This window comes from Artemia franciscana, chromosome 10, assembly GCF_032884065.1.
Source record: "Artemia franciscana chromosome 10, ASM3288406v1, whole genome shotgun sequence".
In the NCBI taxonomy this organism is placed as follows: Eukaryota; Metazoa; Arthropoda; class Branchiopoda; order Anostraca; family Artemiidae; genus Artemia; species Artemia franciscana.
The window spans coordinates 39,322,153-39,466,331 of record NC_088872.1 but is presented as its reverse complement, the minus strand read 5'-3'; the positions used below and the strand labels follow the sequence as shown (position 1 = coordinate 39,466,331).

General features: G+C 35.0%; 2 protein-coding genes across 2 annotated transcripts; both read left to right on the top strand.

Annotated features, from left to right (window-relative positions):
- Positions 1-25,686: 25,686 nt before the first annotated feature.
- LOC136032471 (uncharacterized) lies at positions 25,687-26,175 on the top strand. The gene has a single exon (XM_065712783.1). It carries the CDS (start codon positions 25,687-25,689, stop codon positions 26,173-26,175), a length of 489 nt encoding a protein of 162 aa, XP_065568855.1.
- Positions 26,176-42,501: 16,326 nt separating this feature from the next.
- Positions 42,502-102,255, top strand: LOC136032177 (DNA-directed DNA/RNA polymerase mu-like). The gene is made up of 11 exons (XM_065712368.1): positions 42,502-42,675; positions 65,172-65,291; positions 66,336-66,495; positions 73,183-73,317; positions 76,324-76,446; positions 78,830-78,962; positions 86,708-86,840; positions 91,392-91,552; positions 95,162-95,287; positions 99,567-99,775; positions 102,109-102,255. Exons 1-11 carry the CDS (start codon positions 42,557-42,559, stop codon positions 102,193-102,195), a joined length of 1,506 nt encoding a protein of 501 aa, XP_065568440.1. The 5' UTR covers positions 42,502-42,556; the 3' UTR covers positions 102,196-102,255.
- Positions 102,256-144,179: the final 41,924 nt, after the last annotated feature.

The window sequence follows — 144,179 nt, the reverse complement described above, 5'->3', positions numbered from 1 at the left end:
TTTCTTACTTTCTCTATCAGCAGCAAGTTTTTTGGCATAAACTCTTTGAGCAGCTTCCTCGGCTGTTGCCATTGTAGGTTCTTCAGTCATTTTACAATTAAACATTTTTCCGTGAACAAATGTCTTAAATACCGTTAATGACGTCACCGTCAAAGCAAAAATGACGACAACTAATTTCATGACGTCAGTCGACACAGAAACATGACGTCACCTGATCCACAGACAGACAGACAACTTAGTAACTAATATGGCGCGTAACGACTTACGCGCATATATATATATATATATATATATACATATATATATATATATATATATATATATATATATATATATATATATATATATATATATATATATATATATATATATATACTAGCTGTTGGGGTGGCGCTTCGCGCCCCCCCCCCCCCAAGCCCCCCCGCGCGCGTAAGTCGTTACGCGCCATATTAGTTACGCGCCATTGTAGTTGTGTCTCTATGTCCCACCTGTGAATATAGATATATATATATATATATATATATATATATATATATATATATATATATATATATATATATATATATATATATATATATATATATATATATATATATATATATATATATATATATATATATATGATGCAATATATATATAACATGCAACATATGATGGTCCATGGGAAAACAATCCGTATTCAGATCTATACCTCATGATTCTAATGATTGCCCTTGAGCTTTGTTGATGGTGATTGCTAATCGACCATTCCCTGAGTCGCCATCGTCATTTATATATCCCCCTGTGCACCCCGGCGTCCCCTTTGTAGTTATGTCCCTGTGTCCCGGTCGTCGTCATTTATACTCCCTGTGCCTCGGTGCTTTGTTGATTGCTAATCGAACATTCCTTTTGTCCCGGTCGCTTTCTCTTTGAGTGTCGTCATTTGCAACATGCAACATATAATTGTCCATGGGAAAAACAATCCATATTCAGATCTATACCTCATGATTCTAATGATTGCCCTTGAGCTTTGTTGATGGTGATTGCTAATTGAACATTCCCTGTGTCCCGGTCGTCATTTATATTCCCAGTATCCCGGTCGTCATTTGTGTCCCAGTGTTCCCCTTTTAGTTTTTTTTTATTGGTTTTGACCTTTTTTTAGGTTTTTTAGTTTTTTTCTTTTTTCTTTTTAGTTTTTTTTGAAGTTTTTATCTTTTTAGTTTTTTTATTTTTATTTATATTTTTTTAGTTTTCTTTTTTAAGTTTTTTTTTAGTTTTTAGTTTTTTTAGTTTTTTTTTCCTTTTTTTCTTTTTAGTTTTTTATTGGTTTTTACCTTTTTTTTTAGCTTTTTTAGTTTTTTTTTCGTTTTTTCTTTTTACTTTTTTTTTTAGTTTTTATCTTTTATTTTTTTTTTATTTTATTCTTAATTTTATTAGTTTTCTTTTTCTCTTCTATTTTTCAGTTTTTTCCTTTTTTTTAAGTTTTTTTTTTAGTTTTTTAGTTTTTTTAGTTTTTTAGCTTTTTTATCGCCATCGTCATTTATATATCCCCCCGTGCACCCCGGCGTCCCCTTTGTAGTTATGTCCCTGTGTCCCGGTCGTCGTCATTTATACTCCCTGTGTCCCGGTGCTTTGTTGATTGCTAATCGAACATTCCTTTTGTCCCGGTCGCTTTCTCTTTGAGTGTCGTCATTTATTTAGATTGTCAGGTTTACCGACTCTTGAACATGCAACATATAATTGTCCATGGGAAAAACAATCCATATTCAGATCTATACCTCATGATTCTAATGATTGCCCTTGAGCTTTGTTGATGGTGATTGCTAATTGAACATTCCCTGTGTCCCGGTCGTCATTTATATTCCCAGTATCCCGGTCGTCATTTGTGTCCCAGTGTTCCCCTTTTAGTTTTTTTTTATTGGTTTTGACCTTTTTTTAGGTTTTTTAGTTTTTTTCTTTTTTCTTTTTAGTTTTTTTTGAAGTTTTTATCTTTTTAGTTTTTTTATTTTTATTTATATTTTTTTAGTTTCCTTTTTTTAAGTTTTTTTTTAGTTTTTAGTTTTTTAGTTTTTTTTTCCTTTTTTTCTTTTTAGTTTTTTATTGGTTTTAACTTTTTTTTTTAGTTTTTTTAGTTTTTTTTCGTTTTTTCTTTTTACTTTTTTGTTAGTTTTTATCTTTTTTATTTTTTTTATTTTATTCTTAATTTTATTAGTTTTCTTTTTCTCTTCTATTTTTCAGTTTTTTCCTTTTTTTTAAGTTTTTTTTTTAGTTTTTAGTTTTTTTAGTTTTTTAGTTTTTTTATTTTTTTAGTTTTTTAGCTTTTTTATTTTTTTTATTAGTTTTTAGTTTTTTTTTGTAGTTTTTGCCTTTTTTTAGTTTTTTCATTTTTTTTTTAGTTTTTAGTTTTTTACCTTTATTAGCCTAACCAGGATTTGAACCTGGGACCTTCATTCTCCGTTCTGACACCCTCTCTCACCGAGTGACTACTCCAGCATGTTCATTTTGTTGTTTTAAATGGTATATTATTAACCAAATTAATGTGTTTTACAATATACTAAGCATCGTCAAAGCAAAAATGATGGCAACTAATTTCATGACGTCAGCCGAAACATGACGTCACCTGATCCACGATCCACAGATCCACAGACAACTTATTTTTATATATATATATATATATATATATATATATATATATATATATATATATATATATATATATATATATATATATAAAAGCTAAAAAACTAAAAGAAAAGAAAAAAAACTAAAAAAGAAAAAAATTAGAAAAATAAAAAGACTAAATAAAGAAAAAAACCTAAAAATAAAAAAATATAAAAAACAAAAAACTAAATAAAGAAGAAAAAAACTAAAAAATAATACAAATGAAAAAAAGAAGAAACTAAAAAAATAAAAAAGAAAAACTAAAATAACAGAAAAACTGAAAAAAACATCAAAAATCTAAAAAAATAAAAAACAAAAAAGATAAGAAGTTAAAAAAAGAAAAACAAAAAGTCTAAAAGATCAAAAAACTAAAAAACAAAATAAATAAAAATAAAAAACTAAAAAAAAAAGAATAAAAAAATAAAAAGACGAAAACTAAAAAAAAGAAAGAAAAAATAAAAAACTAAAAAAAAACGAAAAAACATACAAAATAAAAAATGGAAAAACTTTTGAATGATAAGTATTCAAAAAAAATTGAGGCTCTTTTAATTTTATTAAATTGTTCAAAATGTAAAAAACTGGGAATTGCACAAATATTTCAAAATATTTTGACAATAGATTAAAGTAATTCGAAAACCTTAAAACAGATACCCAAAATTTTGAGGTTTATTATAAATTGTTGAGCTTTAGCATGCTTGGCACGTAAAGATTTTTCCAAGTGTCAATGTTAGAATGAACATTGACAAATTGAAAAACATTGAAAAAGGTAAAATGTTACCAAAAAGCAAAACCAGGCTTGCGGTTCAAAGAGAAAGGGCCATATTAGGAATGTGCAAATTACGTCAACGAAGGCATGTCAAGGAACTACCAGAGCAACGCGAAACCAGACTTGCAGTTGGCAGAGAAAGTAAAAAAAGAAGGTGTGTCGAGGAATCACCAGAGCAACGCGTAACCAGACTATGTGTGTTTGTTTGTTATATGACGCATATGACGTCTGAAAAATAAAGAAGAAAAAGAAAACTAAAAAAAGCAAAAAAAGAAAAAGGTAAAAAACTAAAAAAAAATAAAAAGAAAAAACTAAAAAACTAAAAAAGCTAAAAAAAACTAAAAAAATAAAAAAATAAAACAAAATAAAAAAAAGAAAAACTAAAAAAAAAAAATAAAAAAACTAAAAAAAATTAAAAAATAAAAAAGGTAAAAAAAGAAAAAAAGCTAAAAAAACTAAAAAAGCTACAAAATTAAAAAATAGAAAAAACTAAAAAAGAAAAAATTTAAAGCATGTTTGTTTTTTTGTATGTTTTAGGGTTTGCATATGACGTCTTAAAAAAAGAAAAACCTTAAAAAAAATAAAAAAATAAAAAAATAAAAAAGGTAAAAACTAAAAAGAAAAAAAAGCTAAAAAAACTGAAAAAGCTACAAAACTATAAAATAGAAAAACTACAACAGGGACGTCGGGGTGCAGAGGGGGGATATATAAATGACGACGGGGACACAGGGAATGTTCGATTAGCAATCACCATCAACAAAGCTCAAGGGCAATCATTAGAATAATGAGGTATAGATCTGAATACGGATTGTTTTTCCCATGGACAATTATATGTTGCATGTTCAAGAGTCGGTAAACCTGACAATCTATTTATATGCACAGACAATGGGACAGTGAAGAATGTTGTATATTCGCATGTTTTACGTAGTTAAAAACATATATATATATATATATATATATATATATATATATATATATATATATATATATATATATATATATATATATATATATATATATATATATATATATATATATATATATATATATATATATATATATATATATATATATATATATATATATATATATGTATATATATATATATATATATATATATATATATATATATATATATATATATATATATATATATATATATATATATATAATTTGCGCCCCCCAAGCTCCCCCGCGCGCGTAAGTCGTTACGCGCCATATTAGTTATGCCCCATTGTAGTTGTGTCCCTGTGTCCCACCTGTGAATATAGATAGATATATATATGTTTTTAATTACGTAAAACATGCGAATATACAATATTCTTCGCTGTCCGATTGTCTGTGCATATAAATAGATTGTCAGGTTTACCGACTCTTGAACATGCAACATATAATTGTCCATGGGAAAACAATCCGTATTCAGATCTATACCGCATTTTTCTAATGATTGCCCTTGGGCTTTGTTGATGGTAATTGCTAATCGAATATTCCCTGTGTCCCCGTCGTCATTTATATATTCCCCATGTGCCCTTCCGGCGTCCCCGTTGTAGTTGTGTCCCTGTGTCCCGGTCGTCATTTATATTCCCTGTGTCCTGGTCGTCATTTGTGTCCCGGTGTCTCGGTCTGTAATTATCTCTCTGGTCGTCATTTATATTCCCTGTGTCCCGCTTGTCATTTGTGTCCCAGTGTCCCGGTCTGATAATTTCTTTTTGAGTGTCCCGGTCGTCATTTATATTCCTTGTGTCCCGGTGTCCCGGTGTCCCGGTCTGTAACATACGATAATAGATCAATTGTGTTGTAACTTTGTTCACGATCCCATTCTACACATGTAGAAATAGAAGCAGTACGATTAGGGGAAGGCATTCCCAAATGCTTGAGAAGTTTGTTTGCAATAGATAAGCACAAATCTTCAATCATAACTAAAGTGCAGTTATAAATTTCTGTTGTAAAGTCGAAGGTCATATCTGACCTTTCTAGCCTTATTCAGTGGAGTATATTCTCGGCCATTTGCGATTTGTATTTCTCCCATAACTCTGTAGGAGATGAAGGAGAGCAACTTTTGCTGGAAGACACGGGCCGTAATGTCGTGTCTATGAACCGGCGATTGTCCAGGATGTAAAAGCTGTTGTATCTAATCCCAACATGGATTATATGTAAATGTAATAAATGACGAATCATTAATCTATAGACATAATATTTCATTGCGCTGCATTTCTTATCCATTTCTTTGTTAGTGGCTGGATTTATCAATTTAATATTAAAGTGATAGCCGTCGGCTCCATCCCAAAAAATGATAGGATATTGTAGGGCATCGTAGCATCGATGAGTTTAAGCAATTCTTGTCAACTGATTGTTTCGCCTATAAAGAATATTATCTCGAGGTGAGAACTGATCACCGACCATAACGATTGCCACTTCGTTGATAGTTGCGTATCAGTAGGCATCAATTCGATTGCTGTTTTGAACAGAAGCACTAAATTATTATTTTTTTGGAAAAGATGTTGCAACTGGGAAACGATAGTCCTTTCAACGTCGTTTTTTTTCATCATTGGTATCACTTTCAAGTTGTTTGGTTTGTTTTACCTTGGCTTGTCTTTCGTCACTATGAAATACATAAGGCCGAACCTTTGTTTTTTAACTAAAATCTGGTAGGCATTGATGACCTTATCCAAGTCAAAATCCCAAACCCAATCATCAACGTTATCATTTTCAGTTTTGATACGTTTTGACTCTCGCTGTCCAGGTTGATTTTCATCTAACTGCGCGGTTTTGCGTTCTTCAGCCGCAAGCCTTTTGGCGTTAACTCTTTGAGCAGCTTCCTCGGCTGTTTCTTCTGCCATTGCAGGATTTATACTAAAATTTCTCTTTGAATTAACTTTTCCAAACAATCAAGAAAACGGCTTTATGGAGAAATGAGTGGCCCAGGTAGCATGATTTTGAGTCCAAAACAAAAAATATTTCTTAACATGAGCTTTGACAATTTAAGTGCGTCAGTACCAGTAAACGCTGGATTTAGTGATGAACCACGTGCAAAAAATCTTAGACTTTAATCACACATAAAACCCCATTCTGAAGAAATGAGTGACCAAGGTAACAAGACTGTGAATACAAACAAAAGAAACATTCTTGACTCGAGCTTTCAAAATTTGAGCAAGCCAGCACCAGTCAATGCCGAATGCGTTTCTGCGGAGTTACTTGATGAACCAGATGTAAACTTTTCGCAAGAATCAAGAAAACAGCATTCTGAAGTAATGAGTGACCCTGGTAGCATGATTGTGAATCCAAAACAAAAAAATTCTTAACTTGAGCTTTGACAATTCGAGTGTGTCAGTACCAGTAAAGGCTGGATTACGTGATGAACCAGCTGCAGCCTTTCTTAAACTTGAACAACCAATGAAACGGCCTTCTGAAAAAAATGAGTGACCCAGGTAACAAGGCTGTTAATCTAAAAAAAAGTAAAATTAGGAGCTCTAACTTTGAAAATCTGAGAATATCAGTACCTGTGTACGCTGAATGTATTTCTCCTCAAATAAGCGAAGAACCGGGTCAAAAAGTTTCTAGACTTGAACCGTCAATGAGTGATCCAGGTAGCAATCCTGTGAATCCAAAAGATCTAAAGCGGATAAGGTGAATTAGGAGTGAAAGATGTAGCAGGGAACCCATTTATAATTTTATAGCTTTTACGACTCCATTGGATACCATATACCCCATTCAAAAGAGTGAAAAATTTACGTCCAAAATGCTTTTGGACATAGCAAAACAGGTAAAAGTAGGCCTATTGATCGACTTGACAAACGCAGACGAAGATAAATTTTATGACTCATCTGTTATAAGAGAGTCTGGCATTCTGTATAAGAAAATACGGTGTGAAGGTCATTCAGATGCACCTTCTATGGAACAATATCAAGGGTTTAAAACTTTATGTGATGGCTTTCTCGATAAAAACTCAACCAGTACCGTAGCTGTCCACTGTACACATGAATTCAATAGGACAGGATTTATGATTATCTCATATCTTGTGGATAAACGAATTTTTGTGTATAAAGAAAATGAGCTAGAATATGCAATAATTTTTTTCGGATCAAAACGGCCTCCTGGAATAATTAAGGATTCCTATATATTCGAACTTCAGAAGAGATGGGAAAAGAAACCTTTTGAGCCAAAAGGAGTCAAATACGTTGAAGGCGTTGTTCAAGTTCAAGTTCATTTATTTATTAATCGCACATACATGTATATATATATATATATATATATATATATATATATATATATATATATATATATATATATATATATATATATATATATATATATATATATGACATAGGCCCATGGGGAGACAAGCTCGAAAAACTAGGCCTAGACAAAGATAAAATAATAACACACTACAATACAAAGATAAACATGACAGCAAAGATACAATAACACAACAATAATATGAAAGTAGCAGCTAGCTCAGGATCATTCAATACTATTGAAGAAATTAAGAATGTAATATTATTAAATATAAACTAATACTGGAAGATAGCTGAGAGGCCCATAATCACCCAGAGCAACGAACTATACGAAAACTTTGCCTTACTAAAAAGATACTTAATTAAAAATAATCCTGAACTAAATGAAATTTAAGTTTCCTTTTTATTAAATGGATAGAGGAAAATTTATCAATAAGAGCCTTGTGAGCATCCCAGCACCGAGCTATTGACACAAACGGAGCGAATTTAGATCTCTCAGTATTATACTTGTCAATGTAAATATCCTTTTTTTGTCGAGTGTTATAATTATGTAAATCTTGTGATTGGGAAAACAAACTTTGATGGAGGTAATATGGCGGTAATTTCTTAATGTCATAATTTGAACAGAATTGCTCCAAAAGCAAATTGTTGAGAGATTGGAAGTATATCTAGATAAGTATATAAAGATGCAGTAGAAGACTTATTTGGAAGTTCAATAGGTGATGGAATAAAAAGTTTAAGGATTCTTAGGGCTTTATTTTGTAAAATCTGTATTGGTTTAATATGGCTTTTAAATGTAGATAAATATACTAGAGAACAATAATTAATATTAGTCTGAATCAGAGCAAAATAAATACTTCGTAAAGCAGAGTAGGGCAAACAAAGCTTTAACCTTCGCATTAAACCAACATACCTTGAAATCTTTAATCGTAGATTTTGAATGTGTGTTTTAAAAGATAAGCTTTCGTCAATCACAAGTCCAAGGTACTTTGTCATTTTCACCCGAGATATTGATAATAGATACTTTGAAGAAGTAACTCGGGTAATACGAGGGCAGATATTTGACTTTCTGCCGTAAATTATGAAATTTGTTTTTGATACATTCAAAGCAATAAAATTTGAAGAACACCAATCAAGAACATTAGAAAATGCAGTATTCAGTTTTGTCACCAACTCCTCGTCATTCTTTTCAGAAATTGAAACTGCCGTATCATCAGCAAAATGTGTGTTGAGACACGGGGATGTAAAAGCGCGGTGAAAATCATTTATATAAATTAAAAAAAGGAGAGGACCTAGGACAGAGCCCTGAGGTACCCCAACCTTCGAAGACTGATGTACAGGTGAAGAGAGGAAATTGCCTCCATCTAATCGTTGCTTTCTCTTATCAAGATAAGATTTAACTAGATCCAACGCCGGTCCACGCACACCACAATTATCCAATTTACTAAAAAGAATACAATGGGATATTGTATCGAATGCTTTTTTAAAATCTAAATATATTGTTGCTGGAATTTCACCTCTATCTAAGCATTCATGAATATATTGGATGAGAGCAACGATAGCATGTTCAGTGTTGTGTCCAGACCGGAAACCAAACTGGAAATTTGTGAAGAAATTAGACGATTTAAGAAAGTCATAAAACCTCTTATAAATTGCCTTCTCAAGTATTTTAGAAAATACTGACAAAATAGAAATAGGGCGGTAATTTGATGGATTTTCAGGAGAGTCACCTTTGTGAAGCGGAACTATCCGCACTTCTTTAAAAGCAGATGGGAAAACTCCAGTTTCAATTCCCGCTGAATTATCCTGATTTAGATCACACACTATTTTTGTTATTTCAGAATGAGAAATAGGCCCGGAATTACTTTGAGGAGATGGAAGGTATGAAGAAAAATGTTTATTACTACGTGAATCAAACTGGTTCATTACTGATGAAACAATTTTCTCTCCTATTTTAGCAAAATAAGTATTCAAAATATCAGCCACTTTCTCCGATTTATTAGTAGTCGAACCATCTTCTAAACTAATAACTTCAGGAAAATTAGACTTACTTTCTTTTTTTATAAAATAATTAATTAAAGACCACGTTTTGCGAGGAGAATTTTGAGCTTCTTCGAAAGACTTTTTATAATACAATTGTTTCGACAAACGTATCATTGTGGTTAATTTATTTTTGAAAATTCTAAAATTTTTAATATTATAATCAGTTGGATTCTTTAACTGCTTTTTAAATAACTGATTTTTTTTCTTAACTGATATCAAAATTCCAGACGTTATCCATGGCCTTATAGGAAATTTTTCTCTGCAAATTTTAATCGTAACAAATGGCAACTAGAATCAAGGCAGCAATTGAAATTTCTTAGAAAATTATCAGTTGCCATATCTTTATCCTCCGTGGATATTATCTCCTGCCAATCCAATAGTCCAAGGCTTTCATTCAGGTGCTTTAATGTTATTTTATTTATTAACCGTCCTTGACGTTCCTTACTTACCTGTGGTATTTTATAAGTAAAAGCTAAATCTGAAACCAGCAGGAAATGATCCGATATATCACTTAAAACAGCAAAATTTGCTTGAATAGGTAAAGATGTAAAAATATTATCAACGAGAGAAGCAGGACTAGGTGAAATTCTTGTAGGTATCAGGCAAGTAGGAAGCAGACACGCAGAAAAGCAAGAAGACAATAACTCAACAGAAGATTCATTTGAAGCTTCTAGAAGGTCAATATTGAAATCTCCGGAAAGGATTACATCTTTATTTTGAAAATGGGGTTGATGCAAAATATCATGGAGTTTAGAGAGGAAAGATTTGACTGGAGAAGAAGGCGGTCGGTATACTACGCAAAAAAACATCGTTTTTTCCAAGACTAATTTCAGTCACCATTACTTCAAAAAGCATTTCCTCATGAGAACCTTCCAGATTTGCAATGCGTCGAAAAGAGATACCTTCTTTAACTATTACTGCTAAACCACCTTGGCGCCTAGTCGATCGGTTTTTAAAAATAAATTGATATCCAGGAAAAACAACCTGAGGAGTCAGGTCTGTAAGAAAAGTCTCACAGAATCCAACGACATGACAAGATAATTTATGAACTACATCAATAAGATCATCCTGTGAACTAAAAAAAACCCTAAAATTTAAAAATCCTGTTCTCACAACACAGGTACTGGGAAGATCAGAAACTTCGGAAGGTAATTTATATTTACAATTTGGAAAGTTAATTAGCCCACCGTCATTTATCTTATTTCCTGAAAATTTATCATGGCTCTGGAATATGGAAAAATCAAAAGGGTTAGACTCAAGGTATCTCAGTCTATCCCCAATGCAATTATCATCCAATGTGCAAAATCAGAATTATGATCCGAACTAACAGAAACTTTCGCAAAATGCATACCGTCTGAGTCTTAAAGTAGCAAAAACAACTGATTCAGTGAGAACTCGAAAATAATGAAAGAAAAAAAAGAAGACAACAAAAGACAAAAAAAAGGACCATGATTATTACGGCTAGATCGTATTTAAATTTTAAACAAACCATGATGACGACAAGAAAAAAAAGAAACAATATATATATATATATATATATATATATATATATATATATATATATATATACATATACATATACATACACACATATATATATATATATATATATACCCATATATACACATACACATAAATATTTCCCTACAAATTAAAATATAACCCATACTAACAGCAAAAATCATCACTTATCTCGACAAAACCCCATCAAAAAAAAAGAAAAGAAAAAAGAAGAACTTTCAACTGTTGTCACTTAAAAGGAATAATAGACATTTTAAATAATCATTATAATCTTCACTGGAGTTCAATAATAACTATTAAGCTTCATGTTGGTCATCGTATTTTATCCACTTATCAGAGTTCAGGTGACATACTTCTAACCATAGATCCGCTCCCTTTTGTTTGATCCTGGAGGACTCCCATTTTCCAGCTTCGCGCAGACCTTTAGCCTTAGCAAGGAGGATGTTCCTGATATCGTTAAGTTTGGGAGGAAGATCAGACACAACGCGAGCTCCGGACCCTTTAAGCTTCCCCACATTACGCATAATTTATTGCACATCTTTGTCGTTGCTAAGGGAAAGAAAAACTGGTTTTAACGTCTCAGTTTTCGATGAGCCTCGCCTAGTGGTAATGTTATTGCTTGTTTTAGACCCCGGTCTATACAAATTGTCAATTGTAATAGGGCTAGAAATTCCCAAAGTATCACTGATCCATGATTTCACGTTAGATTCCAGGGTTTGGTTACCCTTTTCGTTTCGTAGACCATGAATGATGAGGTTTTTTTCTGCTTTTTAAGTCAATTAGCAATAGTTCTTTCGAAAGTAATTCGCAGGAAGCTTTATGAGCATTCAATTGACTTTCAAGTTCACGAATCCTATTGCCACGTTCTATTCCATCCGATTTTATGACTTCAATATCAGCTTTCAAACTCACAAACTTTAGTGACAATTCGTTTTGGTTTGCCAAAATTATATCAAGTTTATCAAGTTTCATCAGCTTGGCATTAATGCTAACTTTAAAGTCCTCAAAATCCTTTTTGCTGACGCTCGTCATCATTAAATAAATCAATAATTACGATCTAGTTAAAATCACCTTAGACCATTCCTTGCTATCAACAATAATCTTATACAAAAAAACAGGTTTTGCACGGTTGACTTTAGCGAGATGCTAACACCTTGAATGACCAGCCAGAGAATAACAATTGTCTTACTGTATTAATGATTATATCCAAAAAGGTGTACAAAAAAAAATTGCCGAACTTTGTGGCTGGGAAAAACTGAGCACTTTCCCTGGGGGTCAACCTCTTTCTTTAACACAGGATAACATATAATTTTTAAAAAAATATAAATATCAGATCACATGGAAAGCTGATGGAACAAGATTCATGATGCTGATTCAAGGTGAAAAAACTTACCTTTGTGACAGAGATTATAAAATCTATGAAGTGTCTGCAAAGTTTTATTCAAACAAAATGATGAATGAACTAAAGGATACGTTTTTAGACGGCTAATAAGTGCTTGATAAATGGAAGGGCAAGAAGTCCGGTCTTGAAGTGAGCAGGTATAATTTTCTCGTCTATGGTATTATATCGCATGATGGCAAAAAAATTGGCTCTTTACCGTTCAATATGCGATTGGACTGCATTCGGGATGACATTACAGAGCAATGAACATTTACAAAAAAAAAACTTAATAAAAACAGGAACAGAATCCTTCAGAATAACAAAGAAGGAGTACTTCAAGTTCGAAGACAGTCATAACGTGTTCAAAGGTGGATCTTTCTTTAAACAGTTGACACATAATACTGACGGGCTCATATTTCAGCCAGTTGATGAGTCATACAACTGTGGCCAATGGTTGAGACTATTAAAATGGAAAGACGTCAACACTGCTGATTTTAGGCTAAAAATTGAGGAAGTCCGTAAATGTGGGCAATTGCCAAGAAAAAATGGCTCTTTACTTGTGTTGGAATATGGGAAGGAAGTAAATTTCTTACAAAATAGCGTTAAATTGGAAAGAGAAATAAATTGGAAAAACAATGATGGCAAAATAATTGAGTGTTGCTTTGATAAAACTTCGTATGGAGAATCGATTTGGAAGTTTGTGCGGCAAAGGTTTGACAAGTTATTTCCAAACTCTAAGCAGACAGTCGAATCTGTACACACCCTGCCATTGTTAGCCCAATTACAATCAATCAATTACACACCCTGCCATTGTTAGCCCCTAGGCCCGTGCCTACTGAGCCTATTGGTAAATCCTAGACTGTTTGGAATTGCTACAGAAAAAGAAGAAAGCAAAACAATTACAGCCTAATTCAAATGAAGTTTGGTAAAAAAAAAAGTTAAAAAAGAAAGAACGAACTTACGTAAAATTTCTAACTTCGGATTTCTATACTTAACTCAGGCATCCCACCATCAACCGTCCAATGGCAATGAAAAAAGTCAATACCTTCCTAAATAAGGATAAGGACAGATAGAATCAATTAATTTATTCACAGTTTAAAACTCTTCGTCAAGAACCGAAAACAAACATCCCATCGTGAGGAATTTTTGTGTGTGTGTTCGAGGTGTTTTTTTTTTTATTTTATTTATTTATTTATTTTTGCGGTTTCACACAATATGCTTGTTCCGTAACATTTTCATAAGGATTTTAACAAATACACAAAAGAAAGTAATTAATTATCATGAATTTAATTAGTTCATTGAAAAGTTCAATCCTGGATCATCCCTCTGGGTACAACCAAGGATGAGAGAGTCTATCTCTCATCCTTGAGAGATATCGGATGATCGAGGATGGTCAGACTCGGATGGTCGAGGAGAATTTTTTGTTTTTTTTAGCTTTTCCTTTTTTTTAGTTTTTTCTTTTTTAGTTTTTTTTCTTTTTCAGTTTTTTCTTTTTTTAGTTTCATCTTTTTTTAGTTTTTTCTCTTTTTAGTTTTTTTCTTTGTGTTTTTTAGTTTCTTTTTAGTTTTTTTTTTATAGTTTTTTAACTATTTTATTATTTTTAATTTTTTATATTTTTTTTATTTTATATTTTTTTCTCTTAGTCTTTCTTCTTTTAGTTTTTTCCTTTTTTTAGATTTTGTCTGTCTTTTCTTTTATTTCTTTATTTTTTTAGTTGTTTTCTCTATTGTAGTTTTTTAGTTTTTCTTTTATTTTTTTATTTTTTATTTTTAGTTTTTTAGTTTTTTTCCTTTTTTATTTTTTATTGTTTTCATTTTTTTTTATAGAAGATACTTTTTAATTGTTTTAAGCTTTATTTAGTTTTTTTTATATATATTGACGTAATACCAAGTGACAGACAGACAGTGTAACGATAAAGATAGTGTAACGGACAGACGGACCCTACATTTTTATATATATAAATATAGATTTGAATATAATACGGTGCTAAGTTTTAAAATCCTTAAGATTTTTAGACCTTTAAAGGGGAGGCAAATTCCATCAATTCAGGAGAGTGCTATACCTGATTTTTATTCTTAAAACGGAAATTTAATTTTTTTTTATATATAATGGATAGGTTCTATTGGGTAACAATAAAAAACATTTTTCGAAACTTCTATCCAAGAATTAATATTAGTAGTAGTATGCAAGATGTATTCTTGGAAATACAATCAACCGTATCTCTGAAAATAAAATCTACTAAATTTACCTTTAAGCTCATGCTTAACAAGAGAGCTAAAGCAAAAGCACATTGGATTAAAATAATTAGTAAAAATTTAAATGAATGTTACGCAAATTAGTCAAAGTTCATCAATCTTAATAAAATTACTTCAAGACCTCTAGTTGACAAAACCAACGTTTGTGGTGTCATTACATCCTGTAGGAGCAGTAAGCCGATATGAAGATGATATCCTGCTTTCACATGTAATTATGGGAAAGAAAGAAAGAAGAAATGATCGCTAACTGTCCATAGTGAGATTGAAAGCTCCCTGGGGTTAAAATGAGCTCTTTGTTAGGCCTGTTTTTCCATTTCATAAATCAAACTAGAGTTCGGATTTGAATGAAATGTTTTAGCCACACTATAACAACCAACAGAAGATATCATTTGTCATATTAAAAAAATAAATTACCGGAATGATGTCATAAATAGTAAGTCTAGTTCAGTTAATTAGTCTTTTTCTGGGTTTGCAAACAACTTTCAAATTAACCTTAGCCTATTCGGGTGCAGTGGCACAATTTCACCAATATCGTGGGGGGCAGGCAAAGTTGGAACCAATTTTCCAAAATCAAGTGAAAATGACAGTAAAAAACAATAAGCCATTTGGTACCAAAAACGTTCTATTTAGTACTAAAAAGGTACCTTATGTTACTCTAAACTTAAATATGTACTAAAAAACTGATCTGTTTCTATCGATGCTTGATATATGCAGTTTTATCTTAGTTTTGACAATATTTTGGAAAGCTTCAGCTGGGGGACAAACGGGGGTGTGATTGGGGGGGATAAACAAAAGTCTGGAATGGGGTGGGCATGCATTTATCGTGTAGGGGCAGTTGCCCCCCTGTCCCATAAAAAATTTCAGCACCGCTCTAGTGGCCTACAAGAGCCCATATAGATTTATCAAGATTCCAGTACCAGCCCCATCTCACAATCCCGATTCCAGTTTAAACTAAACTCAATAAAACGAAGCTAGCTAACGGGAAAATTATATTTGTTCAATGGCAAATAGAACTTTCAAACGTCAGTTGGTAGTTTTGAATTTGAAGCAATCTGTTTCTCAATCAGTATTTTCAATTGGCCAAAGAATAAATTGCTCTCTGCTTGATTTTGTATACGTCTACCTTTATTCTAGATACGTTTTAACTTCACGCATCATTCCAAGGGCTATTTAACGAAATTTGTAAACAAAATTAACAATTGATGTTATTTTTAAGATAGGAAATTAAAGGAGTCAATCTTCTTTTCAAGAAATTTCGAGTTTTTCTTCAATTTTTGAAGTTTTAAGTAATCGGCTGCTTATGAAGTTTTAGAAAAAGTTGAGAAATCAAAATTTCAAACATAGTTATATTCATAACCAAAGCGCGTATTTAACTTAATTTCACAGGAGAGAAAAAACGATATCTTAAACGATTAAAATGAAACGGTTTTATATTTTGAAGATTTTGTTTCAAAGTCTTTAAAATGACAGTTTTTATCTTTTCCAGCATGCCAAAAAATTCCACTTTTATTTGTGACAGAAATCAACTCCCAGCATGAATATATATATATATAGATATATATATATATATATATATATATATATATATATATATATATATATATATATATATATATATATATATATATATATATATATATACTCCCGTCATTTATACTCCCTGTGTCCCGGTCGTCATTTGTGTCCCGGTGCTTTGTTGATGGTGATTGCTAATCGAACATTCCTTTTGTCCCGGTCGCTTTCTCTTTGAGTGTCGTCATTTATATTCCCTATGTGCCGGTGTCCCGGTCGTCATTTGTGTCCCGATGTCCCGGTCTGTAATTTCGTCAGTTGAAAACATGACGTCAGTCGACACACAAACATGACGTCACCCGACAGACAGACCCACACACACACAAACAACTTATTTTTATATATATAGATATATGTTTTTAACTACGTAAAACATGCGAATATACAACATTCTTCGCTGTCCAATTGTCCGTGCATATAAATAGATTGTCAGGTTTACTGACTCTTGAACATGCAACATATAATTGTCCATGGCAAAAACAATCCGTATTCAGATCTATACCTCATTATTCTAATGATGTGTCCCTGTGTCCCGGTTGTCATTTGTGTCCCGGTGTCCCAGTTTGTAATTTCTCTTTGAGTGTCCCGGTCGTCATTTATATTCCCTGTGTCCCGGTCGTCATTTGTGTCCCGGTGTCCCGGTCTGTAATTTCTATTCGAACAATCCCTGGGTCCCGGTCGTCATTTATATATCCCGCCTGTGCCCCCGGCGTCCCCGTTGTAGTTGTGTCCCTGTGTCCCGGTCGTCATTTATATTCCCTGTGTCCCGGTCGTGATTTTTGTCCGGGTGTCCCAGTCTGTAATTTCTCTTTGAGGTTCCCGGTCGTCATTTATATTCCCTGTGTCCCGGTCGTCATTTGTGTCCCGGTATGTAATTTCATCAGTTGACAAACATGACGTCAGTCGACAAACAACTTCATGACGCATACAGCTCAATCCTTATAATGACGTCAATCAACAAACATGACGTCAGTCGACACACAAACATGACGTCACTCGACACACACACACACAGACAACTTATTTTTATATATATACTAGCTGTTGGGGTGGCGCGTCGCGCCACCCCAACACCTAGTTGGTGGGGGCGCTTCGCGCCCCCCAAGCTCCTCCGCGTGCGTAAGTCGTTACGCGCCATATTAGTTACGCGCCATTGTAGTTGTGTCCCTATGTCCCACCTGTGAATATATATATATATATATATATATATATATATATATATATATATATATATATATATATATATATATATACATATATATATATATATATATATATATATATATATATATATATATATATATATATATATATATATATACTAGCTGTTGGGGTGGCGCTTCGCGCCACCCCAACACCTAGTTGGTGGGGGCGCTTCGCGCCCCCCCCCCAAGCCCCCCCGCGCGCGTAAGTCGTTACGCGCCATAATAGTTACGCGCCATTGTAGTTGTGTCCCTATGTCCCACCTGTGAATATAGATAGATATATATATATATATATGGTTTTAACTACGTAAAACTTGCGAATATACAACATTCTTTGCTGTCCCATTGTCTTTGCATTTAAATAGATTGTCAGGTTTACCGACTCTTGAACATGCAACATATAATGGTCCATGGGAAAACAATCTGTATTCAGATCTATACCTCATGATTCTAATGATTGCCCTTGAGCTTTGTTGATGGTGATTGCTAATCGACCATTCCCTGTCCCGGTGTCCCGGTCGTCATTTACATCCCCCTGTTTCCTCCGGTGTCCCCGTTGTAGTTGTGTCCCTGTGTCCCGGTCGTCATTTATATTCCCTGTGTCCCGGTCGTCATTTGTATCCCGGTGTCCCGGTCTGTATATACATTCGTTTTTTAGTTTTGTTTTTCTCCTTTATTTTTTTCCTTTTTTTTTCTTTTTTAGCTTATTTAGATTTTTAGATTTTTTAGTTTTTTTATTAGTTTTTAGTTTTTTTTTCTTTTTAGTTTTTTTGTCCCGGTCGTCATTTATATCCCCCTGTTTCCCCCGGTGTCCCCGTTTTAGTTGTGTCCCTGTGTCCCGGTCGTCATTTATATTCCCTGTGTCCCGGTCGTCATTTGTATCCCGGTGTACCGGTCTGTATATACATTCGTTTTTTAGTTTTGTTTTTCTCCTTTATTTTTTTCCTTTTTTTTTTCTTTTTTAGTTTATTTAGATTTTTAGATTTTTTAGTTTTTTTATTAGTTTTTAGTTTTTTTTCTTTTTAGTTTTTTTGTAGTTTTTACCTTCTTTTTAGTTTTGTTAATTTTTTTTTTACTTATGTCCTGGTCGTCATTTATACTCCCTATGTCCCGGTGCTTTGTTGATTGCTAATCGAACATTCCTTTTGTCCTGGTCGCTTTCTCTTTGAGTGTCGTCATTTATTTTTTTCTTTTTTAGTTCTTTTAGTTTTTACCTTTTTTAGTTTTTTTTAGTTTTTTAGATGAAAATTTTTTTTAGTTTTTTCCTTTTTTTCTTTTTAGTTTTTATTGGTTTTTACCTTTATGTTAGCTTATTTTTCAGTTTTTTCCTTTTTTTTTAGTTTTTTTTTATTTTTTATTTTTTTTATTTTTTTACCTTTTTTTAGTTTTTTTAGTTTTTTTAGTTTTTTTAGTTTTTTAGCTTTTTTACTTTTTTTATTAGTTTTTAGTTTTTTTGTAGTTTTTGCCTTTTTTTAGTTTTTTCAGTTTTTTTTTAGTTTTTTATTGGTTGTTACCTTTATTTTAGCTTATTTTTCAGTTTTTTCCTTTTTTTTAGTTTTTTTTAGTTTTTAGTTTTTTTAGTTTTTTACCTTTTTTTAGTTTTTTTAGTTTTTTTAGTTTTTTAGCTTTTTTATTTTTTTTATTAGTTTTTAGTTTTTTTTGTAGTTTTTGCCTTTTTTTTAGTTTTTTTAGTTTTTTAGCTTTTTTATTAGTTTTTAGTTTTTTTTGTAGTTTTTGCCTTTTTTTAGTTTGACAACTTATTTTTATATATATAGATAGTTTTTTTTTTTACTTATGTCCTGGTCGTCATTTATACTCCCTGTGTCCCGGTGCTTTGTTGATTGCTAATCGAACATTCCTTTTGTCCTGGTCGCTTTCTCTTTGAGTGTCGTCATTTATTAGTTTTTTCCTTTTTTTTCTTTTTAGTTTTTTATTGGTTTTTACCTTTATTTTAGCTTATTTTTCAGTTTTTTCCTTTTTTTTAGTTTTTTTTTATTTTTTATTTTTTTTAGTTTTTTACCTTTTTTTAGTTTTTTTAGTTTTTTTAGTTTTTTAGCTTTTTTACTTTTTTATTAGTTTTTAGTTTTTTTTTGTAGTTTTTGCCTTTTTTTAGTTTTTTCAGTTTTTTTTTTAGTTTTTTATTGGTTTTTACCTTTATAGTTTTTTTAGTTTTTTAGCTTTTTTATTTTTTTTATTAGTTTTTAGTTTTTTTTGTAGTTTTTGCCTTTTTTTAGTTTTTTCAGTTTTGACGTCACCTGATCCAGTTTTTTCAGGTGACGTCACCTGACACATCCATCCACACATCCACAGACAGACAACTTATTTTTATATATATAGATATATATATATATATATATATATATATATATATATATATATATATATATATATATATATATATATATATTTAACTACGTAAAACTTGCGAATATACAACATTCTTTGCTGTCCCATTGTCTGTGCATATCAATAGATTGTCAGGTTTACCGACTCTTGAACATGCAACAAATAATGGTCCATGGGAAAACAATCCGTATTCAGATCTATACCTCATGATTCTAACGATTGCCCTTGAGCTTTGTTGATGGTGATTGCTAATCGATCATTCCCTGTGTCCCCGTCGTCATTTATATATCCCCCTGTGCCCCCAGGCGTCCCCGTTGTAGTTGTGTCCCTGTGCCCCGGTCGTCATTTATATTCCCTGTTTCCCGGTCGTCATTTGTGTCCCGGTGTCCCAGTCTGTGATTTCTCTTTGAGTGTTCCGGGCGTCATTTATATTCCTTGTGTCCCGGTGTCCCGGTCGTTATTTGTGTCCCGGTGTCCCGGTCTGTATATACATTCGTTTTTGAATTGGTCTTTTTTTTTAGTTTTTAGTTTTTTTACCTTTTTTTTAGTTTTTTTAGTTATACCTCATGATTCTAATGATTGCCCTCGAGCTTTGTTGATGGTGATTGCTAATCGAACATTCCCTGTGTCCCCGTCATCATTTATATATCCTCCTGTGCCCCCGGCGTCCCCGTTGTAGTTGTATCCCTGTGTCCCGGTCGTCATTTATATTCCCTGTGTCCCGATCGTCATTTGTATCCCGGTGTCCCGGTCTGTATATACATTCGTTTTTGAAATGGTATATGATGAAATAAATTTTTTAATTTTTCCCCTTTTTTTCTTTTTAGTTTTTTTTTGGTTTTTACTTTTTTATTAGTTTTTTTAGTTTTTTTCTTTTTTCTTTTTAGTTTTTTTTTATTTTTTTTTTTTTTTAGTTTTGTTTTTCTCCTTTATTTTTCATTTTTTTTCGTTTTTTTCTTTTTTTTCTTTTTTACTTTTTTTTAGTTTTTTAGCTTTTTTAGTTTTTTATTAGTTTTTAGTTTTTTTTTAGTTTTTTTGTAGTTTTTACCTTGTTTTTAGTTTTTTTAGTTTTTTTTACTTATGTCCTGGTCGTCATTTATACTCCCTGTGTCCCGGTCGTCATTTGTGTCCCGGTGCTTTGTTGATGGTGATTGCTAATCGAACATTCCTTGTGTCCCGGTCGCTTTCTCTTTGAGTGTCCCGGTCGTCATTTATATTCCCTATGTGCCGGTGTCCCGGTCGTCATTTTTGTCCCGATGTCCCGGTCTGTAATTTCGTCAGTCGACAAACATGACGTCAGTCGACACACAAACATGACGTCACTCGACAGACACACACACACACACAGACAACTTATTTTTATATATATAGATAGACATATATCAAACTGTTCGTGGTAATATATATCAAACAGTTCGAGGGGATGAACCCCTCATATCAAACAGTTCGTGGTAACGAGTAAAGTAAAGAGCGACCCGGCTCAATAGTAAACGAAACTCTAAAAAACGGAATTTTGATGCTTAAAGATGCACAAAAAGAATCAAATTTTCATGCTGATTTTAAATATGTAAGTTTCATCAAATTTAGTCTTTGTCATCAAAAGTTACGAGCCTGAGAAAACTTGTCTTATTTTGGAAAATAGGCGGAAACACTCCCTAATCACAGAATCTTAACAAAAATCACACCATCGCATTCAGCTTATCAGAGAACCCTGTAGCAAAAATTTCAAGCTCCTATCTACAAAAATGTGGAATTTCATATTTTTTGCCAGAAAACAAATCACGGGTGGGTGTTTATTTGTTTGTTTTGTTTTTTTTTCTTTTCCCCAGGGGTCATCGTATCGACCAAGTGGTCCTAGAATGTCGCAAGAGGGCTCATTCTAACGGAAATGAAAAGTTATAGTGCCCTCTTTAAGTGACCAAAAAATTGGAGGGCACCTAGGCCCCCTCACCCGCTCTTCCCAAAGTCAACAGATCAAAATTCTGAGATAGCCATTTTGTTCCGCATAGTCGAAAACCATAATAACTATGTATTTAGGAATGAACTACTCCCCCACAGTCCTTGGGGGAGGGGCTGCAAGTTACAAACTTTGACCAGTGTTTACATACAGTAATGGTTATTGGGAAGTGTACAGACGTTTTCAGGATCTTTACGTTTACGTGGGAGGATCTTTCCTTGGAGGAATATGTCATGGAGGAAGAAAACTTCAATGAAAAGGGCGCCGGATTTTCTAGCATTACTACAAAAAAACAATAAAAAAATAAACATGAAAACATTTTTTCAATTGAAAGTAAGGAGTAGCATTGAAACTGAAAACGAACAGAGATTATTACGCATATGAGGTGTTCTAAAAATACTTTAGCATAAAGAGCGAGGTATTTAGGAGCAGATAAATACCTCGCTATTTATGTGCTTCAACCTCTTGTACTCGTCCTTGCTTTGTCGATCTACCTTGTTAGCAGGGGCGCACTTCTGCACACATAGATCAAAAATTTCGGGGTTGATCCCCGGTTTATCCGAATGGGTCTGAATTCCCAGGATTTCACTAGCAGTTTCTCTGATGATGGATGCGCCTTCGTCGACGAATCGGTCAACTTCTTCTGCTATTGGAGCTTCCATGGCCTGGATTCTTGACAAATTGTTTTAGAGTGCTGTTCTATACCTGTTCCTTGTTTCTATGTTTTTCAGCAGGTCGACACAATATCTTGGTAAGCTTTTCTTAGGCTGTTGGGGCTTCCAAATGCGCAAACGGAGCTCAGACACGACTAAAAAGTGGTCCGAGTCGAAGTCGCCACCGGCTATGGAGACTGTGATTCTTTCAGTACTGCCGATTTCCATCGCTTGCCGACAAGTATGTAATCAATCATGTTTGCAGTGTGGCCGTCAGGGGATCTCCAAGTAACTTTCCTTCGTTCTCTATGACGAAACTTGGTGTTCGTTATGAAAAGTTCGTTATCCCGACGAATTTCGATGAGCATTTCACCCCTGTGTTCGGCCGCTCGTGCCCTAACTTGCCCATGACGTCTTCAAGTCCATCATTTGAGTGTCCAACAATGGCGTTTAAGTCCCCAATCATGAACAGAACATCTTTCTTGGGAGCCGTATCAACGGTGTGTTGTTTTTGGCTGTAGAATTCTTCGGCTTCTTGGTCACTCTGGGACGAGTCTGGGGCGTAAATTGGGATTATGGTCATGTTGGCAATGGATGCTTTCAGACGAATGGTGATAATACGTTCAGGGACAGGACGGACGGCAAGAAGAAACTGTTTGGCTCACTTGGAGAGTAGGAAACCAACACCTTGGTGGTGACCAATGGTGACCTTGGTCGGTTACCCCGGACGTGGTAGCACGAGTTCTTACTTTCTTATTCGCCATATTCATGATTAATATTTAAAAGAAAGATTTTCATGGCTAATTTGTCGGGGTAGCGGTAAGCCACTCCTCTCTACCCTTCGCAGAGGCCATTGTCCATGAAGCTGGATCGTCCACCCTTCACAGTTATCCGTCTAGGAAGGGAAGGGATCCTCCGTTCTGCGGTCTGCGACGCCGAGAAATTTTTCCCATTGCTGGGGGATATATATATATATATATATATATATATATATATATATATATATATATATATATATATATATATATATATACTAGCTGTTGGGGTGGCACCCCAACACCTAGTTGGTGGGGTGCTTCGCGCCCACCCCCCAAGCCCCCCCGCGCGCGTAAGTCATTACGCACCATTGTAGTTGTGTCCCTGTGTCCCACCTGTGAATATATATATATATATATATATATATATATATATATATATATATATATATATATATATATATATATATATATATGGCAAGCGATGGAAATCGGCAGTACTGAAAGAATCACAGTCTCCATAGCCGGTGGCGACTTCGACTCGGACCACTTTTTAGTCGTGTCTGAGCTCCGTTTGCGCATTTGGAAGCCCCAACAGCCTAAGAAAAGCTTACCAAGATATTGTGTCGACCTGCTGAAAAACATAGAAACAAGGAACAGGTATAGAACAGCACTCTCAAACAATTTGTCAAGAATCCAGGCCATGGAAGCTCCAATAGCAGAAGAAGTTGACCGATTCGTCGACGAAGGCGCATCCATCATCAGAGAAACTGCTAGAGAAACAAGCGATGGAAATCGGCAGTACTGAAAGAATCACAGTCTCCATAGCCGGTGGCGACTTCGACTCGGACCACTTTTTAGTCGTGTCTGAGCTCCGTTTGCGCATTTGGAAGCCCCAACAGCCTAAGAAAAGCTTACCAAGATATTGTGTCGACCTGCTGAAAAACATAGAAACAAGGAACAGGTATAGAACAGCACTCTCAAACAATTTGTCAAGAATCCAGGCCATGGAAGCTCCAATAGCAGAAGAAGTTGACCGATTCGTCGACGAAGGCGCATCCATCATCAGAGAAACTGCTAGTGAAATCCTGGGAATTCAGACCCATTCGGATAAACCGGGGATCAACCCCGAATTTTTTTATCTATGTGTGCAGAAGCGTGCCCCTGCTAACAAGGTAGATCGACAAAGCAAGGACGAGTACAAGAGGTTGAAGCACCTAGTAGAAAAGAAAATCCGGCAAGCTCTACGACACTACGTCAATTACAAATGTCGTGAGTGTGAAAAAGCCTTTCAAAAAGGTAATAGCCACTTCATGTACAAGAAAGTCCGTGAACTGTCAAAAGAGAAGTCCTCAGCCGCTCCTACACTGTTAAATAAACACGGGCATCTAATCAAGGACTCCGAGGGAAGACGAGAACGATGGAAGGATCACTTCAGCGAAAAACTGAATCCCACAATAACGCCCGACCCGAAAATCTTACTATCTTTCTCACTACAGCAGTGCCCAGTCGACCCAAGCCATCCTCCACTAAGAGATGAAGTACTCTCAGCAATAAAATCTCTAAGGAATAATAAAGCCCCAGCCCGAATAGTATTCAGTCCGAACTATTAAAAGCAGACCCAGAAGAACTGATCGATATCTATCACAAAGTCATAACAAGTGTCTGGGAAACGGGCCACTTCCCCAGATCTTGGGTGAAAGCCACCATTGTCCCCCTTTTTAAAAAGGGGGAAAAGTGTGAATGTGACAACTACAGACTAATAAGTTTAATTAGCCAACCGGCGAAGATTCTTACAAAAATACTCCTTGACCGTCTAAAATCTCTGACAAGCCATATCTTAGAGGAATACCAAGCAGGCTTTCGAAAAGACCACACTACAATAGAACAGATTTTCTCCACTCAGCAAATGATGGAGTATATCGAGTATATCAAGTATATCGAGTTTGCGACAGAGCTGCTACTACTCTTCATTGATTTCAAGTAGGCTTTTCAATTGACATGGAGAGATGGATTATGGCATATCCTACTACACTATGGAGTCCCTGAAAACATAGTAATCCTGATAAGAGAAATGTATTCACATTTCGTCAGCCAAGTCCAAATGCCCGAGAGATTGACATAGGGGCTTCTGACATCGGTGGGCGTTCTTCAAGGTTGCCTCTTATCACCCCACCTCTTTAACCCATTCCTCAACGCAGCGCTATCATTTGCCGAGACTGTTTACGGTGCAGAAATCGGAGGGAAGCTTATCGATTAATTGGCATCCACAGATGACATCGAGAAACTCAAACAGTTAAGAGCATCTACTCCAAGCTGATACCGACAAACTAGTGTCGGCAACTGAGGCCTTTGGGATGGTCGTTAACACAGCCAAAACCAAAGTTATGTGGGTGTCTGGAGACCCTGCTTCAAGAAACGTGCAGCTAACAATAAAAGGACAGCCAGTAGAAAATGTTGACTCCTTCGTCTACCTAGGGAGCCTCCTAACTTCTGATAACGTTTGCTCGAAATCGATCAAACGAAGACTTGGCCTAGCAGGCTCCAGCTTCAAGAACCTCAGGCCCATTTGGAAAAACAAGACTCTGTCAACTTCTCTGAAGGTGCGACTCTTCAACTCTCTCATAATCCCAATTGCTTTATACTCAAGCGGAACTTGGTCAATAAAGGCTGATGATGAGCGAAGAATCTCCCCATTTGAAACTAAATGTCTTAGACGCATTGCAGGGATTACCTACATTGACCAAGTCTCAAATGAAGACCTCCGAAAATTACTCCGTTGTCTCCGCGCCATCATGGACCGGGTCAGAAGCCAGCAACTCCTCTGGCTTTACCATATCCAGTGAATGTCGGTCAACCAGCTTCCAAAAATCACATTCAAAGGACGGGTTCACGGCACGCGCCCTAGAGGCCGACCTCGTAAGAGATGGACCGACAACTTCCCGGCTCATAACTTCCCCCAGCTACTTCGTCTAGCGCCAGATAGATCAAACTACCGTCGCCACATTCATCATTTGCTCAGAAGCGAAGAAGCCCCAATACAGCCACAAAGGTCTGACCCCCCACTTAAGTCAAGTCATATTTTAAATACCCCCACAAGAAAAAATATTCACTCCTCCAATATTAATTTTTTCTTTACTAAATTTCATCTACATCAGATGAAACTTACATAGTCCCTATTTACAATGAACTAAATCACCCTTATGCAATATAAAATAAACTGTTGTTGAATCAGATTTTATCAGTTTGCTTAGCGCAGTGGATATCGCGTCGGAATTTAGATTCAATGATTGTTGGATCGATTCCTGAAAGAGGAAAGTTTTTAGAACACTTGGCATTTTCATGTCCAAAACATTCTTCTATTAATAACTATTAAATGACACCCACCATCTTGACTAATAATATGGCTGCAAGCCTTGGTAATATAAAAATCATAAACAGGAAAAAACCTATGGCTTTTTCTTATTTTGAATAGTAAGAGACGAATTTCAGAGAATCATACAGCTAATTAAGTCCAATATAAGTTTTATCTTTACTAGATTTCAGCTTTATCCGATAACACTTACATTGTTTCCATTCATAATCTACGATATCGATCCTTTATGAAATGAAATAAAATTTATTTTAAAATTTCAGTTATTGTGGGCTATATTTCGTCCTTTAATGTATTATTTTGTCAAAAGATAAGCGTATGTTGTATGATCATGCATATAGTTATTTATTAAAATGTTTTAATAACTATCGGCTATAGTTCGTTATTTAATATAACTCTTATTGGGCTACTAGCTACCTACCGCTGCTATAGTACTATAGAAAAAAATCGTAAAAATTGATGTAATTTAAAAAATTGCTTTTGTTAAAAACAAAAGCTTTTAAAATACATCAATTTCCTGTAAATGAGCCATTAAGCAGTTCTTTAGGATTTTCCCGTGTCCCTCTAGCTCAGGAGAAAAAAGAGAAAAAGATGTCGTTGATGCAGAATATTGTGGTTTAAACAAATTATCTTGTTTTTCAAGCCAATGGATTTGCTTTATTCAAGCCAAGGCGCTGTAAGTTTTCTTCTTCGGGATTTCGGACAACGCGATTCTAATAGCATAGTTTGTGCTTCGATCTAAATCTATTTTTTCAGAGTTATGGGCAAACTGTATTTCTTAGTGATGGACATGATCATCTCTTACCAAGCTGCTCAATACCGCTGTAACCCAGATTACAGGAAAGATAGATCATACAAAAATAAGACGAATGTAAAGCAAGTTGAGAATTCATTATTAAATGAGCTAAGGAGGTGTGAAGGGGAGACCATGGATAAAATTGCCGAAGATCTGGGCAATCCACCTAGATGGCATAATAGTAAAATATTGCAATGGCATGTTAATAAATTGAAAGGGAGTAGTTGAATTGGGAGAATGTTTTAAGAGAGGAGAGATTACCATCTATTAGTGGATAGGGTTAATTAAAAGCAGAAATTTAGTAACAGCAACTACCTTCGGGTAAACCCTAACGTTGCTAAACTCCAGGATCCGAAGCTCAGTAAAAACTTTCCAGGAACAGTTGAATACTTAACTGGAAAGTTTAGCATTTGACGACGTAGAAGGTGGATGGAACAATTTTGAAAAAATAATTTGGGAAGTTGCTGATGATGGCATAGGGATGAAAGTGAAGGAAAGCAGCTAGGAATATTAGTGACAAAGGTTTATATTTAAAAGAAAGGAGAAGGGGCTTTTACAAAAATTACCTGAGTGATAGATCATTTCAAAAATAAGAGTAATGTAAAGGAAGTGAAGAAATTATTAAAATATGAACTAAAGAGGTGAGAAGTGGAGGCCATGGATAAAATGGCAGGAGATCTAGAAGATGCAGCTAGGCGGCATAATAGTAGAATATTGTACTGGCATACAAATAAATTGAGAGGGAGCAGGCAGTCTGTATTTATCCCAGTTGAAAAGAGGAATTCGGCCACAATTAATAATATAGGAAGAATTAAAGAGAAATTTCCAGGATATTTCGAGGATGTACTAGACAGTGATAAAGCTACTAGAAAAGACATAGAGGACAATGAAAAAGTTTGAAACATTTTGGATGTGGATGAAGATATATATCGTGAGGAAGAACTAGTGACAATACTATAAGTAATAAAACTTAATAAGGCACCCGGTGCTGATAGTGTAGTAAGTTTCTTAAATGGAGTGGTTATGAAACTAGAAATAAGCTACTGAAGACTATGAATGTGATTTTGAAACAGGAAAAGTACCTAGCGGAAACCCTATTTAAACCTCTTTTTAAGAAAGGTGATAACAGTGAATGTGGTAATCATAAAGGCAATAGCCCAGTTTCTGTAGGTAGCAAATTTCTTCGCATGATTATACTTTTTGACTTAGAGATATTGTAGACAAACTTTTAAGAGAAAAACAGTGCCCTTTCAGCAAGGGTAAAGGATGTGTCAACAAAATTTTCACTCTCAGATTGATATTTAAGAAGTACCTGAGTCATCCAACACCTTTAGTCTTCAGTTTTAGAGATTTTGAGCAATTCATTCTTTATTTACGAGTGGTATATGTTATTGAGAAATGTATGTATGTTTGATCTTAGTTTTCTAGAGGACAAAGGGAAAATTTTCAGAAAATTTTCGTCCATAATGCTCATCAACAATACCATCGTTGGTCGCTGGAACACGATCGTTGATCCACAACGTTTCGCCAGAACAGATTGTTGATCAACGGTGTCACCAGAAAGGTCTTGAGAAGGTTGTCATGGTTACCAACAGGAGATTTTACTTCGAACGGAAACATTCTCTGATGCCACGACACAATGACACCAAAGGTAAAAATGACACACTTTGGAAATTCATGACATAAAAGGGCAAAACGTGACAAACCTTGGAAAATTATTCCATAAAATAAAATATTTCGCTGCTGGACATTCTGTTTAAAAAAACGTTACTCTTCACCAGAGAAGGTGCTTTTTCTCTGTATTTTTTTTTCTTAGCTGCTAGATTTTGCCAGCTATCCCGTAAGAAATGTTCTCCAAAGAATGAAACCCATTGAGAAATTTTTTCGGGTTTTGACCGAGATTTATTTTCCCCACAAATATAAAAATAGCACACGGTATGGATATAGCTGGTTGTTTAGGTAGGCTGGGTATCCAATTCATTTGGAATTTCAGTAAAGATACACTTTTCAGCTGAGCTGAGCTGGGCTGAAGCTATTAAACACATTTTTTAGTTGATTTTCAGTGTTTGTATTGCATTAATGGGGTAAAATTACACAGTGCTAAAATCTCCAAACAATTTTGCTGTCCTCAGTTTTTATTGCCAATTACCTCAACCTTCTGGAAATGAAAAGCTTATCAAGACAATAATTTTGGATAAGTGTCTTTCTCCACCTTGTAGAACAGTGCAGGAACTATGGAAGGCTATAGGAAGGTACTGAAAAGTGAAGAGAAAAGTTAAAATTATTGTAATGAAGGAATCAATGAAACTTCTGAAGCACCAAATTTTCCATTTTCAATAGCAAAATCAAGGGGCATAAAAAGCACGAAACCAGTACGCCTGTGAATGTCAAGACTCGCAATTGCAAGTATAATAATATGTAAGAAAAAGATAATAAACTGAAGGGATTTATTGTAAGGTCATCCCATGACAGAAACCAGCCATGGTGCAGTTTCTGTTTGAAGGAGCACAAACAAATGAAAACCCATATGTTGATTCACTCCCTTAGGAGCTTGTGTTTGGAAACAGTTTTTTCTGAGTTTAATAGAGACCGCATAGGTATAGAGTCTGAGATATTGAACTCTTGGGTAAGGCTGACTGTATAGTTTTCTAATGAAGACTTGCCATTTCTGAAGACAGACAGTCTACTTCCAATCCTCAAAAATTGTGCTCATGATTCCGAAACTGTAAAGGCTATAAAGTTTAAAGAACTATTCCGTCTGGAATCAGCAAGAACGTTCAATCTCCTTATAAAAGAAAACAGCTTCGCTTAGTTTTTGTTTTTTGAACTGAAAGTAAAAAGCAAAATCAAACTTTAAAATGAAAAGACATTATTACGTATATGAGGGGGCGGTCCCCCCGTCAATACCTCGCTCTTTACGCTAAAGTTCAAATTTTGTTCCAATTATTTAAGAATGACCCCTGAATCACATAAGGTTTAATTAGAATAAATATCATTTTAGAAAGTACTAAAAACATTTCGCGTAAAGAGCAATGTATTTGCGATGGGAAAACCACCATATACCTCATATACCTAATAATTTCTGTTCGTCTTAAAGTTTAATGTTGCTCCTTAGTTTCAAATGAAAAACTTGTTTTTTAGTTCAATTTCCAATCTTATTTAAATAATGCTGGGCAGTCCGGCGGCCCAATAATGGAAAATTCCCTTCCCCCATGAGAAATGCCTCCATGGAAAGATCCTCCCAAGTAACCTTCTCCCCATAACCCCCGTCCCCCCCAGAAAAATATTCCCCCTGAAAACCGTCTGTATACTTCCCAATAACCAATATTATATGTAAACCATGAGCGTAGTTCATAACTTGCAGCCCTTTCCCTGGGGACTGTAGGGGATTAAGTCATCCTAAAAAACATAGTTGATAATTTTTTTGACTATTCTGAACAAAATGGTTATATTAAAATCTTTATCGGCTGACTTTGGGAAAAATGAGCGTTGGAGGAGGTCTAGTTGCCCTCCAATTTTTTGATTAGTTAAAAACAACACTATAATTTTTAATTTCCGTTCAAAGAAGCCATCTAGCAATATTCTAGGGCCGGTGGGTCGTTACGATCACCCTGGGAAAAAAAAAACAAACAAATACGCGTCCATGATTTTTCTTTGGCAAAAAATAAAAAATTCCACATTTTGGCAGATAGAAGCTTGAAACCTCTTCAGTAGGGTTCTCTGATGCGCTGAATGTGATGGTGTGATTTTTATTAAGATTCTATTACTTTTATGGAGTTGTTTTCCCTTTTTTTCGAAAATAAGGCAAATATTCTCTTGTTCGTAACTTTTGATGGGTAAAACTAAACTTGATGAGACTTATATATTTGAAATCAGCATAAAAATCTGAACCGTTTGAAAATAACTATTATTTGAGATTGGTCTAAGCAAAACTACATTTTCAAAACTGGAGTTATTCCACCGAAAAGGCTTGTAAGGGTTTTCTTAATCTGCTAAAATAGAAGAAACTTCAATCCGCAGGCTAAAGGCCATCATCGATAGTTATTCAGAAAAAGAAGGGATACCAGAAAGGAAATGATGGGTATTGCTTTTAATAACGCGCCAGTGAACACTAGTATTGTTGGAGATTTTGGAATACTACTTAAAAATGACATATCAGGTTTTATTATTTTGGGCTGTACAAGCATTTACACAGAAATTTATTTAACTCAACCATTGAAAGCTATAACTGATAATTTTGAGTAAAGGGCCTTGAGAATATGTGTCAAAAAGTAGCAAGGGTCAGAAAAATTTTCAGCAAATGCAAGAATTTTCTGGTGTCCATAAGCATCTTCTAAAATCTAATACACTTTGGAAATTGATGGAACAAGCTGTCAAAAGAGTGATAGAGAGGTTGGCATCTCTTCTGTTCGTGTTTACTAATCCCCTGTTAGGTACAAAAGTTTCAGATATGCTGGCCAAGGAGACTGCTGAAAAATCCTGATGTATGGACGTGATCCCCTACTAAAAGCTTACCTGCATTTCTTGAGTTTTATGCAACAGATACATAACAGGACTGATACTGAGTTTCCGTCTCCTGACACATGGAATCATGTCCTTTATGGAAGCATCCGCTTACTTTTAAAGTTAGTACTTAGACGTTTCTTAAAAGCTTCTGTGATGGAGGGGTTGGGTCCATTTTCAATAAAATTCACCAAAGAAAATTTTTACTCTATGGAAGCATTGAATTTCGAATCGAACAATATGGTGGACATGAAAAAGCAAAAACACTGAAATTGATCCAAAAAAAAAATGCTGGATTCACGGAGAATTGTGTAGCACACCTGGTTGAATTCGTAATTCAAATTAGAAGTAAAGTCGACCTCGACACACTAAAAACATTGTCGATTTTGGATCCTGAAACTTTCGTTCGTGGAGAATGTCTTTGGACTATTTCTTCGACTATTTTTTTTTTCTTACCTGCATGGAGAACTGAATTTGAGCAAAGTACGAAGCAATCTTGACAAACTTTTCAACTCCGTGAACGAGGGAACAGGTTATTTGTGTAATCACTGCAGAAGCAAATTCGTTAGTTTCCTCGTCTGCTTTGAGAAAAAAAAAGGATGCCAAGGAAAAGAAAAATACAAGGATCTAATTTAGTCTCGTAGTGTGGTTCGCCATATCAGCAGCGACAGATAGAAAGTTTTTTTTACTGAGTAATACCGAATTACAAATTCGCCTTGTAATGTGAATAACTACCTGCTAAATACATGTCAATCACCTTATCTGGCGTCCTGAAACGTCACTGGATTCTTACGTTGTGCTTTTTGACGTGTTCAAGAAGCACTGTAATTGGCAAAAAGGCAGAAAACGCTATCATAAATAGTTTTTCCACTATTTACATATTTATATAAGTTTTACTGTTTTCATACTAAATTCTATTTTTATGGATTTTTTTTTCGTTTTCCTTACGTTTGATAGTAAAAAAATGATAAAAAATGCGGCATTTGGCTTTACAGTCCCTACCAGCGGTGCTGATCTCTGTTTATTGGTCCTTCAGCCAGGAAGTGCAATGCAGGGCTGGGGGCAACCATCCTGTGCTTTCGCACACCTTTCTTGTCAACATTCCCCAGATTTCTCTACGTACCCATTTAGAGCTGGTTCGACTTTGGCTAAGCATATAGAGTCACGGCACTGACTCCTGTCCGAAACTAAATAATAGGGTACAATAGGATTCGAACCCTTGCCCTCTCAGACAAAGGATACTGAATCCAGCGCACCAATCCTCTCGGCCAAGTGACCAAGTGCAGTGTGACTTCTCGTCATCAATCCAATTGACATAGATTAATCCATGGTTTTTGAGATTTCAAGGACACAGTTTTGCAAAAAAATGACACATTTCTTTGCTCGTGGACACAATCCTTGACAAAAACTAGGTAACCGCAAGCTTAACTTGATTTCAGTGTTTCCACTTCTTCTGATTTTTGGACTTTTCTACAGAATAAATTTCAAGCCAAAAGAAACACCAATTTTTGGCGATTTTTTGCCGAAATTTTCTTTTTGATTAGACATAATAGGCGTGACTGCGAACAGCGACTTTTAACGAAATCCTGTAGCCATAACTTAGACCTGGTTCCTTCATTCCATTATGTGGTTTTGTTCTTTAAATAAAACATCATGAATGGGAAACAGAGGAGCCAACATTGTCTTTCCTGATTTCACTTAAAAGTGGTGGAGTTTATCGAGTTTTTTCTTTTTTAACCATTATAAATCCATTGAAAAAGGATAAGTTAATTAAGTAACTAATTATATTAATTATTTATTAATTATTAAAATGTTTAAAGTAAGTTACATGGCTTAGAACAAGGTCTCCGACTTGCCATATGTTTGCCTTTCTGGATAAGGATCACCTCATTTTAGAAACTGCACCAAGTGATGAAACAAAATCAAACAAAACACCATTAGTGCAGTGTCAGTTCTCTTGTTTTCAAAACAGCTGCAAATAAAATAGACCTATTGCATGTCTAACAATCTATTTTCCAGGTAGAATGATGTCATCACCAGAGTATGGTGGTGATTTTTCAGATTCAGCTGAAGGAAAATCAGTAAAGAAAAGAAGATGTGGCAAACCAACTGAAATGAAAGTAAGCAAGAGACTAATCAAATATTCTCAGAAATACTTGAAAGAGTGGAAAACAGAAATACCTTTCAAAGACTGGCTTACTAAGAGAGAAAATGATGACATTGCGTTTTGTTCTGTTTGTGAGTTGAAGCTTTCTTATAAAGAAGGCAAGATTGCGATAAAAAAAAACATGCTCAGACAGCTAAACACATAAACAGGTTGGCTGTAGCCAAGGAAAGACCAAGTTCTGTAACCAGCTTGTTTTCAACTACCCCTGGAGATATCACTCTGCACCAGACTGAAGTAAAGTTTGTAACTTTTCTTGTTGAAAATGACATTGCATTGTCAGTAGTTGATGATTTGGTTTTGCTTGTGAAAAGCCTGCCCCATAAAAATCTGATTGAAAAAGTGTGACTTCGCAAGCAGAAAGCTACAAATTTGGTGCGACAAGGTCTAGCACTCTATTTCAAGGACAAGCTAGCTGATTCTTTGAAAGAAAAACCATTCCTTGAAAGAAATTGAAAGAAAGGGACAACAAAGCAATTAGCTGTGCGCTGTATTTTTTCTAACGAAAAGCTTGAGATGGAAGTTGAGTTGTTGGACTTAATTGAGTGCCCTGATGGCACAGCAGCCACAGTTTTTGCTAAACTCAAGGAATTTTTGGATGGTCTTGTAAGACATGGAGTTCCTTTTCGCAACTTTATAGGCTTCTGCAGTGACACAACTAATTCGATGATGGGGTCCCACAACTCTGTTGCAAGGCTTATAAAAGAAACTTACCGATGGGTCCTCATATTCGAGTGTGGATGTTATTTGATCCGCCTAGTTACATCACATGCATGTAAGAAACTTTCCAAAACTCTCGAGGACTTGATTCGAAATGTTCACATCCACTTCAGTCATAGTGCAAAACGAGTGAATTTATTGAAAGCTTTCAAAGACTTCTTAGAAATTGACAATCACAAGATATTGTTCCCTGGACAGACTAGATGTCCATCTGTATATAGCTGCGTCAGAAGGATTCTTGAGCAGTGGGATGCTCTGACATTATATTTTATTGAGGCTGTCTCTGATGATCCTGCCCATGGAAACGATTTGGCTCTTGGTGGCTTGAAAAACCGTTTATGAGAATAATGATGATGTTCATGGACTATGTTTTGGCTGTGTTGACTGACTTCAATGCTCTTTTCCAATCACAGACCCCCCCCCCATTTTCCATACATTGAAATTAGAAATAAAAAGTCTTGTTGCAACTCTCTCCAAGAACTTTCTTGAGGTAGAATATGTAAATGGTTTGAAGAATCCACTAGATGTTGATGTAAATGATGATAACTACTATGCAGCTGTCCAAAATATTTAGCTTGGACTGAATGCCCAGCTCCCTATTTCAGATCTTGTAGAGCGTGACCCTGAGGTGCTGAAGTGAAGAGATGAAGTGATGAAGTTATACCTCACAGCAATAGAATTTTACAAGGAAGTAGTTGCACAGATCAAAACCAGGTTCGTATTTGATGATGATTTGAATGAGATGTCCTGTCTTATAGAGCCTTCAAATGCTGCTAAGCTCAATCCTTCTAGTCTTGCACCACTTCTAGTTAAGTATTTCTCTCCTACATGTCTTAGAGCTGCCATTGATTCGAAATAGCGTGAACAAAGCTCTGTTGATGTTCCGAAGGATCTGTCTCAGTCACCAGTAGAATACTGGAGATTCGTTTAGTCCATTATTACCCCAAGTGGCCGACCAAGGTTTGCAAATCTAAGGCACGTTATTTAATTTTCTTTTCATTGCCTTTCTCGAATGTTGTTGCAGAACATCTCTTCAGCACTTTAAAAGAGTTGAAGACTGATAAATGAAATAGATTGTCGACGCTGAGCCTATCTGTCATCTTGCGTACCAAATGCGGGAGAAAGAGGTTGAATATACATTTTTCATCGCTGATAGTTGATCATGAACTAGAAAAACGGCTAAAGGAAGTAAAAACATCTGCGGCAGTTGAAGAGTGTATATGAGTGACCAAAGCTAGTCTATAATAGCAAAAGTTTCTGCTTTGTGTTGCATTAAATATTTGAAACTACCACTGTTCCTGAATTGTTGTTTGAAGACCAAAGTGTGCTTTATTGATTTATTGTGATGAAAAGTGCCAAACTCAGTCAGAGTCGATCCAGCTCTAAATGGGTACCTGGAGAAATCTAGAGATGTAAGCAGGAAGGGTGTGTGAAAACACAGGATGATTGGCCCCCAACCCCCCATTGCACTTCCTGGCTGAAGGGCCATGAAACAGAGATCAGCACCGCCGGTTTGGACTTTAAGGGTCTAGTGCCGTCTTACTTACTTTACTTACTTAGTTCGTGGTAATGAACTGTAGTAAGGAGCAACCTGGCTCAATAGTAACCGAAACTCTAAAAAACGGAATTTTTACAACAATAGTTACATTAAAAGAATCGCATTTTAATGCTGATTTTCAATGTATAATTTTTATAAAGTTTAGAGTTACCCATCAAAAGTTACAAGCCTGAAAAAATTTGCCTAATTTTAGAAAATTGGACGAAACACCCCTTAAGGTCATAGAATCATAACGAAAATCACACCGTTAGATTCAGAGTATCAGAGAACCCCACAGTAGAAGTTGCAAGCTCCTATCAACAAAAATGTGGAATATTGCATTTTTTGCCACAAGACAGATCATGGATGCGTGTTTATTTGTTTTTTTTTTTTTTTTTTTTTTTTTTTCATGGAACTTTCCATGAAGGAATTTATCATGGGGAAAGAAAATTTCCATGAACGGAGCGCGGGATTTTTTAGCATTTTTTTTTTAAAGAACAATGAAAAAATAAATATGGAAATGTTTTTTCAACAGAAAGTAAGGAGAAGCATTAAAACTTAAAACGAACAGAAATTATTATGCATATGAGAGGCTCACCTCCTCCTAATACCTCGCTCTTAACACTAAAGTAATTTTATTAATTTCAACTATTTATTCTACGACCTTTGTGATTCATGGGTCATTCTTGAGGAATTGGGACAAAATTTAAGCTTTAGTGTAAAGAGCGAGGTATTGATGAGGGGGTGAAACCCTCATATACTTAATAAAAACATACGAATATAGAAGTTCATTACGTAAGTTAATTCGTAAGCTAGTATATTTTTACTAATAAAAACGTGCGTAAGAATTAAAAGTTCTAGTTGCCTTTTTAAATAAATAAAAATTTGAGGGTAACTAGGCCTACTCCCTTGCTGCTTTTTTCTCAAAATCGTCCGATCAAAACTATGAGAAAGCCATTTAGCCATAAAAATAAATTAATATACAAATTTCTTTTTAATTATTCATATGCGGAGAGCCAAAATCAAAACATGCATTAATTCAAAAACGTTTAGAAATTAACTTAAAAAAAAAACAAGTTTTTTTTAACTGAAAGTAGGGAGCGACATTAAAATTTAAAACGAACAGAAATTACTGTTTTAAAAATTAAAGTTGAGAGAAAGAGTCAAACATTAGCGTAAAGAGCGGGGCATTGAGGAGGGAAAAGCCCCTTTAATATACGGAGTAATTTCTGTTCGTTTTAAATTTTAATATTGCTCCTTACTTTCAGTTAAAAAAAACTTGTTTTTTTTTTATTTAATCTTTATACAGGATGGAATAGAGGTATATGGCATTCTTTATTCCTTCAAACTTTTTTATAAAAACAGTTCCTTAATGGCAAATAATTCACACGGTAAAAATCAATGATACTTTCTATCTTTCAGCAAATGATGCTAAATTTATACAGTTGTTAATACTGCAGTTTTCAATCTTTTTACATTAATTCTGACTAGAACAGCTTAACTTTGCAGGGTATAAAAGGTAGATTTTTAAATTTAACCTCATTTTCCGGAATTTTCATGAAAATTCGCCTTTAGATGGAAAAAACCAGTGATAAGGTGGTGACGAAAAAAAATCAAAAACATTTTTATTGATTTACGGGGGCTAATTAACCCCACAATCCCCTCCATTGCTACAAATGCTACGTTTTTTACAGTTTTGCCATAATCATTTTCTTTTACTCCAAATCCAACCATTAGCAATAAAATTACCAAAACCTGATAAAACTGTCAAATGTCTATTGATCTTAAAAATATATTAAAAACATAAAAAAAACTCGCATAGGCAAGGGGCTTCTCACACTAGGAGGCCTCAGATAATCACTTAGATCCCCTCCCCCATTCCTCTCTTGGGCTGGCTCTGATCACATGATTTACTTTATAAGGTAATACTCTGTTCTATGGGCTAAAGAATGTTGTAATTACAAAAGAGTAATTACACTGTAATTACAAAAGAGAAGAACTATTCAATTCATTAACCCACCCCTTTCCTGAATGTAATAGTCACTATCATGAGAACTTCGCCCTATTCTCACTAGAGCTGTCTTGGCTTTTTTCCACTAGGTCATTGCTCTCAACTTTTTCATCAACGTCCACCAAGTTGATTTGAATTCAAAAATCACCAGGAAGGCAAAGCATGCATCATTTTTACACAATTCTGAAAAAGGCATGTGCCAGCTTTCCCTCTCACTCAGACTATCTGTCTTGGCTTTTTTTCCACTAGGTCATGCCTCTCAACTTTTTCATCAACGTCCACCAAGTTGATTTTAATTCAAAAATCACCAGAGAGGCAAAGCATGCATCATTTTTACACAATTCTGAAAAAGGCATGTGCCAGCTTTCCCTCTCACTCAAACTATCTGTCTTGGCTTTTTTTCCACTAGGTCATGCCTCTCAACTTTTTCATCAACGTCCACCAAGTTCATTTGAATTCAAAATCACCAGAGAGGCAAAGCATGCATCATTTTTACACAATTCTGAAAAAGGCTTGTGCCAGCTTTGCCTCTCATTCAAACTATCTGTTTTGGCTTTTTTTTCAAAAAGTTGAAACCCATGGCTAATTGGGGAAATAAGGCACGACGGACAGTCTGAATGAGAGGCAAAGCTGGCATAAGATATAGCCACAATTAAGATATTTATCAATTATTTTTCATTACTTCAGTTAATGGATCTGTTTGTTAACAGACATTTGCAATCGAAACAAAAAGAATAAGATCAGTTGGATAAAGATATCATCTGAAAATAATTTAAAAACATGGATGAAAATAGAAGAAAACGTGAAAATCTTATAAACATAAACTGTCTACATACCAAGGTATAGTGAGAACTTAATTATTATATCGGTTTCTTGCAGTTCTCTATATAGCCCAGGACTACTTCTGGCTTTAGTAGGTGAGGGGGAGAGGAAATAGTACATTATAGTACATCATGACAGCACCCATTATATTTGGAGACAGTGTTAATTAGAGAGTTGTATGACACAGCTGTTTTGTTATTCTAGCGTTTTGGTAAAGTTCTAGTTGACTTTCTTGCTATCTTAAAAGTAGTTGATCTAGATGAATGAAACTTCAATGAATGAAGCTAGGACCTAAAATATACCCAGGAAAGAAGTTGTCAAGGAATTACCTCTACTCTTTTCCTCGTTTTTCTAAGGGTTAGAAGACTTCATTGATGACATGTCTATCTAAATTTTGATCGAAATTGTTTTGCCTGAATTTTGGATTTTCAGTCTGCTTTTTTTTATTGGCTCTAGTTTTGGAAAATACAACTCTAACGTTTCAGCAGGAATTTAACCCATATCAAGGCTTTTTCCTAAATCTAAGAAATAAATTTAAAAATCTTTATCAGAACAATGTATTATTTTTTTTTTCAGACCAGGGCACTTTGTAAAGAAGAAGTTGTTGTAAAAACTTCAAAAGGGGCTCATTTGATTGGAAATTGAAAGTTCTAGCGCCTTTTTAATAGACAATTTTTATGAAAGGGGTCGTTATATAAACTTCAGAAAAGGCTCATTGGATTGGAAATCAGAAGTTCTGCTCCCCCAAGCAACCAGTGCTTCTGCTCACAGATAACCATGATAGTCACATGAGCTACTACTTTATTTCTGCTGAAAGGAAATGGGTTTGCAAATTCTTACATTCCCCCAAACACATCAAATAAGCTACAGCTGCTTGATGTAACCATCTATTTACCCTTAAGAAGTTATTTTTGCCAAGCTATTGAAAACTGGCTTAGAAACCATCCTGGGAGACTAGTCACAGAATACGAAATTTCTGAACTTCTTGGGGTTGCTTTCCCAAAAGCTTTCACGACATCAAACATTATGAGTGGTTTTTCTAAACCTAGAATTTATCTGTTCAATCCAGATGTCTGGCAAGAATCTGACTTTCTGCCATCTTTGACTTCTACCAGCAGTCCAAAGTCTCCGTTGGAAGGTGAGCATTAAAAGGAGGGTTTTGCAGGTGAAGAGAGCAGCTCATCAGGCAGGCAGCCAGTGCCTGGGACTTGGAAGGCTGATAATTCTATTTGTGTTCTCCCAATTTAGATAATTCCTCTTCCTGAACATCAAGTTGGCATTCAGAAGAAAAAGGGAGGAAGAAAGCTTGGTCAACCAAAGATGTTGACTGCAATCCCTGTTAAAGATGCCATTTTGAAGCAGAAAGACAAAGAGAAAAAAGAAAGCAAAGGAAAATAAAATACAGAAAACCACAAAAGGAATGCAAACACAGAAAAAGATGCTAGTAAAAGTGACATTACATTTTAGAGACAATAGTAGTGATACTGTTCTGTTGATCTCTGAGCTGACACTGATGATTGAGTACACATGAGTGACCTAAAAGAGGCTGTAAAAGAACCTACCAGCAGATAAAGCCTGGTGATTTTGCACTGGTTCTATATACTACTATAAAAAGTGCAAAGTATTATGCTGGTGAGGTCTTGGGGATTCAAATAGAAGGATATAATGTGAACTTCCTAAAACAGAAGCTCCCTACTTGGAAGTTCATATTTCTAGAGATAAAGGACAAGGTTTTTGTGACGGCAAGCAATATTGATTTATGCCTGGTAAAACCTAATCTGAGTGGTGGCACAGAACGTGCAGCAAAAGCCCTGAGCTTTGATGTTGACCTTTCAAAGTATTTTGTTGAGTGAAAAATGATACAAGCTTCTGTTTTATACAGCTATTGTAATCAAAGTAGATCACGGGCTTTTAATAAACGATATTTGGTACAAGAAAATCTGTGTTCAGTACCCGGAGGTCTGGATACTCTGGGACAATAGGAGGGGGTTAGGAAAATTGTTGGCACCAAAAAGTTTATCGAGAGAATAATCTTCAAAAAAATCTGTGAGAAAGCCAATTCAGTTCAATTCAAGCAAGTAGTAAAATCAAGTAATTTGACCAAAGAATTCTCCAGATATCTGCCAAAGATTATAACATGTCCTAGGGTACCCACATCTCCCCTAGGCATTAGCTTGGTTTCTGTTGCTTGCAAATTACTTAGTATGATGATACATTTTAGAATCAGAGATGCTGTAAACAAAGTTTCAAGGGAAGAATAGTGCAGTTTTAGGAAGGGTAGAGGACATCTCAACAAAATTTTCCCTCTTAGGGTAATAACTGAGGAGTACCTGAGTCATCAACCGTGTTTAGCCCTTAGTTTTATAGATTATGAGAAAGTATTTGATTCAGATGATAGAAGAACTTTAGCAAAGGTCTTACCCTTGCATGGTGTAATAGACAAATATGTTCAAGCACCCTGAGTCATCAACCACGTTTAGCCCTTAGTTTTATAGATTATGAGAAAGTATTTGATTCAGATGATAGAAGAACTTTAGCAAAGGTCTTACCCTTGCATGGTGTAATAGACAAATATGTTCAAGCAATTATTGCTATGCATGTGAATCAGTGCTGTCACTTACTTGAAGTACTTTTACTGAGTGACCCCCTAGTTTAGGTTACTTATTTAATATAATACAATCTGAGTGACCCCCTTCTATTATTCTTGATTGTAGTTTCCATAATTTTGTTGATAAAGTATTATATTTTCAACATATTTTGTTTTATTTCATTAGCATTAACCAAACTTCACTTCTCAACAGAACTTAACTGTGATTGCCATAAGACACAAGTTCCAAAGTATGCCTTGGGAAGGTATTTTTAAGTCCCAACCTCCACTCCTTCTCTCTCTAGAGGTTGGTGACCAATGATGGCTATTAAAAATCTTTCTCCTGTGAAAGTGAAACCTTGCAAAACAGATCTTCTGCTTAAATGACCTAAAAAAATACTGTTTTCAACTTCACTACTTTGCTCAATTCCAATTTATGAGGTTTCTAAGATTTTCTGTTTCTACCAATGCAGAATGGTTTAATTCTGAATTGATCTGGGACTTCAACAGAAAATTGAGCATTTTTGCGAACTTGACATGCACTTAGAGGATTTGGGCATGTCTAGAAATTTCCTACCGATTTTACTACCGATAGCGCGACGCCATCTAACGATTTTCTACGAATTTTAGGCACACCATACCGATTTTGGAACCATGAGAAGTGGAAACATTGCTTGATTTCCACCGAAAGTTTGAAACGCACACATATGAAATATGAGTCATTTCTCGGATTATTCAATTTACATTCTTCCGTACAGAATTCAGTCCAAGCGCTATGGACTTATATTAAAAATTGCAGAAAACAAGGGTTATAGACTATCGAAGGAAGTCAAGTATGAACCTAGAATAATCTTTGCCATCCAGCTATTTGATAAGCAGTGTAGGCCTATGCTAGCCTATTGACTTACATCCCAGCTACATTATATTGAAAACTGTAAATTTATCCTTAGTTATATTGTTCCTAAGAGTAATTTACTCTACCGCAAACATCCCCTTGTGTGCAAAAATACATGACAAATGTTTAGTATCATCACAAACTGTCTAAAGTGGAAACTATGCAAAGCAGCATAGTTTCCATACTATAGCACTTAAAAATGCTAAGTCTTGAAGCATATCCATTCCTGGTTGACCCTCCCCCTCCATGGGGCAAACTAAAAAGGCATGAAGTGGGCAGGGTTTGAAGCTGAGGGAAAAGTTGGGGTTGTGCACATTATATTTTAAATAGGCTACTAATTCCAGTTATCACTGGTAATTTCTGTATAGTAGAAAGTCAAAAGATAAGTAAAAAACAGCAAAATTCTATTTAATTGACATCTTGCTATCTCAGAAAGGGTTTAGGTTAGGAAAATGAAACTTTCAGGGATGAATCTACAGACTAAAGTATGTCCTGGGAAGGTATTTTGAAGCAACTACCTCCACTCCTTCCCCCTCTGGAGTACCCTGACCTTTGATGACCTTTAAAAATATATGTGTTATAAAAGTGAAACCTTGCAAAATAGATTTTCTGCTTAATTAATGTGCAACAAAATTGTTTTCAGCTTCATAACTTTGCTTAATTCCATTTTGTAAGGTTTTAAAGATATACAAATACATTTCCTAAATTTCAAAAAAAAAACATTTATATGGCTCAAAATTCTACTCAAATAACAGCAATTGCATTTTTAGAACTAAAGGCAGAGAAAAAGCAACTAGTAACTGAAAATTAAGATAAAATGTTGTTTTGTCAAAATTTCAATAGGTATAGATCTGTCATGCAGGCAAATTTCAGGGCCCTCTAGAGGGAGAAGGAGTCGAGCTGGGTACTTTAAAATACCTCCCTGGGACATGCTTTAGCCTGTAGACTGATCCCTGAAAGTTTCATTTTCCTAACCTAAACCCTTTCCAAGATAGCAAGAAGTCAATTAACTAGAATTTCACCTAAAAAACTTACACATTCATTAATGTTAATATCCAAGATTATTCACTTTCACTTTTGAGTTTAAACTAGCCAGCTATATCTGAACAAAACAAACCTCTGGTTTTGCTTGCAGATAACATTTTATAGAATTAGTATTAAATATAATTTCATCCATATTGTACTACCCCAACTTTTCCCTTTGCTTCAAAACCCTGCCCATATTATGCATTTTTAGTTTGCTCCATGGAGGAGGAGGGTCAACCAGAAATGGATATGCTTTTAGAATTAGCCATTTTAAGTGCTTTAGTAGGGAAACTATGCTGCAAAGCAGCATAGTTTCCAGTTTGGACAGCTTGTGATGAAACTAAACAATTACCAAATATGTAGCCCAAATTGTAGATTTCCCTTGTACTTTTCTGTTTTTTGATTTGTTTATGTTGCTTCCTTTCTTTTAAATCTATTTAAATAAAAGAATGATGGATAGAAAAAATGCATAGGAAACATGTAATTTAGGCTATATATCTGCATATAAGGGGGTAGGGGTAAAGTGAAGCACTTGAATTAATTATGTAGCCTAGGCTAAGTAAATATTTAGGATTTCTTGAAGTATTTGGTAAATTTTTTAGTTTAGCTACTTTTTGCTGTCTTGGAAAGGGGTCAAGTTAGGAAAATGTGACTTTCAGTAATGACTCCATTGCCAGTTCCTGTTATTTAAGCAGAATTTTAAGCCCTGTCAATGGTTTTTTTTCTAAATTTAGCAAATGTATTTGAAGATCTTAGAAACCTCATAAATTGGAATTGAGCAAAGTAGTGAAGTTGAAAACAGTATTTTTTTTTTTAGATCATTTAAGCAGAAGATCTATTTTGCAAGCTTTCACTTTCTCAGGAGAAAGATTTTTAAAAGCCATCAATGGTCACCAACCTCTAGAGAGAGAAGGAGTGGAGGTTGGGACTTAAAAATACCTTCCTGAGGCATACTTTGGAACTTGTGTCTTATGGCAATCACAGTTAAGTTCTGTTGAGAAGTGAAGTTTGGTTAATACTAATGAAATAAAACAAAATATGTTAAAAATATAATACTTTATCAGCAAAATTATGGAAACTACAATCAAGAATTATAGAAGGGGGTCACTCAGACTGCATTATATTAAATAAGTAACCTAAACTAAGTTAATTAAACCAACATATCAACTAAATATATAACTAAGTTTCTTTTAGTTTCTTTTTGTTTTGTCTCTTTTGAAGTGTAATTTCGTTTTGATTGAAATGCAGGGTTATTGTTTTTTTTCTTCTTCTTTTCTTTTTTCTTTACTTTTCTTTTTTATTTTTTCTTCTTTTTCGTATTGTTTTTATTTGTATGTGTATTGGGGTTGTAAGACCAAACAAGCTTTGCTTCGGGCCATTTGCTTGTTTTGTTTGTTATTTATATTGATAAACCCATCTTTCTCTCTCCCTCTCTCTAAAATATAGCTACAATTTAGTTTCCCACCAAGCTGAGGCTAATATTGTCTGGCATAAAGACCATGAAAACCAATTATTGTCTTATGTTTGCAATACAAGATATTGAGTGTGATAGCTATAAGAAAAAAAACCCATAATTTAGTCTGTAGACCCATCCCTTAAAGTTTCATTTTCCTAATCTAACCCATTTCTAAGGTAGTAAAAAGTAGCTAAATTAAAATTTTACAAAGTAAATTTCAGAATTTATTAAAATGAAATTAATGGAACTCCTATTAATAGACCTATATACTAGGCTTACTATTAGATTCCTTATTTTGTGCTCTTTCCAAATATCATGGTTATCTTTCTGATGATACGTCCCATTCCTCCTTGTGGTCTTGGATATTGGCTCTAGGAACAAGGCTCTTCAAAACTAAAAGAAAATACAAAACAAAATTCTTACTTAATGATATGAAACCTTTTTTCATTAATCAGGTTATCATGTTTCCTTCCACTGTTATCCACATTTTAAAAGCATTTTAAAATACTACTAACAACTCACCACAGTACCAAGCTCCTGGAGCCAACACAGCTTCACATGTTCCTCTTCCATCCCAGTCTATTCAAAGGCTCCCTGTTTAGACCCTTCCAGGAAGTTCACATTTCCCTTACAACATCCTTTCACACCAACCAAGGATGACCTGCTTTCTATTTAGACATAGCAAGTTTGCCAAAATGGAGGATCTGTGGCAATCTGTTGTCCTTCATTCTCAGAATGTGCTGTGGCCATATCAACCTTTCTCTCATTATAGCCCTAGAAATCAGGATTGGACCACACTTTTTATACAACCAACTGTTTGAAATATGGTCAGTCAGTTGGGTACTCTAGGCAATTTCTCTAGAAAACATCTTGCAAATCTTCCACTATTTTGGAATGTCTGTGCTTTAGAACCATAGTTGACTGCTACCATCTCTGTAGCTTCAAAACCTATCTGCCTATTCTTTCAAACTTTTTTCAACAGTGAAAAAAAACAACCTAGGCCTCAGCTATTCTACTTTTACCATCTTTTCTGCTCTCACCATATTTACTGATAATGCAATCAAGGTAAGTCATCAAACTGTCCACTTGACTGATTTTTCCATTACCCAACAAATTTTTTTTCATATTCCTAGCCTTAGCAAGTTAGTTTTCTTGCAAGTCCAGGGAAGTTTGTCTTCCCTGTTTGATTGTGTTCTCCCATTGCCTTTACTGTGCTCCTTAAGATGAAATCCATCTAAATGACCCTTATAAATGGGGATAGAACACAACCCTGCTTAACTCTAGATTTAATATGAAACCAGCTACTAGCCTCAATTCTTACCTTAACCATAGCAATGTTATTCACATACATAGCAATAATTGCTTGAACATATTTGTCTATTACACCTTGCAAGGGTAAGACCTTTGCTAAAGTTCTTCTATCATCTGAATCAAATACTTTCTCATAATCTGTAAAACTAAGGGCTAAACGTAGTTGATGACTCAGGTACTCCTCAGTTATTACCCTAAGAGGGAAAATTTGTTGAGATGTCCTCTACCCTTCCTAAAACTGCACTATTCTTCCCTTGAAACTTTGTTTACAGCATCTCTGAGTCTAAAATGTATCATCATACTAAGTAATTTGCAAGCAACAGAAACCAAGCTAATGCCTAGGGGAGATGTGGGTACCCTAGGACATGTTAAAATTTTTGGCAGATATCTGGAGAATGCTTTGGTCAAATTACTTGATTTTGCTACTTGCTTGAATTGAACTGAATTGGCTTTCTCCCAGATTTTTTTGAAGATTATTCTCTCGATAAACTTTTTGGTGCCAACAATTTTCCTAACCCCCTCCTATTGTCCCAGAGTATCCAGACCTCCAGGTACTGGACACAAATTTTCTTGTACCAAATATCATTTATTAAAAGCCTGTGATCTACTTTGATTACAATAGCTGTATAAAACAGAAGCTTGTATCATTTTTCACTCAACAACATACTTTGAAAGGTCAACATCAAAGCTCAGGGCTTTTGCTGCACGTTCTGTGCCACCACTCAGATTAGGTTTTAGCAGGCATAAATCAATTTTGCTTGCCATCACAAATACCTTGTCCTTTGTCTCTAGAAATATGAACTTCCAAGTAGGGAGCTTCTGTTTTAGGAAGTTCACATTATATCCTTCTATTTGAATCCCCAAGACCTCACCAGCATGATACTTTGCACTTTTTATAGTAGTATATAGAACCAGTGCAAAATCACCAGGCTTTATCTCCTCGGTAGGTTCTTTTACAGCCTCTTTTAGGTCACTCATGTGTAATCAATCATCAGTGTCAGCACAGATATCAACAGAACAGTATCACTACTGTTGTCTCTAAAATGTAATGTCACTTTTACTCGCATCTTTTCTGTGTTTGCATTCCTTTTGTGGTTTTCTGTATTTTATTTTCCTTTGCTTTCTTTTTTCTCTTTGTCTTTCTGCTTCAAAATGGCATCTTTAACAGGGATTGCAGTCAACATCTTTGATTGACCAAGCTTTCTTCTTCCCTTTTTCTTCTGAATGCCAACTTGATGTTCAGGAAGAGGAATTATCTAACTTGGGAGAACACAAATAGAATTATCAGCCTTCCAAGTCCCAGGCACTGGCTGCCTGCCTGATGAACTGCTCTCTTCACCTGCAAAACCCTGCTGTTAATGCTCACCTTCCAACGGAGACTTTGGACTGCTGGTAGAAGTCAAAGATGGCAGAAAGTCAGATTCTTGCCAGACATCTGGATTGAACAGATAAATTCCAGATTTAGAAAAACCACTCATAATGTTTGGTGTCGTGAAAGCTTTTGGGAAAGCAACCCCAAGAAGTTCAGAAATTTCGTTTTCTGTGACTAGTCTCCCAGGATGGTTTCTAAGCCAGTTTTCAGTAGCTTGGCAAAAATAACTTCTTAATGGTAAATAGATGGTTACAAAAGCAGCTGTAGCTTATTTGATGCGTTTGGGGGAATGTAAGAATTTGCAAACCCATTTCCTTTCAGCAGAAATAAAGTTGTAGCTCAAGTGACTATCATGGTTATCTGTGAGCAGAAGCACTGGTTGCTTGGGGGAGCAGAACTTCTGATTTCCAAACCAATGAGCCTTTTCTGAAGTTTATACAACGACTCCTTTCATAAAAATTGTCTATTAAAAAGGCGCTAGAACTTTCAATTTCCAATCAAATGAGCCCCTTTTGAAGTTTCTACAACAACTTCTTCTTTACAAAGTGCCCTGGTCTGAAAAAAAAAATAATAATACATTGTGCTGAAAAAGATTTTTAAATTTATTTCTTAGATTTAGGAAAAAGCCTTGATATGGGTTAAATTCCTGCTGAAACGTTAGAGTTGTATTTTCAAAAACTAGAGCCAATAAAAAAAAGCAGACTGAAAATCCAAAATTCAGGCAAAACAATTTCGATCAAAATTTAGATAGACATGTCATCAATGAAGTCTTCTAAGCGTTAGAAAAACGAGGAAAAGAGTAAAGGTAATTCCTTGACAACTTCTTTCCTGGGTATATTTTAGGCCTTCTTCATTCATTGAAGTTTCATTCATCTAGCTCAACTACTTCTAAGATAGCAAGAAAGTCAACTAGAACTTTACCAAAACGCTAGAATAACAAAACAGCTGTGTCATACAACTCTCTAATTAACACTGTCTCCAAATATAATGAGTGCTGTCATGATAATTTACTATGTCATCTCCCCCTCACCTACTAAAGCCAGAAGCGGTCCTGGGCTATATAGAGAACTGCAAGAAACCGATATAATAATTAAGTTCTCACTATACCTTGGTATGTAGACAGTTTATGTTTATAAGATTTTCATGTTTTCTTCTATTTTCATCTATGTTTTTAAATTATTTTCAGATGATATCTTTATCCAATCTCTTATTCTTTTTGTTTCGACTGCAAATGTCTGTTAACAAACAGATCCATTAACTGAGGCAATGAAAAATAATTGATAAATATCTTAATTGTGGCTATATCTTATGCCAGCTTTGCCTCTCATTCAGACTGTCTGTCGTGCCTTTTTTCCCCAATTAGCCATGGGTTTCAACTTTTTGATAAAAAAAAAAAAGAAGCCAAAACAGATAGTTTGAATGAGAGGCAAAGCTGGCACAAGCCTTTTTCAGAATTGTGTAAAAATAATGCATGCTTTGCCTCTCTGGTGATTTTTGAATTCAAATGAACTTGGTGGACGTTGATGAAAAAGTTGAGAGGCATGACCTAGTGGAAAAAAAGCCAAGACAGATAGTCTGAGTGAGAGGGAAAGCTGGCACATGCCTTTTTCAGAATTGTGTAAAAATAATGCATGCTTTGCCTCTCTGGCGATTTTTGAATTCAAATGAACTTGATGGACGTTGATGAAAAAGTTGAGAGCCATGACCTAGTGGAAAAAAAGCCAAGACAGATAGTCTGAGTGAGAGGGAAAGCTGGCACATGCCTTTTTCAGAATTGTGTAAAAATGATGCATGCTTTGCCTCTCTGGTGATTTTTGAATTCAAATGAACTTGGTGGATGTTGATGAAAAATTTGAGAGCCATGACCTAGTTGAAAAAAAGCCAAAACAGATAGTTTGAATGAGAGGCAAAGCTGGCACAAGCCTTTTTCAGAATTGTGTAAAAATGATGCATGCTTTGCCTCTCTGGTGATTTTTGAATTCAAATGAACTTGGTGGACGTTGATGAAAAAGTTGAGAAGCATGACCTAGTGGAAAAAAAAGCCAAGACAGATAGTCTGAGTGAGAGGGAAAGCTGGCACATGCCTTTTTCAGAATTGTGTAAAAACGATGCATGCTTTGCCTCTCTGGTGATTTTTGAATTCAAATGAACTTGGTGGACGTTGATGAAAAAGTTGAGAGCCATGACCTAGTGGAAAAAAGCCAAGACAGATAGTTTGAGTGAGAGGTGAAGCTGGCATAAGCTTTAGTGGGAATAGGGCGAAGTTCTCATGATAGTGACTATTACATTCAGGAAAGGGGTGGGTTAATGAATTGAATAGTACTTCTCTTTTGTAATTACAGTGTAATTACTCTTTTGTAATTACAACATTCTTTAGCCCATAGAACAGAGTATTACCTTATAAAGTAAATCATGTGATCAGAGCCAGCCCAAGAGAGGAATGGGGGAGGGGATCTAAGTGATTATCTGAGGCCTCCTAGTGTGAGAAGCCCCTTGCCTATGCGAGTTTTTTTTTATGTTTTTAATATATATTTTTAAGATCAATAGACATTTGACAGTTTTATCAGATTTTGGTAATTTTATTGCTAATGGTTGGATTTGGAGTAAAAGAAAATGATTATGGTAAAACTGTAAAAAACGTAGCATTTGTAGCAATGGAGGGGATTGTGGGGTTAATTAGCCTCCGTAAATCAATAAAAATGTTTTTGTTTTTTTTTGTCACCACCTTTTCACTGGTTTTTTCCATCTAAAGGCGAATTTTCATGAAAATTTCGGAAAATGAGGTTAAATTTAAAAATCTACCTTTTATACCCTGCAAAGTTAAGCTGTTCTAGTCAGAATAAATGTAAAAAGACTGAAAACTGCAGTTTTGTTTAACAACTGTATAAATTTAGCATCATTTGCTGAAAGATAGAAAGTATCATTGATTTTTACCGTGTGAATTATTTGCCATTAAGGAACTGTTTTTATAAAAAAGTTTGAAGGAATAAAGAATACCATAGACCTCTAGTCCATCCTGTATAAAGATTAAATAAAAAAAAAAAAGTTTTTTTTAACTGAAAGTAAGGAGCGACATTAAAACTTAAAACGAACAGAAATTGCTCCGTATATTAAAGGGGCTTTTCCCTCATTAATGCCACGCTCTTTACGCTAATGTTTTACTCTTTCTCTCAAGTTTAATTTTTAAAACAGTAATTTCTGTTCGTTTTAAGTTTTAATGTCGCTCCCTACTTTCAGTTAAAAAAAAACTTTTTTTTTTAAATTTTATTTCTGAACGTTTTTGAATTAATGCATGTTTTGATTTTGGCTCTCCGCACATGAATAATTAAAAAGAAATTTGCATATTAATTTATTTTTATGGCTAAATGGCTTTCTCATAGTTTTGATCGGACGATTTTGAGAAAAAAGCAGCAAGGGAGTAGGCCTAGTTACCCTCAAATTTTTTATTTATTTAAAAAGGCAACTAGAACTTTTAATTCTTACGCACGTTTTTATTAGTAAAAATATACGTAGCTTTCGAATTAATTTACGTAACGAACTTCTATATTCGTATGTTTTTATTATGTATATAAGGGTTTCACCCCCTCATCAATACCTCGCTCTTTACACTAAAGCTTAAATTTTGTCCCAATTCCTTAAGAATGACCCATGAATCACAAAGGTCGTAGAATAAATAGTTGAAATTAATAAAATTACTTTAGCGTAAAGAGCGAGGTATTAGGAGGAGGTGAGCCTCTCATATGCGTAATAATTTCTGTTCGTTTTAAGTTTTAATACTGCTCCTTACTTTCTGTTGAAAAACTTTTCCATATTTATTTTTTCATTGTTCTTTTAAAAAAATGTTAAAAAATCCCGCGCTCCGTTCATGGAAATTTTCTTCCCCCATGACAAATTCCTCCATAGAAAGTTCCATGAAAAAAACAACAACAAAAAAACAAACAAATAAAGACGCATCCATGATCTGTCTTGTGGCAAAAAATGCAATATTCCACATTTTTGTAGATAGGAGCTTGCAACTTCTACTGTGGGGTTCTCTGATATGCTGAATCTAAAGGTGTGATTTTCGTTATGATTCTATGACTTTAAGGGGTGTTTCCTCCAATTTTCTAAAATTAGGCAATTTTTTCAGGCTCGTAACTTTTGATGGGTAACTCTAAACTTTATGAAACTTATACATTGAAAATCAGCATTAAAATGCGATTCTTTTAATGGTAACTATTGTTGTAAAAAATCCGTTTTTTAGAGTTTCGGTTACTATTGAGCCAGGTCGATCCTTACTACAGTTCATTACTACGTACTAAGTAAGTAAAGTAAGTAAGACGGCACTAGACCCTTAAAGTCCAAACCGGCGGTGCTGATCTCCGTTTCATGGCCCTTCAGCCAGGAAGTGCAATGGGGGGTTGGGGGCCAATTATCCTGTGTTTTCACACACCCTTCCTGCTTACCTTCTCTAGATTTCTCCAGGTACCCATTTAGAGCTGGATCGACTCTGACTGAGCTTACAAAGTCACGCCACTGACCCCCATCCCAAACTAAATAACTGGCCATAACTGGGATTGAACCCGCGCCCCTTGGACACAGAATTCCCATGCCAGTGCACCAACCACTCAGCCAGGACCGCTTAACGAACTGTTTGATTTCAATTGTTAAGCTATAACATTACAAAGTAATAAGATAGATAATTGCAGGCATGGCTAAGTGGGATATAAATATGGTCAGCTGTGAGTTTGACAAATTTAGAAAATGCGTCTCAGGAGCTGAAAAGGCCAGAAAAAGGAAAATTATTGAAGAGTTAAAAAAAACTACCAAAAATAACTTAAAATGGCTGATTTAGCAAAAAAAAAAATGAATAAAGCATGCTGCTTTCGCTGCAGACTATTCAGTTTAACTGTATTTAATAGCAATTACAGTAAACTATATACATCTGGAGTCAACAATTGTTAAAACGTGGATAGCTGTTTGTAGTCCCATGAGTCTTCCATTAGTCAAATTAAATTAATTATAAAATGGGTAGAACTTGGATTGAGACCGCTTACTAACAACTCACCGAAGCACCAAGTCATCCGAAGCCAACCCAGCTACGCGCACTCCTCCTCCATCCTAATCTATTCAAGGCCCCCTCTTTACACCCTCATAGGAATATCCCATTTCTCTTAAATATTTTTTATGACATCCTCCCACCCCTATCGCAGACGACCTGCTTTCTGTTTAGTCCTAAGCGATTGGCCGAAAATGACAATCTTCGACAATCTGTCATCCTTCATCTGCAGAACTCACCCCGTCCATCTCAAACTTTCTCTCAGAAAGGTTGAGCAATATGTACTAAAGATATAAATTAAAACATACTAAAGAGGTTCACCTAAGTTACCCAGTACTTGACAAAACAAAACTTCGCTTTCCAAGGACAGGATGAAAAGATTTGATAGTCTGACAATAGTAATTTTCTAAGTAGCCTATAATAGAAATAATAAGTGAATTTGATCCCATTGTGAAGGAGCATATGTAACCAATTAAAGACAGCAAAACACATGTACATTATTCGGCCATCGAAATTTAAAATGAGTTGATCAAACTGATTTGGAGGTAGGTATAAAAAACTACCCTCAGGAAGATAATGGATACCAAGTATTATTTCATCATACTGGACTACACGCCTGACATCAGGCACCAAGAGCTTATGTCTCTGGTGGTTCACTGCGTTTCAATGGAATCCAAGATGAAAGTAGGAGACTGGTTTCCACAGTTCATCCAAACAGCAGATTCACCTGGTGAAGGGCTGTCCAACGTCCTTCTATCAGTTTTAGAACGTTTACGAGATCCCCTCGAAACCTGTAGCCAAGGACATAATAACGGGGCCAACAAGAAGGGAAAGGAACAAGGTGTTTGGGAAAGGATACTTACCATCAATTAAAGAACTCTTTTTAAACCGCATAGCTGCCATAATTTTAATTTTATTCTTGGTTTTATGACCAAGTGTATTCCTTGGGTGCAACTATTTTTAAATCACACAACGGCTCTATATGATTCTTTTAAGAATCAACAAGGGAATGGGTGTGCCTAATGAAACATGTCAAAGACAGATCACTAGTTTCAACATCACTAATAACCCTGTCAAGAAAAGTGAGGCCAAATTACTTCCTAATCAAATTGAATGATTTGATTTCATTTTAGAGATCTATATCTGGTATGATGTTTTGTTTGTGGTTAATGAAGTATCTAAAACTCTGCAAGCCCCAGACATTCAACTGGATATAGCAGTAGTGTTGGGCGATAATTTGATTTAATGATATATTGATCTATCGATATTTCTATTTTCGATATTCCATAAAAGATATAATGATTTCGGTATTTCTGGTCAGTTTTATGCTCTGATTAACTTTTGGTTTTGCCGTTCAACAACAAAAATTCTAATTCAAGAGGTTATTATAAAATTTTTACAAAATGTAAATAAAATCCAGAAAAAGACTTCGATTGTATGAACAAATATCCCAAAAGCCCAGATTTGAAATTACTTGGGGTCAAGATAAAGAAAAGTAAACTATTGGCTATTCAAAATCAGTAACATTCCTTAATATCTCCCTGAGAATTTATTCTGCCTTTTGGAGATTAAATATACAATTAAAGCTTTTTAAATGAAAGTAAGGAGCAACAATAAAACTTAAAAGAACATAAATTATGCCTTATATGAGGGGGATAACCCCTTCTCAATACCTCGCTTTTCAAGCCCAAGCCTTTTGTGTTTTTTAAATCCTAATGCAACGGCTTTTGTAAAAAAAAGTTTCAGGAGTTGTTCTTAAAGAACTGGAACAATATTTCAAATTTTAACGTGAAGAGCAAGGTGGCGAAGAGGAGGCATTCCCCTCATATAAGGGATGACTTTTGTTCACTTTAATTTTTAGTGTTGCTACTTGTTTTTGGTTGAATTTTATTTTAATTTAATTTCTTGTCGTTTTTCAAATAATGTTGGAAAATCCACCTTCCCTCTCCATGGAAAACTCCCCCTCAAGAAAACTACTCCTTGGAAGGTTCGTCCCACGTAAGATCTTCCTTCTCTCAGATAATTCCATCTCTGCCAAAAATTCGCCCCTGAATATTTCTTGTGGACAATTCCGCATGGAAAGTACTTCTCAGCCTACTTTAATTTGAAAAAGACTTATTTTCTTTTAATTTCAAATCACTTTTCAAACAATGCTGGAAATCCTCCCTCTGTGGAAAATTTTTCCTGGATGTATTCCCTTCTCTATGTCCCAATAGGAAGTTTCTCCCGCGAAAAACTCCTCTATGGAGAATTTCTCCCGTGGAATCACCCTCCCGCCACGGGAAAAAACCGAACAATTTCAGCCTCTTTGAAAATTTTACCTGGGGAATTTCTCCGGAATATCTCAACATGTAAAATTCAATTGACAAAGAGAAAGTAAGTCAAATAACAAGAACTGCATATAGGAATTCCGATGAATTCCCCCGTTTGAAGTTTCCGTTGAAAATTCATCCCAGAAACTTCCCTCCCCATGGTAAATTCCCCCACGGAAAATTCCCCCTCTCCGAAAAATGTCTATTTACTTCCCAAATAACAAATACTATATGTAAACATTACACAAATTTTACAACTTACAACTCTTTCCCTGGGGACGGCGGGGGGGACCTGTAAACCCGAGAAGCATGATTATTTGTCCTTTCAACTATTCTGATTGAAATGGCTATCTCAGAATTTTGATTAGATGACTTTGGAAAAAAGGATCATCGGAGGGGGTTTAGTTTTCCAATCTTTTCGGTCACAAAATGGGAAACAAGCAGTTTTTCGGTACAATCATCCTGGCAAAAAACGCATCTGTGATCTTTCTTCTCGCAAAATATGAAAAATTCCACATTTTTGCAGATAGAAGCTAGAAACCTTCACAGTAGTGTTCTCTGATATGCTGAATCTGATGGTGCAATTTGACGGTTTTCATTAAGATTCGTTGACTTCTTAGGGATGATTCCACCGTTTCTCGAAAGTCTTGCAAATTTTCTTCATGAATTTTACCGATCTGGAATCAGCTTTAAAAGACAATTCTTTTGATGTGTACTGATATTAAAATTCTGTGTTTCAGTGTTTCGGTTGCTACTGGACCGACTCTCTCCCTGCTTACAGTTTGTTACCAAAAATTGTCTGATTAACTGATGTGCCATTAACTGGTGGTGGGCATGGACATTAATTTTATGACAACTTCGCATAGGCATTTCTGAGACCCATATAACGAGACTTCCACGATTTTAGTGGATCAGTTTTTTCTTTAATTAAACGTTTCTATAAAAGGTCGGAAGAGCCGGGAAAGATGCGGCTGCCGGCGAGCCTTGCATTGACTAGTGAAACTTCGCCAACTGATCCCTACTAACTGGCTTGATGCTGTAGTGCCTTAATCACAGGGACTGTCACAGCGATTGCATCTGTTGATACAGATTCCAGCAAGGCGAAATTCCTGGAGGTAATATTTATTTAAACGTAAATCGAGGTATGTGGCAGTCGTGGTGAATGGAATCTGAACAAGCCTTATAAGTCTAGAAGGTATTTTGTCTAGCCAAGCCTTTTGGTGGTCTTCAGCAACATTTGAGAGTCTACCCTCACTAAACGTAGTTTGAGTTTTATAACAGGCTATGCCAATTTATGGATACAGCTATGCATGCTCTTCATCGGCATGTATGAGTCAATGGATTGAAGAAATTAATCTTCTCCATCTTCTCGGTCATTTGCGAAACAATTTTCTATATTGGATCTTCTCTGCTAGACATCGTAGATACCAGAAAAAGTAAAAAATATCCAAATATCGTTTTTGATATCGATATTTTACGGTATATCGATATGTCGATATCCAATGTCGCCAAAGACTATATAGCAGTAGTTCTTGGAAAGGATTAGTGTCACGAATCAGAAAGTATTGAGATTTGAGATTAAGGTCAGCTATATGAACAGCTGAGGAAATAGCACAAGTAATAAATATTCAAACGGAATTTAAGTATTTTTGGATAAGTAAGAAGACCAGGGAGCTCTTTCAAATTGAACATTTAAGTAGTAGTGATCTTATATGCAGTTTAAGCAGGCCCATAGGCGCTAATCTTTTCTTCCTCGCCGTTAATCACAAAGAAGTTTAACGGCAATTCCCTCAGGTCAAGACGTGTTTTTGATTATTGATCTATTGTGCACACCTGTTTGTTACGTAATACTATAGGGGAAGCTATTGCTTACCTATGCAAGTTTATTGAGGATGACCTAATTTTGCGTGTCAATGGCACTTGTTTTGATAGAGCTCTCAGCCCCCTAGCAACCAATTCCAACCGGGGCCCTAGTAGCAAACAAGTACTATTGATTATTTACTTATTTTGCAAAACTGGTTAATACATAATAGTTAATTGTTTACCTATGCGAAGCCCTAGCAACCAATTCCAACCGGAACCTAGAAGCCAACAAAACTATTAATTATTAATCTATTACCTGCACCTGGTTGTTTACTGCTAACACGTGCATTGAAAATTCAAGATAACTATGGAAACGTACTGTGATTATTTGTGAAATATTTCACATGTTTTAAGGAAATGCAACTAATTTTGAAGCAAGTGTTTGAATATTATCATCTTGTTTCGACCAAACCACAGTTTCAAGCGTTGATTTGCATATTTTCTTCGATTTTCAAAAGCAACGCAGTTCATGCCACCGTGGCACTATGTGGCTAGCCTCTGGCACCCTGTGGCACCTGCTCTCATCACATCACCGTTTTCAGACATTTGAATATCCTGAAAGATGTTTTTATTTGAACTGTTAGAACTTTCTATTTCATTGTTAGATCGTGATACTCCAAGGCAGTCAACGCCACTGTGGTGCTCTGTGGCCAGCCCGTGGCAACCTGTGGCACATATTATCATTCCTAAGGCCCTTCCAGACATTAATGAACAAAAATGATGTTTTAACTCCATTGGTTTGTGTTTTCGCAAGCCAATCCCTTTGTGATGGGCTATGGCGTTGCACGGATCATGACACCCTGTGACTGGCCCATGGTATCTTGTAACACCTAGTATCTGACGAAAATAACCGTATAAACTAAAAGAACTGGAAAGATAGGATAAACCCTAAGAGCCTTCTCCATGACACATTGTTTAGTCTTTACAGATCGAAAGCAGCCTAAGGGCCTTCTTCAAGACATATTGTTTAAATTGGTCAGAAAGGAAAAAGACTAAGGCTCTTCTTCAAGACACATTGCTTACACTGGACAGATACTACTCCCAGTTCTGCCTCCGTCACTTCTGGCCCCTGATATAGGGTTTTCCGTTCTGATTCTACTGGCTCAAACCTTGATTCCCACTCCAGTCCCGTTTCCACCGGTCCCGGCTCTGCCAGTAACGGTTCCGCCACTTCTGCCCCCGATCCTTCCGGTTTGGGTTCCACCAATTCTGCTCCGAGTTCAGCTGGTTCCGGTTTTGCCACTTCTGCCCTCAATTCAAGAGTTCTGTTCGCGCCAGTTTTCTCCCGAGTTGCGCGGGTTCCAGAATTTTTTTCATGCGGCTTCCCCCTTGGTACTCTGTGGCTGTTCATTGACAGTAGCTAGTTTATTGCATGTTTTTGATCAGTCTTAATAGTTTACTGGAAGGATAATCACTTACATCTTACTTTAAAAAGTTAAAGTGAAATATTTCAAGAAAGTGTGTGTACATGATAAAGTCATCGTAGCATTGAATGCTAACAAAGAAAAATATTTGATCTATGAAACACGCAATAATGGTCGTATTTGAAATGTATTCGTGCATTGTTATGACAGTGAGAGTTTAAATTCCATTGGAATACCGAAAAAAAAATCAACTCTTATGGTGGTGGATATGCGAAAGTAGCATTTCCAGAGATGATAGTGCTCAAAGAGAATGCAAATATAAAACTATTAGTTGACGACGAAGGCCAACTTCTTGCTACTGCTGGTTGTAACACGTTGCCTGTTGATAGATTTTATCGCCACCTGTCTGGTATTAGCATTCAAAAAAGGCAAGAATAAGACAAGTCTACTGTAGCACCAATATCATAAGCCACAGTTTAATATGTGCCAAAACTGCCATCCATGTAAAAATAATGTCGTAACAGATAGTGAAACCACAAGTAAAATCAAAAGGACGGTGATAGATAATATAACAAAGGAAAATAAAGATGAATTTGTAAAAACAAAGTACCTGCAAACATTATTAGTACCATCGACTGTTTACCGATGAACACAGTCAATAAACCTAATAATAGCAACGATAATATGTGCGGTGATGTCTTAAGCGAAGCAATGTTAAAAGTCATACATGACCCCGAAATGAAATAAATGCCATGTCAAGATAAAACATGATGAATTATTTTTTGAAGTGGATTCGAAAAATTCAATTTTTTTATGATGAAGATAATAACATGTAGTGTTGTACGTGCAATTATTTCGATAAGCATATTTCATTGTATTACTTTGAAATGTTTCCCGTATTTTAGGGTACGCTAGAAACTTCAAAATTTAGAATTTGTATTCAAAAGTCTGGGATGTAAGAACGGGAATTTTCCGAAACAGACAGTATTACCTGGCTTACAAGTATGAAATAGATGGATAAGGTTTTTAACAAAGTTTGAGAGAGATAAACCAGATTCTTTTTAGAGTTAGAGACATATGTGAAGTGAGAATGTATCAAAATACAGAGGCAAGTGGCTGAAGCCTGACATATTTAATTTTTCACAGAAGAGGAAAAAATTTAGCCTTCTGTTCTAGAGTTTCACATCTCAACCGCAAAAATCACCATTTAGTCTTGTTGCTATGCTGTGAGATCTTTGTTTCCTGGAATTTCTGGGTATCAATCTAACAATACACAGTGATTTGACATTATACACCCCGGCCTTCTGGACAGATAATGGGTTTTCTACAACATGGCGTCATAGACAAAAAAGAAGAAAAACAGTTGTCATACCACTGTGATATTTGTTTCAGGGGAATTTCATGGTACCATTCTGACAACTTTGTTTCCGAGAATTTTATGTTTTTTCGATAACTCTTGGCCTTGTGCCTTCCAGTGTAATCTGTATTACACGACTTCTATAGACATGTATCAGAGAGTGAAAGTATCCATCTGGTCATGTTGTTATTTCTTGAGGTAGTTGTTCCCGAAATTTTGTATGCATCATTCCGATGACGGCCCTACCCCATTGACATGCCTGCTAAGCATTTTGTCGATGAAATAACACAATGAATTTGAACAAAGCCTTGACAATTTGGAGAACTTTATTATCGTTAATTGAACAGTGATTGAATTGTCAACATGTCTAGCAAAAGAACTTTTGATATGGATTCTAATTTATCACAAAAGTCATCTTTTGTGCGGAATATTTCCATAGAAGAGAAAAACGTTGCACTTCACTTCTGAATATTTTCCAAAGAATAGGAAAAAGTTACACTTCTCTTGTGGATTTTTCAATGGAAGAGAATAAAGTCACACTTCAGTACTGAATTTTCCCAAAGAAGAGAAAAAAGTATCAAATTCTGTTCTAAATTTTTTCTAAAAAAGCGAAAAAAGTTCAAATTTGGTTCTGGTTTTTTCCAAAGAAGAGAAACAAGCTACACTCCTGTTCTGATTTTCCCAAAAAATGAAAAAAGCCCAAGTTCTGTTTTGAATTTTTCGAGAGAAGAGAAAAACACATTTCAGTTCTGAATTGTTTCCAAAGAAGAGAAAAAAAGTTACGCTTCTGTTCTGGATCTCTCATCTGTATTACAAAAGTCACCATCTGATCTTGTTGCTATGCCATGATGATCTTTGTTTCAGGGTAATTTCATGGCATCATTCTGACAACTCTTTGTTTTCGAGAATTTCATACTTTGTTTTCGAGAATTTCTTACTTTGTTTCTGAGAATTTCTTGGCCCGGTGCATCTCAGTATTGTTCTTAATCGTACTCAGTATCGTACTTAATATTAAAGTTTAAATCGTATCGTATATTTGCATACTTGCGGTTCTGTTGAGGGGGAAGTGTGTGTTAATAGAAGTAAAATCAAGGGGAAAAAAGACATAAGACTTAATTGTATATTTTGTTCATTTTTTTTATGACAGTAGTCCCTGCTACTGTCATCTGCTAATTTGCAGTCATAGATGGAACCATTCATTTTTCTATTGAAGTGCTATCACTTTTTTTCACTAAAGCTATAGATGGCACCACAGCTGATTTTTCACTTAGGTTACATTATGTTAACTGATTTTGAGTTAGATTCATTTCGACTGAGTAAGCGTGCGCGCACGCTTACTCAAAAATCAATTTGTTGGTCAGTGACAGAGTGCCACAGGCCGGGGATTGCTAGAGAATAATACCAACAAATAATGAACAAAATCTGTAATTTAGTCATATGTCTTGTGCCTTCTTGAATTTACCTCTAATAACCCATCTCCCCTCAACGGACCCACATGAATGCAAAAATATTGTATGATTTAAACTTTTAATATCAAGTCATAATATCCGTCAAATACATTCGCATTGCACAAATGGCTTCACTACCCGGTGATTTAATACTTATTTATAATTTCTGTCGAAAGCCTCGTATGTCACTAGAGGTCTAGAGAGAAAATGCGTGGAAATTTCAGCTTAATCTCCCTCGTATGGTTTTATAACCTGAAAGGAACAGCGGAGGAAATAATACCAATGAAGAAATGAACAAAATATGGAATTAAGTCACATGTCTTGGGTCCCCTTGAATTTAATTCCAATAACCCATCCCCCTCAGTGGCCCCCACATGTATGTAAAAATACAGTACGATTTAAATAACTTCGAAGACCACACTGCCTTTCCATGACGAAAGTAAAACAGTTCAAAATAGGGATGATACCTTTTTATTGACAGTGAATAGACATAAAATTAATTAACTGGATATTTCGAACACATATACAGTGTTCATCATCAGCAGTAAAACTGCTGCAGTAAAGAGTTTTACTGCTGATGATGAACACTGTATATGTGTTCGAAATATCCAGTTAAATAATTTTATATCTATTCACTGTCAATAAAAAGGTAACATCCCTATTTTGAACTGTTTTACTTTAGTACAATTTAAAATTTAAGAATAAGTAATAATGCCCGTCAAAATATATTTACATTGCGCAAATGATTTCAGTAACAGATAATTTCATGCCTATTCTTAATTTCTGTCGAAAGCCACATATGTCACTACAAGTCTATTGAGAAAATATGTAGAAATTTGAGCATAATCTCTCGTATGGTTCCATGATCAGAAGGAAACAGCGGAGCAAACAATCCAACAAAAAGTAAATAAAATATTGAATTAGGTTGCATCTCTTATGCCCCCTTGAATTTACCTTTAACAACCCATCCCCCCTCAACGGGCCCACACGTATACAAAAATACGGTACGATTTAAACTTTAATATCAAGTTATAATACCCGTCAGATGCATCCGCATTGCGCAAATGATTTCACTAGCCGTTAATTTCAACTTATTTTAAATTTCTGTAGAAAGCCACGTATGTCACTAGAAGTCTAGAGAAAAAAATATGAGGGAATGTGAGCATAATCTCCCTCTTATGGTTCCATGACTTAAGAAAATATAGAAAATAATATCAACAAAAAATGAACAAAATATACAATTAAGTCTTATGTGTATTTTCCCTTTGATTTTACTTCTATTAACACACCCTTCCCCCTCAACAGACCCGCAAGTATGCAAAAATATGATACGATTTAAACTTTAATATTAAGTGATGATACCCTCCAAAATACTTTCGTTTTGTGCAGATGATTTCACTAGGTGGTAATTTTATACTTATTTTACATTTCTGTCGAAAGCCACGTATGTCACTAGAGATCTAGAGAGAAATTATGTGGAAATTTCAGCATAATATCCCTATTATGATTTCATGACCAGAACAGAACAACGGAGAAAATATTACCAAAAAAAGAACAAAACATGGAAATCAGTCACATGTCGTGTGTTTGCCTTGGATTAACCTCTAATAATTTATCCTCCCTCCCCTAAACGTATCCAGATTTATCGATCAAAAACTACAGTTTTTGTCCAGTACTGTATTTTTTATGTCATGGGTATACTTACAGTGAACTTCTCAGCATTAACGTACACAATCCTCGATTGAATGACTTCATAGTGGCAAATACCCTTTCCTACCTGTATAATATTGATTTCAATGCCCTAGGAATAAACTGTTTTAATAATTTTTGTAAATTTGTTTATTAACAAATAAAATGTATGTAGAATAAAAGTCTGTGTCAATATCTTTTAGATTTCTTCTCCCATGTTTAGGTGATCAGTCTTCAATATATTTCACTGTTGGATTTCAGGCATCTTGTAGCCTTCGTGTATCTGTAGTCATTATATACACCCGTTCAAGATTGTCTCTAATATAATTGTAAAATTCTGTGTACTGAGAAGGAATAGACAGACTATTGAGCACTTCCGGTTAAAAAAAGGCTGGCTCAGTGAAAAGTTCCAAACGATGCCACGGGCCAGCCACATGGTGCCACGGTATCGTGAACTGTCTTGGAGTATAATGAGTGTATGGCTTTTTAAAACATAAAGCATTGGATTTAAAGCATCATTTACATCAGGAAATTGTCTGAAAATACTTTAGGAATGATAATGTGTGCCACAGGCTGCCACGAGCCAGCCACATAGCACCACGGTCGTGTGAACTGTCTTGGAATAGTACGATCTGAAAACGTTCCTACTGTTCAAATAAAAACATCTATCAGGGCATTGAAACGTCTGAAAATGCTGAAGTAATAATGACGTTTGCTACTGGGTATCACGGGCCAGCCAGATATTGCCAGGGAGGTATGAACTATGTTGATGTTTGAAAATCGAAAAAAAATACACATATCAACTCTTCAAAGTGTGATTTCACTCGAAACTAGATGAAAATATTCAAATGCTTGCTTCAAAATGACTTGCGTGTGCTTAAAATATGGATGTGTGTGACAAATAAAGAATTATGGCTTGAAATACAATACAAAGAGTACAGAGTGCCACATGCCAAGAACAGTCATGCTCCATGGAGGGTAATTCATTTCTTTATGTTTCATCCAATGTTCTCACCATTTGCTTCGATGGGGTGTTCCTAGAGAAAATTCGAATTAGATTTTACGTTCGTAATAAAATAAAATTATGGATTAAATGTTTATCTTACGCTATCATCTTAAAAATGATAGTTGACAGTTTTTACGAATGATCTTGTTACGTTTCCATGGTCCTCTTGAATTTTTAAAACATGTGTGGGCAATTATTAAAACAAACAGTAGTATGGCACTGGTTGCAATGACTTTGTATAGGTAAACAATTAACTGTTGTGTAACAACCAGGTGCGTGTAATAAATCAATAATCAATAATGCTCGTTGGTTGCTAGGGCCCGGTTAGAATTTATTGCCATGGCTTCGCATACGTAAATAATTAAATATTATATAACAACTAGGTGTGTGGAATAGATCATTAATCGATACTACTTTTTGGCTGCTTGGGCCCTGGTTGGAAATGGTTGCTATGTCACTATAATAAATTGAGCATGTGTAAGCAATAACATCTCCTTTAGTATTACGTAACAAAAAGGTGTGCCCGCTAGCACACCTATCTTGCGTCTTGCTCTGAGGGAATCGCTGTTAAACTTCTTCGTGATAAACAGCGAAGAAGAAAAGAGTAGCGCCTATAGGCCTGCTTAAACTGCACATAGGGTCACTACTCATTTATGCTCTCTGCTTGTCCAGGCCGATTCATTCAGCTAGATGACTTAAAAATTGTTTTGAGTTTTTTGCAATCTTCATATTTTGAAGTCACTGAGTGATGAAGATTTAAATAAACACTATTAAGCACTTGAATCCAAATTGACTGATGCTACCAGGGCGAGCCACAACCTGGAATATCTATTAATATGGTTTATCCTTATTCGAACTGTTATTTATCGTCATGGTTACGCAGTTTGGTCCTCGAAATTGCCAAAGAAGAAGAAGAGTATTCAAATCAAAATATCAGTAACGAAAAATAAAGATTAAAAGGGACTTTCTCATTGGGCAAAGAGGAGATACTTATATTAGCTCCGAGGCACCAATTGGTTGGAGGGGGAAGGAGGTAAAGTCCCCTTTAGACTTTTAATAATTCGTTTTTTTCATTTCCATTGAAACATACTTTTTGGGGTATTTTCATTGAAAAAATCGTAAAAAAAAAACAATATTGATTTTTTGTAATGACTTGTCCATGGGAATTTAGGTATCTTATTCCTTTTTTTAGCTGTGATGTCACTCACTTGATTACTGAGCTTCCTGACTATGGCAGCATAAAGAAGTATATTTCTGGAACTGGATTCAATGGAAAAATTGTAAGACTTGCTTGGTTTCTAGACTCAAACAGGTTTGTTTTCTTTTTGATTTAAATTTCTTTTTAATTATTCTGCAAACTTGGCTAAACCAAAGTGTGATTGGGACCCTCGCCTTAAAAACGATCCCTTAGAAATGTGAGTTTCGTTTTAACATTTTTCCTTTTAATAAAGATTTACATCCCGTCATAACTAGCTGTCAGTTGGAATGAAAGGTTTGCAAAGGTCATGCTTTGGGGATTTGTCGCTATTGAATCTGTGTGTTTAAGCTAACCACTGACCAGAAAGAAGAATCAAACAGTTCGTGGTAACGAGCTGTAGTAAGGAGCGATCCGGCTCAATAGGATTAATTTCATTAAATTTGGTCTTACACATCAAAAGTTACGAGCCTGAGAAAATTTGTCTTGTTTTGGAAAATAGGGGGAAACACTCTTTACGCAAAAGTTATTTACTGTTTTATAAAGTACAATTGAGAGAATGAGTCAAACTTTAGCGTAAGGAACGGGACGTTGAGGAGGGAACAACCCCTTTCATACACGGAGTAATTTTTGTTCGTTTTAAGTTTTAATGTCGCTCCTTACTTTCAGTAAAAAAAACTTGTTTTTTTTATTTAATTGCATACATAAAACAAAAGTATTATAGGGAAATGGAAATAGTAAATTTAGGTAGTGTTTGTCATTTCAGTTCAGTGCATTCTATTTATTTAAAATTGGATTATCCACTAACAAATGGCACTTATTTGAACTTCATTTAAAATTTGAATTCTGTACACGTGGTCTTTCTGCGGTTAGCAGCTTGGGTGATGGTATTGCAGATTACAGTTTTCTTTTGAATATTTTGCGCATTACAGCTTTTAACTCAACAAACTTCTAGCTGTTTCGAAGTTATGGTCACTCTACTTTTCGGAGCGTGCTCTTCGGAGGAATGCCGTGTAAGTGTGTTGTGTTCAGTCTTTTTGCACGATTTTTGGTATCAACAATAGAAAAATCTAAAAAAAATTGGCCTCTAAATATCTTGATTTATACATATTACCCAGGCACGTAAACTAAATTTGTAAAAATCCATTTTCTATATTCTAGGTTAAATAGTCCTCAACCAGAAGGGGGGTATGAAATACTTCCAACAGAAAATTATGAGGTTAAGCCAAAAAAGTCGAAACCTGACTTTGACCTGAGAGCTTTCAATGCTTGTGTACCTGACAGGAAAGCCAGACTTGAACACCCAAATAAAAACCTTTCAGTAAGTCATTTTGTATGTCCTCTGAGATGTGGAATAAAGGTTTAAGTTTTTTGTGGCTGACAAAGATCTTCAGTCATTCAACATCTTCAGTTATTAGTTATATATTGGTAGTCGCCCCAGTGTAGTGGTTAAGAGACTTGCTTTCTTGGTTGTGGGATGTGAAACCCAGCTACTCGACGTAGCTTTGGGCGTTTGATTCAATTTTTTTCCATGCCAAAATGTTCTACTATTGAAGTGAACTGTTTCCTCTGAACTTTTTTCTTCAGAAAATGTTGGGCATATTTTTAATTTTAACACATTAAGCGAGTAGTAATTGCATGTCTGTTTTTTTTTAAAACAGCATCATAATTTTTTGGACAATTACTACGATTTCCTATGTAAAAAAAAACGATCTAGATAGGTCATGACCTTGAGGGGAATATCTGTTTCCCCTTACCAGTCCTTTAATATTTTCCATGAATAGTCTGCTGACTGAAAATAAAAATTTCGGAAGGTTAAACGTCTTGAGCTTTTAAAGAAAGACATTCTCGTTTGATAGTTATGAAGTAAATCCCAGATTTTCAATTGCTTAGCATTAAATGCTAAGCATTGCGGCAGAAAAATTACAATAATAGTTGGTATAACAGCGATTATATACGCAACTATAGTTCGTATAATGTGATAATTCGCAAATAAGATAATTGTCTGTTTTCCGGACAATTTCAGATGTTTATTTTATGTGGTGAGGAAAAATGAAAATATTCAAAACATATCTTGTTACGTAGGATGCGCATGCATCATGTATTTCAAAGAGTCTCGATACTGTAGAGGGTAGAAAAAAAAGGAAGGGAGGCTATTGGGTTTTAATAGCCCCTCCCCCGCCCATCCGCTCTAAAAGTGTCTCTAATGACATTAATATAACTAATTTGGCTATATTACGGCAAAAGAAAAATACATCATTATAACAAGCGAATTTATTTATTGCTCTTATCTTCACTGAAAATAACTTTCAATAGTGAGAGAGAAGACAGTTAATGTAGACATTCAAATCAAAAAACAATGATGTTGGCATTGGAAGAGGTAGAGGCTTTGCAGGGAAGACGAACCTTCTTTATGTCTGTACATTCATAAGGAAATCTTGACTGAAGTGCGAACACAGGTAATCGAGGAAAAGTTTTTGGACATAGGTCTAAAGGTCGCAAAGCTGCCATATCAACGGGTAATAAACTATAACGTGGTAGAAAAAAGCCAGGACTGGAAAAAATGCGGGACGATGTTCCATCAGATCGGCCACCAGAGACGCCAAGAAAATGAACTAAAATGAAAAGTGCTGAGATTCCCTTGAAGGTTGTTTCGAAGTATCATAGGTCAGGGAGTGCTTGACTTCGGAGCTTTTAAGCCTGCTCAGTGCCACCACCGAAAAAGCAAAACAGTTCTATAAAATTTCTTGGAGAAAGCCTGTTTGACAATAATTATGATATTTGCCTATCGAATTTCAAGTGGGTGTGGATTCGGGTACTTTCCTACAAAAAGTAGATGAGGCTAAAGAGATTTGAGGGCAACTAGCCTCCTCCCATGCACCTTCACCTTCCCCCCAAATTCATCGGATCAACCTACTCAATAAATTCACCAGACCTAGAGAATCAAATATGAACTTTCGGGGAATGATGAGGGAGAAGCCCAACTGAGCAAAAGACAATATGTGTATACTGCTACTGCTGCTTCTACCCCTATTGCTGCTACTATTTCCACTACTGCTACTATTACAACGACGACTGCTACTACTAAGGCTAAGGGTACGAAGGTGAAGATTATGGGGAATATTGAGGGGGAACTTGAATTGAACCAAATACACTACATTCATTAAGTTGTCAGAAGGGCGCATCAGCAATTTGTTAAAAATGGATTAGAGTTTTAAGTTTAAATTTACAGGGCATGTATGCTATAAGAAATCTTCAACTAACCAAAAGGCAATATTAGTTTGCAGGTACTTCTACTTTTATTACTACTGTTACTACTGCTAAAGCTTAGAGCATTCAGCTGATAATCTAGGGAATGTTGAAAGGGCTTTGAACTAAATTAAAAACAAACTATTTACATGCAGGTTGTCAAAAGGACGTATCATGAACTCCCCAAGAACTGCTTAGGGTACTAAGTTGAAGTTTTCAGGGTATATTGAGGGGGATACTGGTATACAAGATACTAGGGTATATAGGAGTGCTTTTACTGCTTTTAAAAATAAAGATCAATGTCTAGTATTGTCTAGGGTTAACTTGAAACCGAAATTTGGAAAGGTAAACTACCTTCTGAGAAGCACTGACATTGGTAGACTCCAGGATGAAGATTTCAGATAAGCTTATCAGGAACAGTTAAATGGTAAACCGGAAAGTTTAAAATTTAACAATGTAGAAGATGGATGGAATAATTTGAGGGAAATAGTTTGTGTAGTCGCTGATGGTGATTTAGGGAAGAAGTTTAGGAACGCAGCTAGGCATATTAGTGAAAATGCTTTACATTCAATAGAGAGAAGGAGGGGCTTTTACAAGAATTATTTAATAATAGATCATATGAAAATAAAAGTATTATAAAGAAAGTGGAGAAAGTATTATAATACGAAATAAGGAGGTTTGAAGTGGAGACCATGGATGAAATTGCTGAAGATGCAGCCAGACGGCATAATAGTAAATATTCTAATGGCCTGTTAACGGAAGGGGTCAAAGAGATGGGTAGGAAATTTTGAGATAAAATATAGAGAAGAATGAAAAATTTGTGACACTTTGGATGTGAAGGAAGATTTATTTTGTGAGGGAGAATTAGTGACAGTAGTTAAAGGATTAAAAAATGATAAGGCCCTAGGTGCTGACAGTTTGGTGAATGAGTTTTTTAAATATGGTGGTCATGAGGTCAGAAATAAGTTACTGAAGATTATGAATATGAGTCTTGAAAAAGGGGAAATACCTAGCAAATTACTTAGTATGATGATACATTTCAAACTTAAAGATGCTGTGGATAAAGTTTTTAAAGAAGAACAGTATGGTATTAGGAATGGTAGAGGTTGTGTCAACCAAATTCTAACTCTTAGATTAGTAATTTAGAAGTGCTTCAGTCATCAAACACCTTTAGTCCTCAGTTTCATGGATTATGAGCAAGCGTTTCATTTAGCTGATAGAAGAGCCTTAGTGAAGGTCTTTTCGGCTAACCGTCTAGGGCCAAATGAAAAGCAGATCGTCCCCGGCTGGGGTGGGAGAATGTCGTAAGGAAAGATTTAAGGGAAACTAGAACTTCCTGGGAGGGTTTAAAGAGGGAGGCTTTGAGTAGATTGGGATGGAGGAGGAATGCTCGTAGTTGTGTTGGCCTCAGGTGGCTTAGTGCTGCAGTAAGTTTCTAGTGGTAGTGGTACTGAAGGGGATATTGAAAAAACATGTTGGCATTAATGCTACCACACTACTACGACTCTTACTACTACTCAGGCTAAAGGTAATAAGGTGAAACTTTCAGGGATTGTTTAGGGGGTGTTGAACTAAATCAAAACGCACTATTATCTTGTAAGTTTCCAAAATGATGAATCAGCAATATCTCAAAAATGGTCTAGGACATTGAGTTGAAACTCTCAGGGTATGTTGAGAGGGATGTTGAAGTAACGAAAAGACACTATGTTCATGCTATAACTACTACTGGAAATACGATATTTACTTCTACTGAAGCTAGGGGTATTAAAGTGAAAATTTCAAGGAATGTTGTTTAGTGGGTGCTGAATTAAATCAAAACACTATGTGTATGTAAGTTATCAAAAAGGTGTATCAGGAATATTTCAGCAACGGCTTATAGCATTAATTTGAAACTTTTATGGTATATTGAGGGGGATGTTAAACTAATCGATAGGCACTGTGTGCATACTATTGTCCTTACGATTACGAATGCTGTTACTACTGAAGATAATAGTATTAAGATGAAACTTTCAGGAATGCTGATGGGGATGTTCAGTCGATCTAAAGCACATTACGTGCATGTAGGATGTCAAGTTGTATATAAGCAATATCTTTGGAACAGCTTAATGTATTAAGGATACTAAGGCCAAGGGTATGAAGGTGAAAATTATATGAGATATTGAGGGAGAGTTTCAATTAAATCAAAACACACTCTGTCCATGATGGTTGTCAAATTGGGGTACCAGTCATGTCTTAGGAATTGATTGGTGTATTAAGTCGAAACTTGAGGGTACGTTGTGGGGGATGGTAAATTAAGCAAAAGGCAATAATTGCTACTGCCGATACTTTTGATGCTACTCCTACTTCTACTACTGTTACTACTGCTGCAACTACTAGAACTACTAAAGCTAAGGTTGTTAAGGTGAGAATTTCATGGAATATTGAGAGGATGTTGAACTGAATTCAAACAAGCTATTTGCATGCTGGTTTTCAAAAGGACATATCAGTAATGTTCCAGGAACTGGTTAGGGTAATAAGTTGAACCTTTCAGGGTATGTTGAGGGGTGGTGTTAAAAAAACAAAAGGTGTTCTGATGCTACTACCACTATTATGATTATAGCTGCTACTTAGGCTAAGCGCAATATGGCGAAGCTTTCGGGGAATATTTGGGTGGATGTTGAACTAAATCAAAACAGATTAGGGGGGCAAAAGTGAGTCGTTTTCTCGATTCCAAATTTAGATTCAAGGAATGTTCTTATCTTTAATCCTTTCTAGCTTTTGTGTATGCAAAAATAATAAACCCCAAGCTGGTATACTTATAATTCCTGTCTCATGTCATTTTGGAATTTTAGGATGATATTTTGTATTAGTAGTAATAAATGGTGAAAGGTGCTAGTAAAAGGTCAGGAGATTAATCAACTTCGTGATAACGAACTGTAAGTAAGGAACGATGGGGCTCAATAGTAGCCAAAACTTCAGAAAATGGAATTTCAATAAAAATAGATAAATCAAAAGAATCAAACTGTTGTGCTGACTCCAAATATATAAAATTCATTAAGTTTAGTTTTACCTATCCAAGGCTAGGACCCTGAGAAAACTTAATTGGATTTTTGAAAAAAAATCCCTTAAAAGTGATGGATATTAATTAAAATCACACCATCAGATTCAGCGTATCAAAGAACCACACTCTAGAGGTTTTAAGAGGACTTCCATCTTCAAAAATGTGTAATTTTGTATTTTTTTCCAAAAGAACATGTGTTTGTTTTTTTAATTTTTTTTTGTTTTGTTTCTAGGGGTGATCGTATTGAATCAGTGGTCCTAAAATATGGGGAGAGGGCTCTTTCAAACGAAAATTACATGTTCTTGTGCCTCTTTTAAGTGACCAAAATGATTAGAGTGCAGCTAGCCCCTCCCCTGTGTCCCTTTTTTTTCCAAAGTAGTTTGATCAAAATTTTGAGATGGCCATTTCGTTCAGTACAATTTGGAGATCCCATAACTATGCCCTTAGAGATTACATGGCCCCCAAGGCTCCTGGGGAAAGGTCTTTAAGCTACAAAAATTGCCCGTACATTTAGTATTTGTTATTGGGTAGTATGCATACTTTTTTTGGGACCGGGGAGGGTGAATTTTCTGCTTGGGGATTTTCTACTTGGAGAATTTTCCATGAAAATTGAAGTTTTTGGTGGGTCCAATTTTCAGGGGAGGTATTGCACTGGCGGAATTCGCCAGGATTTCTGTACGAAATTATTGTTATTTTTTTTACTTTATCTTTGCCGACTCAATTTAACATATAGATAAATAGATAGATCGATAGATAATTTTTCATTTGAAACAATTACATAAATAGATATGACAAACCAGTGCACATGCCTGGTGGCATACTTTAGCACTGACAATAATACAAATACAATGTTATACTACGAAAATAAAAACTAGAACTGACAATGTTACATACTTTAGCATTTACAATGTTACACTACGAAAATAAAACTAAGAGGTCATAAAAAAGAAAAAAACTGGAGCACTGACAAAATAAAAACAAAAATAAACCAAGCCAAAGCAAATACAACCTAGAGCATCAAGATAATTATGAAAAAAAAATTTTTTTTGGTAAAATGAGGATGCTAATGGTAATTTTCCTTGGTAAACTTTCACTGGGATTGAATTTTTTAGGATTTTCCTTTTCTTTCTGTGGAGGGGGAGGATTTCCCAGCATTGTTCAAAAACAATCAGAAATTAAATATACAAAAGTATTTTTTTCAACTGAAAGTAAGGAGCAATATTAAAACGAACTGAAATTACTGTGTATATAAGGGGAGTTGCCTCCTCCTTGAGACCTAGCTCTTTACGTTAAAGTTTGACTTTTTGTCCCAGTTCTTAAACAACGACTCCAGAACGACAATGGTCAGTTAATTAGAACAATAGGAAGCTTTTTTTTTAAAGGACTTAAAGACTTTAGTGCGAAGATTGAGGTATTGAGGAGGGGGCAACCTCTCCCACATGCATAATAATTTCTTTTCGTTTAAAGTTTGAATGTTGCTCCTTATTCTCATTTGAAAAACCTTCTTTTTTTAGTGTCAGGAAGGACTAAAGAATTACAAATATACTTCCAAAAGTGCACATAAAACTTCTCCTAGGGTCGGTGGGACAGCACCAACCCTATTCTTTCACCCAGTGTCTGCTTCTTTCCCTTGTATGTTCTAGACATCTAAAGTTCATGTGGGTAGTTCATGTGCCAATTTCTTCGATTACCTCTAAGCCAGTTATAATATTTGTGTAGGAGCCATTGGACATTTTACGTCACTACTGGGAGGTAATGGGTCAAACTGAAGTAGATGCAAATAGAGAATTGGCATTCATGAAAGCTGCAGCCACCATTAAATGTTTACCGTTTAAGGTTGAGGATGTGCAACAGGTATGTTATCATTTCCTCATAGTTTATGTAATAGTTCAGGTTTGGCAGTTTTTTTCCTCTTCATATAAAACAGATAATCGCAGAAACTTTGGGAAAGCCGTTTTCCGCCGCAAATCTTTCAATTCGTAACCCGAACATAGATTGTGAACAAGGAATTCCTATTTACCATTAGGTAAATATATACAATTGGTAAATTATATTTACAATTGGTAAATTATATTTACCAATAGGAATTCCTATTTACCATTAGACAGCAACTATGTATCACTACAGATTAATCTGAACAGCTTTAAGCTACTCGACCTGTATTGTATTGGAAGCTTTGGACTTATTATCTTGCTCGTATGAGGTAATAAGTCAAATTGAAAATTTTGCCAACAGTGGTCATAATATTTATGACCAAGATTACATAATTAAGTTCGCAAACATAATTTATAATGAAAGATGTGGTTCATTCCAAATGAGCGTATGTAGAAAGAAAGAGGGCACCAGATGTATTGGGTCTGTATTCTGCGTAGACTTGGACAGTGAACCCTACAATGTTGCCAGTGCTGATTGGCTGCGCTTGTTTTTGCTTACTTGACTGGTAAAAATTGAATTAGGCTAATGAGATTTAACATAAAATCTGCCTAATGGGGTAAAAAGACAGTGAAATTTGCTAAATAAAAATAATGGACTAAATAAGCCCAAATTATTTGACTTTGACTAATGATTATCGTAGCTTGAACTAGTATAACCTAAGAAAGACCTAGAAACCATGCGGCAAGATGATGATATAAAGGCTAGCAACCAAGAGTGGCTTGGGTGCGTTAGACATGTACTATGGGTGAACAAATCACCCATGAGACAGTGCTGATAGGTTGGTAAAAATCGCATTTGGTGGTGGAAATTAAAAAAATTAGCTCAGTTAATCAAAAAATTCAGTAAAAATTTACTCAGTTAAGAAAAAACCATTGGTAAAATAAGCTCAATTGGTTTGGTTTGGACAAATGATTATCGCAACATGGATTATTATAACTCAAGAAAATATGGCACCCTTTCGGAAAGCTGACAAGAGAAAGAAAGAGTGAATGCCGCAGATTATAGAGTGATATGATGGAATAAAAGTAAGAGAAAAATCATTGTGGATCTCTTTGAGGATGGCCAAAGCAAAAGCAGTAGATAAGGGGAGCATTAGCCTTGCACGTTTTCCACGGGTAGTCCGACGCTGAGACGAGTTTGTCGCAGTAGATATGTGTCAAAATTCTTATAGCTTTTTATATATAGGAAGTATTTAGAAAAGTAACAATACGCCTGATATAACATAATGAATTTATGAAGAAGACCGTGTGAACTAGATTAATGAATTGGCAAGACTGGATACTTGTTTTGCTTTTTTTTTTTTTTTTTTTTTTTTTTTTTTTTTTTTTTTTTTTTTTTTTTTTTTTTTACATTCGCTCTAATTGTTGTGGAGGAGTTTTTAATCCTGATCAGTATTATAACTACTGTAGAAATGGCTTTCTATGTTTTTTTGTGTTCTTTTGTTGTTGTTTGTTTTTAGGAAATACCCAATTTTATGTTTTACTGAGGAAAAAATACTTTGCTAAACATTCGTTTAGTAAAAGCGCTATTGATATAGCTATAATGAACGGTAAGCTTTTAAAGAATTTAATGAGTCTCTTTTTCATCCTGCATCACGAGTGCATGAGTTATCAAACACCTTTAGTCCTCAAAGTTCTAGATTATGAGCACCCGTTCGGTTCAGCTGATAGAAGAGCTTTAGCGAAGGTCTTATCCTTGTATGGTATATCAGGAAATGAGGCTAGTAGCTGGTTTCGTATTAACTCAGGAGTTAACCACGGCTGTGTTCTAATTCCCTTTATAATTGGATCATTTTGATGGACTTAGTCTTAAATAGCACAGGAAAGGCAATGGGAGAACACAGAATTAAATGAGGGAGAAAAACTTTCCTGGACTTTGATTACAATGATCCTTTAAGCACCCTAGAAGAAAGTGTGAGCAAAAGGACTGAATTTTTAGAGGTTTTACGAGTTCTGGGTGCTAAAATAGGTTTGAAAATCAACGTTAAGGAGACTGAGTCGCTAAGGCTAGGAGTACGTGAAGATGGAAAGGTGAAGTTGGGTACCGAAATGATCGGTCGAGTGGACAGCTTCACTTTCCTTGTTAGTATTATTAGTAATGACGGTGGGAAGGTGAAAGAAAAGTCTGTGAACCAAAATTAGAAAATTGGAAGTTACAGTGACGACAGTGATTAAATATGGTTCAGAACCATGGGCGCTCCAAAGAACGAGGGAAAATTTGCTTTATATTTTCCAGAGGAATTGCCTATGGATTCCCGACTGACTGACCGTATTTCAAACAGTAGATTTTACAAAAAGTGTGGTTCAATCCCGCTTTCTATGGCTATACTGAGAGAAAGGTTGAAATGGCAAAGTCACGTTCTGTGGATGAAGAATGACAGATGATCAAAGATTGTCCTTTTCGGAAAACCTTCTAAGGCTAAACGGAAAACAGGTCGTCCTCGGTTGGGGTGGGAGTTTGTCATTAGGATGGAATGGAGGAGGAGCTTGCGTAGCTGTGTCTACCGTCGAGTTGTTAGTAGTAGTAGTAGTAGTAGCTGCAGCGTATTTTAACTACATTTATTTTCAAGTAGAAGTTTGTACCACTTATGCCAGAGCCATGGATTCATTTTTTGAAGTTTCAACTTGTGAGCCCTTAATTGTCCAGTTTCAATGATGTGCTGTTAGGAGTTTATTCATATCACCACTTTAATACCTACCCCTACTACTCCTTTTTTGCGACTTATGATAGACCGTAGCTTCTATGTTAAAATTTTTTCTTGAAATCAAAGGATTTAAGCATAACCATACATTTATTTAAACATTAGCGCACATTCTTTCTGGTTCTTTTTATTTACTTACTATCATTCTTTCTACGGAAATCTGTTTTCGGTTCTCCGTAATATGCTCTGAGTAGCGGTGTTTTTTTATTTTAGTATGATTTTAGGTACGAGGTATCAAAGATCTCGGGGAAGGTCATTGTTTTAAAGTCGTCAAAGAAGTTCTTGAAACTGGAAAGAGTGAAGAAGTGGAGGAAAAGAAAGCAGACACTAAGTTTGCTATACTAGACGTAAGTTGTCTTATTTACAAGTTTCTATCTTTCCCTTCTAACACAATGAAATTGAACTAACTTTGTTAGTTCAATAACTTTGTTTGTTAGAGGAACAAGGTGAACCGATTTTTCAACCATGGATAAAGTCATGGACACTCAGCTCCATGATTGTGGAAGGACAGAATCGACGGCTGTTCGGATGTGTAAAAAGTGGGGGCATTCTGAAAGTTCAAGAGGTGCCATATTTAAGCTTAGAAATCTACAATCACGTTAAGCACTGACGTTGTTTTAGTTAAATTATGGGCCTCTTGAATCATAATAAAAACAGAAGAAGTGGAATATCAGAGAATTATCGTATGTGAAATAAAAACATTTAAAATTCACGCATGTGAATTAAGGTAATTTGCTTCACAACTTGAAGATTTGTGTTCAGTAAGTTTAATTTAGGTATCCAAGTACACACCAAAACATATTAATTCGCAAATCATGATGCTCGAGCTGCACTATAGCTTCACTTGACGATCAAAACATGATTACGCATGACTAGAGGGACAATTATACGCCCCAGGAGTAATTTAATTTGTTCAATTATGTTGAACTTTCAAGGACAATTTTTGGGATTGACCAATCAGAGTAAAAATGAAAATAAATCCTCGAGGTTGGGAAAGATGGCAGCTTTGCAAAGCAATTTTCCTATCTGGATTATGAATTAGATAAAAAAAAGGCAAAAATATTGTAATAATGGGGAATATTAGATGAAGAATTAGTCATGGGTGCAGTGATAGCTGCAACCTAGTAAATAACGAACCACAGCCAACAGTAACCAAAAATTTTAAAACGTATTTTAAAAAATCTGGCCAGGAGAAAAATCACCATTTGCAGCTGATTCAGGAATGATAAATGATATTTCAATCTGTCGTAAATAGTAAAATGCTATTACGACAACTAACATATTGGAATGTCGAGAAATAGCTTGAAACGCCCTAGAAGACGGCGTTAGATCGAAACAAGAAGTGCACAATTGAAAACACCATTGCCAGAATCCCTGTACAGGAAATTTATATATTAATATAAGTTTTTACAATTTAGTTTTAGCCATTTAGCCGCGTATCTCTACCGCAAGTATAACTTGAAAATCAACGAATAACACGGACCATTCAAAATTCTTGCTCCTTTTGTTTTGTTTATATCATTAGGTGCGACTTGGCTCGGCAAAGATTAAAGCTTTAAAAAATCTTGACTTCTAATTCAATGTAAGCATCCAATATGTCCATTACCCCTTTATCCATTCGCTTTCTAACAGTCTTTCGTCATTTCCTTGAATAAGAATATCGACTTTGGTGTTTTTCTCACTAAAAACCGATTCTACCCTTCAGAATCTCACTAAAGCAAGCGCTGAGAATTCCTGTTAGGAACATTGCCCTACACCTATTTCTTGAATAAATTTGAGTTGAGGACTTAGGAGATTTGATAATAGGATTTATGTCTCCTTTTTACGAACCGGTTTCAGACTAAACCTACCTAGTGTAAAAATACTCCCATGCAATCTTAACCCTAACAGATGAGTCCTTTCAAGAGAAGAGAAGCTTTAAAAAGAAATTGTTCGGTTTATGTAAACATTCACAAAGCAAAATTCTGACCAAATGTCTATAATTAAATAACGATCTGTATCCGCTTTTCTTCATTATTAAATAATAAAAAAAAACAAGTATTTTTAACTGAAAGTAGGGAGCGACATTAAAACTTAAAACGAACAGAAATTACTCCGTAGATGAAAGGGGCTTTTCCTCCTTAACGCCTCGCTCTTTACGCTAAAGTTTCACTCTTTCTCTTAACTCTATTTTTTAAAACAGTAAAAAAACTTTAGCGTAAAGAACGGGGCGTTGAGGAGGAAAAGCCCCTCTCATCTATAGAGTAATTTCTGTCCGTTTTAAGTTTTAATGTCGCTCCTTACTTTCAGTTAAAAAAAAAACTTTTTTTTTTTATTAAATTTCTGGACGTTTTTGAATTAATGCATGTTTTGATCTTGGCTCTCTGCACGTAAATTATTAAAACGAAATTTGCATATTAATTTTTTTGTTGGCTAAATGGCTTTCTCATAGTTTTAATCGGAAGATTTTAAGAAAAAAGGAGCGAGGGAGCAGGCCTAGTTGCCCTCCAACTTTTTAAAGGGATGTTCATTTAAAAGTTTCCTAGTTTTTAACCTTTTTTAGACAGTTTTTTACCTCTTAGTTGCTTGGGTATTATTTTAAATATGTTTACCCCCGCCCCTTCACGCTTTTACTGGTCATGGAGTCTATAAGAGTACTAATTTCTTGCGTTTTTACATTTAATTATGGGTAAGAAATGGTGTAATCTTAATGTTACTAGAAATACATCTTTTCTCTTCTCATTTCTTTAGAGCTTTATGGAGGTATTTAATAGCGGAAAAGCAAAAGCCAAGGAATGGTACAACGAAGGGTATCGTTCTGTGTGGGACTTGCGGAACAAATACAAAGATAAAGAAAAAGAGACAGACGTGAGAATTATGTTTGGTAAGTGTGTAGTCAGTAGTCAACGTCATTTATCTAAATACTATGTACGCAATGTATATTTCCAATCGTAATTATCCTCGGAAAAATAGAAACAAGTATGTGGGTTGTTAAAGGACAGTTGTAATTGTCCCAACGTAAGTCGCGAAGAAGGAATGGCGGCGCGAAGGGGGGAACTATGCCCCCTTCCCTGTCCCTCTTTTCTCAAAATCGTCCGATCAAAACTTTGAGAAAGCCGTTTAGCCAAAAAAGTAAGATTAATTTGCCAACTTCGTTTGAATTAATCATGTACGGTGAGTCAAAATCAAAACCTGCATTAATTCAAAAACGTCCAGAAATTAAATTCAAAAAATGTTTTTTTAACTGAAAGCAAGGAGCGACATTATAACTTAAAACGAACGGAAAATTATTCCGTATTTGAAAGAGGCTTTATCATATCCTTTTTTTATTTAACTTCTCATTGTTTTTTTAAATAATGCTGGAAAATCCAGCATCCCCTTTATGGAAATTCTCTTCCCCCATGATAAATTCCTCCATCGAAAGATCCTTCCACGTATCCCCCTCCTCCTGACCCCCCACCACCAGAAAAAATCCCACCTAAAAACGTCTGTATATTTCCCAACAACCAATGCCATATGTAAACACTGGGCAAAGTTCATAACTTGCAGCCCTTCCCTTGGGGACTGTGGGGGATTAAGTCGTCCTTAAAGACATAGTTATTAGATTTTTTGACTATGCTGAACAAAATGACTATCTTAAAATCTTGATCCGGTGACTTTGAAAAAGAAATGAGCGTGGGAGGGGGCCTAGTTACCCTCAAAATTTTTGGTCACTTAAAAAGGGGTAATAGAACTTTTAATTTCCGTTAGAATGAGCCCTCTCGCGACATTCTAGGACCGCTGGGTTGAGGCAATCACCCCTGGGGAAAAAGAACAAACAAACAAAAAAAATAAACAAAATAAACACGCATCCGTGATTTTTTATCTGACAAAAAATACAAAATTTCATATTTTTGCAGATAGGAGCTTGAAACCTCTACAGTAAGGCTCTCTGTTATGCTGAATCTGATGGTATGATTTTCATTAAGATCCTTTAGGGTGTGATTTCCCCTTTTTTGAAAATAAGGCAAATTTTCTCAGGCTCCTAACTTTTGATGGGTAAGATTAAACTTGATGAAACTTACATATTTAAAATCAAAATACAAAATCCTTTTGATGTTTCTATTGGTATCAAAATTCCGGTTTTTAGAGTTTTGGTTATTGTTGAGCCGGGTTGCTCCTTACTTCATTTCGTTAATATGAACTGTTTGATTCTTAGATTTGAATTTGTGATAGATAGATAGATAGATATTTTTTATTTTCATCCAAAACATATAAACTAAACAAAGAATTTACCATTAACGGCCACTCTTAAGACAAAAGAGTCCTGACTGTGGTCGCAATTCCAACCACCATGAATCTGCTAAATCATTTCTTCAAATGATTTTGAAGAAAGAAAAAAAAATCCTTGGGGGGGGGGGTAAAAAAACAAAATAATTAATATTTAATACTAAATAAATAAATACCCTTTCCTCTTATCACACTTCTCTCCTTTTTAAAAAATGGAATTTAACCATTCTCTTGAATGATGCCAGACTTACTGCCGCTCTGACCGATTCTGGAAGGTCATTCCAGACGCTGATACCTATGTTTCTGAGAACACATCCTGCTCTCGTTGTATTTCTTCTCTCGTGAGTCAAATCCTCCGAATTCCGGGTAAAATAAGGGTGATAAAACGAGTTAGTTTTAAAAAAATCATAAAAATACTCAGGGCTTACCTTATTTACACTTTGAAAAACAAAAATCGCTAGCTGGTAATCACGTAGCTCGCCTATGTTCAAAATATCATTCTTTCTAAAACACTCCACAGTATTCTGACAGTTTTGAAATTCTCCTATCAGACGCAGTGCTTTGTTTTGTATTATTTGAGTTCGCTTATAATTCATCACGAAATTGCTTGCCCAAACAGAACAACCGTACGTGAAGTAAGGGTGCACAATAGCACTGTACAACAATTTGACAACTGCTACCGGGAAGACTTTTTTCAGTCTCCTCATCACTCCCAATCCTCTAGCTGCTTTTGCCGACACTATTTCACCATGCTTCTTCCAAGACAAATTACAATCAATATAAAATCCGAGATATTTACAAAAAAAACACCTGTGTTATGCTAACACCGTTATAAAGCACATTTTCAAGAAGTTCAGGTACACCAGTTCTACTAAACACCATAAAATTCGTTTTTCTTGGATTTACTGCAAGGGAGCTTAGAGCTGTAAAAACATGAAGCCGACTAAGGACGTGGTTCGCTTTTTGCACAACCTCTTTTAAAGTCCGGGCAAACACTGTGATAGCTGTATCATCGGCGAAAGAGGTGAAAACTGAATCATTTAGGTAAAATCGAAGAGTATCCACATATACCAAGAAGAGTAATGGGCCAAGGACTGATCCTTGGGGAACACCACAATTTATAGGCATAGCTGCGCTTAATATATCACTCATCACCACCTTCATTGATCTTCCACACAGATAAGACCGAAACCAACTTAATGCTGTATCTTTAATTCCAAGGTTTCTCAGTCTTTTCAGTAGAACTTCAAAATCCACAATGTCAAACGCCTTCTTCAAATCAGTAAAAATAGTTAGAGGGATCAAATTATTTTCTAACGCACTATTTACACAATCTAAAAGGTGATGAACGGCATGCACTGTAGAATGACCTTTTCTAAAACCAAACTGCGAATCTGACAAAAACCCAAGCGAATTCATGTACTCGTATATTTTCTTGTACACTACTTTTTCATAAATTTTTGAGAAGAGCGGTAGAATAGATATTGGTCTCCAGTTGGAAATATCTCTTTTATCGCCTCCTTTATGGAGGGGTATAACTTTTGCCCGCTTTAGTTCGTCAGGAAACACACCTTTTTGAACAGATAAATTGACTAGATATAATATCACAGGTAAGAGATACGCAGCAACTGCTTTAAATGCTTTAATGTTTAGGCCATCAACACCAGCTGCATTAGATTTGATCTTGATCGATTTCACTGCTTGGGTAATGTCATCCATAGTACATTCGGTAAAGTAAAATGAGTGATGAAGACCGCGGTTATCGTCAAACTCCTCAGTATCTAGCTGTCCGCTTTGATCTTTTGCCTCTTGGTTTATTTGCGATCCTATTTTGGTAAAAAACTTACAAAACTCTTCACTAACTTCTTGCCTCCCACTCACAGTTCTTTCACCTATGGCTAACTGTTCAGTTGATGCTGAATCCTTACCCTTGCCGAGAACGCTTTTAATAGTCAGCCAGGTCTCTCTAATGTCTTCTTTCTGCGTTTTTAATTTCTCTCCGAAATACTCCCTCACTGCAGCTCGTCGTGCACAATTCACCCTATTTCTTGCCTTTCTGTACTCTTCCCAACTCTCATCACTCTCACAGTTGAGATAATCTGAGAATAATTGGTCTCTCTTCTTCATCATTTCCAGTATCTCTTCCGTAATCCATGGCTTCCGCTGTTGGTTTTTCTTCTTAGTTGCAGTTTTTAATGGGCAACACTGATCATAGATGGGAGACAAAATACTCATAAATTTATCAAAAGCAGTCGAGGGGTCTTCTTTCTCCGCCATGACTTCTTGCTATGATATGGTGCTGATTTCACTTTTAAATTTCCTGAGATTTTCAGCTTTCATCATTCTGAATTGAAGCTTAGTAGTGGTTTTATGTTTACAGCCAAATCTTTTAATGGTGCGAAATACTGGTAGATGGTCAGACCCAGGGTGTAAGACAACGTCAGCACAGCACTCCACAATTGCATCCGAAGAAAGGAAAATATTGTCAGTCAGGGTTGCCGAATGATCTGTTATCCTAGTTGGGATTGAAACTGCGGGATAAAGGTTATGTGAAAGCATAAGGTTAAAAAAATCAAGGTTTACTCCTTCTAGATTTAAAAGATCGAAGTTAAAATCGCCTAAAAAAATACATTGGAGTTTAGTACTTGACATTCTTTGAAGAAATCCATCGAATTCTCTAAAAAATTCATCTGGGTTTGCGCTGGGCGGCCGGTAAACCAAAGAAATGATGAACCTTCTATTTTTCTTTAACTCTATTTTTATTGATAAAGTTTCGAGCTTACCTTCATTCCAGAGAGTTAAATCATCTCGAATTACGTAATCCAAAGAATTTGCTAGCAGAAAAGTCAAACCTCCTCCTCTCATTGAACTCCTTGTTTTGACACAAGTTTATAGCCTGGAAAAAAATGTGACGAGAGGAAAGTGTCTTGAGTTACGAACGACTCGCAAATCCCTAATACTTCTACCTTATTTTTATAAAGATCTAGCAGACGGGCGACCTCATGGTGGTTAGAATTCAGATGACAATTCCACTGAGCCACAATCAAAGACTCAGATTTCCCAGGCATTTCAATATCACTTAACCGAATATATTTGCTACTCCGCAGCGGCTTAAATGGATGACCCACAAAATCATTCGCTACCGATAACGACAAAACATCTTCAATACGAAACGGCGAATTTTGCAACAAGTCCAAACGGGACTGCTGCATATCATTATTTACTTGAACAGCCATTCATAATATAGTACAGACCGCATTTGACGGTAAGGAAATATACAGAAAAGGGATAACGAAAAAAAAAAAATATTGTAAACTCCAACAAGAAAAAGAAAAAAAATGAACGGAAATGAAAACGATTATCACTATCACTGATATTACAGAAGATCATCGATACCCCTAATACGCTGAATGGGACTAACACTAGACTGTCACACAAAAACTCTCCCCTGATCTGACCATACACATCGGTTTCCAAATTTATCTCTGGCAGCATTCAGTAATTCGCTCTTTTTCTTCGTGAGATTTTCAGATACAAAAATTCCACTATGTGCAAGATTCTTCTTTGCTTTGAAAACGGCGCTAGCAATGTCCTTAGAACGAAATTTCACGAGCACGGGAGCCACCTTGTCCGGTCTTTGTGAGTTACTAGAACCCAGACGGAACCGGTGAACACTCACAACATCGGAATTTGCGATACTAGACAGGCCCATTTGGTCACGTATGATATGGTTAATAGCTGGATTTATATTTTGCGATGGGTTCTGTTTCACACCGTTAAATAAGAGAGAATCTAGCTTAGCTTCATGCTCATAATCGTCAACTTTCGCCTCTAGTTGAGTTACCCTGTTCTCAAGGATTTCGATAGCATGCAAGTAACTTTTGAGCTGTTTTTCAATGATGTTAAACTTTGGGCTAAATTCCACATTGATCGCATCGTGTATTTCTGAAACCATGGTCTCTGTCGGAAACTTGGCAGTACTAGCCGCTGGAGTTGACCCGGTCGATTTCAGTTTTTCGGCTATTTTCTTTTCAATTGTCTCTGATAAATTTTTCTTTGTAGCGAGCAAATCCTGCTCGGTAGCATTAACAAGATTTCGCAATTCTGCTGCACAATCAGCAGCAGTATTTGAACCCTTCAGCTACTGTTTATAAACATCCGGATAATCACGTAATTCATCAAATGCAGCATCTACTCCTCTCGTTTTCTTGGCTAAAGCTTCCGTTACATTATCTTTGTAACTGACAAGCTGCTCAAAAGTAACTAATTGGCGATCATTTTTTTTCCATAGCAGAAAACGTGATACTTTTTAGGCCCTTTCGAAGTGGGGACAGACTCCAGAATCCGAACTGGCCATAATGGGTAGCCTGCGAACCTAGCTAGAAAGAGATCCCCTGGTTTGGTGTTGACTGGTACATTTGGACTCATTTTGAAACTGGGATAAGGGAATCAATCGTAAAGGGAAGTGTTGGAGGCTGTCTAACTTGTCCCCGCAATTTAAGGGGCAAGCCCGGTGGGTACCATGGCTCTTGCAAACAACTCACTCACCCCTCTTCTGCTTACTTTTCTCCTCCCACCCAATTAATTGCCAATTGCCAATAAATATCGGAAAGTCTATAAATATCAGATAGCCTTAATTATGTATATTATACAGGTCACTGATCATGAGAATATCAATAAGAAAATCCATAGTTACCGAGGGAATTTTCACTCAAGAAGAAAAATAATCCGCTTATTCAAATTATAATCCCTTGGTCACTGAATTAAATATTAGCTTTAGGTCAGGTAGAGACTATAATCCTTTAGTAATAGGTTATATCCAAAAAAGGTCCTCACACCATGAACTCTGAATGAAGACTGTAAAGCTTCACTTGGGCATAAAGCTTGGATTTTTATCGGAGGTTGAGGGGCTATCATATTGAGCTTGACCAGATGCGGTATAATAAAATTAGATTCTTAAGGATCCTGTAAAGCCCTTTATTTAGGGATGTGCTCTCCTTCCACCAAATTTTTTTGGGATTGGCCTGAGCTCTGAGCTTTGACTCTCCTATCCTGCTTTCGCTATGAGTAACTGCCATAAGCAAGGTGATTATGGTTGTTTGGTAATATGGCTAATGTAATCGAAAGTGCGTTATCTTAAATTAGATACCTTCTACAGAAGAGCAAAGAATTTAATTTTTTTTAAATGCAACCAGATTTTTGTTAAGGAAAAATATTTTGACTTTCAAAACTCGTCAAAAAATCCTTTTGGTATCAAAAGCTTTGATTTCCAACTAATTGAGGCTAAAATAAAGAGGATACCTAAGAAAAAGGGAAAACATAGGAAAAATATATCTACTAAGGGAAGGTATAGGAAAAAGGATAACACGGTGAGTTTAGGAGTATTGGGTGTAAATATCAATTTCATGAACAATTTCAGAAAACGCCTTTTCTATATGTACAAAATACCGCAGTCGAACTACTTTCAATATAAGCTGAATTTATTTTGTATGATTAGAAGTTGGGTGTATTTTGGAAAAATAGCGTAGCTAATGAGAGCCTAGATCTAAATTAGCTATCTTTGTATTTTAAACTTTTTACATAACCTGTCCAGGCAGCTGTGTTGTTTTCTAAACTGTTTTTGATGTCATTGTAATTTTCTGTAAGTAAAAAAGATATTTCTGAGACATCTAAACTTTTATCTTTATCATATCCTTCACTGGATACCTTATGATGCTTTAGTCTCAGCTGAAAACGTTAGTTCCAAAAGTTCCCAGTTTTTTCTCCTTCATCACTGTTCATTTGCTCATCTATCATCTCTGTCAATTCAGTTCCTTCTCCGTTCTTCTATTTCCACATTTACATCTTTATTTTTTTTCTTGCAAGTTTCGTAATATGAAAGTACATGGATTTCAGACTACACCTTTTAGTGGTTCTAACAAATAGATTTCCTTTCGAATTAACTATCAAGGTTGTTCAGAAGGTATAGCAAGAGGGGTAGGTTTTTTCTTCCCAAAAATTCTAAAAATATTTATGAAGTATAAAACTTGAATAATATTTAAATAAATCTGACCCTTCTGGTGGATTTTTTCTAAAATCTTTAGAAAAAATTCTTGCTTTGTTGCTGCTTATACCCCTCGAAAAATTTGTGTGGATGCCCTTATACACTCTAAATATTGGTCGCTATAAAACTTTAAAGTTATCATCTTATCACAACCAAGAATTGTTCAACTTTTTTTGGCGGGGGGAGGGACAGAAGTGGTTTCTGTTGGGAATCATTTGTTGGTTTCGAATTTTACGCTATTGTTGGCAAGATTTTATTTCTATCACTTATAAAGGAATAACTATAAATAATACTGAAATAATTTGACCTTTTTTAAGGGCTTGCCTTTTATGAAGATTTGACAACTCCTGTGAAAGTTGAAGAGGGGAAGAACATTTTTGATTTTGTATCTGAAGTTGCTCAGTCAGTGTTGCCTGGTATTACATTGAACATGATTGGTGGTTTCCGAAGGTAAGTACGTTTTTTTTCTTTTTCTTTTTTTTTAATTTGTCTGTTACCACAGCTCAATTCAGAGATTTTAAGCAAAGGCGAAAACAGAAATTTTAAAATGTTTTTTTTTGGGTAATGTCCTTATTTTTATCATCATTGCTTATACTGTATCTATATACATTGTATATAGTGCAGTGGGCAATTAACTCTAGTAGCAAACTAACCATTGAATTTGAACTCGGGAGGCCCTTGGTTGAGGGGATCTTCACCTTCGGTTTTAATCATCCTCTAGTTAAATTCTAACTCCAGGAAGAAAAAGAAGGCTTTAAGAGGGATCGAGTGACGATCTATTCAAGCCCCTAATTTAGATAATAAATGAGTTTGACAATCAAAATTTTCTGGTGATATCTAGCGTGAAAAGAATTTGAGGAACATTAAATTTTATTAAATACTTCAACTTGTTGGACTCGGTACGAATTCTAAAAATACTTTATCTCTTTGAAGTGTAAACATGTACCCTATCATACCATAACATATCAATATATCATATTTGGTTTTTTAGCACATCAAGCCTGGCCCAGAGTGCACACGTTTCATAGCCCTACTAGACCGTGGCTTTCATTGCCGTGGCTTCTAATATTCTATTCTTAGTACGAAAACTTATCTTCTTATTTTTCCAAACTTTTTCAAACGTGACAAAAAAAAATCCCGAGCCTTGGCTAATCTACTTTTTACATCTTCGGTGCGTTCACCGTGTTTACTAATCATATTACCCAGCTAAACGAAGCCATCTACTCGACCGATTGTGCGGTTACCTAGTATCATCTCTTTACCCTCATTTATTCCTAGTGTAAGTGACTTAATTTTCTCAACATTAGCAGTTTAATGGCTTAATTGATCTTTATAGCACTAGCCATCTTAATCTCCCCCTGCACCCTGCACTTTCACAACTTCTAAAAATTAATTACTATCGCTTACATTTGTATCTTGGGCGTCAACCTAAGTCGAAATCATAATCTTTATCTTCCTATATGATACCATGTTCTCCTAAAGCCTTTGCCACGTTTTTTTTGGACGAAGTGCATTAAAATAGTCCGTATCAACGTGGATACCTGACAACGTGGATACCGCAACCTTCATACCTGATTTCTCATCGAGCCATCTAATAACCTCACTTCCTCCTTTAACCGGAGCAACTATATTCTCATGTATAGCATAAATTTCTCCCTTTCCTAAAACCACGCTATTCAGTTCTTGAAACTTTATCTACAGATTTTTTTAGTCTAATAAGTATTTTGGGTATTTTGGGTAGCCTACTTGCATGATATACCCCTTAACACTTAAGAAGTGAAGTTAGGTTAATCTTAATAAAATATACGTAAGTATGATATAAATATAATACTTTAGAAGCAAATTTGGGCTATATAATTGCACGTTAGGGGGGGGGGACGGTAAATTACATCGGGTCTGCATGGTAAATGTGGTAGCTACAATTTTTCTGATATTATGGTAAAAATTGTTTTCTGACTTCACACTCTCCAAATACTTTACCCCCTCCCCCTAATGTGCAAATATATAGCCCAAATTATATATTTTCCATCTATTCTGTCACTTCTCTTTGTTTCTTCTCACGCTAAGTTGAAAGAAACTAGCGAAAAAGCCGATTTACAGTGCGTCAATGCACGAACGACTTGAGCGTTAGAGGGTATATTATACAAGTACCGTATTATCATGGTAAGTAATTTGTTTCCTACGAAAATCAAGCCAATGCCTTCGTAATTACTACACCCACTTTTGTGACCTTTCTTCTATTAACTAAAAAAAGCTTCCCGAAAAAGAAGTTTTTCAAAGAAAAGTAAAGAGCCATATTAAGCTTAAGACCAGAAGAAATAAATTCCTATAATAGTTCAAACTCGAAACGAACAGAAATTACAATAAACGATCATAGAAAACATATACATAGCAGGTACTAATATAGATAAATAAATAATCTTAAAACGAATAAAAATTTAATTGAATGTTGAAGTCAAACTTAAATCGAACAGAAATTACTACAAACAGGAGCTTGGCTACTGCCCTTTTCCCCCTTCCCTGATCGTAAAAGTCCAAAGCTTGTTGAGTCATTTGCTTTTTATTAAACACTATATGTATCTTGAACAATATACTTTTGCTTTTCAAAAAATCGATGAAAAATAAAAATAAAATCATTATAATAGTCTAGAAGACCGGAAAGAACTAATGAAAATAACCATAATATTTTATACATAATTTTATACATTTTCTCTCATGCTCGAATGGTCAATCGCTAAGAACCTTCTTCTGAAAACTCCCTTCTCCCTTCAACCAAGCTTAAAACGTTTTGCTAATACTTCTAGTGTTTTATAACTGTCCTTCTTAAGCATCTTTTGCTAATTCGCGGACTATTTTCCTTAAACTATTCTGTCTATCTTCCGCGTTATCAAATTTTAAACTCTTCGGTTTCTTATTCAACTGTTCTTGGAAAGTTCACTCAAGTTTTTATCCTTGAGTCTGTCACCGTCATTACTGCTCGGAAGATTTTCCGAGAACATTTCGGAACCTTTCCTAAATTTCAGTGCCTTGAATCAATCCTGCCTGTCTTCAAATTACAAAAACATATCAATACGATTAGCTGTCTCATTATTATGCGACTACCCTGTTATCTTATGAGCCACTTCATGACCAAATACTTCATTGGTTGTAACTTTATTATTGCACTTGCAAAATTTTAGTTCTATATTACTATTGCTATTCTTCTTCCCTACGCCAAACTTGCTTAAGCCAGGATATCATATCTCCCTATTTGTACCAACCTGGGCGTTAAAGTCTCTTGTAATGCTATACAAAAAAGTATTACACACCAATGTGGTCAATACCAACACTTACTGGTCGCAAAATGTAGAACTAGAATTCTTTTTTTGTCAATTCCTACCCTAATTCCTTCCATATCGCTTGTGCGAATCTGGCTTCTAATTCAACTTATATTTAGATTTCAACTTCTAAATTCAACTTATATTTAGAATCCTTTATTGCGTGGTTTGGCTACGATGAAGGCTGAATCTCAAATTACGTTGCAGACGAAAATTAACAGCAAATGTGATACGATTCTTCAAAAATATCATACAAAGAACCATATGAAATAAATTCTTGCAGCAAGTTCATAAAAATGAAAGCATTTAAAGTGCCTTCTCTTTTTTCTTAAATGCTAATCTAGCGTCAATGATATTTCCTTTTAAATATTTCAAATTTGTTTCTATACTTCAAATGTATTCCTTAGAAATCAATGTCCCGTTAGAATCTTGTATTTCTCAGCTCTGTATCGTTACTCACCTCGAAATAATGAATGTGTAGTTTTTTATCAAAGTTTTTTCAAAAATACACCCAAATGGATAGAGGTTCAACTTCCTAAGCTGTAGCTTAGGGCAAGACTAAGAACCCTGCAATCTTTGGAGTTGTATGAGAGGTGGCAGAAAGAGAAACTTCAGACACATTTGGACAGAAAAATGTTGAACAATCAGAACAATCTTTGAATGTTGTCCTGTTGCGAACCTTTTCAAATATGAGGGAGGTTGAGTTTAGAACTAATGTTTCAAAATACCTATGAATGCGTTTTGCGCTTACCAACGAATGCTTTCTCTACCCTGGCGGGATGAATTTAGAACTAAATGCAGTAGTGATAGCAAGACGTCAAATTGCAGTGGTGAAAATAGACAAAATAGACCATTTAAAAATTTAAAATATAGAAGTAAATTATCTGCGTATGCTTCAACTGCTATAGCATTCAAGATATACAATCTTACTTTGAAATAAATCAATTTTTACTATATTTTTTTCCCTCATTCAAGTCTATATTTGCTTTAAGTTTGCTTATTTTTCTATTACTAAAATTGTGTGGCTCTTTCAATTTATTTGTCATTTTTAATTCCTGATATTTTTGTCAAAAATTTAACTCCTCGTACCGGTTTAACTTTGTATATTTACGAACGCAATTCTTTGGCAAATTCTTTTTTGTGACTTTTGGTGCAAAGTAATAACCCAGTACTTAGGTATGATATAACCTCACAAAAGCGATTCAATTTTTGCTCTCAACTTTAAAAATAATGCTATTTTTGAAGAATCATATCACATTAGCTGTTGATATTCTTCTGCAACGAAATTTAAGATTCAACATTCATTGTAGCCAAACCACGCAATAAAGAACTCTAAATGTAAACTGAATCGAATTCAAAAATTGGTATTATAAATTCTGTGTGATTTGCATGCGTAGTTCCCCAGCCTTCAAAGAACCCATTTTAAGGGAAGAGGTAAAAATGAAACTTTTGAATTTACAGAAGTTTTGAAAGAAGTGATGTAGCTGCTAGTTAAACTTTAAAAATTGATTTTATGGGATTTAAATCAGTTTGTAGCACATGAACACTAAATATGCTCTGGATTTTTTCAGAATATTAACATATATGCGCAACGTAAGCACCTACAATTATGCGAATTAACATTTGGCTATTCAACAGTTAAGGTTTGGACTGACCCTAACCTCTAACATAATATTCTTTGCAGGGGCAAATCTAGTGGTCATGATGTTGATATTCTATTTACTCACGAAGAAGAAGGAAGAGAGCAAAAATTTGGACCAGAGCTTGCCAAAGAATTGGATCGAATGAATCTTATTATGTGGCATCAGGTTACGCATTCACCTGAAAATTCTGGGAAGTTGAAAAGTGAGCAGGTTTTAAATTCTCATCATATTTCAATTATTAGTCGCCAATAAGTTTTTAATATTTAGTATTATCTCCTGCCTGTCATACGGGATCTTGGGGTTCCATTTCCTATTGGGAATGCTTTTTTAGATACTTGTTTAGAAGTCAGCCCTTGGAAAATTAAAGTATCCGCTGCAATCTGGTTCATGTTTATTTCTTCAGCTCCATTATTCACTAATTTTTAATCTGGAATCTATCAAATTTCATTTTACATCTTACAATGATAAACGTAGATATCTACAATTTTTAACAAGGCCGTATCAAGGGGGGATTACTGCTTAACGGATTTTAAACTGATCCGCCCCTGAAATTTTTATCTGATTCGTAAAACGTAACAAAATGCCTGTAAACCAATTTTTGATGCATCTTAAAAGTTTCTTTGCACTTCCAATCCCCATCCCTGAAACAAAAAGCTGAGAAAAAGACCCCCCTATGAAGATAATTCTGAATACTCCCTTTGCTTCAAATGACCATTTTCAATTCGAAGCCAAGCCAGGCCGAGGCATAATTGACAGCTCAGGCCGAGGCATAATTGATAGCTGTTAAATTCAGTAATTCAAGAAATTTCAAAAGAGTAACGTTTTACCATTTGGACTTTTTATTTAAATCATCACTGGAAATAGAAAAATTTGAAGGTCTAGGGTGTTGGGGCCCGTGCGCCCTCCCACCTCCTCCAAAATTTCGTATAATTTATTGTATTTTGCAAACATTTTTTGCCTCCATTTCCAAGTCTCCTGTAATGTCTTACATTTTGCTTAAATTTGTCTATTTTTCACACTTTTTTTTTCAAAACTCCGCTCCCTCCCCTCCTCCTTTTAAATAATCTTATGAACGTGCCTCACAGGGGCTGAAAGCATATAGAAAGGCTTTCAGTAGAATTTATATTCTGTAATAATTGCGGATACTATTGGTAATACTATTGCTATCTTATTGTTTTCAGAAATATTCATAAGATAAAGACAATAGAACTATATAGATAAAGACTATATAGAACACTATATAGAACAATAGAAGATAAAGACAATAGGACACAAAAAGATATCTTTTAACCAAATTTTGGACACTTTGCCTGTTTGGATGAAAAGTTATTGTGCGCGTCTAGTGTTCTGCATAAATTTAAAGTATTTTTATGCTTTGTTCAATGGAAATCGAATTTTTTTTCGGGTCAGAAAATGTGAACTGACATTGTAAAAGTTCTTGCAAAAGTTAGTTTTTCTTTCACCTTGAATTCTACGCTTGGATTGGATACTAACAGGGGTAATTGACCGAATGGAATGGTTCTATTTCTGTAAGACTTGGCTCTCAGCACTAATACTGTTCTGCGATTTCCATTTTTTTTTTTTTTTTTTTAATAGACTTTGGAAACCGTATCAAGGGCTGAAAACCAACCGTTTTGATGTGCTTTACTAAATAAAGCAAAACAAGTTCTTTCAACTAAAAGTAAGGAACAACATAAAAACTTAAAACGAACAGAGTTATTCCGTATATGAGGGGGTATTGGCCCGCCTGAATATCTTGCTCTTCACGCTAAAGTTTTTAGTACTTATAAAAAGCTTCTTGTACTAATGAAACTGCCCTTGTTTTCAGGAGTCGTTATTAAAGAATTGGGACAAAAATTCAAACTTGAGCGCAAAGAGCGAGGTTTTGAGGATAGGTAATCCCCCTCACATACGGAATACTTTCTATTGGTTTTAAGTTTTAATGTTGATCTTTAGTTTCAGTTGAAAAAATTTGTTTTAGTTTAATTTCTGATCTTTTCAAATGAAGCTGGGAAATGCGACCTCATCTCTATGAAAAATTCCTTCCTCCACGGAAAACTCCTCCATGGGAAGTTTGTCCCACGTAAAATACCCCTTTCGGAATTTTTTTCCGGATGATTTCGGCTGAAAGCATACTTGCATACCTTCCTTATTTCATATGACAAAAATTAATAATTTCTGATTCATTTTCAAATAATGCCGGAAATCCCCCTTCCGTAGAAAGTTTTTCTGGGAAATCCCCCCTAGCGGAAAATTGCTCCCGCAGAGATTACCTCATGGAGAGTATCTCCCGTGGAAGACTTTATCCCACGGAAAATCCCCCCCCCCCTTAATAATCCTCCGGACGATTCTATCCGGGCTGAAAATTCTCCCCGGACAGTTCCAGCGAAACATCTCTACATGTAAAATTAAGTCGGAAAAGAGGAAGTTAGACAAATAAAGAAAATTATAAGAATTTTGGCAAATTACCCCGGTGTAAGATTGCCCCTGAAAATTTTACCCCCAGAAACTTCCCTCCCCCGAAAAAGTCTCCCAGTAGAAAACCTCCTCAGTAGAAAATTCATCCCCCCAAAAAAATGTCTGCATACTTCCCAGTAACAAATACTAAGCTTAAACAATGGGCAAATTTCGTAGCTTACAGCCCCTTTCTCAGGGGCTGAAAAAAGGAGCTTGGGATGGGCTATTTACCCTCCAGTCTTTTTGGTAACGTAAAAAGGACACTAAAATTTTAATTTCAGTTTGAATGCACCCTCTTCCGATATTTTAGGATCATTGGCTCGATACGATCACTCATGGGTCAAAAAACATGTATCCGTGATCCTTCTTCTGGAAAAAATACACTATTCTTAGAGCTGGAAGCCTCTGCAGTAGGGTTCTATTACGTTGAATCTGATGGTGTAATTTCATTAGAATTTCCTGACCTTTTGGGGGTTTGTCCCTCCTATTTCCAAAATCAGGCTTATTTTCTCAAACTCGTAGGTTTTGATGGGTGATACTAGATTTAATAAGTTTTATATATTTGGAATCAACATAAAAGCCAATTCTTTTGGTGTATTTATGAATATCAAGATTCCGTTTTTTGGAATTTCGGTTACTATTGAGCCGAGTCGCTCCTTACTAAGAGTTCGTTACCAGGAACTATTTGATAACAACTATTATTTGAACGGTTTATGCAGGTGTATTTTCAGAATGTAAAAGCTTCAATTCACCTTTAAATGCCCATCCAGCAGGGATGTACACGGGCATTTAGCTCGGGAAGGGGGAAAATTTGATTATAGGAGAGTGGGCATGACAGATCTGAAAAACGTGAATTACTAAGTAGAAAATATAATAATTCAAAGGATAAGACAAGAAAATCCTCTGATCGGGGTTCTTATGGTTCTTAGAGCCGTCATGCCTAAGGGTTTTGTATTAAAAGCCGTGATATTCTTCCTTGGATATATTTTCTTTTGCTCATCCACGTAAAAGCCCGAATTCACTTCATTGCTTACTGGAACAAATGTTTGACGGTTCTGATGTACTATTGATCCACTTGTTTAGCACTTTACTTTCTTTTTCAGTGACTTTTTTTTGCGGCCAATCGTTTTATGTGATCAACCTGTTCCTATTGCTATTGCAAAAAACTACATTCTGATATGTAGACTAGAGTATGCAGTGTCCAATTTAATCGCTCATTCCCTAATTTAAGAAATGGATTTTTTGTTTAACTTCCAATTCAAAAATTTTCTACAGAAATATCTTTTATGGATTTGTTCCAGAAAACTAATAAGAAATGTTTTCCATTTTGTTATTTTTTGTCTTTTAATTATAGATGAAACTATTTTGGAAAATAAAGTCTACCTTACAATGACCATGTTCAAGTATCCCTTAGATGGCGATTTCAGTCCATGGAAAAATAGAGAAGAAGGCCCCAAGGAATTTCATGCTAAGTATACTGGTATTAATCATTTCATAACTAAAGGTCTTAATGTATAGAATATAGAGATAGATCAAAAATGAAATAGGATACAGGCATGCGCACAGGACTATGTATTTTGCAGCTATCTGAAAAAAAAATGTGGTGGATTTTATGAAAAGTGTCGAGAATCTTGGGGGAAATTGTAACAATAACAAATTGTAACAATTTAGGAAGGGTTCCGGAATCCAAAGCCTCCTTCTTTTTAAGAAAATTCTGCAACCTGGCTAGTTTTGTTTCCTTCCTGCAAAAAGGAGAAGATTCCTCGCCTAAGACTGACCAGAAGAACTTTTCAAGGACAATTAATTTAAAAAAAAACCTTTCCAAAAAAGAAGTTTTTCAAACAAAAGTAAAGGCCATATTAAGCTTAAGATCAGCAGAAATAAAACCTATAATAATTCAAACCGAAAACGACCAGAAATTACTGTTAAAGAATAAATTAAACCCGAAACGATCAGAAATTAAAATAAGCGATTGTAGAAAACATATAGATAGTAGGTACTTTGGACAAAATGTCTATCTCGAAATTTTGATCGGATTTATTTGGGGGAAAAAGGCTGCGGAGGGGGGGGCGCTAGTTACCCTCGGATCACTTTCGACTCTTTAAAGGGAACTAAAACTTTCAATTACCAATCAAATAAGCGACCTCCAAAGTTCATACGACAACCCCTTCCATAAAAGTGCCTCTGATTAATAAATATTAAAATAATAAGTAATAATAATAAAGCATTGAAACCTTATGACCTTTACAATAGGCAACGCTATAGCGTCGCTTCTGAAATTCGGAAAATCTTGAGCATAAAGATTCACTTTTTTTGTTTTTGACTCTTAAACTTCAGAACCACACAGGTTAAAGTGTCCAACGAACAAATGTAAGGGCATCACTCAAAATTAAGCAGAGTAAATGTTAGCGTATATATTTTTTTAACCGCGAATCTGAGATTATGGAGATCAGACTTTCATTTTTCTAGAGGGTGGTCTGAAAACCTGAAGAGTTACTGGGGCTTCTTGTTTGTCTTGTCCATCGGAGCCCAATTATTATATTTTTTATCAGTGTTATCGTCACCGAGAACCTCATCTTCACCTCATGTTGTCGCTGAAATTACTTTTCTGATATCACGCTGACGCTATCACCGTCAATATCATCGATATCTTCTCGATCATCATATTATAACTGCTGTCTTATGCTGTCACTTGCATTGGCGTTTTCATCATCAATATTCTCTAAACCCCCAAAGTACTAAACTTGCACTCCTATACCTCCCTTCCCCCTCCATGAGGAGTTGTCATTATGACGAGGAGTTATCATGACGGGTCATCCTATGTAAAGATGTCGTGTGGCTTGTAGTCCCTATTCCACATCATTGAACCTATATTTTGCGGGTTATTATTAACTGAGTCAATTTTAACTTACTGAATTTTCCTGGGTTGAATTTTTGGGGTTTGTGTTTTACTGGGGGGAATTTTTACTTTTAAAAAAGGAGACATAAAGCCTAAAGAAAATAAAAAGAAAAATCCTTGGTAATAGTTTGGTCATGAATTATAATCATGAATAGTTAAATTCGTAAGGATTTAATCCATTGATAATCCTTTTTTCTGTGTAGCTATGCAAGCAAGAATGTATAAAATTCTCAGAAAGCTTTGAAAAATTGAACAGCCTTAGGAAAGGGAAAACAGATAATTTGCATGTAATATATTCAAAAGAGATTACAGTTTAAATCGAAAAAAGCTTGTAAGGGGATCGCTTTAATGAAACAAGTTTGAAAGCGACAGTCTAACTATTTATGCCCAAATTGAGACACATTTTTATATCATTCATCTTCTTCATTCAGTATCCATCAATCTTTGCTGCTCGAGGCTCCTATCACTCGTTAATGCCTGACTGCAGTTTCATATATCAAATTGTTTTCAGATGCAACCTCACATGCATCATCAAGTAGAACTTGTATGGCTCAATAGCTGGAAAAATCGCCAGTTTTTCAAGCACCTTAGAAACCAATAGTCTCCAAGGATGGGGTGGTATTGTCTTGTAAAAACAAAACTTCAGAACTTATTTTTTCTAATGCTTGTTCTGGGTTGCACTCGACCCATTGAGGTTAATATATTCTGAGAAACATGCAATTTTGCGACAAGTCTTCTGCTGCATCTTGTACAGAAAGGATAAGATATTTATATCGTTGGCCTTATTTAGTCTAGATCCATCCATTTATTGAGCTAAAACTATAATGTTCTTGTTAGACGTTTTCTTAGGTGATTATAAATACTTGCTTCAGAAATAGGAAATTTGCACTGTTTGCATATTTTCAACGTATTTCTCAATCTAAAAAATGTGCAAAGCAAATTTCAAAATGTACTTCGAAACACGAATAAAGTTGTCTCGGCTATACAAAACTGTCACCGAGAACAAACATTTAGTTGTTTCCATGCTCATCATGGTGTTGCTAATGCTGTTCAATGATTTTTTGATATTCTTTTTGTTAAATACATATGCCTTTATTCAAAAACTACATTGCAACTAGGGGTAATTTCAGCTGCAGCATAAGTTAGAAAAGGTACATAGTATGCAACTGAGAATTAACTGTTAATTTGAGCCTCTTTCTACAAGGAATTGGCTGCTTTTGATTTAGAATGCTTTGTGATACAAGGCGTAAATTTACAAGAGAGCGAAAATATAAAACAATTTCGATGTACGGTAAAACCAAGCATCATGCTATAAGCTCCATTTTCTAACTATTTCTACCAGTGAAAAGAGGGTTGTAACACATTTTGGGAAGAAACTGAATCTTCTAAACATTTGAGAAGTGAAATATGACACAATAAAACAAGTTGAATCACTTGATAGAGTGGACAGGGCTTAATAATGAAGGTCACGACTCTGTTTGACAAAAATTTTGGCAAAAATATGGGCTCTTAAATTGGCACAGCCGAGCTGAATGGCTGCTGAATCGAAAACCCCTGATGCAATGATTCTTGACAATCAGGAAAATTTAACTCAGTCTTTCATTAAAGGAGCATTTGTGGCTGCGTTAGATGACTTTTAGGAAAACTTTTGTGTCATTTTAATGCTCTTAAGATTTGTTGATCTGTACATCCTTCGAAATTATAATATTGTGAATATTGTCGGGATCACAAAATTTTTACTACTAGCAACTTCTATTTTATTGTGATTTTTACATGTATCACATTTTTTATGTATCACACCAATTTTTATTGTGTATTGTGTATAGTGTATTTTATTGCACCCAAGTCCAGAACAGCTTTGCACGCACATCTTCCACCCAAATCTATTTAAGACCTCACTCTTCACTCATTCCCATGAAGTCCCAGTTTCCTTCAGATATTTTTTATAATCTCTTCCCGTTCTGGGACGACAACTGTTCCCGTCCCTTTCTGGGACAACCTGCTTTTCCTTTGGCCTCACATGGCTAGATAAAAGCACAATTGTGGCAATCTATCATCCGTATAACGTGGCCTAGCCGTCTTGACCTTTCGTTATAGCGAAGGTGAAATCTAACCGGATTTTCCATTGCTTTCTTCAGGGTGCGGTCAGTCAAGCGAGTGCCTAAAGTTATCTTTAGAATTATTTTTTTATTTTCCAATCATTTTTTATAAGAAAATACTTAGGGTCATATTTGACCATTTTCACGATCCTGGCTTCTATTATATTAATCTTAGTTCGAAGATTTATGTTCCTGTTCATCCAGACTCTTTTTCATTGGTGGAAAAGCACCCTATGCCTTTAGTTATCAATTTAAGTGTAGGATTTTCATGCACTGATTTCTATACCAGTTTCGTAAACTGTTTTACGACTAAGAGTTCGTTGGTCTCAATAAGACCGACACAACGAGAGTAAAAGATTACAAGTTTGTGATCTATATAAAAGCATGATCTATGCGATTTTTTACTAATTTTATATGTAAAATTCAAAGAGCGCAAAAAATCAAAATCAAAGTAAGCAAAAAATCTGCATTGTAATGTCGAAAATTCTTTTGTCATTTTCTTCTGAACAAAATTCATTTTGGGTTGTGTCACTTTAAGGCATTTATTCTGGTTGAAAAAAATTTTCAGTTTAATTTTGATACGGAAAAAAGGTTGGTTAAGAAAGAAAATAATCCGATAAATTTGAATTTGGTAGTCAACTATGTGTGTCGCGTTGAGGAATTTTTGCGACCGACTCGAGCAGTAGGCCTGCAGTTATATTGTATCCTCACTTCGTCCATTCTTTTTCTTTTTTTCTTTTTTATTAATTATTTTATTGAAGGTGACTCAGCGGCATTGTTTGAATTGGCTGATTCAAATCGTTCATGGAAAGCTGTTCGTGTTGACTTTGTCACTGCTCCTAAGTCACAGTGGGCTACTGCTTTAATGGGATGGACTGGAAACAAGAATTACAACAGGATTTTCAGACAGTATGCATCAGCCGAGAAAGGACTCGCTATCAATAATTCCTGTGTTTTTAATAAAAAAACGGTAATTTTTTCTAAAACGATTGGAACAAAATCTTCAAATCTCTTTCGAATGGTCTTTTCTTTTTCTTGATTCTTCTCCTTTTACAGTCTCTTTGATTTTGTGTTTTACTCCCTTCCTCTATACTTTTCTACATTTCTCTTTATACTGACGTCTCTCTCTCTCTCTCTCTCTCTCTCTCTCTCTCTCTCTCTCTCTCTCTCTCTCTCTCTCTCTCTCTCTCTCTCTCTCTCTCTCTCTCTCTCTCTCTCTCTCTCTCTCTCTCTCTCTCTCTCTCTCTCTCTCTCTCTTTCTCCTTCTCTCTTTCTCTCTCTCTTTCTCACTCTCTCTCAAGCCTTTTATTTCATTCTCCATCTCTACGTATATTTTATCAAATTTACGTGTATAGACAAACAATAAAGAGATTCTTTTCGTATCTTTTGACTGGTCTTTTCTTTTTGTTGGTTCCTCTCCCTTTTTACTGTCTGTCTCATCAATTTTGCGTCTTCTTACCTCCTTATATCCATTTTCTGTCTATACCTCTTATTCTGTTACCGTCTCTCTTTCTCTCGATCTCTCTTTCTTTCACGCTCGCTCGTTTCCTTTATCCCTCTTTTTATTTATTTATTTATCTTTATATTTTGTCGAAATAGTGGACATAGACCAAACAGTAAATGGCCTGTTATTGGTTAATATTAGGTTAAATCTTGACTTGACAGGCCAAATACCCAAATGAAGCTTGTCCACAAACTTAGATTTATGGTGTGAAACAAAATAAATAGAATACGATAATTTAGGGATAAAGGATATAATAGTTAACATTAGAAAAATGATAACTATTATGTTGTCGGTTTGTTTTCGAGCTTAAAAAAAAGATTGAAAAATCAATTTGAAAGAAATGGAATATGATAAAAGCTTGTAAGTGTTGCAACAAATTGCTGATAATTGCCAATTTCAATATTTTATATGGGTTTTAAACATTGCTGTAGCTAGGGGAGGGGAGCAAGGGCGTACACTCATCCGTGGGGGAAGAATCTGTTGGGATCTCATATAGCTAAATTTTTTTTTAATCCTCGGGTTCCGAATGCAGAAAATCCGACAAGATCTCTCCACGAGAAAGTCCACAGCGAAAGTCCTAACAACCAACTGCAGCACTAAGCCGCCTGTGGCCAACATAGTTACGCACTGTTTACGTGCAGTAGATTAATTGGAGGTGAATTTTTGGGGCATAAAATTGTATTTACAACTTACAATTATTATTTAAGCTTGCTTGTTAAGTTTAGTATCATATTTTATCCCCTAAAGCTTCTTAATGGTTCAATATCATGCTAATTTTTTACTGTTTGGTATGATCCTCGATATACCACAATCGATGCACCTCGATGAATTTGATCGTTTTTAAAATGGTGCTGCTTATGGAGAAAAAAGTTATGCCTGATAACTCTAAAACTTGGTTTATTTTTTATTTTCCTAAAGTTTAAGCGATGAATAAATATTGCATCAAATTACATCTTACCATGAAGATATGAAAAAAATAGCTCTGGTGATTCCATAAAACTATATCAGATCTATAAAATTTAGGCATCGTTTGCTTGCCGTTCCCGCTCCCTTCTGTATTTCCATAATTCAAAGCATCTTGACTGTGATACTTTTTGTAATACCTCTTAAGTTTTAAGATCGCGCTAAAAGACACTTTTTGGCCGAAAATCTGACAATCTCGGGCAAGAATGTGTGGAAATCGTGACCAGTATAGTTACTGCTTTCGAAGAATGTAAATCCACCTTGCCATAGCGGAGATTGACAGGGTCTTTATTTCTTCGTTTATTTCATATCAAATCAGGATCGTTAATGACTTGGACCTAACTAAGAATGTTCTTAGCAGCTTTGATAAATCGGATAAGGTTTACGTTTTATTTATTGTTTGTATAAGGGCAATGAAAAAGTGTATGTTGTTGTGGCTTTAATAACCACATAGTTAAAAAAAATCGTTAAATAGTGCCGGCGATCGGTCGAAACCTAGTTAGGGATTAGTAGCCCATGAATGATGCACCACACTTTAATTGACACAATTTGAAACGTATCTGTTTTGTTAAATAGTTTTGAAGATCGGTGAATATTGAATTAGGAGCTGACAATTCCTTCAGGTAGTGGATAATATTCAGTTTACACAATTTAAATAATTTTTTTTTTGTAAATATTTGCTGAGGTCTGTCTAAGGGAGAGGGAGCGAATTGGCTAACGAGATGGAGAACCGAATTCTCCACCGGTTGCTGAAAAACGTAGCTATAACTATGGTTTTGTGCTTTACTAAACCGTTATATTTTTCTTAACGAGTTTTATTTAGTCTTTTTTTTTAGAAAGAGGTATATCCTGTAGGCAGCGAAGAAGACATTTTTAAACATGCTGGAATTTCCTACCATGATCCAACAGAAAGAAACTTTTGATTTTTGTCATCCCTTCATGTTTTGTACCCTGGTATTATCTAAAATAATCTATGAGCAAAACTTTCTTTTTCGCTTAATTATTGGGCGAAAATCAACTTTGTATAATTGTTTACGTAAATAGGACAATTTGTGCCTCACCTTGAATGTCAATAATTTTAATAGAAACGAACTGTCCATATAAGAGAAACGTAGGTTAAATTTGGCTATGAGAAGTTAAATTGAGCTACCAAAAGTTAAATTGAACTACAAAAAATGAAGTTAAGTTGGAGTAGCAAGACACAGGCTTAATACCACTAATACCAACTCTGCTCTAACGACTGGTTAAGTGCTCAAATGCAAAATAAGAACATACTTAACGGAAATAGATTCAGTTTTTGAATTAAAAAAAATATTGAGACCATTTATTTCAAGTTTGAGACTGTGGGTTTTTCTCACCGTAAAGCCGTTTAAATGCATGAAATATATTTATGTGATAACATTTAGAAATAGTTTTGAAAACTTTGAGGTTTTCAGTCGTAAAAACTACCATTGGGTAGCTAGTGGTTATTTTTAATTGAGCTCTTAGGCCAGTTCGCCATAATAATAAAATACAAAAGATGCTAATTATAGCACTACAAAAATTGCGGACCAGAATCTGCTAATTACAGCACTACAAAAATTGTGGACCAGAATTCAACAGTGGGGCAGCACAGTGCCTTCAGAACAAGGGTCAAAATAAATTAGAATCATTTAATCAACGTCAAAAAGTGAAAAACCGAAAATGGTTGCACAAAAAAAAATGGAAAACAAGTGTAATAACATTATTAAAATGATACATTCCAGTTGTAAAAGTAGATGCATAAATTTAAATTATACTTTTATTAAAACGCAATATCACATTCAGTTTTGATAAACTACTTGAAAGTATTTTAAATTCTATGAAAAGAAATACCATGTCAATTTTGAATTAGTTATGTTATGAATTTAAGTGCTACCCAAACAAAAATATGATGTAACAAATCTCCCTTGACTTCCTTGGGAAAGTGCAACAATTCTCGAACCTATTTAAATCTCTTAGTAATTTTTTCTTGGACCATAAGAGCATTAACGTGCAAATTTCCATTGGAGCTTAGTTTTAGTAATTTTGAATTAGAAATAAGTCGTCCTAACCAAAATAGTTTTGTTTTAATTAGATCTAACTTAGGTTAATTCTTCTGCCAAATTGAAACTATTGAAAATTTCCGAAGTCGAGTACCTATTTAATATTTTTTTTTCACAATAGGCTCAAATAGTAATTCAGGCTATGTTTAGAAAATTAATTATTACATCAGATGCTTGATAAGTTGCAGTTAGCAGTATGTTCAAAATCATTAGACGCGAGGATTATTTTTTATAGTTTAAAGTTAGATGCATCCAGGAGGTAAACTTTTAAGGACTGGGTTACTGAGGAAGCCCTCCATTCTCTTCCTATGTGACATGTTGCAAAAAGCTTTCGCATTAGTACATAAAATTTCATAATTTTGCTAGTTGTAAGAGGCAATTTTGTCAGTTGAGCTTTACTTTATGGATTTTCTCGTTATTGTGTATCATTACTGGATTTGAGTTTGTGTCCGAAGTTTATGACAAATTGTATAACCAATATAGGGCTGAAAATACCAATATATTGATAGTATGATTTGTCTTTAAAAGAAATAGAACTTTGATTTTTGTATCCCTTAGTAATTTGTGTTCGTTCATCTGTTGAACTTTATTTTCTTCTCTTTTTGTGGATTAGCTTTGAAATTGTAGAAATAGACGATCTGTGCACGAAGACTTAGCCGAATATGTGCTTGAAAAAAAAATCAGTAAAAAGCTGCCTCGTGTGGATATTGTTTTAACTGGATAGAACAGAATTGAATTGCAGAAACAAAAAGAAGAAAAAATTACAAAGATATTTATAGCATAGATAGATTGATGTAAAAACCTCTTCGGACCAAGGCAAAAAAAAATAATAGCAACACATAAACAATATAATAATAATAATAGATAGGCAAATAATTTTATGTTTTAAAGCCACATAGGCTGTGGCTACAAAAAAAATAACCAACAGAGAAAGCAGCGCTTCAAGCACAAGTATCCCCCTCCCCGTTCCTTCGAAAAATTTGCTATTTAATTTCCAATTTATTATATCTTGCAATCTTTTTTGTTGCCCCATAATATTTTGATCCTATCACTGAGAACACTAATAATATTGGGTTTATTTTGTCTATTTACTTCAACTTCTAAAAAGTTAATACCGTGCTCTGCTAGGCTTCAGTGTAGAATGATTTGTAGCCAATTATAAACAAATTTCGATGTTACTAAAATGAAGATGAATGAATTATATAGGGGAGACAGGATGGTTCCCCCTGTTGACTTGTATCAGTCATGACGGATCCAGCGAATCCTTTATCTTGCTACATAGTTAGTTGCTCTGTTGTTTAATTCGCTATGTATGTATGTTTGTATGTCTATTCGCTTGTATGTATGTGTTTTTCTTTGTCTTGCTTACATCCTTATTGACATTTGAAATTAGTCTTTCTTTGACGAACTAATATCCCGAAGTTTTTCAGTGAAATGATAAATTTCAAGTAATGGATTTGATAGCTCCAAAATTACTACTCCGAATTGTGCCTCTCTGAGCTTTTTCGGGGGATAGAGGTATTTTTTCAAGAGGAATTTAACATTCATTTTGGATTGTATACAAGAATTGCTTTATATGTAATTTTTGTTTGTCTGGAAAAGGGAAAGTAACTTAATCTCACCTGTATGTCTCCTGTGACTACAGGCTAATAAAGAGGCCTTTGTCTCTCCTAACTTTCTGACTCAGCTATTGGAGGACATAGATTGGTTGGTAGTATGTCGAAGGCTTTTTTTCCTGTTCTCGCAGATACGAGAAAAATAAGGAAGTTCTTTCCTAAGAATTGATATACGTTATTTGGTCACATTATTGTCATTGATGTTTAGTTTGTTTCATCAACTCATTATGTTTTGTTAAAAATAAGTGTTAGTTTCGAGTAAAAATAAGAGAAAAGGATGTTAATATAATATTTGTTGGTAATATAATGTATCCTAAGATAAGCCCGTACGCAGGGCAGTGTTCTTTTGTTCCATGAACTCCCCTAAAAGTAAAGACTTTCCTTTGAATTTGTCTTATTTTCTACGTAGTTTGCCTGTTCTGTGTTTTATTTTTATTTAAAGGTTTAAAATTTTTATTCGCATTTTGAAAATGTGACAATTTCGACTTGAACGTAAATGTAGTTGTGGACATGAAAATTGGGCTGAGGTGCGGGTGATACTCTTTTAGGATTTCAAAGACGTATTCCTTGTTCATTCTTATAGCTGTTTCCGATCATTGGTAATAAACATAATTGATCATTGTCAATTATGGATGGCAGAATAATCAATCAATCAATATCTTTTTTGCCCAAAATGGGTTCAATACGGAGTAGATGAGATGACAACCAAAAGAAAAACATACTCACAAAGAAGTCTATACTACAAAGAATAGATTCAAGTATTTCTACTAACACATAGCAGATAGGAGGCTGTTTGTCCTATCAGGCTTAGAAAAATAGCGACCGTGACGCTGCTCAGCCACTAAAACGATTATTTACCGTAATTTAAAAGATTTTCCACGCAATTTTCCAAGCTTCTCAGATAGTCGAGTTGGACTAGATAAAAAGTGCAAAAAAAAACTTTAAAATCCAATGCGCTTCTCATATTTTATACGCTTTATTTTAAATTGCCTACGAAAGTATGCACTATTTTTTGATCAAACAGTTAATGTTAATGAACTGTAAGTAAGGAGTGGTTTGGGGTAGTAGTAACCAAAACTCTAATATAAAGAATTTTCATAATAATGTACATGGGAATCTTTTTTATGGCTATCCTGAATATTTAAAATGCATTAACTTTTGAAGCTAACTACCAAAAGTTATAAGCCTAAGAAATATTGCTCAAAAAGTGGAATTTTTCATATTTCTGAGAAGAACAATCACGGATGCGTGTTAAATAGTTTTTTCTTCCCAGAGGTGAGCCTATTGTGCCAATGGTCCGAAAATATGAAAAAAAGTCTCATTTCAATGAAAATTATAGCTATAGTGCTTTTTTAAGTAGCAAAAAAAGATGGTTTCACGTGAAAGCGGTGTTGTCTGTTATTTTGTGGAGCAGAACAAGGATTTTGGCCCAAAAGGTACCAAAAAGCCATTGAGTTTCTGCGATGCGCAATCGATTTAAAGTTAAAGAAAAACTTTGGGGTTTCCGGTTAAGAAATTAATCTCCAATCCCTCTTGATTCCTAGGGTTTTTATACTATGCCTACATTTTTTAAGTTTTACGATTCCTTATTTTAAGTGATAGGGTCCTTCTTATTGTAGACAACCTTTTTTGTGTACCATGAACGACATCAATCCCATCCTTACCGGAATGGAAAGTGGAAATACAGGGAGGGGCTTTGTTAGTGCCGTCAGAAGATTTCTGGGGGAGGTGTCTAAGAACTCGTCTTGAAAGCCGTTGAAATAATGATTCTATAATTAAATTTTGTATTTCAGCCCCCCTCCCCCAACTTAATTAATTTCAAGGGTGATATATAATTTTCGAAGCATTAAGAGTGGGGGCTGAGAAGGGGTACCCCCCCGTCCTCGTACGAAATGGTTTCTGCTCGTTTCAAGTTTCCATGACCCTTTTTACTTCGATTAAAGATAGATCTGACCAGTGTGATACCACAAGCATAATAGGTGCTCTAATACCATCTGTAAAATAAACTTGAGGGTTTTGATATTCAACAACAAAACATAAATCGGTCGAATGCTACACTAACTATAAATAGCGGCGAAGACCACACTGCCTTTCCATATCAAACAAACACAACTTGGACAAAATAAGAAATTTTTTTGCAAGACAGTGGAATTGAATTCAGTGGATATTTCGGCCCTGTGTCCAAAGGCCGTCATATATATATATATATATATATATATATATATATATATATATATATATATATATATATATATATATATATATATATATATATATATATATACATAATATATATACATGTATAAATGTTTTTAAAGAAATAAAAAAAAATTGAAAATATAGCCCTAACATCCATACTTCAACGAAGTTGAAGTAGAGTCCTGGTTGAACTTCGTTGAAGTAAGGATGATAGGGTTGTTTTTAAAAACATTTTTAGTTTTAATCTGAATGTAGGTTTGTTTTATATTTCTGGTGTTATGCTGAAGACGGCTCTTGGACATAGGTCCGAAGTATCCACTGAATTGAATTCCAAGTCTTGGAAAAAAAATTATTCCCTATTGTTTCAAAGTTGCGTTTGCTTGCTACACTAACCATTACTACTGCCGTTTAATATGGTGAATATAGTTCTTATATGGTCTTGGTTAGGTTAGTTCGCCAGAGCTAATTTTTTCTACTGTTCGAATTTTTAAAGAAACTGTTTGGTGAGAAAATATTTTCCACAAAACTTGATGTTGAAAATAGTAATTTTTATTTTTGACTAAACTCTAATTTGTGATTATGGTCAAAGATTTGAGTCTTCCAAAAAGGAAGCAGGAGCCCTTAAAAAATGAAGTGCAATTGAAATTAAACCACACGATCGAAATTACCATTGTCGCAAAAAATTGACTGGAGATTTACAGTCTTCCATCTGGAAGAGCACACATTTTTATGGAGAATCTCATTTTGGCATGGGTAGCACTGAGGTAACAATGATCCGTCTCCTTTTTGTTTTGTATAGTAAGCTCCATCAATATTGTGACGAATGTTTAGAAATACCTTAGATTAGCTTGTATCCATATTAAGAGTAACTAAGGAGTGTTTGTCTGAACTCCGCCTGAAGACGGTCGTTCGATTGTCTCTAGCGAGCCTCATACCTGGAAAATGAGGAGGGTTGCGCCCGCTAAAGAAACGTCAACGATAAGCAATGAAGATGGCGATGCCTTAGACATATCGTCGCCATAAGACTTCCTAAAATGCTCCTCCCTTGGTGACCGAAAGGCCCCCGCCACTGAGGATGAGCAAAGATCGCTCCGTAGGAAGGACGAACGTAATAGGAGAACCCTTCGGACGAGTCCAAGAATGAGGAGACATCTTCGCAGAGGCCCAATAGAAAAAGATTGGACACTTCTCACTGACTCCCCGTGTTTCTTTGGAAGCACTAGAGGAAGTAATGCAAGGTTTGTTTTCGCAAATTTAATAATTATACGATTGAAAAAGTAAAATAAAATTGTTAAATAGTTTGGGAGATATATATATATATATATAAAATCGATTGAGTGGCTGGCAACTTCGTGGAGTTGCTAAAAATAATAAGCAAGGTTAAAAGTAGATAATAATGATAGAAGAAAATAAGAAGTGTACATGTGTCAAGTCTTATACTAATAAAATGAAACCGAAAGTTGATAATTAAACTGTGCTGATGCTTAATGCGTTGCACTCTTTTAGAGCTAATTGAAAATAATAGAATAAACTTTTAGATTTTCTAGAGAATAAAAATTCAATGTTTTATGGCTAGGACTAGAAATTTTTGGAAAAATAATTATTACAAACTGTCGAAGGAAACTAAAAGAATTATAAACAACCATATTTAAGCTTTTTGCCAAAACATAGCTCATTATGTAGATTAGAAAGAACGTCTCGCTTTTTTTTATATATTTGAAGTTTGTTTCTGTTCATTTTTTTTTTAAATATAATTGGAAAGTGGAAATTTTGGAAAATAGTAAATTGCAGCAATATTTACTCTTTTCCTAGTTGTTCATACTATTTATTTAGTTGGTTTATCTTGCTAAACAAAGATACTATAGAAGATTATACAATAGGGAGCGCTTCAGAGGGGGGGGGGGGGTGTTGGCCAGAGAGTGAGGAAATGGAAGGGATGCTGGCCATAGGTATCAAGAAATTAATAATCTGAATGTTAGATATTATGGATTTTTCTATTCTTAAAACAATGAAGTTACAGTTATTCTATTTTATTGTAGTTTCACTGTTTTTATATTTTTTACTCATATAATCCAAATCGTAAATTCATCACCTTTGTAGGTTGGCCCCCTTCGCTCACTACTAAATGAAAAATTGAATTTTAAATGAGAAAGCATATATATGAAGATAAGCCTCTGTTTTTGGTTAAACTTTTGTGGCAAAACTTTTTTTTATGATTTAGCCAAAGTTTCTATAGAAATCAAGTTTGGCAATACTGCTTAAAATTCAGGAAAAGTTTGATTTGTTTTTACGTTGTTGATATATTGAGTCTAGCTACACATTGTTATCCTTAACAAAATTCACCTAAAACTTAGAAGGGACAAGGTTAAATTGTAATTCCTACGCTGTGGAATAGGGGAATTTTAAAGGGGAAATCAAAAATATTTCTCCTAAAAATGTGTGACAGACTTTGGAATTTGTAACTCGGCGCAGTAAATACTCCCTATATTTTCCATATTTTCTATTTTAAGACTGAAAGAGCACATTTCTTACAACAAATCTTCTATTTCTCTGGCAACTCTATCCCAGCAAAATCTGGGAGGGATACCTTTTTAAAAATATGTAGCAATATTCTGATCAATTTGAACATATTTTCTGTCATCTGCAAGTTCTGAGTCGATCCACTGAGAAATTAGCTGCAAAAATTAAGCGGATGAATGTTTATTCAAATAAATCTGGGCTTAGAAAACAGACCCAAATAAAGTAGTGTAACCTTTGTGACCCCACCCGAAACACAATATTATAATCGAGTAAACATCACAGGGTTTATAATCAGAAACCCTGGCTTCTGTGTGCGGCAACTTCCTCCAAGGACTATCATATTTCACTTGGCAGTTTCACGCTTCCCCTCCGTTTGTTTGTTTTGCAAGTGATACAGCGGAGCTTTTGAATTTCACCATTCCAAGTACTTATCGTTTGTTTAACTCTGTGACCAGAAGCAAAGCCCCTCTCCATGGTAATTAAAAGTGTGATAAAATGCATGGAAACTGAAATTAATACTCTCTTTCTTTACAATACTTATTTCTTTTGGCTTGGGAAAAATGGTCGGCTTTCTCTTTGTATCTGATTTATGATAACTTTGTCGGTTCACCTGAAGTGTACACTAATAAAGCATTGCTTTCAATTTGAAAATGCGCAGAATAATTGCATAATAAGCAGGAAAGCAGTATGTGCGAAAGGGGATATAAGTAAGGGTTTTCTGATTCTGTTCCTCCCTGAATGTCACGATATCCTATAGTTTCTTCTTTTTCTATCTTATTTGCCTGTCTTTCCGTTGCTACTAAACAACTTTTGAAAAACAATGACACAGAAGTTTTTGTGTTCAGTCCTGATAGTTGATGAATTGCTTCGGTCCTGCTTTAATATTATAATATAAAGGTGTTGATGGAAAAAGACAAAGAGGATCAGCTGATCTCTGGAAGACTACTTCACATTTGAAGAGGAAATTTATTTAATATTTGGAAAGAAATGTCATTTTTCTAACAAAAAGTTTGCTTTATCTGCCTCTAAATTGGCATGGCAGCTATCGTGTGCATCTCGTGAAAAAATACTAATTCCTATTAGAGGTTCAACATTAAGGGAATATAGCGTAAATAGCGGGGCGTTGAGGAGGGGAGAACCCCTTTCACATACAGTATAATTTCTGTTCATTTTGAGTTTTAATGTTGCTCCTTACTTTCACTTAAACAGAACTTTTTATTTATTTAATTTATTAGAAAAGTTCAACTACTGCTAAGCATAACAGTTAGGTATACAGCAGGCTAAATAAGAAAGCTTTATGTGAATTACAGATCCTGTTTTCTTGCCTTTGACAAAAAAATTAATAAATACGAAGAAAAAAGATTAGAAAAATAATTAAGAAGCAAAAGAAAAGACAAAACAGATATTTTGACAAAGACTTCCGCCAAACCGTTCTTGGAGCTAAAAAAAATAAAATGAGAAGGAAAATAAAAGTTATATATAAAACAAAAATTAACCTATCGAGTAAACTGTAAACTGCGTCGAAAAAGAGGAATGACTGAAATAAAAATCAAGGCAAAACAACACTTGCCGCATAAATACCTAGTAAAGACACCATATTGAGCCCTCTTGTACTAAAAACTACATCTCTTACCTCAGGTGTTTTGGCAAATATTTCTAGAGAGGGGGTATCTCTATTAAAAAATAGAGATACTAAAGGTTTATTTTTGAAGAAAGAGGAAACACCCCCAAAATTCAAATGATCTTTATGAAAATCACATCATCAGTTTCAGCATATAAGAGAACACTACTCTAGAGGTTTTAAGCTCCTACCTACAAAATTTGGAATTGTATTTATTTTATTTTTGCAGAAGAAATATTACGGGTGCGTGTTAATTTGTTGCTGTTTTTTCCCAGGGGTGACTACATTGAATCAATGGTCCTAGAAGATTGGGAGAGGACTCATTTAAACGAAAATCAAAAGTTCTAGTCCCCTCTTTTAGTTACTAAAAAAGTGGGAGTGCAAATAGCCCCCCTTCCACTCCCTGTGTTCCCTAAAGACATTCAATCAAAATTTTGAGATAACCATTTGATTCAGTATAATTGAATTATACAGTAATTATACCTTTGGGGACGGCAAGTCCCCCGATTGCCGCTGGGAAAAGGACTGTAAGTTGCGCAATTTTCTCATTGTTCACACATGGCGTTTGTTATTCAAAAATATACGTAGTTCTTTTTATGGGGGGGGGGTGTTTTCTGTATGGGGACGGGATTTTCCTTGGGAAAATTTTCTTTTGGGAGTATATTTCCCAAGGGAATTTTACACGTGGGTTGGGTACAGGTTCTCCTGGGATAATTTAAAAGACGATCAGAAATTAAATTTTACAAAACTTTAAAAATACGCATCAAAATAAATTTAATTTTTTTCAGCTGAAAGTAAAGAGGAACATTAAAATATAAAACTAACAGAAATAATTGCGTACATGAAGGGGGATACCCCTTCCTTAATCCCCGCTCCTTACTCTAAAGTGCTAAGTTTCTTTGAAATACTTGTCATTTGAATTCAACGGCCGTTGTGTTTGAGTAGTCGCTTTTAAAGAATTGTAACAAAAAGTTAAACTTTAGCTTATAGAGTGACGGTTGAGGAAGTGGTAGTCCCCCTCAAATACGGAATAATCCCTGTTAGTTTTAAATTTTAGTGTTGTTCCTTACTCTCGGTCTAAGAATTTTTTTTTTTTTTAATTTAATCACCTGAAACGATTTCTCTAATTTTGGCTGATTTTGTGTCTCGTCAGAAAGTAAACTTAATTAGTTTTCACGTTCATTTTTATTACTGATAACGGTTCATTTTGCGTGGTTCAGTAAATGATGTTCATACATTTTTAGGGGCAAATCTGCCAACCGCAAGCCAGTATGTCCTCTAAAAAGGGAAGATTGTATAGAAGGTTGTATGAATAGGTACAAGTCAATTGGTTACCTCAAAACTTGGGCCTAAATTGTTGTTTTGCGCCATAATACAGCATAATCAGCCCTTTCTTGTGGCGTGATCTCTATTGTTGCTTAGAAAGGGACTAGGACTTAAAAATATCCTGTGGAATGATCCTGTACTGATATGTTGACCAGTCATTTGATATAATAATACATGGAAAAAAATGCATTCGTGACTGTTCTTCTCGGATAGTATACGAAATTTTGTAGATATAAGAGCTTGAAACCTCCTTTAGCTAAATTGTACCCCTTTTCGAAGCACTTTACTCTATTTTGAAAAGTATAGAAAAATCTGATGACAAGTTTTTTAATTAAGAACCGTTAAACTTTTTTGTAAGCTTAAATTTAATGAAATTTGCAAGTTTTTAATTAGCATAAAAAGTGAGCATACGTGCATTCATTTATCAAAACTCCCTCTTTCATACCATGGTTCTATTCACACGTGTCTTTTCACTCTCTGGTGTCAGTGGGGTGATTGTTCCTAGATTTTGAAATAACCTTTTTTTGGTATTTTCTTTAAAAATTGGCTTTTTATGGTATTTTCATTGACAAAATTCGAAAGCAACAAAATCGCCGCCCTTAGATTTAGAAAAATACAACCCTCCTCCACTTGACGTTTTCGCTAGTTTCAGCACATTATAAATGTTAATTATATTCTCAATAAATCAGAAACTAAGCTTTTCTGTTGGAGATTTAGAGGGATAGTGGTCCCTCTCATGTCTTACGTAATTTCTGTCTGTTCTAATGCTTAACGTCCCTCTTTACTTCCAGTTTATTTGTTTTTTATATACCGTCTATTTTAACGTCATATTGGGATTGTCCTCTAGATATGAGATGGGTTTTAATCCATTCATCCGCATCCAATACCACTAAATTCTGCATAGCAATGCGTCGAAAATGAAAATCACCCTCTTGAAAAAGTTAAGGCCTTAAGGTTTTTTAAAGGAGGGTCTGTAATGCCAAAGATAATTTCTCATGTCGTAATGTCTAAAACATTAAACAGAAGGAGGCTATAAGATTTAAATTGATCCTGGGGGATCCATCCACCCATTTCTTCTTTGTACAGGTAAGTACATGAATGTGGGCTTTTAGATCTTTTAATTTTCCTGAAAAAAAAAAATTACTGTAATAAGGAAATTAGTAGGTACATCCCCAACTATGTTAATCTGAAGGAATTACCAAGAAAATTTTGACAACTCAGAAATAAAAATATACTTTTTAGGTTTAAGGCAATCTCTCCCCTCTCCCCAAATAGCTGGTGTACAATCATGTGCAACTGTATAACCGTCAAATAATGCTGAATTTATATTCTATATAAGGGTCATCCATTTTCTACGGACTGGATGTATGTTTATGGAGAAATCTAGCATTTAAAACTAAAAGGGTTGCATATATTGCTTTTCGATTGTTCTAAACTAAATTTGTTCTTAGAATTTTGGCTCTGTAGTCCTTTGGTCCCTAGTTGGGGCAACAAGTTCGTTTTACATCACAAAATAGTAGAGATCGCTAAGTTGCTATGCTATGACCTAAAACTGGAGGGAGGGTAGTTAAGAACAGGTAATCAATACCTTGAAACCGATTGTCCATCTCGGACTTTATGCTCAAAAGTGTTTCCCGAAGCACTATTTCCCGAAGAAGGGACATTCATAAAAAATAAACCATTCAAAAGTTTTTTCACCGTTCCATGGACGGACACAACGGGAGGGCGATGGTTCCTACTAAATCGCATCCCAAGCTTCTGTGTAAATTTCTACAGCTTGAAAAATGTTACAGTGCATCAATCATCATTGTGGCACAGTGGGTGGTTTCGCATACTTTCTCACTCTTTGTGTAGAAAACTAGCTAGAGGTCCTAAGACTAATGTAAGAATTTTATTCATTTGCAATCTTCGAAAACCGTGTTTCAGATTGTAACAAGACAAATTGGATCTTGGAGTGATTTATTGGTTTAAATTGAAATTGTAGAGCCAGAATAAAATAAATTTTCAAACCCTCTGATGAAATATTTTTCACAGTTGATTGTAGGAAGAGAAAGTACAACTAAGGCGGCTGTTGCACTGGTGGTTAGTACAACGGGCGGCTAGAGCCGCCAAGAGGCTTGTACATCTACGTACTCGTTTCAAAGCTTCACTCTTTACTTGCTCGTTTTACTTGTTTGGTTGAGCTAAATAATTTTTAGACTCATATTTCCTTAATGCAGCTCGAAAAAAATGTGTTGAACTGAGAAGTGGATTGAAAATGAGCTTTATTTTGAAAAAGTACTATTTCTTAGGAAAAAATCATATGAAATTATTTTTTAGTTTGCTGTCAAGGTCCTATTATTGAAAAACTATTAGAAATACACCGCAAGGGTACTGACTATAGAGAAAAGATACCTGATTTATATTCTGTTCCCGATTTAGAATATCCAATAGGAATCCCCATATTATGGAATAAAAGTGCAACTATGTTTCCACCTATTTAGCTGAACCATTCACCTTCTCAAACAGATGTTGTGATTTTTAAGCCTTAGGGGATTAAAGGGAGGAATATGTTAGATTGGAGGTCCAAATGGCATATCTGTTCACAGAAATCAAGGGAAACATGCAAGCATTAAGCAAAATTTGGACTTGCTTGTGTATTTTGGAACAATATCATATATATAAAAAAAAAAAAAATCATTGATCAAAAATAACAGAATTTGTATCCCACTAATTATTAATTATTGAATATTATTATTGAATAATTATTGAATATTGCCTTTCTTATTGATTGCCAAGTTCTATAAATTGAAGCAGTATACGAATCTCATAGTTATTATCTATTGGTTCTTGTCATAAGATAAGTCTAGGCAAAATGTGGCTACTGCAATTGCTCTTCTCAAAAGACAATAATGAATTTTGTTATCGATTCTATGACGCAATTAAATAAAAAAAAAAAACAAGTTTTTTTAACTGAAAGTAAGGAGCGACATTGAAACTTAAAACGAACAGAAATTACTTCGTATATGAAAGAGGCTGCTTCCTCATCAACGCCCCGCTCTTTACGCTAAAGTTTGACTCTGTCTCTCAATTCTTCTTTTTAAAACAGTAAAAAACTTTAGCGTAAAGAGTGGGGCGTTGATGAGGAAGCAGCCTCTTTCATATACGAAGTAATTTCTGTTCGTTTTAAGTTTCAATGTCGCTCCTTACTTTCAGTTAAAAAAACTTGTTTTTTTTATTTAATTTCTGAACGTTTTTGAATCAATGCATGTTTTGATTTTGGCTCTCCGCAGAGGAATAATTAAAACGAAATTTGTATTTTTTTTTTTTTTTTGGCTAAATGGCTTTCTCATAATTTTGATCGAATGATTTTGAGAAAAAAAGAGCGGGGGAGGAAGCCTAGTTGCTTTCCGATTTTTTGGTTAATTAAAAAGGCAACTAGAACTTTTAATTTTTTACGAATATTTTAATTAGTAAAAGATCTACGTAACTTATAAATTAGCTTACGTAAAGAACTTTTGTATTCTCATATTTTTATTACATATATGAGGAGGTTCGCCCCCTTGTCAGATCCTTGCTCTTTACACTAAAGCTTAAATTTTGTCCCAATTCATTAAGAATGACCCCAGAATCACAAAAGCCGTAGAATAAATAGTTGAAATTACTAAAAATACTTTAGCGTAAAGAGCGAGGTATTAGGAGGAGGTAAGCCCCTCAAATGGGTAATAATTTCTGTTTGTTTTAAGTTTTAATGCTGTTCCTTACTTCCAGCTGAAAGAACTTTTTCATATTTATTTTTTCATTGTTTTTTTTTAAATAATGCTAGTAAATCCTGCGCTCCCTTCATGGAGATTTTCTTCCTCCATGACAAATTATCGATGGAAAGTTCCCCCAGCATATCCCCCTCTTCTGAACCCTCCCCCAACCAAAACAATCCTCCTGAAAACGCCTGTACACTTCCCAATAACCATTACTATATGTAAGCATTGGTCAAAGTTTGTAACTTGTTGCCCCTCCCATGGGGACTGTGGGGGAGTAAGTCGTCCCCAAAGACATAGTTATAAGGTTTTTCGACTACGTTGAATAAAATGGCTATCTCAGAATTTTGATCCGTTGACTTTGGTAAAATAATTAGCGTGGGAGGGGGCCTAGGTGCCCTCCAATTTTTTTGGTCACTTAAAAAGGGCACTAGAACTTTTCATTTCCGTTAGAATGAGCCCTCTTGCAACATTCTAGAACAACTGGGTCGATACGATCACCCCTGGGAAAAAAAAAACAAAACAAATAAACACGCATCCGTGATCTGCCTTCTGGCAAAAAATACAAAATTCCACATTTTTGTAGATAGGAGCTTGAAACTTCTACAGTAGGGTTCTCTGATACGCTGAATCTGATGGTGTGATTTTCGTTAAGATTCTATGACTTCTAGGGGCGTTTCCCCCTATTTCCTAAAATAACGCAAATTTTCTCAGGCTCGTAACTTTTGATGGGTAAGACTAAACTTGATGAAACCTATATATTTAAAATCAGCATTAAAATGCGATTCTTTTGATGTAAATATTGGTATCAAAATTCCATTTTTTAGAGGTTTGGTTACTATTGAGCCGGGTCACTCCTTACTACAGTTCGTTACCACGAACTGTTTGATTGGTCGCAAAGTTCCAAGTTTCAAAAGAATATTCTTCGTAATTATCGGATTTGTGCAAAAATTTGGAACACCGCCAAATATTTGGTTTGAATTTCAGTAACCACTGAGTAAATTTATTGTCTAATAAGCTACCTATTAAAAAATGCTAATTTACCTTTTTGTAGTCCCTTTAAGAATTTTGGGTATGCTACTAGAGCAGCAAGTGGGTTAGGTAGAATGGTTGAATTTATTTGCTACCCCTTACTGTAATCGATTAGCTTCAAACCTGTCACTGAAAGAATGTGGTGACTAGTCGATGAACTGAAAGTGACATAGGGACAAGGCCGACCCCCCTTCGATGAAAGCCGAATTAAATCAGATCCTAATCATAAAGAAACCGACAGTGTCGCGATAAAAATCTATCCGATTCTTCTGTAAGATAGATGGCATGCTGCGACACGCAGCTCGACACTTCATTTTCACTATCAGCAGGGGTTTTGCTCGTTCCATAAGGATGAACTCTTGAACTTGTCGTTAAGCAATTATTCATAAGTCTTATGATGTTCAGTGCATGCAGAGCAAAAATACCTTTTTATGTCAATTTTATAACGTAGAAGCAATATTTACATTGTTGTTTCGTTGTTACCAATATTAGGTACAAAGCCAGGATTTAACTATAAGCAGTGTCAATCAATGAGAGGTATGCTGTTTCGGCCCCTTGGTATAGCTAAATTATAAATAAAAACAACATTTTTTCGCAAAAATGATGACCGTCAGTAAAACTTAACATAAACTTAAATATGAGGAGGACTACCAACCCCTCAACCATGGACGCTGGCAGAAAGAAGGGGCGATTAGGGGGGGGGGGGTAATTCCCTCTAGAAAAGAGGTAGACATTAAAAAAGTGTATGAAAATAGGAAAATGACAAATATTTTCGTGTAGGCTTTCGTAAATACGAAACTCCTGGCAGCATTTGACTCTCCTGGGAAACTTCCTTGGGGTGCATTGAACTCATACATAAACCTTGTTTTTTACACAAAATTATGTTTCCTAAATTTGGCCTAAATCCAGGATTTAACTATAAATAATGTAAACTAATTATGTGGTCTATCCTTTCCTTTGGTAGCCTATAATTAAATAAAAAGAAAATCTGAATTCATACGAAAGGAACAATTGACGCTGAAACTTAACACAAACCAAATTATCTTCAATGTCAGCAAGCTGTCACCCCCTCTTCTTTCTTCTTCTTCTTTTCTCTTTGCAATATAGTTTCGGTTCTTTGTTATTACTCTAATTTTTCTAAAAAACTGGAAGTAAAAAGTGACTTGGACCAATACTCTCCAAAACCAAAAATGGAATTCTCATGACAATTGCTACATCGGCAGTGTTGGCTTTTTATGCTGATTCTAAATATAAAAATCCTTCCATTTTATTGTTACCCACCCAAAATTTAAAATCTGAGAAAATTTGCTTGATTTTTGAAAAAAGGGGGAAACACCCCCCAAAAACGCAAGCGATCTTATTGAAAATCTCTTTATTAGATACATCATATCAGAGAACCCTACCATAGAGGCTTCAAGCTCCACTCTTCAAAGCGTGGAATTTCGCATTTTTTTTTTAGAACGAACAACGTCGATGCATGTTTATTTGTTTTGCTTTTTCCCAGAAGTGATTGCATCAAACCGAAGGTCCAAGATAATTGGGATGGAGCTCATTCAAACCTAAATTTAAAACTCTTTTTTAAGTGACCATAGAGATAAGGTCAGGGGAAAGTCTTGTTTTCTGCCATTGTAGGGCACCAAACTACAACTTCATCCCAGAGAGGACAAATTTGCAATCAGTTTGAAATTCTGAGAAGCTAATTGATTTAAAAGTAGCAATAACTATATTTAGGGTTCCCCGTGACAAAAGAAGTACTGCCACACGTTGGCAGTACTGGATTCAACCAAGTTGATTCACTTTATTTATAATGAAATTAGGCTACGTTTGATTATTGTAATTGCGTATCAGCTATAATAAGAGGGGGTGAGTAATTGTTTAGGTTAATGGTAGGGTAGATTCCTAAAAAGAACATTTTAATGGACAAACTGCTTACTCTTCATGAGGTTTCAGTTAAATGTTGAAAGAGGTAGGGCGGGAGTAGGAATGAATTAAATTGTTTATCTATACAGCTAAAATGTCATATTTCCATATCTACCGGCACAAAGGTGGAAAAGCCAGGGTATGCCATCATCAGCTCCGCCAGGAAACTTCTTTGGGATGTCAAATACTGCTAGTAACTTAGTTTTAAGCAATTTTAAATGGTATTATTTTCTTTTTCTATTTGTATGAAGTACTTTAATGCATTTAAAGAAATGTATGTAATGTATTTATCGATAAGAAAATCCTCTTGTAGAGGCTGTGATGTTTTCAGTTACATAGAAGATAAAAAGTCTCACAGAATTTCCATCCATACTAATAATAATACTCCTTTTCGTCCAACCGAAATTCTTTAATAGTAATATTAACAAAGAATTTTTACCAAAATTACCAGAATGCAATCAGAAATTAAATATAAAAGCAAGGAACTAATGAAAGCAAGGATCTTTCATTTTCAAATGAAAGCAAGGAACAGATTTTGAATATATTTGAACAGATTTTTCTTTACATGAAGGGGCTGTCTCCTCCTTAGCTCCTAACTCTTTACTGTGAAGTTCAGCTTTTTTCCAATTTCTTAAGAAAATTTGCCCGGTAGCCCAGAAGGCAGAGCCTCTGTCTATCATTCTTAGGGTTGTGGTTTTAAGCTCAACGATAGACTTTTTTTCCACTTGTAAGACGCAGAATATAGCGAATTTACTTGTTTTTGGATAAAAGTTTCATTTGTAAAGAAAAAAAAAGACAATTAGACTACTTTAGGCGTGGAGAGGGATAAAGAACTCGATTAGAAAGGAGGGGGAGTATTTTCTCCTCACAGATAAGTATCTCCTAAATTGTAGTTATGATAAATATGCTGTAATTCATCTCGCGGCTGTGGGATCAAGCTAAAACTTTCAGGGGCAGGTTTCATTTTTGCTGGGTTGGGGGGCAATGAAAATTTGAATTTGGTTTAAGAATGGGTGAGGGGCAAAGAATTCTCCAATCCTTACTAAATGGTAAACGTTCCTTTGTATAGAAGACATCTGAGTGTAATATTCAAACAATGCTGACAAAAATTTCAGTGAGAAGGATGGTATTGAATACATTTTTAAGATAGCTTGAAGAAGGGGTACAATCTACAATCCACACTTTCTCAATCCCTCTATCTCTCTCTCTCTCTCTCTCTCTCTCTCTCTCTCTCTCTCTCTCTCTCTCTCTCTATCATATATATATATATATATATATATATATATATATATATATATATATATATATATAGCTTACTATTAGGGAATGATATGTGCAGATTTCCGCTGAGACAATTTTCAATCTTTGTCTCTAAATATCACTTATAGGTGACTAAAATCTAATTAAAAGAGATCTGAAGAACAAGTTGATTTAACAGATTGCCATATCTGTTTGAATTAGGGTACACAATTTCCACACAATATTCTATTCCTAGAAACACACAAAAATAATATTTCTGATTTTTTGGTAAGTATCGCCGAAAACCAATTACAGCTGTATTAATAAAGATCCATTCATAAGGTGATTGACAGCTCTGATTGAAGATCTTTATCCTATAAAAGCTTTCTTGTTCGCATTGCGTAAATTACCTGACTAAAATATATAATAGACTAAGTTTCCGTGACCATTTCTAAAGGATGATCTATTTCCCAGTATTTGGTTTTAAGTACCCTTACACCACTAAGCACCGTCTAGCACTGTGGGGTATCGCAGCCAGGGTTAAATTTTCAGTAGTCGGTGCTTACCCCGTATACCCCCTTCTGTGATCTCGTTGATTAAAGGACTAAGCCCAAACAAAAAGAGTCAATAGCAAAGTACATTATTATAGACTGTATATCGTTTAAAAGGCGCTATAAATCGGTTATGGGCACGTCAAGAGATAGCTTTTGTCGGCAGAATTGTCGAATGTCACTTGTGCTATGGGTAGTAGGACCCACAAATAAAACCTAACTTTGACAGAGTGTGGATTTACGAGTGCATCCTCGTGAGCACCTGGGATCTTTTATATAATTTGAAAATCTATTCAATACTGTTTATTTCAATTTTTTTCAAATATCTAAGGATATAATGGACACAATTTTCGAATTCTTCAAGAGGTTACTTTGGGAGGGGGGTAACAGATGAGTTCAATATTTTGTTTTTCATTGACATATTTATGCAATTGGTGGAGAGCTGCCAATCCTTCAACACACATATTGCACTCTTACTTCAAGTGTATTCCTCCAAATAAAGGGAGGTAAGGGGGTGAGCCAAAAAGTGTCCGCTACAAAATGTTTACCTATAAGCCTCGTACGGTTTGTTGGCAAATTCTAAAATGCGCTTCTTAGGGTTTCTGTCCCTCCCGATATGAAAAGTTTAATGAGCCCCCCCCCTTATATCTTATGCGCTAAAATATGATATTGCCTTTAAGCGAATGAAGCCCCAAGCTAATATACTCAGTAAAATGAAGATTTTTTTATAATTTTCTAGATTAACAGTTTATACTGTTTGAATTGCATATAAATGTTCACAGATGACTCGGGATGACTATTGACAAGGGTTGCTTCTTACTTGCAGTTCATTATCATGAACAGTTTAAAAGAAACCACCGCTTTAAATAAACATATAAAAGCAAATAAAAAGAGGTTGTATGGAATAAACAGGCTACTTATCAACTAAATACTTTTTGGTTCCAAGTTTGTACGGTTAAGATTAAGAAATCCAATTAAAAAATCAATAATGACATTTAAATAATACCTGTTAGGATTCTTGAATCGAATATGAGAGGGTTATTAGGGACAGGCCAGGATTCTTGACGATTAATCAAGCAAGTCGCAAATGTCCCAATAGAAGGAGCTAGCTTATATAATAATATGCTCAACTGGTGGCAGTTATCACGAATATCGACTAAAAAGCAGGTTATTCAAAAATGGACCACGCTTTCATCATCCTAATTAATTAATCTTAAAAAATTAGCAGTGGCAAATGGATTCATTTAGAATTCTGCAGGGTTTTCAAAAATACTATTCATTTATGAGCTATTTATTTGCAAAACAAAGAAAAGGATGAAATACACAATTTTCCTACAGCCAAGAGTGTTGGTGAACTTGGTGCTAAAAACCATTATTCCGAAAAACTTCCACAAGCGGCCTGGATTGATTTCTAAGTCTAGGCAATTATTGTTTCCTCGAGACTGTTACCCCGGCAGCTTTCCTGTATTCGTGAATGCTAGTCAACCGACTTTTTTTTTTTAATGTAGTGACTACCGAGACAACAGACAAATCGTTTTGGTCTAATGTATACGTTATGCATGCCTTCTTTCTAATACTCTTAACCTTATTTTAAACAGTTTGTTTCATTTAGCTTTGAATAAACGGTCTTAGTGTATTGCTTTCTAATCATAGTCTCAAAATTAAATCCCAGCTGAGCTTCTAACCCTGGAAATCAAATTAATAAAATGGCGCCTAAAACAATTTTGTTTTTACGCCTTGTCGCTTTTGTGTGAGACCGTGCCTTCCGGTCTTAAACTGAGCGTAAATTTCCAATAACTTAGAAAACGTGTGGAATTTACAGATTATTGTTCTCTGAGTATTGACTTAGTCTTGCTCTTCGTTCAGAGGAAAGAGATAATAACACGCAAAGGCAAATCTCAGAAACTTGATGAAAGACATTACTGGAAGAGGCTGTGTATAAGGTGGTACTATCCAATTAACTGCTATAGACTGCAATTTAGGGGAGTCCAAGCTCCTGATCAGCTAGTCATTATGTTTTCTTTATATTTTCTCATTTTTTAAAAATTGCTAAAAAATCCTGCGCTCCCTTCATGGATATTCTATTCCCTCATGATAAATTCCTCCATGGAAAGATCATCCTATGTAACCCCATCCACCCAACCCATCCCAACCCCAACGCGAAAAAGTCCCCCTGAAAACGTCTGTACACTTCATATTAACCATTGCTATATGTAAACAATGGTCAAAGTTTGTAACTTGCAGCCCCTCCCCCTGGGACTTTGGGGTATTAAGTCGTCCCCAAAGATATAGTTATTCGGTTTTTGACTAAGCTGAACAGAATGGCTATCTCAAAATTTTGATCCAGTGACTTTGGGGAAGAATGTGTAGGGGAGGGGGCCTAGGTGTCCTCCAATTTTTTGGTCACTTAAAAAGGGTACTATAACTTTTAATCTCCGTTAAAATGAGCCCTCTGGCGACATTCTAGGACCACTGGATCAATACAATCACCACCTCCCTGGGAAAAAAACAAACAAACAAACATGCATCCGTGATCTTCTGGTAAAAATACAAAATTCCAAATTTTTGTAGATAGGAGCTTGAAACTTCTACAGTAGAATCCTCTTATACGCTGATTCTGATGGTGTGATTTTTGTTAAGATTCTATGACTTTTAGGGGGATGTTTCTCCCTATTTTCTAAAATAAGGCAAATTTTCCCAGGCTCGTAACTTTTGATGGGTAAGACTAAACTTGATGAAACTTATATATTTAAAATCAACATGAAAATGTGATTGTTTTGATGTAACTATTGGTATCAAAATTCCGTTTCTTAGAGTTTCGGTTACTATTGAGCCTGGTCGCTCCTTGCTACAGTTCGTTACCACGAACTGTTTAAAACTAGGAATATGTGAATGAAGGTGCCCACAACTTCATGACATTACTAAATGTCTTTTTGCTGACAATAGACCTCAGTGGTAGGGGATTTCCATTTGGGATCTCTGATATAACTTATTTTGATATTGCAAATAATAATGCTTTACTCAAAGACCACCGCAAAATGTCGTTGTCTTGGGTCACGCAAGCCCTTATTCCATCCCTGGCGCTATGTTTAAAAGGCTGTTTTCCTTACTTTTTTTTGTAATTTTTCATCTTATTTGATTTTTAGTATATAACGAACAGGGTTGTATCCAGGATTTTATTTTTTTGGGGGAGGGGTAAAAAGATTTTTTTCTGGGAAATTTACAAAAAAAAAACATTGTTGATTTACATCAACAATTTGTTTATGTTCATTTTATTACGCTTTTAAGAGTCGGACAAACATTTCGTAGGGATGGTCAAATCCTTCAACCTCCTTCCCCTGAATACGGCCTTGATGACAGAACTAAAAAATAAATGATGACGAAATAAATAAATAAATAACGACGAAAATAAAAAAAATGAAAAGGTATTTGTATTATAAAGAAAATCGACTTGTAACTAGAAATTTCAGAAGTTTCACAAAGACTCTTTTGTACCAAAATACTCTTGTACATGTATATGCAAAATACAACAGACGTAAAACTCAAACTAAAAAGGTCAGGCAGTGAAGTTCAATCGACGACCTTGTCAAAACGCTTTATACTATGTTCAGCACACGCAAAATTTAAGTCAAACAAATATGATTTTTTTTTTTTTGGAAAACAGCCTACTGGTCCTTTCTTCGAGTCACCAGAACCATTGCTTTGACCTCTCAAAACTCATCCCAAGCAAAATTCAACTCACAAAAATTAAACTCGTCAAAACCCAAATGAATAAAGACCAACCGACGCAAAATGTAGCCCACACGAAAGCCAACATTGCAGAACTGTGCCCAAGCAAAATTCAATTATTTAAAATCCTCAAAATTCAAAATCCATATAAAATTCAATCGACGCAAAATTTAACCCAAGCAAATATTAATTTTGCAAATAATTCGTCAGTCTTGGTGGCTTATATTGACCATCAGCCAGGGATGCTCTAATTTTTATCACTTTATTTTTACTCGGCTGACTTGTGATCTAGAATTTTGACAACCCTTTTTTATTCTTTCTTTTTCTGCTCATAAATTTTGTCTAAATACAATTAAAACTGCACTCAATTTAACTTCACCCAAGCCGGGGAAAAGCTCTCTAGGAGGCTTCCTCCTGGATAGAGGAAAGTCCCCAATACGGTCTAGCAGCTCTCAGTGGGTGATAATATTAAAATTGAATGAATTGATGAATTTATTAGGATAATTTACTTTCTAGAGAAAATCAGCAGTAGTTGTTAAGTAGTCCCCCTTTTTCATCATCATCATCAGAGACTGTAGGATTTTGCACTGGGAAGGTTTGTATAAACGGGCTTAGAACTGTACACAATTTAACTTCGCCCTAACCACTCCCATCGATCTACTGCATTTGCGATTTGCCAGAAATTTATGTTTTCCTTATTGGAAAAAATCCAAAGCTCTATTGACATTGAAAATGTGTTAGTCAATCCGAATTTGCACAATTTATATAAATTTATGTAGTTTACATTATTTAGGACCTCTGTGTGTTGGAAGTAAAGTTGTTTTCAATGTTATGCCTCAAATAAGAAAGTGAAATAGTTAATAGCTGACAAGAATTTCAGCACAATTTACAACGACAAAAGAAGGGGGAGATACATTTCATTTGTACTTCCGACACCACATTTATTTTCCCCAGTCCATTTCCCATTCTCTTAAACTGGGCGGGAAAAAAGGCTTTAGTGGGAGTGTTGAGGGTTAACCTTTTCTTAGAGTTTGGTGACGCCCTTTGATTGTGGTAGGCGTCACTCGTAGAAGAAAAGGTTTGAAATCCTCCGTTTTTCTGAACGGTTCGACTTTTTAGGCGTCGCGTAACGCCTTTTGCGTCAATTATGTCTAAGATTAGGCGGTAATATTAACCACGTCTCGGCTGCTGCTAACAATTATACAACCCTTTTACGAGTAAGGGCGGGTAGTGATAGGGATAAAAATAAAGGTTTCAGTTCTATCTTTGGTCGTCCCTTGCCCTCCCATATGAGCTTCGCAAACCAACAATACCACCTTAATGGCAAAACGATCTTACAACATCTCTCATAATTCATGTATTCAATATAATCGAACTATAATACGTTAAACTAAAGATATTAACTATATTCTACGGGGGGGAGGGAAATTATACATAGTCCACAAAATACTATGTTTTAAAAGAACATAAGCTAAAGATTTTCTTTCTAATCCAGAGTTAGTTTTTTCTATGACTTTTTCTTTATCACACGCAATTCAAACGGGTCAAATAGAACGTGTAATTCTACTTCTACCTTCCAAAATTGTTACATCATTTCTGCGAAGTGCCACGGATTAGTCTCCTGCCTTAAGACTCTTTTGCAAGTCCTAATCTATTCAATGGCTTGTATTATGCACCCCCACCACTGGATAAAAAATATCGTAATAAATATGATATATGTTGACAAAATTTCTAACAGTGTCAAACTTTTCTGACGGAAAACAGTCTAATCTACTTAGCCAGAAAACATTTTGTAGATTTACACCCCCTGAAAATCCTTTGCCTCAACCGGACATCAGATCCCATCCCCCTTCAAATAGATTTGGTAGCATCATTTTGACTAAAGAATACTCGGCAGCAGGATCCCAGAAAATCAACCCTTGCGAAACTCAGCCTGTAAAACTTAGCCTGCAAATTCAGCCCAGCAAAACTCCGAAAAAAACTCATAAAAGCCCAAATTGAACCTAGTGAATCTCTGCCTAGCAGAACTCAAGGCTCAAAATTCAAACATAGGAAAATGCTTGAGACTGGGAAAATTCTGTTCGTAACAACTTAACCCAGACAAAAGAAATGATACACTCAGCACAGAAAATCGACCACACCTCCACCAGAATAATCTAAAAAAACTAAAAATATCAAAACTCAAAAAGAAAAAACTTGACTTTTGACTTCGACCAGTTTTCGTCAACTATGGGAGGAAGTGGGTTTGCACTTCCCCCAAGGTTTTTTGCTTGCCCCTATATTTCGAAAAACACTACTCTTTGGGACTACTAGTGAGAAAATTGAAAAAAACGTCCCCTTTATATTTAAAAATACACCCCCCCTTAATTTTTGTGAATCAATGCCACTGATAAATGCCCACAAAAGGATCGACCACACCTCCACTAGAATAATCTAAAAAACTCAAAATATCAAAACTCAAAAAGAAAAACTTGACTTTTGACTTCGACCAGTTTTCGTCAATTATGGGAGGGAATGAATTTGCACTTCCCCCAAGGTTTTTTGCTTGCCCCTATATTTTGAAAAAACACTACTTTTTGGGACTATTATTGAGAAAATTGAAAAAAAAAACGTCCCCTTTAGATTTAAAAATACATCCCCCTTAATTTTTGTGAATTAACGCCACTGATAAATGCCCACAGAAGAACATATGCAGTAGGGAAAAGTTTACCCCCCTATTCCCGCTACTGGTATTCATCTGAAGAATCCAGCCCCCCTGATGAAAACCTGTACATTTTCTGCTTGGAAATACTTCGTTATATGTTCACTTTGTAGAATTCTCTTATTTCTTGGAACAATTCCTCGACGTGCAGTTCCATCAAAAAACTCTAGACCACAAATCTGCCGGGCAAAAAAAGAAATAAAAAGAAAAGATCAAAATTTGAGCCTAGTTATCAGCCACCAACACTGACAAATTGTTTTGTATTTTAAAAAGCATATAACTACGATTGAAGTTTAGGTGCCAATTGAAACTTGGTCAATTTCATTATATATAACTGTGATGTTTAATGCGCAAATACATCATTTCAATCCAAGTTATGCGCCCCTATTTTCTTTCGCAGACTAACATTCCTTTCATTCTGAAAAGATTCTACACTTTAATTTGCGGATAAAACTATTGTATTTCTCGGGTGAACATAATCAATGATTTCTTCAACGCAATTGTAAACAAGAAACGCATCAGTCAATAGGTAAGAGTGCGCATTGTGACTTTAAACACTGATCACGCAACCCACTGATTTGCAGGTTCAACATTTTTCATATCAAAATCATATAGTATTGCATGCATACCCCACGCGCCATTCGTAAAATTACCCCTTATTTTAATAATACCGTGTCAAAAGAAGGGACACGGTTAGGTAGTTGGTATTATTTTAAATCGCAACTATTCAAGAACCCAGGGCGTTACTTGCTTCTGCTGAGAAATTTATTAAATACCACCTTCGCTTTAGAAAATAGACTTGTTTGGAAAATTGTATGGACCCAGACAAGGGGGCTCACAGGGTACCGATGGGAATTATTCCACCCCCTTCTCCTCTCCCTGGAAAACTATAAAAACCAAAACTATACGAAAAGTATAAAATAATGCAGTATTGGAAAAAATATGACATTTTTCTGGAAAAAACAAAAACAAACCAAAGGCTATTTCAAAACTTAATCCCTCGGGAAAATATTTCAAGGTATACCCCTCTAAGAAATCTCTGTGGGTACCCTTGTACCCTGATCCTCTGAAACACGAGAAAGGACAATTAAGAGCAAAGACTGGCCTTGGGGGCAAGAAAGAATTTTTTACTAATTTAAAGTTAATTTTTTTTTTTCGTTTGAAAAACAAAGCCTGGACAGGTTCTTTTAATGCACGAAACATAGGTATGTTTGCCCTCTCCCCCCTTATCGGTCAGGAATATGGGCAGGGAGTTTGTTTCCGTAATGGAAGGCCTCACCAATTAGACACAGGGAGGTGAAATCATATTTTTCTGAGGACTTTCTGGTTGATATTGCTCCTTTTCTGACTAAAGCGACATACTAATTTTGAATTTCTAGTTTTTAAATTCAGGCTGGTATTTATTATTTGATATTATGACTTTTCATTTCATTTGGTGTGTTTAGTGATGTTCCCTCCAAAATTGTAAAATTTTCCCTCGTTGTTCCCAAAAGGAGATCCAAGCACATACAAATCAGGAAAGTTAATTAATTTGAGCCACAGCTTTTTTTTTAAACTCCACCCTGCCAGAGAAAAAAAGAATAAAAGAGACGTTACTGTCCTATACTTTTATTTTAAAAAGTTTGCATAAATTCTATGCTTTATTTTGGTGACATCTCTCGTCATATTTTCTTAGCCAGCCAATCGTTCTTTAAGCATATTTAAGAAAAGAGTTCAAATGACTCGGTATTTTTACTCGTTGCTGTTATTTAAAATTTTCATCAGTAAAATGGACCCAAATCTGATTTTTTTTTTTTTTTCTTATGTATGAAACTTTTAGCAGAGTAAGCATCAATTGAGTTTAAGAGAAATTAAGCAAGTGAAAAATCAACAAATTTTATAGTCGCAAAATTTCTACAAGTGAACTTTCTGTGTTTCCAGTGGTAGAAATGCTAATGAATTGGTATTATTTAAATGTGCAACTATTCAAGACCGTCAAACTATTCAAGACCGTCAAGTGTTTCTTTTATTTGTTCTATCTGGACCTGTAGCAAGTACAGACCCTTACTTCTCAAAATTAAACAAAAAAACTAGTTTTTAACAGAAAATAAGGAGCAACTTTAAAACGTAAAACGAACAGAAATTATGAACCCTCTCCCTTTACACCTTAAAGTTCTTTAAGAATGTTTCTCAGTCAAATTTGTCGGCTCTTGGGTTTGAGCAGTCTTTCTCAAGGAATTGCGACAAATAGTCAAACTTCAGCGGATAGAGCGAGGGTTGAGGAAGGGGCAGGCCGAAATAATTCCTGTTAGTTTTAAGTCTCAATGCTACTCCTTACTTTCAGGTGAAGAAAAGTGTTTTTCTTGTTTAATTTCTGACCGTTTTTCAAATAAAGCCAAGGAATCCCCTAGCTCCCTCATGTAAAATTTTTCCTGAAAAATTTTCTCAAGAATATTTCCAATAACAAATACTATAAATAAACAATGGGGAAATTGAGGTGCTTACATTCCTATCCCAAGAGATTGTGGGGATCATGTCATCCCCAAAGATATAGTTGTAAGGCCTTTCAACTATGCGAAATGAAATGACTCAAAATTTTGAACATATGTCTTTGGGAAGAAAGGGGTGATGAAGGGGGGCTAGTTGACCTCCAATCTATTTGGTCACATAAAAGGGCGTCAGAACTTTCTATTTCCCTTCGATTGATCCCTCTTCCGATCTTTTAGGACCATTAGTTTGATAGTGTCACCCCTAGGTTAAAAAGAAAAGAAAATTCTTCTAGCAAAAAATATACAAAATTCCACATTTTTAAAGATATGAGCTTGTAACCTTTAGAGTAGGATCTTCTGATATGCTTAACCTGATGGTGTGATTTTTGCAAATCTCCTCAGGCTCGTAGCTTTCAATGTGTAACATTAAATGAATTTTATATATTTAGAATCAGCATTAAAAGCCAATTTTTTTTGGAGCTTTGGTTACTAGAGTTTCCCGAGTTTCCGATTTACCTAGTTTCCCCTTAATTGCTGCCGTTGCTACAAACTGTTTGATAGACTCGTGAGCATGTGGATAAAAAAGACTCTTTACCAGAACAGATTGCTGGGGGGACCTAGACCATGCGAAGATACAAATATAAGGGACATTGTAATTTGAGCAGCAGGGGTTGAGCAGCAGGGGTACTTCGACCAGTCTCGTTGATTGTTCTTTTTTTTATTGCTCTTTGTTTTGCTTTTTTTTTTTTGGAAAGTATCTGCGTGTGTACTTGCATAGTCTATAAGCCTGGTCTAAAGAATGAGATAGTGCTGGACGATTTCTTTGCATGAACAGGGAAAATATTTGTACTACAAAAATATCACGTCATTTTATGAAAAGTTATTTTTCAAACAGTTTGTGGTAACGAAACTATAAGTGAATAGAATAAAAAGGTATCATCCCTATTTTAAACTGTTTTACTTTTATCCATTTTATTTACTTTTATGCTATTCACTGTTAATGAAAAGGTATCATCCCTATTTTGAACTGTTTTACTTTCGTCATGGAAAGGCACTGTGGTCTTCGAAGTTATGAAACTATAAGTAAAGAGTGACGAGGCTTAATAGTAACCGAAAGTCGAAGAAATCGGGATTGAAATATGAGTAGATATATCAGAAGAATTCGCTTACTATGTTTATTCAAAATATGTACGATTTATTAAGTTTACTGTTACGTATCAAAGGTTACGACCTTCAGTAAATTTGCATGATTCTCAAAAAAGGGGAAAACACTACCTAAAAGTCAAAGAATCGTAATGAAAATCTCACCCTCAGATTTATCTTATCAGACAGCCCCACAGCAGAGGTTTCAAGCTTCTATCTGCTAAATTGTGGAATATTGTATTTTTATGCCAGAAGAAAGATCAAAGATGCGTGTTTATTTGTTGTTTTTTTTCGTTTTTCGTTTCCCAGGGGTGATCGTGTCAAACCAACGGTTCTAAAATTTCGGGATGGGGCTCATTCAAACGGGAATCAAAGTTCTAGTGCCCTTTCTAAGTAACCGAAAAGATTGGAGGGCAACTAGCCCCCCTGCATACACCCCCCGAAAAATCTCCGATCAAAATTTTGAGATAGTCATCTTGTTCAGTATAACTAAAAGCTCCAATAACTATGCCTTTGGAGATAGTAAGACCTGCCTTGGAATTTCACCCTTGCTCCTGGGAAAATGTCTTTAAATTATAAAATTTGCCCATTGCTTATGTAAAATATTTTTTGTAAGTAAGCATACATTTTTTGAGTGGGAAGATTTTCCACGGGGAAAAATTTCCATTGGAAGGGGAGCTCCCGGGGGCTATTTTTTTAACGGGAAATTTTACAACGGGGGGGATTTGCCAAAATTCATTGACGGAATTCTTTTTATTAGCTTTACTTTCTCTTTGCCGGTTTACTTTTACGCGTGGAGACGTTAAAGGATTTTGTCCGTGGTAGATTGTCGCTGGGATTGAATTGTCTAGAGGATCTTTCCGTGGGTGGGGGGGATTTTTCCGTCGAGGAAGAGCCGGATTTCCCAGCATTATTTAAAAAAGGTCAGACATTGAATTAAAAAAAATAGGTTTGTTTCAACTGGAAATAAGGAGCAAAATTACAACTTACATTAAACTAAAAACATTTAACTAAACGAACAGAAATTGTTGCGGATATGAGGGGGTTTACCCCTCCTTAATACCTCGCTCTTTACGCTATAATTTGAATTTTACCCCAGTCCCATAAGAACAGCTCTTGAAACACAAGGGACGTTTAATGACAACAATGAACAGCTTTTAAAAGAAATACTAAGCAAATTTAGCGTATTAAGGGGAGGGGGCAAACCCCCTCATATACGTAATAATTTATATTCGCTTTAATTTGCAATATTGCTCCTAAATTTTAATTGGAAAAAACATGTATTTTAATTTAATTTATAGAAGGAATAATGCCAGCATAGTGGTCAAAAGGAATTTCTCGCATTCTATTTAAATGTATTTACTAAATATTTTAATGACATTAATAATTAAATTGATTATTTAAGGTTGTCTTAACCAGTGTTCATTTACAAAGCGTTTAGCTTTGTAAATGAAAAAAATTAAAACAATAATAAATTTAAAACAATATATGTTTTAATTATTTTTTCAAAGAGTTATTTTCATTTTCAATAATATTTGTTCCTTAAACGAAAACGAAATATCCATTCAGAAATGCTGGTTTTAAGTAATACATTCTTAGCCAAAAGTAAAATTTTAATTTAATTTATTCTTCAATTTGACAGTTTTTTACTTCTAGAAAATAAAATAAACAAAAATTTGCTTTATTTATTATTTTGAAAGGGATTGTTATATTATCAATCAAACAGTTCGTGGTAGTGAACTGTAGTAAGGAGTAACCCGGCTCAATGCTAACTGAAACTCTAAGAAACGGAATTTTGATATCTATAGATAGATCAAAAGAATTAGATTTTTATACTGATTTTAAATATATAAGTTTCATCAGGTTCAGTCTTACCCATCAAAAGTTAGATCCTGAGAACATTTGCCTTATTTATGAAAAAAGGGGGAAATATCCCCTAAAAGCTATAGAATCTTAATCAAAATCTCACCGTCAGATTCAGCGTATCAGAGAACCTTACTGTAGAGGTTTCAAGCTCCTATATGCAAAAATGTGGAATTTTGTATTTTTTTGCAAGAAGAAAGATCACGGATGCGTGTTTATTTGTTTTTTGTTGTTGTTTTTTTCCCCAGGGATGATCGTATCGACCCATTGGTCCAAAAATGTCGCGAGAGGGCTCATTGTAACGGAAATTAAAAGTTCTAGTGCCCTTTTTAAGTGATCAAAAATTGGAAAGCAACTAGGCCCCTCCCACGTTCATTTTTTTTCGAAGTCACTAGATCAAAATTTTGAAGTAGCCATTTTGTTCAGAATAGTCGAAAAAATCTTAATAACTATGTCTTTGAGGACGACTTAATCCCCCACAGTCCCCGGGGGAAGGGTTGCAAGTTATGAACTTTGCCCATACTTTACACATAGTATTGGTTATTGGGAAGTATGAAGACGTTATCAAGGGGGATTTTTTTTCTATTAGGGGAGGCTGGGGGAGGGGTTTGTCTGGGAGTATCTTTACATGGAGGAATTTATTATGGTGGAAGAAAATTTCCATGAAGGAGGCGCTGGATTTTCCAGTATTATTTAAAAAACAATGAGAAATTAAATTAAAAAAACAAGTTTTTTCAGCTGAAAGTAAGGAGCAACATTAAAACTTGAAACAGCAGAAATTATTAAGTATATGAGGGGGTTTGTCCCCTCTCCTCAGTACCTCGCTCTTTATGGTAAAATATCTTAGTAATTTCAAAAGAGCTATTTATTCTAATTAAACGGCCTTTGTGATTCAGGGGTCATTCTTAAAGAATGGGAACAAAATTCGATTTTTAGCGTATAGATCGAGGTATTGAAGTAGGGACGAGCTCCCTCATATACGTCATAAAGATATACGAATATCAAAGTTCGTTACGTAAGTTAATTCGTAAGTTACGTATATATATTACTAATAAAAACGTTCGTATATAAAATTAAAAGTTCTAGTGGCCTTTTTAAGAAACCAAAAATTGGAGGGCAACTAGGCCCCCTCCCCACCCCTTTTTTTATCATCGGCCAATCAAAACTTTGTGAAAGCCATTTAGCCAAAAAAGTAAAATTAATGTGCAAATTTCGTTTTAATTATTCATGTACGGTGAGCCAAAGTCGAAACACCTGCATTAATTCAAAAACGTTCCTAAATTGAATTTAAAAAAAAAAATTGCTGAAAGTAAGGAGCGACATTAAAACTTAGAACGAATAAAAATTATTCCGTAGATGAAAGAGGCTTTCCCCTCCTGAACACCCCGCTCTTTAAGCTAAAGTTTGACCGCTTCTTACAACCCTACTTTTTAAAACAATAAAAAAAAACCCTAGCGTAATTAGCGGGGGGCTGAGGAGGAAACAGCCCTTTTAAAATACAGAATAATTTCTGTTCGTTTTAAATTTTGATGTCACTCCTTACTTGTTCTTTTATTTATTTTAGACTGCGTTGAACTGTTGTTTCGCACTGCTGTTATTTAGGGAGCAGAATGTTTGTAGTGAGGGCTAGATGTTTTTTTTCCAATACCAAAAATTGACTGTGTGGATAATTTGAAAAATGATTGTAATAATAGTAAAAGTGGCACCTTATGTACGTGCCTGTTAGTTATACAGCTGTTATTATTAACACACATTACATGAAATAGATTGCATGAACGATTTTAAAAGTTGGATTTTGTTTTTCAAAATTGAATCTCCTTGTCATTATTTGTCTAAAACTGTAAAGTATAATTCAAAAGATTACTAGGGCTGATAATGGCGATAAAATAGAGGGTGTTCATTCAATGATGTTGAGCTCATCAAGGTTCAATAATAAGTTTAATCTGCACGCGACAGACAAGGCTTTCTAAGCTGTTTGCGCTCTTAGGTGAAAGGTTTGTCCAACACGAGTCCTACCCTGCTGCGATCTCCTGTGGAAACTCAGCGTAATCCAAGCTACTGATCAAAGAATTCATCTATTTCTACCCAGGATTCTTCACACGGTTATTGGGCCTCATCTACTCACGTGTAAGTGTACAGTTTCCTCGTCAATCAAAAATTTAATGACTCAAAGGTTAATAGTGAAATAGCTTGATCCGAACCATAATTAATAAGTTAACCACAATTTAAGGAGGCATTCTTCGGAAACTTAGTTTCCACGCTTGTGCCAAGACGTTTCAAATTTATGTTCAGAACTATAACTATATATATATATATATATATATATATATATATATATATATATATATATATATATATATATATATATATATATATAATATATAATATATATATACCTATATATAACTATATATATATATATATATATATATATATATATATATATATATATATATATATATATATATATATATATATATATATATATATATATATATATATATATATACATATATAGGAAGAATCAAAATATATGAGAGATGAAAGAACCAACTTATTGTTCCAAGGAACAAGCTTATTTATATTTAGTAAATGGGCCTATAAATGTATTATTGCTACTTATTACTTCTTATATACCCCAATTATAATAAAAAGAATTAATATGACTAATTTGTCATTTGCTACCTTTTAAACTTATACTGAAAACTTCATCATTTCAATTCTAACTTCGCAAGAATTTGAACGGCCGAGTGCAAAGTTTTACCCAGCTCAGTAAAGTAGAACTTAAAACCACAAATAAAATCAAAGGTATAAGGGTCCTCAACAATTAAGACGTTCAAAATTTAATCAAAAACTAGACCTCCGTTGCCTGTGCAACGGGAAGTGTTGCAGCAACTGTGCCCTGTTCCTTAGGGCACAGTTGCGGAGCAACACGTGCAACTGTGCCCTACGGGACACAGTTGCGGAGCAACAGTCTCCATTATGTCCTTCAGAGGACATTTTTCTAATGCGGCTTCGATTGTTATCTTGAAGCATCTTTGATATCCGGAAAACTATTGCAAGTTCCAGTCTTATGGGATCGAGATCTGTCGAACCGCGTTGGAAAAAAAATTCTAGCTGGCCCAGAACCGAAGTTACCTATAGAACGTCGAAACTTCGGAAATTATTTCTAAGAGAACGAAGCAACTTGGTATAAAGAACACTTCACTTCTTCTTGCACAACTTTCATAGCACTACTCGATAAAAATAAAATAGACATCAAAATCGAAAATTTAAGAAAATTTCAAAAAATCGGAACGAGATTGACTTTTCCGGAATTATTTCCGGGAAATCTGTAAGAGCTACGGAATTTCATGCTTCAGTTCTCGAAAACATCAATGAAAGTTCTATATGAGTTCATAATTATTTTATCTCTAAAACGTTTACTTCCGAAACTAGGGCCGTCTTAACTTGACGCCAATTCGAAGTATAATGTTTCGAGACGCACATTTCGGGAATTATTTCCGGGAAATCTGAAAGAGATACGGAAATAACGTCTTATAGTTTTCTGCTTAACTTTTGATGGTCTAAGCTAGGAAAATATAAAACAAACCAAATTCACCGAAAAATTTAAATTGCCCCGAGGGCATGACAAAACTTCCAAATAGAAAAACCCAAAGAAGGAATTTTATTTCGGAGAAACTATTGTAAGCTCGAGTTGTTGGGAGATCGAGACCTGTCGAACCGCGTTGGAAAAAAAATTCTAGCTGGTCCAGAACAGAAGTTACCTCTAGAACGTCGAAACTTCGAAAATTATTTCTTAGAGAACGAAGCAACTTGGTATATAGAACACTTCACTTGTTCTTGCATACTTTTCATAGCACTACTCGATAAAAATATAAGACACATCAAAATCGAAAATTTGAGAAAATTCCAAAAAAATCGGAACGAGATGGACTTCTCCGGAATTATTTCCGGGAAATCTGTAAGAGCTACGGAATTTTGTGCTCCGGTTCTCGAAGAGACAAATGAAAGTTCTACATGAGTTCAGCATAACTGTATTTCTAACAAGTTTATTTCCGAAGCTAGGGTCGTCTTAACTTGACGCCAAACATCGAACGCAGAGTTTCTAAGAAAAAAACGGTTTTATTTTTATGGAAAACTGTTAGAAATTTTAGGAACTTCTCTGGTACTTTTTTACTCTGTTTCACGTTTCCCTTCCCTCTGAAAAATCTCAAATTTTTAACTCTTACCACTTCGGAGCTACAGGTCGCTGATCACGGTGAAAAAAACAAAACAAAAAAAAACAAAAAAAAACTACGAAAGCAGTAGTGTTGCTCCGCAACACAATGAAGTAAACGAGCCCAGAGTGAAAGTCTCAGAAGCTAATTGTATCTTTCTCCATGTTGGAGAGTAGGGCTCAGCAACACCTTGGGATGGGAGGGTGTTTACTTTGGCGCCTCAACCTGTCAAAAGTTGGTTTCTATCCTTTTGAGTCGATATTCTCTCGAGCCGATATTAAATGTGGGAGAGATGGGGCCCTCATGGCCTGCGACAGAATGAAATGCATGGCAATTATTGTCCACGTTACCATAAAGTGGCGATTGTAATTTCATGTTCGGCGCATATGCAAGGCTCCATTTTGGAGGTTGAATGAATTTTAGGAAAACAACAAAAAATGGGATAACATTGGAAGATGTGATAATTTAAAGATTTCGTATAGCTGGGCCGGAGGACCCTCCCATCCCTACATATCTAAAGATACCTCACATAAAAAGTACCACTTTGAGCAATGTATTTTTTAAATCCTAGACTATTACTTTCTTGGAGGCCAGTGGTGTCAATCAGTAAACGGGGTATTTGCCTTCCTTGAAGAGTTTTCTCACCCCCTTTTATAATGAAAAATACCCATTTTTGGCCTATCCATTTAAAAACGAAGTTTTTTGTGGTATTTTTGTTGAAAAATTAAAAAATAACACTATTGCCTCCCTATTATACACAGTTCCCCACTATTGTGTATTTTCAAAGATACATCTTGTCCCACCTCACATTCTGGCTTGTATTGCTTTCAGTGTTTGTTGTTAAATGTTGTCAGGGGTGTTCTTCCAGTTTTAAAGAAATGGAGCAATTAAAAATAGAAACATGATTATTCTTCAAGCGTTCGATGGCTTTGCTAATTGGCCGATTCTTGAAGCTTGAGAAATTAGACAACTTTCAATCGAAACGAAACATCCCATTTTAAATGCAAGTTTGCTTCCCTGCTGAGCAATCCTCGAATGGGTCCCAGCAGGAGGCTTTGAGTTCTATTAGTAAACGTAAGCTTTCAGAGGTCTAATATACCTTGGGGTTTGATATACCGGGTTGCTTTTCTTTGCCACTACTGACATGGCATGACAGCCAAATCCTCATTTGATGAACTTTGAGCTTGCAACTAATGACTTTTCTGTCGCTTAAAATACATCAAACAATGTATCGCAATATAATTTAATTTTTTAATTTCTTAAAACTAATAATTTTCTAATTAAAAAATAACTTTTTTTAAACTATAAATTTTTAGTTTAAAATTTATAATTAAATTTCTCAGTTTTGTATTTTTTACTTTATTATGCCTTTCTTTACTGAATCAAAGGTCGATATTTACTTCCTAAGGAAAATAATTTTTTTTTGTAATTATCCATAATATTTAGACATTGCAAGAAGTCTATAAGAGCAGATAATGTAATACAAGACTGTGAATTAAGCTATACGTAATGCCCAATGTCTATTGGCATCATGTCGGTCATTTTAAATAACATTTGGATTAACTACCCTATCAGTAAAATTTTTGTTGCAGCGGTAGCTGTAGCCTAATTTTGAGTGTAAAAAAATACAACCATTTAACAATTGCAACTTTATTTACCGTTTACCTTTCAAAACATTCGTACTGAACATTTTGCTGTTCAAACAAAATAAAGTAAATATTTATTAGTATTAAATAAAAAACAAGTTTTTTTAAACTCGAAGTAAGGAGCGACGCTAAAACTTTAAATAAAAAAAAATTCTTTCATGTATGAAAGAGGGTGCCCCCTTCTCAGCACCTCGCTTGTTACGCTAAAGTTTGACTATTTTTTACAACTCTACTTTTAAAGTAATAAAAACTTTTAGTTTAAAGATTGAGGTGTTGAGGAGGGGAGGGGTGATTGTTAAATAAAAATTTGCGCTGATCTGTTTTGTATTATTACCAAAATTAGACGAAGAGCGTTTTGTTAACATTTTTTGTGTATTTTCGATTAATTCTTTTTTTGTTTTATATTTCAATTTCGCTCTTTGATTCCATCAGAAAATAATGTAGTTTGTTTTTGTTATTAATAAGAAGGATGATCGTGAATACGAGATGGCCTTTTTCAATTCTTTTTTTTTTTTTTTTTTTTTTTTTTAGGCTTGACTTTATGGAACGAGAAGTTAGAGGAGAGGGATCACTCAAATGAGTTTAAGGTTCTAGTTCCCATTTTAGTAACAAAAAAAGATCTTACCATAACAAGTATGGATTTTTGCCACTTCCTCCAGAAAATCAACAATCTTATCCCGAATAAAGGTCAAAATTATATCTATTAGAGATTATGTTCTAAGTGCACCCTTTGACTCGTGGCTTCAGGGTAAAGCCCACTGTTGACTCAAAATGAATTTTTGTATAGATACTAGGTTTTGGCACAGGGCAAATGAGCCCTGGTGTGGTGATGAGGAGGTTCTATAGCTAACAGCTTATTAAAAGCATTGTGGCTTTGTTTTAAGTTTAATCCAAATATTGTCAAGGGGTAGTATTTTAGATCTTATTTCCCTAGGTATCTGAAAATCTAATATTACTTGAAAACAGAATTCGTTTGAAGGCTCAATTTTAATTTCACTGGATTAAAATTATCTATGGATTCGTACGAAAAAAAATTTGAAAATAGGTAGGTCAAACCATCCTTGGTAATGAATGGTAAGTAAAGAGCGACCCATGAAAATAGCAACCTGAACTACAAAATCCGATCTTTCGAAAAATACATAAATGTCAGAAGAATCTAATTTTTTGAAGACAACAATTTGACTGATTCGTTAAAAAAAAATTCTGTATTTTTAGTAAAAAGAGAAAAATACCCAGTACACCATTAAATTTTAAATGTCTGAAAATTCTCTAGCAGATTACTCAGCCCTCTATCTGTTAACGAATCCTATATATTAAACAAAACAGTCCGTCGAATAAAAGGGGTCTGAAAGGACAATTTTGAGAGGAACGAAGGGTCCTTGCCCACCAAGTGCCATTCCCAACTCAGATTGTCCAGCGAACTCTCAGATGGTCTGGGCATCTCTTTTGGATGCCACCGGCAGCCCTGCAAAGATTATATACGACTTCGAACCCATATTCCATGGTTGGTCGTACCCGAGGGGCAGACCTTGGACCAGGTGAAAGGAAAGCCTATATTAGTTCTCAAAATGGCTGACATTGCTGCAGAAGAGGTCTCCCTCATAGCAGCAGATCGGTTCACTTAGAGGAGCAGAATTGCTACCCTCTCTACGCCATATATCAAGCGGAAGTAATTATTAAATTAAGTAAAAAAAAGGAAATCAGGTCTATCTATTGTTATTCCTCTATTCCTCTGTATTTTTTTAACAAAAAGTAATAAGAAGACGCCATTTTCGGTAATTTTTGCCATAAAACAGAATTGTTGACACTTGTTGTTTACCAAAATAATATCGAGTCAAAATTGCGGATAATTTGTCAGTTGTGAACGCTTGAGAAATCCCTGTAAAAGAATATCCTGTTCCCGAGGACAAGTCTATCGTGTATTTTACTAGATGCATACAAAAATATAAAAATATTTACAAGCTGCTTGTTAAAAGTTTTACCCAGGTGGTTGAAACATGGAAATTTGCTTTTGTCTTTAAGACATTTATAAATTTTTCAACTATTAAATTTAGTCTGTTTGTTATTTCTCATTTCAAATCTTTGTCTTTAAAAAATTAAATTAAATTTATCTTAGATTAAATATAAAGAAATTATACTGAAGTAACAGTTTGTCCCTTTTTTCTCTCAGACCTTAGAGTCTCTTTACTCACCTTTTTTTTTCAAGTGATAAAAACAGGCAACTAAATCAATGCTTCGAAACACTGTTTTGAGTTGATCATCTATGAGTTGCTCATAGCTATTAAATTAGACAGTTCTCCTATATTAAAATTCCAGGGTGGAAAAATCCTTGTACCCCTCCCCCCAACTCTGCTGGTACCAATGGACTTGGTAGTTTTTTAAAGATGTTTATGCTTATTGTTATTTTTAAGGTCATACAAAGCAGTAAATCCCCCACTACTTCCTTGACCTAAAGCTGGAAATTAAATAATATTTTTGAAGTAGCAGATTTCAGCTCTTAATTGCCTAATTGCTCAATAAATCTCAATCACTTCTGGGCAAATAGTTAAGGAATCAACAATAGTAAACTTATTTAATGACGTTAACTCTCAAATTATGCCACTTAGGTAAGGTTAACTCACTTATAACTGGCCTACCACTACGGTAATAATAGCCTAAAAGAGTAGCCTATAGCCAAAAGTTGCTTGTGCGTTACATGCAATTAATCTATCAAACTTTTAAGGCATAGATAAGTATGTCTTAAAATAGCTCAATTTCCCTTTAGATAATTGCTTACTTAATAAAGGAACATTGTCTTAATTCCTTTTTGAAAATGTATTTTGTCAATAATCTATATGTGTCCTTTGGACTTGCGCCATCTTGATACAAAAACAACATTGAAAAGGCTTCACATGAGAAGCTAAATTCTAAAGTTTCTAACCACAATTGACAGTATAAAATTTTAAACGTTCCTTTTTAAATAATTTACACTATTTGCAGAAAAGGAAGAGGCATTAAGGACAAGCTTTTGCATAGCAGGAACTTTAGCCCGGTCCCCTTCCCTCATAATCATTGTTGTTGTTTTTTTTAATTCTCCCTATTTTTCTTACAATTCAATATAATTTGGTATTTTTCATTTTTTGAAGTTCTGCCAGCAGCCTGCCCCTCCCCTGGATTAAAAGCAGGGCTACGTGTCCGTCTAAGAGATTTCGTGAGAGATCGTTAGTTCACTGGAGAGAATGAAAATTTCTTACTAACTGCTTATGCGGAACATTTTATTGTGTGTCTCTGTCTATTACTTTTTTTTCCCAAAGGAAACGATTAGCGCAGGTAAACATAACATTTTGTCATATTTACCTTAAGGTAGGTAAACATGGATCCACAAATTCTTATTGCTGCAATGACTGATGACAATTATTTTTTAAAAGTTCTGAAAAAGTTTTAGAAAATAGTTCTGGAAATGGGGGTCAAAGTTAAACCTGACAGATATAACATGACGAAAACCCTTTACGGAAACCAACCCGGACACGTAGTCATAATTTTAATTTGGGGGAAGGGGGAGGCTTTTGGCAATTTTATTGGACATCAAACCTGACGGTTAGATGTCACATAAAACATGAGTTGGTAGTTTCACCTGAACGCCAGAACAAATCAATGCAGCAGCACATGCTTTGAAATAATTCGACCAATAAGAGTAAATAAAATAAAAATGAAGGATTAAAGCAACAAAAAACTCGGTGAAATTAGATGTACCTAATTTATGAAGCAGTTCGTGGTAACGAACTGTGAGTAAAGAGCAACACGGACTAGTAGAAGCCGAAACTCCAAATTTTGATAACATAATATATTAATCAGTTCGTGGTAATGATGTGGAAGTACCCGACTCAATAGTATGATAACATAAACCCTTTTGATAACATATTTGATAACATAGTTTTGATAACATAATATATTAATCAGTTCGTGGTAATGAACTGCAAGTACCCGACTCAATAGTAACAGAAACTCTAAAACACGGAATTTCAATACGAATAGACATGTCAAAAGGATGAACTTATTATGCTAATTTCAAATATGTAAGTTTCATTAAGTTTACTCGTTAACGGCTACGAGCCTGAGAAAATTTGGTGTATTATCGGCAAGAAAACACTCCCTAAGAGGGACAGAGTCACTTGAAAGTTAATGAAAATTAAAACATCAGATTCAGAGTATCAAAAAAACGTTGACGTTTCGAGCTTCTGTTTGCAAAATGTGGAATTTTGTATTTTTGGCAGAAGAAAGATCGCGGATGCGTATTTATTTGTTGTTTTTTTCCCAGGGGTAATTATTAATCGAGTATTGATCCAGTAGTTCCATAATATCGTGAGAGGGCTCATTCAAATGAAAATTAAAATTTTTTAGTGCCCTTTTTAAGTGACCAAAAATTGGAGGACACCTAGACTCCCTCCAATGGCAACTATACATGCATCTTTAGGTGTGTGTGTGGGGGGGGGGGGGTAAATTTTCTTCTGGTATTTTTCCTCGGGTGAATTTTCCAGGAAGGAGGAAGTTCCACTGGGTGAGTTTTCAGGGGAAATTGTACACTGGGTGAATTTGCAAGAATTTTTTATATCTCTTGCTTTCTCTTTTCGTTCTAATTTTACGTGTGGAGCTTTTAAGGTTAATAGTCCTGGGTAAATTTTCACTGTGATTAAATTTTCTACAGGATATTTCCTCGGGGAAGGTATTTCTCCTTGGAGGTGGGGCCACGTTTCCTGGTATTATTTAAGAAAATGACCAGGAATTAACAAATGACCAGAAAATGACCAGAAAAACAAATTTTTTCAACTGAAAGTAACTAGCAACATTAAAACTTAAAACGGACAGAAATTATCACGAATATGAAGGGGGTTGCCTCTTCCTCAACACATACTGTTAAAATTTAAATTTTGTCCCAGTTCTTTAAGAACGACTGCTGAAACAGAAGACTCGTTTAGTTAAACAATAAGAAGCTTTTTAAAAGTACTAAAAAACTTCAACGTAAATAGCGAGGTGTTGAGGAGGATGGAGCCCCATTTGATATGCGTCATAATTTATATCCGCTTTGAGTCTTAATGCTGCTCCTCACTTTGAGTTAATATATATAAGAATATTGTCCATTAAATTTTAAGTTCTCCCTTTAAAAGCTGTATATATATATATATATATATATATATATATATATATATATATATATATATATATATATATATATATATATATATATATATATATATATATATATATATGTGTGTGTGTGTGTGTGTGTGTGTGTGTGTATGTGTGTGTGTGTGCATAATTAAGCGAGATAATTAA

What these genes read in the sequence shown, in the direction of transcription:
- LOC136032471 (XM_065712783.1), top strand. Translation starts at nt 25,687, where the DNA reads ATGGTCGTTAACACAGCCAAAACCAAAGTTATGTGGGTGTCTGGAGAC.
- LOC136032177 (XM_065712368.1), top strand. Translation starts at nt 42,557, where the DNA reads ATGAGTCATTTCTCGGATTATTCAATTTACATTCTTCCGTACAGAATT. An exon ending in TGGTTTCTAGACTCAAACAG is followed by an intron (nt 65,292 to 66,335) that starts GTTTGTTTTCTT and finishes TCTATATTCTAG; the next exon opens with GTTAAATAGTCCTCAACCAG. An exon ending in ACCCAAATAAAAACCTTTCA is followed by an intron (nt 66,496 to 73,182) that starts GTAAGTCATTTT and finishes ATATTTGTGTAG; the next exon opens with GAGCCATTGGACATTTTACG.